Source organism: Muscardinus avellanarius (genome assembly GCF_963383645.1).
Source record: "Muscardinus avellanarius genome assembly, chromosome: 11".
Lineage (NCBI taxonomy): Eukaryota > Metazoa > Chordata > Mammalia > Rodentia > Gliridae > Muscardinus > Muscardinus avellanarius.
The window spans coordinates 56,554,591-56,698,769 of NC_137797.1; the positions used below are offsets into that span (position 1 = coordinate 56,554,591).

Consider the following 144,179-nt stretch of genomic DNA (forward strand, 5'->3'; position numbering starts at 1 on the left):
GCAAAATCCTGATGTTTACAAAAATACTGCCGTCTTGCTCTTTGTGTGTAAACATTTAAAAGTCCCAGTGGGAGCTAAGCATGGTGGCACATGCTTGTAATCCCTGTTCTTAGGAGGCTGAGACAGGAGGATCACGAGTTCGTGGCCAGACTCAGCTACTTAGAATTTAGCGAGACCCTGTTTCAACAATGAAGAAAAAAAGAAAAAAAAAGAAAAAAGGGCTGGGGGTGTAGCTCTGAGGTAGAATACCCCTGAGTTCAATCACTAGTACACCAAAAATAAAATAAAATTAAAAAAATAAAGTCCCAGTGCTCACCTTTCTTGGAGAAGAGAGGAGCTTCCAGAGTTGAACTGTGTCCACCGGCCCAACACAGGAGAGCCACGCAGGTCTTTTGAAAACTTCTCTTTCAGGTTGAGTCTGTTGTCTCTCACTCTGGTACCCTGACCTTCTGAGATTAACTGGGAAAGATTTGCCAAAAAAAGCAAAACAAAATGAAACCCAAACCAACAAACCTGATCTGACCCTGCAGATGAGAGTAATTAACCTAGATATAGTTAACCTGCAGTTCCCAGCCCTGCCCCTTCCGGCCTTCACCTGGCCTCCAAAGCTCCTTTCTTGCAGATTTAATGAAGCCAACAGTGGTTCACACCAGCAGGTGGTACATTCAAACTTGCCTGGCTTGGTTCCTAGAGTTCCTTTGGAGAAGAACCTTGATTGTGGGTGGGTCAAACCTTTCTTTGAGTATCCACCACCTCCTCTGACTTCTCCCTGAAGCAATTCTTCTGGTTCCAGAGAACCATCTTACGTTTGCAGAGAGAAGGCAGGGTGTGCTTACCTGCCCAGGCATTTCCTCCCTTGCAACTGACCTTGAAATGAATATACTGCAAGTAGATGGTTTATTCCAGGCAACTCTGAAATCACCTAGACGTAATGATAAGCAAACAAACAAAAAGGCTGAGAAGACACATCAACAAAGTCCCTCTGTACCAAACAGGCCTGCTCTCAGAACGGCTGTCAGATGAGCTAGCAGCTTCTGCTCCTTGAATAGGACCTTTACCTGAAAAACTGGAGAAAAGAAAAACCTGAAAAACAGGAAAAGATGGTGGGGAAACCAGGCGGTTCCCTGGGCAGCCTGGCTCTGCTGCTGACCCACAGTATGCAGGGCTGGCAAGTTGCTGAACATCCACATGCAGTCCCACACAAATGTCACCGACCTCACGGCGGAATGAGTTACTACATATTAGGCTTCTGAGAATAATCCCTGGCATATGCTTAGTGTTTTTCTGGCATTGGCTATTATAATAGAGATGCACCCTTTCTACAATGCAAAACACCTAATAGGACCAGCTGGTTGGTGTTCCAAATGCAGTAGGTATACAGCTACATGATTTTAAAAGAAAAAAAAACCAACTCAGACTCAGTGTCTCCTACTACATACACTGACAACAGATCACTCCTGTGATCCCCAAAAGTGCGGGGACTTCTCTCCACCAGCAAGCAAGCAAGACCTCAGCTGCGGAGCTCTAATCCACTTCAGTTCTGACAATGTTCCTGGAGATAGCGGCCAATCCCACAGGCGGGAGCTCAGCCAGCAAGGCTGCACCCCACTCCAGGTGCCGATCAGAAGCCCCAGGCTATCTCACCGGCTACAAACCAGGGATCCCACAAGCCCTCCCTCCGGTCCAGTTAATATATAGGAAGGCTCATATAACTCAGGAGAAAAACATCTACTCATGTTTAGCAGCTTACTATAAGGGATAATACAAAGGATATAAATGGAGAGATGCGTGGGTCAAGACATGCGGAGGGGCGCTAAGCCCTCTCACCCTTACACACCACCCCAGGACCTCTGCTGCATGTCTCCAGCTATGGTAACAGAAGCTCTCTGAGCCCCGTCTCTTTGGGGTTTTGAGGGAGGATTCATTGCATAAGCACAGCTGAAGCACAGACGTGACAGGACAAACCCTTATTGATGCCAACAGACGGAGACTGAGCTGGGCCCCAAGGCCCGTTTCGCTTCTCCTTGGCACCCTGCAGCACTTCCTCCCCCAGCTGCGGGGCAGACCCCTTCTGTAATGGGAGCATATGATCTATATCAGTCACGATAATTTCCTTTCTTTCTTTCCTTCCTGTAGTACTGGGGATCAAAGCCAGGGCCTCACACATGCTATGTAAGCTCTCTACCCAACCCACAGTAATTTTTTTTTTTCTTTTCTGTTTGGTCTAAGAATGAAACCAGGGGCATTCTATCTCTGAGCTACACACCCTGCCCCATTTTTTATTCTTTATTATTATTATTATTTTTGTGTGTGTGTGTGTGTGTGTGTGTGATACTGGGGTTCCTGGAAACCCTTCTACTTCCGGGCTACATTCCCAGACCTATTTTATATTTGGAAACAGGGTCTCACTAAGTTGCTGAGAGCCTCACTAAGTATCTGAGGCCGGCTTTGAACCTGTGCAATCCTCCTGTCTCAGCCTCCCAAGAACGGGGATTACAAGCGTGCACCACCACACCTGGCTTTATTTTGAAACAGGGTCTCACTAAATTACAGAGGGCCTAAGTAGCTGAGGCTGTCCTCGAACCACAATTCCTCTGGTCTCAGCGGTCTCAGCCTCTCGAATGCTGGGATTACAAATGTGTGCCACCACACACGGCCCACAGTAATTTTCTTATGGCCAACTCCAAAGAGAGGGGAAGATTATTGAGTTCCTATGACTTACCTGTGAAAAGAAAAATATTCTAGTTTCTATGGCCTTCCTCAGAGAGGTAATTATGAGCCAGGAACCATGGACAAGAGCCAAAATATAGTAATTCTATTTGTCACATAAGAATATTTAAGCCAGGCATGGTGGTTGCATGCCTGTAATCCCAGTATTAAGGAGGCTGAGACAAGAAGGTAGCAGGCTCAAAGCCAGCCTTGGCAACTTAGCGAGGTTCTCGGCAATGTATTCCTTGTTTTCAAGTAAAAAAATAAAATAGGACTGGGACGTATAGTTCAGAGGTAGAATGTCCCTGGGTTCAACCCCAGGTACCACAAAGGAAAAAAAAAAGAATATTTAAATGTTCTCAAATTAGTAATAAATTCTGAAAAGAAACTTAGAGCAGGAATCTAACTCTCTTAAAAGGATAACAATTCCAAAACACTCCTTCTGCACATAATTTGTTATCAATGTATTTTTAGTTATATAGCAAGGCCATATGTCTCCTCCTGGCTTGGCTCGTATTTCTCCAGCCCCTCTAGTGGGCAGTGTAGTAGTGAGACCGCTGCCCTACGGCAGCCTGGGAGGCGGCAGCCAGGGAGGCAGTGCCCAGACGGACAGCAGGGGCACCTGGTGCACACTCAGCCCCTGCAGTCCCTCCCACTCTCCATCACAGCTGTAGAAGACCATCACATTGACAAAAAAAAGTACAGACACTCACTTTATGTTCAAAGTGGTCTGGTTCAAGAGTAGGAAACAGGGCAAGAATGGGGGTGGAAGGAGATTTCTAAAGACCTGGGCAAGGTTCTATCTGGGTAGTAATCACAGGATATCCATTTTATAGTAGCTCTTTACACTGTTTATACTTTTTTTTTGGTACCAAGGATTGAACCCAGGGGCATTCTACCTCTGAGCTACACCCCTAGCCCTGTTTGTTTATTTGTTTGTTTGTTTGAAAACAGGATCTCACTAGGTTGCTGAGGTTGGTCTTGGACCTGCGACCCTGCTGCCTCAGCCTCCCAAGTACTGAGATAATAGGCGTGCGCCACCACACCCAGCTTGCTATGTATACTTTTGAAGTATGTATACTTCACAATGAAAATCATTCCCTTAAATAAAGTAAGAATGCAGTGCAGCAGACATGTAGTTAAGATTATTTTCCCCCAAGAGAACAAGAGAAAGGAAGAAGAAAATTTGAAAGAATATGCCCCCCCTCAAAAAACCTCAAGGTTGTCACATTCTCATACAGGTCCTTATGTATCTGCAAAAGCAAAAGCTTATTCACCCCTGTGGCCTTCTCTTTTTCTTATCAAATATTATCATAAATAAAAACACGTACACACAGGAACTTACAACTTCGATTTTTAATAATGGAAAACAATTTTGCCATTCAAGAAACAATTTTAGGGGAGAAAAATCTTCCCTATAAAAATAAACTCATCAAAATTATAAATATTATAACTTCTTACCTCTGCAATTTAAAAAGCTCCCCTGTAATACCACCCCTTCATTTAACACCTTTCCTGTACCATCACATTTTTAAAGAGAAAACAGTATTACAGCAAAGCTTAGTTTAATTTAACATCAGGATTTGTACAAAGATTTGCAAAACTCTTTGGCCGTAGGAGCCTTTCTTCTTTTATATCTTAAAATGCTGCCGCAGTGACCAGTGTTTGGGAGAGAACTGTCAAGTCTTCGAGAACCACGAACTGACAGAATTTCAAGACAGTATACATTTTCCAAATTGCAACTTGTAGTGCACATGACAGTGAGCAAGGTTCTAGATAATATAGACGAGGATGCCTATTTTAGACAATTTACTTCAAGTAAAAAAAAAAATTCACAGATACCCATTGGCTACTACTTTAGGTTCTAACAGTGTCTTTAATCTGAGAAACAAATGCTTCACAAACTCTAAGTTTACTGGGATGAGTAACTAAAAGCCAGGTGGTTGATAACAGGATACTCAAACCCAAGCCACAGGCTGCAGAATAAAACCAGTTTGAAGCCATTGAAGGCATTCCCTGAACAAAAAAAAAAAAAAAAAAAGGCAAAGTGTCGGATAACAACATCACTAAAACCTCAGACCCACTCAAAAGAAGCTACATGCAATATTAAACAAGATGTGCCAGACAGAGTTGAAAGTCAGATCTACCTTTTAGGAGGGGAGTTTCCCCCCAACTTTCCTTAAAAGCTTAGGAAAATCTGATTGTAATGTGCACAGCACAGCCATGACCAATGCTTCCATCTGCCTCCAATAGGATGGGTGTTCTCTGAAAAGTCAAAGAGCCACCAAGAGGGAACAGAAATGCAATCAAAGGCACAAAGAACTGAAGCACCTTGGAATTTCAAAAAGAATCCATTAGGTGTCACCAGAGTGTTAACAATTCCTTGGGAATTTATAAACACACAAGCATCTAGACTACACAACAGACGACTTGGAAGGCCCCTCAGGCACCACAGCACACCTTTCCCTCTGCTCTCAGAATTGTCTGTCGCTGCAGAAAATGAGGTCATTTTGCCAGTACGAAGGAAGGCTTCTATTGCACAAGCACTTCTTTGGTTGGAAGGAACATGCACTCCGCAAACTGTTTCCACCATAGACCCCTGGTGTGTGGTCAGCCTGGTGCGGCCTTTCTCCTTCCTCGGAGCCGCCGCTCACAGTCAAGTCCTTGAGAACCGAGGACGCTGTGGTAGTAGTACTGGGCCTTTACTCAATATCCCCATCCTGTAGTATGTGAGAACAGACTGCAACTTTTATAAAAGAGAGGGAGAGAGAAGGAAGGCAGAAGGGAGGGAACAGGGAAGAGGAGTCAATCAAGGGGAAGGGAGTGATTGTCACAAAAGTTTGCTGAGGGGCCTGTACTTGATAAATCTCCAGAAAAACAGCTGCCCTTATCCAAACTCCTTTGTCAACTCTAAAAACAATCCCTGGGTGGGAAACTATATATGACTTAAGAGGAGTCAGTAATTAGCTAGGTTCCCCAGAAAAGGGAAGGGAGTAAGACCTTCCATTTCCTCAAGGGAGAATCAGGGGGCTAGGGCAGGGGGTGTCAGGCCCAGCTGCACCAGGCCCTCTGGGGTCCAGTCCCGTTGGGTCCAGCTCCGCTGAGGTTTGTAAGATCCACCTGCCTGATTTCCTAGCCAACTGCAGAATGCATGGATCTCTCCTTGAGATTTAGCTCCTGCCTCTGTGGCTCTGTCCCCACATTTTACCCACCATTAAGTCAAACAATCCTAAAACAGGTTTCACATCTCAATAGCCTCATGGGTTTCACATCTCCAACAATGAATGCTTCAACTCATTTACAAGTGAATATCCCTCTTTCCTCTCTGTGGCCTCTCTGCAGCCGCTCAGGCTCAGGGCCCTCACCTCCACACAGCCCTCGGCCAAACTTGCTCTTACTTTCTGTGTCGAACTCCTTCAAAATCCTTCCCCAATTCCCCAGCGTTCCTGGATTCCTATGCCTCTGACAGTTAGGAAACAACAACAACAAAACACAGGTAATTTCAACATAGGACGAGTATCCAGATTCCTTGTTAAGCTTCTCAGGACTTATTTGCACATCCTAAAGCTTAACATCATCATCACATAATTAAAATAACTAGGAAACCAATAAGGAACCCCCCCCCCCACAGTCCATACTTCCAAGCATCTAGAAAGTTCCTGATGCCCGCAGGCTCACAGGTCCAGGGGTGACCCACCGTGCGGAACAGAACCAGCTTGCAGAGTCCCTTAGGCAGGACGCGCGGGTGCAGGATGCGGCGTGACCAGGCTTTGGGAACTACATCTAGAGATAAAAGGGGCAGACCCTAGCATCCTGGGGCAAGACGGCAGCACTCTGAGAAGAGAGACACTCGCTGCTCTTTGTCCACGGGTCCCGGCCGGGCCTTCCTGGCAGGGCCCTGCGCTCTAGCCGGGCTTCCACACCTGGCTGAGGGCCTCTTCCAGCTTGTGTCTGTAGGCTGCGTAGCGTCTCTTCAGGCTCTGCAGCTGCTCATCTTCTTCCTTGTCCAGGATGCGCAAGAAATTCTGCAGTTCTGGAAGGCTGAAAGCTTCCCACTGTGAGAGAATTCAAAAGAGAAAAATGCCGGGCATTAAACCCCGAGTCAAGACCTAGGAGTGCTGACCTCAAGCAGGCAGAGGTGCGGCTGCCGCCCTCAGCCCAACCCTTCAGCACCCGCAGCCCTCCAGGGCTCAGCCGGGATGGCCAGCTCCTCACTCCAACACTCCTCTGCCCACTCCCTGCTCTGTCCTCCAAAGACCTCCGCATCCTACCTCCACTAGGCACTGGACACTGCTTGTCCTCACCTGATCTGACCCTCAGAGGCTTAAGAGCCAGTCCCTGGGTCTTAACCTGGAGCCTCTCACCTCCCACAACCCATCTTACCACCGTCCAAACAGTTTTGCAATGCACTTTGCTCTCTCCCATCTCTACCCCCTCCGGGCTGGCGGCCCTCATCTACTGTGCTCTGGGGACGGCCTCCTACCTGGCCACCTCCACGCTACACCCAAGCTCCCCACTCCGCTCCCCAAACAGCACTCTGAATGCCCTTTGTAAAATGCAAGATCGGCCGTGCCTCTCCCTGCCTAAAAGCAACCGACTGCCTTCCCTTGCCTGTTTAGGTTAAGTTCGAAAGACCCTAAAACCTCTTCAGCCCCACCTGGCTCGCTGCGCCTCCCTCACTACCAAGCAGCGTGGCACCTGTTTTCCCTGCTTTTTTCCCTGGCGAACTCCTACGCATCCTGAGTCTTGGTGGACATGCGGCTCTCTCTATCCAGACTAAAGCTATTAGAAGCTCTTCCTGAGCACTGGCAGCCCTGACCACAACCCCCTCCCCTTTTTTTTTTTTTGTGGTATTGGAAACTGAACCTAATGGCATTCTACTACCCTGAGCTATCTATACCTCCAGCCCAATTTTATTTTATTTTTTATTTTGAAACAGGCTCTAAGTTGCCAAGTCTGGCCTCAAACCTGCAATCCTATGTGTTAGTCCGCCAAGTACTGGGATTATAGGCATGGGCCACCATGCCCATCCTCCACCACAACTTTAAAATATTATGATTCTTGGCTTAATATCTCTCTGCCTGTACCTCACTTGTGCTGCAGCTGCCTACTTCTCACTATTTGGAGTTCTTCTCTTGCCTTTCAGGCTGAGTTCTGTCTCCTTAATGGTACCTGGGACTTAGGAGGTACACAATATATTTAAATTTTTAAAATTTTTTTAACCTTATTAGCGAATGTCACGAAGTATTTGGCATCATCTTGGAGGTTTGGGCACACCTGCCCTCCTGCCCCAAAGGGGAGCCTGGGTCCTGGCTAAGAATCACTGCCCATGCCAGGGTGCTATCTACTGGGGTAGAGGAAAAGGAAGACTCCAGATGACCCAACGGAAGCAGAAAGAGGGGAGCGGGAAGAAAGTCAAGGGGCCAGAAGACCAAAGGTTGCTAGACGTGAGCTCAAACTGGTTTTGTTGCTGTTACTTGTACTGAGGCTAGGGCATTCTGCTTCCAAGCTACACATCCAGCCCTTTTCTTTATTCTTCTTGGTACTGGGGATTGAATCTAGAGGCATTCTACTTCTGAGCTACACCCCCAGATCCAGACCAATTTTATTTCTTATTTGGAAACAGGGTCTTGCTAGGTAATGAAGAGTCTCATTATTTGCTAAAGCTGTCCTCAAACCTGCAATCCTCCAGCCTCAGCCTCGATGTACTAGGATTACAAGCATGTGCCACTACGCCCAGCTTATTTTGTTGTTTTTTTGTTTGTTTGTTTTAAACAGGGACTCACTAGGTTACAGAGAGTCTCGCTAAGTTGCTATGGCTGGCCTTAAACCTGCAATCCTCCTGCCTCAGCCTCCAAGTACTGGGATTATAGACATGTGCCACCATGCCCAGCTAGAAGCTGGTTATTTAAGAAAATCAAGCCATGTGTGGTGATGCTCTCCAGTAATCTCAGTACTTTGGAGGCTGAGACAGGAGAATTACAGGTTTGAGTCCAACCTTAGCAACTGAGTGAGACCAAGCCAGGGTGGTGGCTCATACTTACAATCCTAGTACTTGGGAGGCTGAGACAGGAGGATCACAGGTTTGTGGGCCAGCTTCAGCAATTAATGAGGTCCTCTGCAACTTATTGCAATTTTATTCTTTAAAGTAAAGAATAAAGCCCAGCGTGGTGGCGCATACTTGTAATCCAGCTTGTGGGAGGCTGAGACCAGAGGATCGCGGTTCGTGGACAGCCTCAGCTACTTAGTGAGGCCCTTCGCAACTCAGTGAGACCTTATTTCAAAAAATAAAAAGACTAAAAAATAGGGTTGGGGGTGTAGCTCAGAGGTAGAATGCCCCTGGGTTCCATCCCCAGTACCACACACACACAAAAAGAATATATTAGGTCTGGGGGTATAGCTTGATGGTAGACTGCCCCTGGGTTCCATGCCCAGTACAACAATCAATCAGTCAATCAATAAAAATTTATAAAAAGATAAAGCTGGGGATATAGCTCAGAGGTAGAATGTTCTTGGGTTCAATCCCCAGTACCACAATAAAGAAAAAAGAAAAAAGAAAAAAAAAGGAGAAGAAGAAGAAAACCAAGGACCCTCAGCAACTTAGACCCTGCTTGAAAATTAAAAGGGCTGGAGCAGAATGGCCCTGGTTTCAATCCCCAGCACCTAAGGGGTGAGGGAGAGCCGACTATGGAGCTGGGAGCACAGTTTTCTGCACCAGAATATTCTGTTAAGTCTTAAAATTATATTATTTTCCACATATGTTAAGGTCTTCAAAATAAGGCGTAAAATATCTTCTCCTCCCACCTCTGACAGCTGAGGAGCGTTGCTCCCCTCTGCTCAGTCCGTTTCCTTGCCAAGTGAGAGGCCAGAGAAGCATTGTGGACGGCTGAGGCCCGGCATTCATCTCAACGCACGGAGCCCTCCCCCCGCAATGTCTCGCTAGCTGCACAAAACGATGTGAAACTCTGAAAAGGCCAGTAACTAGAAAAAATAAATGTCGGCAAAGCCAGGCTAATGTGTCCAACTTAGGCTCTTGGGCAACGCTTCTGAACTGCAAAGCCAAAGAAGCCTCCTGCACCCAGCTTTCTCCCAGACAGGAGACTGAATTTCTTAAAAAGCCTTAAAATGCTGGGTGTGGTGGCGCACGCTTGTAATTCCCATGCTGGGGAGGCAGAGACAGGAGGATCGCACAGGTTTGAAGCCAGCTTCGCTGGACTAAGAGACCCTGTTTCCAAATAAGTATATTTAAAGATAGGTCTGGGAGTGTAGCCCAGAGGTAGAAGGGAAACCCTAGTACCACACACAAAAAAAAAAAAGCCTTAAAACACCAGAATCAAAAGAACTTTTGCACCTGTCTAAAGTCACTGTCTTTCTAAAACTCCCTGAATAAATTCTTCTTCTGTAATACTGGGGATTGAACCCAGGGGCATTCTAATTCTGAGCTACACCCCCAGACCTATCTTTTTATTTATTTATTTGTTTGTTTGTTTGTTTGTTTGTTTGTTTATTTATTTATTTATTGGTGGTACTGGGGTTCCTGGAAGCCCTTCTACCCTCTGGGCTACACTCCCAGACCTATTTTATTTTTGGAAACAGGGTCTCCTAAGCCAGCGCAGCTGGCTTCGAACCTGCGCGATCCTCCTGTCTCCGCCTCCCAAGCGCGGGGATTACAAGCCTGTGCCACCACGCCCGGCTTATTCTTTATTTTGAAACAGGGTCTCACTAAAAGTTACTGAGTCTGGTCTCAAACCTGCGACTGGGATTCAAGGCAGGCCACCATGCCTGGTTTCCCAAAATAAATTCCAATGTACACTTACATATAGACACACTATTTACCATGTTTACCAGTACTCTAATTTGTGCCTCAAAACTGCCTTTGACAGCATTTAGTCCCACTTTCCAGACCTTTAAACAGAGGCTAGCACTATGAAAGAGCTCACCCAAGGTCTTGCTCCAAATACAGCGACAGTGGAGAGCAGTGTCCTGCTTTCCTGAGTTTTAACCTAGAAACCTACTCTCACTGGACCATGCAATGTCCTAGTGGACACTTCACACCATGTCCTGTTCCCGACAAAGCACCGAGACCCAGAGCTGGGGAGATGTGTGCTTTTTACCTCAATGAGCCCCGTTTAAACATAATCCTCCCAGAAGAGAAATCAGCAAATGATGCACATACAAACTAATTTCTTAATCATATGGGGGGGGGTTTAAGAAAGTTCAATGTCTTTAGTGGCAAAGATCAGGTTTCCTTTTACTTCCCCTTAGAACACAATTAGCCCTGAGAATTTTCCTAGTAGCAGACATTTGGAGCACGTCAACTTTTAACGTTCAGCTGGAGCAGAGTAATCTGGAGGTGGAAAGGGTTGAAAAGGACTCTCTGGACAGAGATAAATGAAGAGCTTTATTTCCTCCTACCTCTGAAAAGCATAGGCCAATATACTGTTCTAAGAGAATCATTCTGTAGACTACCTTTGGGTTCCTTTTTGACATGGTCAAAATCTCTCTCCTCCTTCCTGCCCTCCTCCCCGTCAAGTCACTAGACTAGAGCAATAAAGAGTACCAGCTGTTCGGTGTAGTTTAAAGCCACAATGTACAATCACTTACCTCTCCAATTTCATGTTCACGGAGAACAAAACTAAGTGTGTCGGTTCTGGGCCCTGCCACTAAGCGCAGGTAGAGCGGATGTTCCCGATCTGACAGTTTGCAGGCGTAGACTAGGTAAAAAAAAAAAAAAAAAAGAAGCCACCAGTTACCGAGTATTCCAGCACCCCTGAGACAGTCCCCTCCCTCCAGAACAAGGTGTCCATGTTCCCCAGCCTTGAAGTCACCATCCTCATTATCTCGGCAGCAACAGCAGTAGAACAAAATCTCTTCCATTTCCATTCTATCTGCCCAATGTAACGTATACCTGATTAGGGAGAAAATACTTTCCAAAAGTAAATTTAAGTGGGCATTAGCCCTCAAATACACTTATAAGTAATTCTGCTCCTCTTTTAGAAAGCAAAGTAAATTTTGTGGGTGTGTGGTACTGGGGATGGAAACCAGGGGCTTTCTACCTCCAGGCTACACCCCCAGCCCTATTTTATAATTTATTTGGAAACAGGATCTAAGTTGCCAAGAGCCTCACTAAGTAGGTGAGGGTGGCTTTGAACATGCACAATCCTCCTGTCTCAGCATCCCAAGTACTGGGATTACAAGTGTGCACCACCACACCAGGCCAAGATAAACTTTTTAAAAGACCTTTAACCCCTTTAACAATAAAAAAGCCGGGCGTGGTGGCACATGCTTGTAATCCCCGTGCTTGGGAGGCTGAGACAGGAGGATTGCACAAGTTCGAAGCCAGCCTCAGCTACTTAGTAAGGCTCTCAGCAACTTAGTGAGACCCTGTTTCCAAATAAAATAGAAAATAGGTCTGGGAGTATAGCCCGGAGGTAGAAAGCCTCTGGGTTCCACCCCCAGTACCACACACACAAAAAAAATTATCCAAAGAATGTGAATTCACAGGTCGGTGTGCTGGCACATGCTTGTAATCCCAGTACTTAGGAGGCTGAGACAGGAGAATCACAGGTTTGTGACCAGCCTCAACTACTTAGTGAAACCTCTGCAACTTAGTGAGACCCTGTTTCAAAATAAAGAATAAAAACATCGAGCCAGGTGTGGTGTCGCAGGCTTGTAAATCCCAGTATTCAGGAGGCTGTGACTGGAGGATCGAGGTTCGCAGACAGACTCAGCTACTTAGTGAGGCCTTCTGCAACTTAGTGAGACCCTATTTCAAAATAAAGAATAAAAAATAGGGCTGGGAGTGTAGTTCGGAGGTAGAATGCCCCTGGGTTCAATCGCCAGTACCACAAAAAGAAATAAGAATGTGAATTCAAAGTACTAGAATCAAATCTCTATACAGATTAAGAATTTCCAGACACATCTGGGAATGGTGGTGCACACCTGTAATCCTAGTACTTGGGAGGCTGAGACAGGAGGGATAGCAGGTTCCAGGACAGCCTCAGCAACTTAGCGAGGCCTTGTTTCAAAATAAATAATAAAATAGGACTGGGAATATAGCTCAAGAGGTAGAATGCTCCTGGGTTCAATCCCCAGTATGACTGATCGATAGATAGGACTGTAGCTTAGAAAGAGGGTACTCTTGGGTTCAATCCCCCCCCCAAAATAAAAACATTGGCAGCCACAAACAAATAAAGCCATAAGAATGCAGGTTCTGGTGGCTACACAGCTAGATGTGTTCATCTTCCCTCGCCCCCAACACACAGTACAGTATTGCCCTGCAGTCCCAAAGGATCGGCTTGTCGTGAGGGTAATGTTTAAGCAGGATGCTATCACTTTCAGATTGTGCAGCTGAAGTCCAGGTGAGCTGGCAACAAAGCTGGTAAGATAAAAATGCCACCTGAGCCTCTCTGCATTATGCGGGCACGATTCCAGGCACAATTGCCCTGTGGGCACCTTCCCTGCAGATACACATCTCTGCAGCCTGCTAAGCTTGTCACCTTTGCATGCAAGGACCTCTGACCTGCTTATCTTTGCATTCCACAGGGCCTAGCCCCACAGTTTGTGCTCAACAAGTGTATGCACCCTTCACTGTCCTTCAGCCTGTATGACTAAAGGACATTGCAATCGCATCAGGGTCTGTAGATTCTTTTTTTCTACGGCTACTTTCTTTTTCTTACCCAAGAAAACCAGAAAAGGTTCCAATAGTTTATTGCTCACACATACTACTTCCAAATTAGCATGGAATGGATCACTAAGTCACTGTTGTCCATCGTGGGTATGAATTCTACTAGTCTGCCTCACCTGGAATATCTTATTCAGTTTTGTGCAGTCACTGAATATTCTTTCTATCCATAATATGAAGTTCAGACAGATCCTAGCTCAAAATGTCATCCCCTCATTTTTATATGCCTCTGGGAGTGGGTGACAAAATGGCCCACCGTAATGCCAAGCAATACAAGCTAAGGGCGCAGCAGAGCACAGGGCAGGGCCGTTTCCATTAGTGGCTTGAAATGTGCTGTGAGGCGCATCTGCCTCCTGGCTGCGAGGTCCAGCGAGCCGCTGCATGTGCGGATGAACGTCAAATGTGACGCGTGCCACGGAAAACTTCAAGCACGGAAATACTCTTTTGTGTCCGAAACAGCATTGTAATCAAAGGCACTCCTCCCTCTCCGCCCCCAAAATCAAAGCCACCCCTTTGTGCACATCATCAAATCCTCCATAAATTCCCAACACATGTGGATGCCTCTCAACGTCTCAGACCCTCAACTGTTTGAAAAATACAAACAGCTAGAAAAAATTAAGTGCCTGCAGGATCACCGTGGCTTGCGGAATCTGTCCCTGGGCTCTGACACAATTGACCTTCTTCTGTTCATGAGGACAAAAGACGTAAGCAGAAAAGCCCAGGCCCTGTTCGTTTGAAGCGTGGCAGCATACCTTGGTCTTCCCTGTGACAGCGCTTGTAAAGTGCGAACTTGGCCGGGCTCTCGGTCACGAGGAACTTCTTGAGCAGGGCCTCGATGACTTCCCCAACGGTGTTCGTGCTGCTGATGTGAAGCGTGTTCATGCAGCCGTTGCTGCTGGGAGCCAGCTTCCCGGGGCTGTGGGAAGTCTGCGGGGGTTTGCAGAGCTCCATCTGCACTTTAATGAAACCAGTGTAAATCCCATTTGAGTTCTGAGGAGGAAAGAAGAAAAGCCACGCTTAGTTAGCTACCCATGGACAGTGGGGTGGAGGTGAGGACTGGACCAAAGCCCAGCGAGCAGGTGAGCCGCCCTTCCTCTTCTTCTTTTCTCTGAGGGCTTTGCAGCACCACTTCACTGAACACTTCCCCCAAAGGAGTGACCTCAGAGGAAGGTCAGCCGGGCAGATGCGGCAAATGAGACTCCTGCCCCTGCAGCTCACCTGCAGGGAGAGCTGCCTTGTGAGGTTACAGTGGTGAGCAGATGCCAGCCAAACCAAAACCTATCACCGAGAGAGGATATGCTCAGGCTCAATGCTCACAGGGTGAACAACATTCCAACTGAGGAGGGGCTGTGACGCGAGAAAGGAAGGTCACAGCAGGACTCTGAACCGCCTCGGGCACCCAGGAGGTGCCGAGGCTGCTTTCATCCCTAGTGGCTATTAGGTACACACTGGATGACCAATTTTGCTCCAGCCTTACACAGCATATTTATCTACAGCAAGGATACATTTGAGGCACTCTAAGCAATATTTTTAAAACAACGTCAGGCTACTATGAACTATACATATTATAAACACTTGTCTTAATTTGTAGTTGAATTACTTTATCTTAGTTGCCAAAATAGTATTAGTGGTCTTCACATTACTTAGAAGAAAAAAGCTACTAACCAGGCGTGCTGGTACATGCCTATAATCCCACTACTTGAGAGAATGAAATAGGATAGCAGGTTTGAAGCCAGCCTCAGCAACTTAGCAGGACCCTGTTTCAAAATAAAATATAAAAATAAAGGGGGGCTAGGGATGTAGCTCTAATGTAGGATGCCCCTGGGTTCAATCCCCAGTACCAAAAAAGAAATTTAGTGACATGTTTTATTAAAACAAATTATCACAGTTCCAGTAAAACATTAAAAACTTCACAATCCATTATTTTCTTTCCTTTCCACAAGATCAACTCATAAATACTAATTCCTGTTAAAAAAAAAAAAGCATCCTGTAACACTTAAAAATTTTTATCTTTGAAGAGTACGAAAACTTGTACCTGCTTTAATCTTCATGGGGAAAGTAAAAGTCATGGCAAGAGGAATGTTCCTCCTTAGATGAAAAAAAGTGTTTGAAAAAGAATTATCGCCACTGAAATAATGAAACATAATCTTGGGATAAGCTTACCCCCCCCTCCTTTTTGATACAGTGCCCCTGGGGAGGGAGACTTTATTATAAGGGTTTATATCTGAAAGATCCTCCCAAAGAGTCACAGAATTCATTTGGGCCTGTTTTAAACAGGTTACCCAGTTCTTTACCAAACTCAGTTCACGGGCAATAAAACAGACAGAGAAAGGCAGGGATCCAAGGGCCCTGGCAGGTGGGACGGCAAGAGCCGCATGGCAGGCTGCCAGATGGGTGGGCCATCGGGTGGGCACAGACACCAGTTGGGTAGAGGAACATCAACACTCAAGCTTGGCTGTTTCACTGCAACCCTGACAGTGCCTCAAACCGTGTGACCCAACACTGCGGGTGCCTGTAACAAGAACGTGCAGGAAGCTGAGTATTATGTACCTCATCATAATGCTGACAAACACAGGAGGAAAACCTTACTTCAGTTCTATTCCTGACACTTCCATATTTATTTCACACAAGACAGAAAATATCTGAGGTCTTTTCAGAATTTAAGTAACCACCTTTCTATATGTTAGGCAATATTAAATTCCTTTGGGGAAGAGGGGTCACAAAATCTTTTAAAATAAAATTTTAATGTGTTGGTTGTCAGGTGTAGTGGTGCACACCTGTAATCCTAGTACTTGGTAGGCTAAGACAAAAGGGTTGCAAGTTCAAGGATAGCTTTAGCAATGTAGTGAGACTCTCAGCAACCTGGTAAGACTCTGTTTCAAAACAAAAAATAAAAAGGGTTGGGGGTATAGCTCAGAGGTAGAATGCCCCTGGTTCAATCCCCAATACTCCTCTACCAAAATTTCAATGTGTTTCACTTTTTTTATTTTTTATTTTTGGTGGGTCTGGGGATGGAATCCAGGGGCATTCGACCTCTAAGCCCCTGCCCTATTTTTTATTCTTTACTTTGAAACAGGGTCTCACTCAGTTACGGAGGGCCTCACTAAGTAGCGAACCATGATCCTCCAGTCTCAGCCTCCCAAATGCCGGGATTACAAGCATGCGTCACCATGCCCGGCTTAGTGTTTCACTTTTTTAAAGTTAACCTAACTTTGGCCTTGGGTTCAATCCCCCGTATGTAAAAAAAAAAAAAAAAAAAAAAAAAGTTAATCTAACCACTGATTTTCAAACAAAGCTACTTCGACGTACAGGTTTATCTGTGTTTTCAAATATGCAAAAATAGAGGCGAGCACGGTGGTGCACGCTTGTAATCCTAGTACTTGGGAGGCCAAGACAGGAGGATCGCAGGTTCAAAGCCAGCCTCAACAACTTAGCAAGGCCCTCCACAACTTAGTTGAGACCCTGTTTCCAAGTAAGAAATAAAATCGGGCTGGAATTTTAGCTGGGTGGTAGAATGCCTCTGCGTTCAATCTCCAGTGTTACACACAAAAAATGCAGAAATATTGTTTTTCTGTTCTATATATCTTGTCCACTAAACTTATTCAGATATTTAAAAGTACACAGATTATACTACCAACAACTTGTATCTGTTTTTGGATGGTGTCAAACTAAACAGTATCGGGAGTACTTACCAAGGTCATCTTCAACTTGTCTGTGACAGCTAAATTGTACTTATGAACTTTCTCTTTGATTTCCTCTTTGCTGAGGTAATTATGAGTTTCCTTCTCTTTCTCCACATCCTAGAAGAAAAGACAAGCCATGCCACACATGAGCAGTTGTTTAAAAAAAATGTAGATAAGCCAGAGTATTTCTATAATCCACATAAAAGCAACCAGTACACTTTACCCACTTCACCTTGAGACAGACAGACAGACACACAAACACACACAGGTCTTACTTTCAAACTCTCCAACTCAACCAACAATTATGGTTCTCATTCCTCAGACTATAGTCTCCCCAGGGGAAATATCAAGTAAAACTAACTTATCAGCAGCTAAAAGTAACACTTCATTAAATGTTATTTTGCAAAACAGTCTTTGCTAAATTTCTTTTCTGTGAAAACATCCTTCCCCCAGAGAGTCTCCTAGAGACTTCTATCTTCAACAATATTTAAAGACACATACCAAAAATTTCTCTTAGAAAATTCTATCGATATAATGGTCTTGATAATTTTACGATATCAAAAAAGTATGGTAGCTATTTAGTATTAATTGAGCAATACTAATAACTAACCTGTCAGGCTTTACACAACTACCAGAGGGTAATCTGTCCTTCACACAAACCCCCAATACCAAGATACAAGTCACCAGGCTTCTTCCACCCAGCACCTCCCACCTCCTGCCCCTCCAGTCTCACTTGCGCCTTTGACTCCCCACACCCTGGAAAGGAAAATTCATTAAAAATTCCTTGTCTAAAGAACTCAACGAGTGCATGACATCACTCCACAGGCAATTTGTGATTACAAATGACCAAAATGTAGTGTTTTACAATCCCAGCAAAGCCAAGTATACCAAGCACCAGACTTTTTATCACATTAATTTTCCTAGCAACACAACATGGTAGGCATTATTGCTCCAGTTTCCAGTGAGATCAAGTTCTAGGAAGTACATTTACCTACTGAAAGAAAACTAATTGTTCAATGAATGTACTGGCTTACCTGAAAGCCTGATCCCAAAGCCCACCAACCCTACTAACTCCAACTCAGCATTAAGACTTCTCTTAGATATTCCTAGTTAGTCCTCCCCAGAATGAGCTAATTAGCATCCCCAAGTTGCAGGTACTAAGGACAGATTTATAAAGGTCCAGTGGCTCATTCAAGGACAACCCCACCAAGCTCTATTTTAATCTAGGGCCTTTATGTTGTTTCCACTAAAATGAATAGGTCTCCAAGTGCTTGATATAGGTAAACATTTGAAAACGTAAAGGGTGCATAATCAAATTCAAACTCCATAGCGATTCAGAAAAGATGATCTAAAACAGGCGTGGTGGCACACACTTGTAATCCCGGCATTTGGGAGGCTGAGATAGGAGGATCGAGGTTTGTGGCCAGCCTCAGCTACTTAGTGAGGCCCTCTGCAACTCAGTGAGACCCTGTTTCAAAATAATAAAAATAGGGCTGGGAGTGTCACTCAGAGGTAGAATGCTCCTGGGCTCCATCCCTAGTACCACCAACAAGAAAGAGAAAGAAAGGAAAGGAAGGAAGAAAGGAAGGAAGGAAGAAAGAAACTAAAAATCTTTAAGACCAAGAGAGGAAGAGCAATTGAAATCTGATGATTTATCTCCCCCAAAGAAAGTCTCAAAGTCTCTTCCAGCCAGATACACCACACTCTGCTCACAGCTGGACGTTCTCCAAGCAGGCATTTGCTCCCATATACTCTCTGTGCTAGTGTTATAAATATACCAGGAATGGCCACCACGGACCTGCGGGAATGAATGCCATATAGAGTAGAAAATGGCCCTCGAGCCACTCAAGCCTCAAGCTCTTTAACTTCAGCCCCTAAGCTGGGCATGCTCACTGTCACCTAGGGAGTATTCCCTGCCAATGTGAAACCCCAGAGAAATCTCACTTTTGACATTACTGGTGTGTGTGTGTGTGTGTGTGTGTGTGTGTGTGTGTGTGTGTGTGTGTGTGGTGGGGGGGGCACTGTGGATTAAAATAACCTTTCAAAAGCTTCAATTACTATTTCCAAGAAAATTAAGACATGTATCCCGTCTCTGCTTGCTCTGTTCTTCCCAGTTCACTACTGGCCATAGCTGAAGAAGAAAGTAAGAGGCCTTTCATCCCTGCGCTCACTTTTGCGTATTAACTGTCCGAGGATAATTCAGCATAAATAGTTGTTCCTCAGCATCAGCAGGGTATTGATTCCAGGATCCCCCATAATAGACCCAAATCCTCCAATGCTTACATAAAATGACCTAGTATTTGCACACAACCTATGCACATATTCCCACACACTTTTAAGTCACTGCTCCACTACTTAGAATAATGCATAATACATGCAAATGATATGGAAGTATTCCTACTGTATTGTTTAGGGGAAAAATGGCAAGAAAAAAAGCTCATCCATTTTCAGCAGTGATGGGACTGGCTGGCCGACTGTAGATATGCAGACTTACCAAAAAATATACAGTAAGAGATCTGTGAAGTCGCTGATGTTGGATGAGAGGTTAGCAGGGAAAGGTGTTCAGCAAGACTCCGGCTCTAGTCCGTAGTCTGTCACCAACCAACCCTGATCTGGGCTTACCACCTTTCCAGCCTATTCTCTCATTTCCTCCCAAACCAAAGAACTAGAGTAGATCCCTTCTAAGATGCTTCCTGGGCCAATAGGATCTGACCACAGAGATCTGATGCCGTTCTCACTGGTGTAACCACGGGGGTCAAACTGATCCCTGTGAGGGATCAAGGAAACCAAAGCTTGTTGATTAAACACACACCAAGTGCAGCTGGGCTGTAGGTCAGTGGTAGAGCGCTGGCTGAACAGGTACATGGCCCAGGGTTCAATCCCCAAGACTGCAAAATAACCCAACATCAAATGGCCAACTGTATGTTTATAGTAATAAATATATATCGTTGGGGATTCACTGAAGTGAGAATTCTAAGAATGAAGAGGAAAAGGGTGAACAGAGTGACTAAAAGCAAAGAGAGGAGCCGGGAGTGGTGGTGCACACCTGTAATCCCAGTATTTGAGACAGAAGGTTTGTGGTCAGTCCACAGTTACTAAGCAAGAACTTGTTTCTAAATAAATAAAAAGAGTTGAGAGTGCAGCTTAAAGGTAGAATTGGCCCCTAGGTTCAATTCCCAGAACCAAAAATAACAACAACAATAAAAAAAAGAGAAAATTGAATATAGTTGGTAAATAATTGTGTGTGTGTGTGTGTGTGTGTGTGTGTGTGTGTGTGTGTGTTTGCACATGCATGGAGATTGAACCCAAGGGCCTTCTTCTACTTCTGAATAAAAGACCCCCAGCTCATTTTATTTTTTTATTTTGAAAAAGTTGTCTCACTAAATTGCTAAGGCTGGCCTCCAACCTTTGATCCTTCTATCTCAGGCTCCCAAGTATTGGGATTACAGGAGTTGACACCACCTTATCCTGTTTAGCTGGCCAACTCTTAATTATAGGTCTTGCTGTTGATACTGGACTTAGTACCTATCTGCACACTACTCACATTAGCAGTCCCTGGAGCCTGGAGAAAATCAAAACAACAATCCCAGCTGGAAAGAGCAATGTCCCTGGATCACCCACATGCAGAGAGTAACTGAGACACTGACATAACAATCATTTCAGAGATTAAAAACCAGTTGCAGGGAGCAATAAGAGAAAAGAACTGGACCCAAGAGTCTCCAAGGTCTTTTCCAGGCTGCACACATCATTATTAAAAGCTGAATTGGAGCCAAGCGTGGCGGTGCACCCTTGTAATCCCAGCATTCAGGAGGCTAAGACCGGAGGATCATGGTTCCCAGACAGCCTCAGCTACTTAGTGAGGCCCTCTACAACTTAATGAGACCCTGTTTCAAAATTAAAAATTAAAAAAAATATAGGGCAGGGGGTGCAGCTCAGAGGTCAAATGCCTCTGAGTTCCATCCCCAGACCCTCAAAAAAAAAAAAGATAAATTGGAAAGTAAATCCCAGAAAAGCAGCTAAAGCGCAAAGGGCTGTGAGGCTGTTTTTAGGCCAACTCATGTAGCAATTGTTCTCCTGCTCACTCAGCACATGTTTGCTGAGCATCTGTGGAGTGCCAGGCCCGGACCTGAGCCTGGGCAGACACCACCCACCCCGGGGTGCTTACTGTCTATGCATAGTACAAGCAGAGTAGAGGAGGAATGCCAAAGAACGGCTTCTTGAGTGCTAACTCGGCACGGGGCTGTGGCAGAGGACTAAGGCAGCAGTGTCAAGGTCACAGCCCAGACCTGGGGCAAGGATACTGGCTTCAGATGGCTTCCAAACTGCAGAAAGACCCTGAGCTTGGAAAACCTAAGAATGGTTTAGCCATTTATTTATTTATTTATTTATTTATTTATTTATTTATTTGGTACTGGGGTTCCTGGAAACCCTTCTACCTCCAAGGTATACTCCCAGACCTATTTTTTTATATATTTTTATTTGGAGACAGGGTCTCTTAAGCCATCTGAGGCTGGCTTCGAACCTGCACGATCCTCCTGTCTCTGCCTCCCAAGCTCGGGGATTACAAGTGTGCGCCACCAAGCCCGCCTTTTAAAAAAGATTCCATTACTTAGGGAAAACTTCTCCTCCCTCCAAAAATGCCAAGTGCTCATGAGACCTGTATTCTCTGGGAACACAGCTGGATTTGTAGGAAGGAGGGGAGGAAGAAATCAGAACCCAGAAAGGGCAAAGGAGACACCACAGGTGAACGCAAGAAACAGAGGGTTGTAGGGTGTGGGGATCCACGGCCATAATCCCAGTACCTGGGAGGCTGAGACTGGAGGGCCACAGGTTTGGGGCCATTCTCAGCAACTTGTGTTGAGACCCTGTTTCAAAAATAAAAAAGGAGCCGGGCATGGTGGCACACACTTGTAATCCCAGCATTCGGGAGGCTGAGATCGGAGGATCATGGTTCGTGGACAGCCTCAGCTACTACTTAGTAAGGCCCTTTGCAACTCGTGAGATCCTGTTTCAAAATAAATAAAAAATAGGGCTGGGGATGTAGTTTGGAGGTAGACTGTCCCTGGATTCCATCCTCAGTACTACAAAAATAAATAAATAAATAAATAAATAAATAAATAAATAAATAAATGGCTAGGAGTGTAGCACAGAGGTAGAATGCCCCTGGGTTCAATCCCCAGTATTTAAAAAAAAAAAAAAAAAAAAGGAAAAACAATAGGATTAAGAAGTAGGTATAGCACAGATCAAACACCAGACAGAAACAGGAACCTCTCATGCTGGGCAGGAGGGGAAGAGGAACACACAGCCTGGCAGTCTATGGGTAATACACCTGCTGCTGCTCTTGGAGGCCTGGAGTCCCTGGTGCCACACCTCAGTGTCTTTTTGGTAGGTGACTCTTCATCTTTGTATAAGCCACTTTTGTTTTGATTCTCCCTAAAACTTCCAGTTCCTCAGAGGGAGAGTTCTTTCATGCATAATGACGACCCCTGACTCTTCCCTCTCCTGTGGCACGGCTGGTGCTCTGCTCCAGGGTTAGCTACAGTTCCTGGATGGGGTCACACAGAGTTTGTTTTTCACCAAAGAGCTTACTCAGAGGACACACCCCACTTCCCTGATGCATGGGCAGGGCCTGCTCCCCAGGTCCACAAAGCAGGCAGTGGAGGAATACATCCCCACAGGCTGGGTAATGAGGATAAGAATGACTTCAAGCTTCTGGAACTGACACTATATCAAAATTTGAAATATGTAACAACAGGGCCTGGGACTAACTCAGTGGTAGAGCACTAGCCTAGCTCTGGGTTCATTCCCTGAGTGGGGGAGGGGGAGAAACAATATAACAAACAAAAATATATAAAAACAGCTGAGAGCACTTTAAAATAGAGAATAAGAGCTGGGCATGGTGGCACAGGCTTGTAATCCCCTGCTTGGGAGGCAGACAGGAGGATCACGCAGGTTCAAAGTCAGCCTCGCTGGCTTAAAAGACCCTGTTTCCAAATAAAAATGTGAAATAGGTCTGGGAGTGTAGCCTGGAGGTAGAAAGATTTCCAGGAACCCCAGTACCATAAAAAAAAAAGAGAGAGAGAATAAGAAGTCAGTGTAGAGCCAGTGTGATGGTACACACTTGTAATCCCGGCGTTTGGGATGCTGAGACTGGAGGATCACAGTCACGGCCAGCCTCAGCTACTTAGTGAGGCCCTTTGGAACTCAGTGAGACCCTGTTTCAAAATAAAGAATAAAAAAAATCAGGCTAGGGTGTAGCTCAGAGGTAGAATGCCCCTGGGTTCAATCCCCTGTACTGTAAAAAAAAAAAAAAAAAAAAAGAAAAAGAAAAAGAAAAAGAAAAAAAAAGCCAGAGCAATCCGAATGCTTGGGAGGCTGACACAGGAGATGGCAGGTTTGAGAACAGCCTCAGCAAGTAGTGAGACTCTCATCAACCTAATGAGATCCTGCTTCAAAGAAAAGAAGCCAGTGCAGTGGTGCTAACACACGAGGATTGCAGGTTCAAGGCCAACTTCAACAATTTTGTGAGCCCCTGTTTAAAATAAAAAGGGCTGAGCTGGGCATGATGGCACGTGTTTGTAATCCCGGTACTTGGGAGGCTGAGACAGGAGGCTGACATAGGTTCAAAGCCAGCCTCAGCTACTTAGTGAGGCTCTCAGCAACTTAGTGAGACCCTGTTTCGAAATAAAATATAAAATAGGTCTGGGAGTATAGCCCGGAGGTAGAAAAGCCCCTGGGTTCCACCCCAGTACCACCCCCCCACACACACATACTATGTATGTATGTATGTATGTATGTATGTATGTCAGGGGCATAGCCCAGAGATAGAGGCCCCTAGGTTCCATCCCCAGGACCACAAAAAATAAAATAAAATAGATTAAAAGGGCTGGTTTTGTAGCTTAAAGACAGAATGCTACTGGGTTAATCCCCTGTACCAGAAAGTTAATTAACTAATTGATTAATATCACCGTTCTCACCTCTAGCTGTGTAACCAAAGGCAAGTTATTTAACTACTGTAAGCTTCAGTTATTTAACTACTGTAAGCTTCAGTTTTCTCATCTCTGTTTAAACGTGCAAAACAATACATACTTTTTACAACTGAGACACAGTGCAAGCCACGATTCAACAACTACTTTTCAAGAGCTTACTGGTGCTAAGCTCTGTGCTGCCAAGCACTTCAAGCTGGGAGAAATAGTGTGGTCTCTCTTCTTGGCTGACAGCCTAGGAGTTTGCCTTAACCCCTACCCCACTGTGTATGCTTGGGGTTTTTTTTTTTTTTTTGTTGTTGTTGTTTTGTGGTGTATGTGTGGTACTGGGAATGAAACCCAGGGGCATTCGGTACTGGGGTTCCTGGAAGCCCTTCTACCTCCGGGCTACACTCCCAGACCTATTTTATATTTTATTTGGAAACAGGGTCTCTTAAGCCAGCACAGCTGGCTTCGAACCTACGTGATACTCCTGTCTCCACCTCCCAAGCACGAGGATTACAAGCATGCACCACCACGTCCGGCAGCCCTTTTTTTTTTTTTTTTTTTTTTGAAACAGGGTCTCATTGAGTTGGGCCTTGCTAAGTAGCTGAGGTTGTCAGTGAATCAGGATCCTCCCGTCTCGCCTCCCAAATGCTGGAATTACAAGCATGCACCACCATGCCCGGCTTTTTTTTTTTTTTTTTTTTCTTTTGGTACTGAACCCAGGGGCATTCTACCTCCAAGCTATGTCTCTGGCCCTATTTTTTATCCTTTATTTTGAAACAGGGTCTCACTAAGTAGCTAAGGCTGTACAGTGAACCACAATCCTCCTGTCTCAGCCTCCTCAATGCTGAGATTACAAGCATGTGCCACCAAGGCCCGACAAGGCTTATTCTTTATTTTGAAACAGGGCCTCACTGAGTTGCAAAAAGCCTCACTAAGTAGCTGAGGCTGTCCTCAAATCATGATCCTCTTGTCTAAGCCTCCTGAATACTGGGATTACAAGCATGTGCCACCCTGTCCGGCTTTGCTTGGGGGTCTTAAAAATGGTGTATCACAGACCTCTTTAAGGAATAAAGCAGGGCCATACCCTGGCGGTAGGGAGCTTGCTTAGGCTGCACGAGGCCCTGGGCCCCATCCTCAGCGCTGGAAGGAAGGATGCTCTGCACTTTTTCCCAAGGCAGGTGGAGGAAGCGAACAACAGCAACTTTCTGACTGAGCAGGGAGACAATGAATGTGTAGCACCCAGTGCCAATGGTCATAACAGACACTCCAAAGAGGTGCCGTCACCCCTCCCTGGGAGGTGCCGCAGCTCGTGGCGCAGCTCCTCTGACATCTGGCCGGGTTTGGAGAACCTGGAGAAGGGGTCACCTTACCAGGGCCAGGAATATTTTCTCCTGGTTAGACTCAGAAATTATGAATTCCTACTTTTCATCTCATCTCGTTTTAGAAGCAGGCATTTGATGCTGGTGTCCCAACAGAATGGGGCACCAGTGTGGTGTAGTTCTAACATTGTAAATGCACACAGAACACGCATCAAGCACACTTCACACCTAACATAGCATGTTTCTGAGAGCAGCGGGCCCTGCTGCAAGTGGAACTCAGGGCTGGCTCCAGCTAAAATGGGTCTAGGTACTAACTCCTTTAGACAGTGTCTTGCCAGGCCCCACTCCTATAAGGAAACTACATGGACCAAGAGCAAACCACTCTGGCGGAGAGAGATCTTTCTACCACAATCAGGGAGGAACCTACATGCAAACCACAGCAGGTCAGCACTGAAACGCCATGTTCAGTAAACAAGAAATTTCCAGGAGCCAAAGAGTAAGAGGTTTGGGGGTTGACATTTTTTTGTTTGGTTTTAAGTTAGATGTTCCCAAATCAGATTTCAAAGTATGATTAGGAGGGACTGTTCTGAGAAGACTTTTAGGTATGCAAAGAGGAGACTCCATGATGAATACAAAGGGCTGTCATGCAGAACTAAACTTGCAAAGCCCTTAGAGGGCCCTTCAGGCCAGAAACATGCCCTGCTCATGCCTAATGAATAGGTATAAGAAGGGAGATAGGGGCAGTTCTGTATCTGCATTTGCTGCTCGTTACTTTCAGTACCACAACCTCAAACATATTAAAGTAGGCAGTGCACTAAGGGAGGCCCGGCACTGTTAATAAACACTCGGGCTGCCCAACAGCCTTCTCTGCAGCCAGGAGCCACATGTGGCTTCTGAGCATTTGAAGTGAGGAACTGAATTTTAAGCCATTCAATTACTGTCCTGGACAGTGCAACTCTAGACAGATCAATGGCCACAGGGGTAAATGAAGAACAGAGAAGAAACAAAAGGCTGGGTGTGGTGGCGCACACTTGTAATCCCAGTACTTGGGAGGCTGAGATAGGAGGGCTGTGGTTCAAGGACAGCCTCAGCTACTTAGTGAGGCCCTCCACAACTTAATGAGACCCTGTTTCAAAATAAAGAATAAAAAATAGGGCTGGGGGTGTAGCTCTGAGGTAGAATGCCCCTGGGTTCCATCCCCAGTACAGCAAAACAACAACAACAACAATATAAAATACGATGCTAACAGGAAATGACATCTGTTCCAGAGCAAACACAATTCTATTCCTGAAAGGAAAGAATCAGAATGTCTGTTTCCAGGGAGCTCCGAGCCACTGTTCATGTTCTTAAACATACAACCCACTGCCCGCTGCCATGTTCTCATAGCACCAATGCTGAAAGTGCAAGGGATGCCACATCCCCTGGGAAGTCGGCATGCTGATTCATCTTGGCCTCTTTGCAGTTGGGAATGTTCCCCATCTGGCCTTGCGTCACTGTTATCTCAGCACAGGTAAAGTAAGCAGATAGCAGGGCAACTGGAAAGGACAGAGGCATCACACACAGCACTACAGAACAGCAAGGAGCCATGCTCCGGGGACCACTAACCAGCCATGATGTCTACCGCACCTCTCACTCCTCCTCAGAGATTTCACAGTGCTCTTTGGAATACTAAAGGCTCCCCAGCATTTGGGAGGGTAAGACTGGAGGATCGCAGTTCGAGGGCAGCCTCAGCTACTTAGTGAGGCCCCTGGCAACTCAGTGAGACCCTGTTTCAAAGTAAAGGATAAACGGAGGTCGGTATCAGCTCTCTCTTCCACTCAAAGGCAAGAAAGAAAACCAGGAGAAGAACACCCGGGAAAAACCTACAAGTGCCACCGGCTGTCAAGGCTCGTGCTGCCTCTCCAGGAAGCTGCCCGGACCACAGCCGCCCGCGGGCTCCAGCCTCCAGCTCCCCCATGGCTCAGTCCCGGCCTCCAGGCACCTCTTACACCAGGCTGGCGTCTGTGTTTACTTTTGCTTCTCAACTGCCCCACAGTGGTTTTAAATCAGCCACACTCAGAATATTGTGTTGGGACTAGCCGGGAGCTGGGCACAGAGGCGGCTCCACCCTTTCCGATCTGGTCAGGGGACCGCGAGGGACAAGCCGGGATTTGCCATCCAGGGTCTTTTGTGCGCCTTATCAATCCACGTGACAGTCTGCGCTCGCTTCTCAAAATGGAATGAGTCTGCCAGGCACAAAAAGGCCTTTATAATAGCAGATACAACGTTTTATATGCTTCTGCTATCCATCTGTACCATCAAAGAACAAGAGTCCTTCAAAGCATGCCCCTTGAATACCCTCACTCACCCGGGGCAGAGTAAGCAGGCACAAGCCCAGCATGTTAATAAGATTAATTGCAGTTGCGATACACATTAAAAGAGCTTCATCTGGGCCTCCCATGACCTCACTTTTTAAATCCCCAGGGGTTACCATTCTGCCAATACCCTATATGGTTGTACTTTTAAAAACCGGGTCGCGTGCCAATAGTCAAACAGCCACTCGTTTGTTTGGAGCCAGAAAACAAACTTGGAGGTGGACCCGCCTCCCCGGAGTGCCCCAGCTTGAGGTCCCAACCTCAAGGCATTCCAGATTACACTCCGATTTAGAAATCCCCTTTGCAATGTTTTCCAAGGGAGTTAAGATGCTATTAGTTCTGAAAAGTAATACATTTCACAACTGGTTCAACTTTCTTCAAGTTCTAGGAGAGCATGGCATGCAAGGAAAGATGATTAAAAGCTTCCAGCCCTCAAAAGAACCCAGCTGGTTGGTTTTGACAATTAGAAAGGTCACATGGTACCCGCTCCCTGCCCTCCTCTGCAGCTTCCTCTTCCTCTCCTTTGGAGCAAGTGGTAAAGGATTTGGAGGTATCCACGGGATGGTGTGGCCTCAAGAACTCAGTCTCCCTGATAAGTAAAGACAATGTTTGAATATGGTTCCTTTTGGCATAGGGTTTTTTTTTGTTGTTGTTTTTTGCGGTACCGAGGAGCATTCTACCTCTGAGCTACATCCCCAACTCTTATTTTTTAGTCCTTTCAATTTTGAAACAGGGTCTCACTGAGTTGCGAAGGGCTTTGCTAAGTAGCTGAGGCTGCCCGGGAACACCAATTGTCTGGTGGTCTCTGCCTCCCAAATGCTGGGATTACAAGCGTGCGCCACCATGACCTGCACAGCATAGATTTTTCTAATATTCTACCCATCTGCTACACCACAGGTACCACAAAGTAAGTCCACTGGTTATTGGGACAACACAAGAGATCATCACGAGGTGAGGAATGAAGTTAGACAACGAAGGCAGAGCCACCCAACACCAGCCCCCAATTCTGGATCAATACATCTCCCCAGTCAAGGCTTTAAAGGTCACCCAGCAGCTGTGCCTTCGGCCAGTAGCAATTACGACTGCAGAGCCACCATCCACCAAATTGGATTAGCCTGGGGAAGCTGCTGCTCTGGCTAAGGTCAGAGTTTAGAGGTCAGACCTCTGGCTGCAGTATCCTCTAAACTTTTAAACCCTGGTGATAAGGGGAGGCTGGGGGAAAAAGGAAATGAACTGGCTCATTTGGAGGTGAGCCAGACAGGAAGTAAAAAGGAATGCTGCAGCCAGGGAGAAGGCAGGTGGGGCCAGAGGGAAGGCGGAGGCAGGCCCCGGTGGCGGTGGCTCCACCCACTGGCCCGAACCTGAAAGTCAAGGGCACAGGCTGCACAAAACCTGAGCCACTTTGCCAGCTGGAACCTAATCAGAAGAGAGAACAGAGAACCTTAAATCCTAGACCAGCACCCTGAGAAAAATGATCTGAGGTAAGATTACTGGAAAGACATTTGGAATTAATTTTCCTCCTCACCAATTCTGAGGCTAAATTGCCACCATATCATCAACGGAGATTTCTATCAACTTAGATTTCATTTCAGGCAACAGGTCTAAAAATTAGATGAAAACTTGTGTGGAATGACAATGTCCAGGAAGGCAATCACATTTAACTCCCTTAGGGCCTAGAATTTACTTTTTCTTTTTCTGGCACTGGGGAGTGAACCAAGAAGCACTCTATCTCTGAGCTACACCACAGCCCTTTCTTTTCTATTTGAAACAGGGTCTAAGTTGATAAAAGTCTTGCTAAAGCTAGCCTGTGATCTTCCTATCTCAGCCTGCCAAGTACTAGGATTATAGGTGCACACTACCATACCTGGCTAGGGCCTGGATAAACATCAATTCTTAGCCCAAGTGTGTTTCTATAGCTCCTTCTTACACTATCTGAGGGTCACCACACTACAGAGAATAGGGAGAGAATCAACAATTGTTCTAAGCCAGATATCCAGACCATGAGCCTTTTTTTTGGGGGGGGGCAGGATTACTGGGGATTGAACCCAGGAGGTTTCAACCTCCAAGTTATACCTGTAAACAGGGTCTCACTAGGTTGCTGAGGCTGGCAACAAACCTGCAATCCTCCTGTCTCAGCCTCTGATAAAGCACTGAAATTATAGGTATGGCCCACCAATCCTAGGCTGGTTGTTTCTTTTGTGTTTCATTTGTTTTTAAGATGCTGGGGATTGGACCCAACGTCTCTCACATGATAAGTGTTCTACCAATGGGATATAACCCCACCTCCATTAGCATTTAGTGGGGGTACTGGAATTGGAACCAGGGATCCTGTATTGCTGAGCAACATCCCATCGCTTATTTATTTATTATTTATTTACTTATTTGTTGGGGGGGATACTGGGGAATTGAACTCAGAGGCATTCTACCTCTGAGCTATACCACCAACTCTATTTTTTATTCTTTATTTTGAAATACGATCTCACTAAACTATTTTTGTGTGCATGTGGTACTGGGGGGTGGAACCCAGGGGCTTTTTTACCTCCTCGCTATATTCCCAGACCTATTTTTTATACTTTATTTGGAAACAGGGTCTCACTAAGTTGCTGAGAGCCTCACTCAGTAGCTGAGGCTGGCTTTGAATCCGTGCGATCCTCCTGTCTCAGCCTCCCAAGCACGGGGATTAATTACTAGTGCTGGCCACCTTTATTTTTTTTAAGACAGCGTCTCAGTAAATTGTCCAAGCTGGCCTTGAGTTTGCACTCTTCCTGCCTTAGCATCCAGAGCAGCTGGAATTACAGCTGAGATGAATCTCAGGTGAACAGCTGAGACTACACAAGTGTACACCACTGCCCCAGCTGAGTTGTTTTTGTTTGTTTTTTGCACCACTGGGGGTGGAACCCAGGGGCATTCTACCTCCGAGTTATACCCTCAGCCCTATTTTTTATTCTTTATTTTGAAACAGGGTCTCACTGAGTTGCAAAGGGCCTCACTAAGTAGCTGAGGATGTCTGCGAATCACGATCCTCCTGTCTCAGCCTCCCAAATGCTGGGAGTATAAGCATGAACCACCACACCTGGCCTTTTTTTTTTTTTTTGGTGGGTCTGGGGGTGGAACCCAGGGGCATTTGACCTCTGAGCCACATCTTCTGCCCTATTTTTATTCTTTATTTTGAAGCAGGGTCTCACTAAGTTGCAGAGGGCCTCACTAAGTAGCTGAGGCTGTTCGCGAACCGCGATCCTCCGGTCTCAGCCTCCCAAACCTCCCGAAAGCTGGGATTACAAGCGTGCGCCACCACGCTGGCTTTTTTTTTTTTTTTTTTAAAGGAGACAAATTTGAAAGTCTGAAGAGGACAAAGGGGGTTAAAGTGTTTTATATCACTCTTGTTCCTACCCCTCCTTCCTGCCCCTCTGCTCAAGAGGGCTATTTTGATAAATCAGTTCCCAGCCCTTAAAAGGCCTGACCCAAGCCCCAAGTGTACGAGACTTCTCCTTCAGCCAGAGGCAATGCTGGATGAACAAGAAGAATGCCCCTCTGCTTCCCTCCGTTCTCAGAAGCACACTGATGCACGCACAAAACTCCCCACGGACAACACCCACGTAGCCGGCACTGCCCTAGCAGCCACCTACCTATCACAGCTCCAGGGACTGGTTTTATCTATGATATCAACTTCCTCCTTAATACCAAGGAGGTTAAAAGTACCGTGGAGTGGATGTGGTGGTGCATGCCTGTAATCCCAGTACTTGGGAGGCTGAGACAAAAGGATTGCACGTTCCAGACCAACCTCAGCAAGTTAGGGAGGCCGTCGGCAACTTGAGATCTTGTTTTAAAATAAAAAATAAAATTGGACTGCAGGTGTAGCTCAGTGGTAGAATGCCTATGAGATCATCAAAAGCTAGGGAAGGGCTAGTCAAGTAACACTCGGGGGCGAGTGCTGCCAGGAGCCTCACCTACGCCAATTCTGCAGACACCCTTATCCACAGAGATCTCCTGGCCTCCTGCTCGCCGTGGGTGGCACGGGAAACGGGCAGGTCATCAGGAGCATGTCAGGAACTCCAGCTGGGCAGTCAGGAGTCTGGGGTGAGACAAGCAATGCTCAGAGAGGAGCAACCAGGCAGGCAGGTCCCCTGCAGGGAGGAGGCTGGGCCTGGCCACCTGGCTGAACCTAGCAGGGCCAAAGCCAGCCCACACCTTCTGCCTTGCTGAAACTAACACTTGAACTTCCTCTACACTTAGAAGGAAAGAAAAATCTCCTCAACTCCACCTCCTTCCATTCTGCTCCATTTCGGGCCCCTCTTCCACAACCACATAGGGCAGGCTTAGCCAACACCAATCCCTGGGAGGTTGGCACTGGAGGGGAGGAGGGTGGCCACAACTCCCCGGTGAACCTGCCACTACCACATTACGGACACCATCCCACAACCTGGCCAAATCCCTATAAAAAATTCCTTTTTTTTTTTTTTTTGGTGGGTCTGGGGATGGAACCCAGGGGCATTTGACCTCCGAGCTACACTCCCTGCCCTATTTTTTATTATTTATTTTGAAACCGGGTCTCACTGAGTTGCAGAGGGCCTCACTAAGTAGCTGAGGCTGTCCGCGAACCGCGATCCTCCAGGTCTCAGCCTCCCAAATGCTGGGATTACATGCGTGCGCCACCACACCCGGCTTAAAAAATTCCTTTAAGAAAAACCCTGGAGTCGGGCGTGGTGGCGCACGCTTGTAATCCCAGTACTTGGGAGGCTGAGACGGGAGGCTGAGACAGGAGGCTTACACATGTTTGAAGCCAGCCTCAGCTACTTAGTGAGGCTCTCAGCAACTTAGTGAGACCCTGTTTCCAAATAAAGTATGAAATAGGTCTGGGAGTGTAGCCCAGAGGTAGAAGGCCCCTGGATTTCAGCCCCAGCACCACAACAAACAAACAAACAAAAACCTGGAGCCGAGTGTGGTGGCGCACGCTTGTAATCCCATCATTTGGGAGGTTGAGACAGGAGGATCCGGGTTCGCGGCCAGACTCAGCTATAGTGACGCCCTTCACAACTCAGTGAGACCCTGTTTCAAAATAAAGAATAAAAAATAGGGCTGGGGGTATAGCTTGGAGATAGAATGACCCTGGGTTCCATCCCCAGACCCGCAAAAAAAAAAAAAAAAAAAAAAAGCAGAAGAAGTGGGTCCTACTCTGAACTTTATTTTGCTAGTAGGAAAATGAAGGTTTTGTAGGATGAATTTGCCTGAGACTATAGTTAAGGGAGGAAGGAAAGTGAGGTTCCTACCCAGGTTTGTCTAATTCAAAGCCAACAAAGCCAGCAAGTAAAGGACAGGAGACAAGCTTTGCACAATCGTGCTCACTTCCAGTCTCGTACTTGAGAGGCTGAGACAGGAGGATCACAGACTGAAGGCCAGCCTCAGAAACTTAACGAGCCTCTCAGCCACTTAAAGCCCTACTTCAAAATAAAAAGAGGTGTTGTAGCTCAGAAGTTAGAACACCACTGGCTAAAATCCCCAGCACCTCCACCAAAAAAAGGAAAAGAAAAGAGAGGAGGTCCTTGGACCGGGACACAGGAAGCAGGCTGAGAGGAGAGTGGAAGCTTGGTCATGTTGATACCACATTCAGTCTGAATCTCAGAAAACGGGGTGGTGAGACACCAAGCAATTTACTAGGGGATTACTAACCTGGCCAGGGGCAAAGAGAATTAATTTAAGAATTAGAATACTCTATTTCCATCATTAAGGAAATGGCTAAAAGCCGTCAGATCTGAAGAAGAGCCACGCAGGAGCTGTTAACACAAAGCTTACGGAAGAGTTTAATTGGCAAGCAACAAGAAATCAGGAAAGAAAACTGTCATACAGCAGAACACACAATGTGCAGAAAGAACCTGGACTGAAACGCAACAGCCGAAACATCAACCGGGTCTGTCTGTGCCTGGCGGGTGATGTACCCACCCACCCCCACACACTTCCTCCCTCTGTGTAAAATAAGAAAGAAAAAAAATCCAAAATTTTTAACAAAACTTTCAAAAAAAAAAAAGAAAATTTTCTCCAGAGTCTGTCTGACTTAGAGAACAAAGCAATAAAATCTGGGAGGGGGAGGAGAAGCTTTCATGTATTAAAAACTAAAATAAATAGCCCTAGAAACAAAAATAAACACAAAGCAACTGAGGACCCCGCTGGCATCGCTGAACAACACTTTCATGTGCCGACTGCCACCCCCAAATAAACAAAGGCATCCACCCCGCAAAGCTCTTCCTCCAGGCCGACCAGCCAACCACAGAGACCAACATGCAGAAGCTGCCAGAGAGAACTCGGTGCAGCGATCCCCTGGGCAGAGAGATGCCATCGTGTCTACAAAATAAAAGGCTTCTCCAGCCATTAATAATAACAATAATACTAATAATACTAATACCGAGGATTGCCAAAAGGAAAGTGTTTACCATCACTCAATTGGTCAACCAATTTATAAATAAAAGCTATCCTCCAGCTGCCCTGGAAACTGGCCTGACTGGGGTTTCTTGTTTTATTTTCTTGTGATTCCCAGTGATTTACATTGTCTCTGCTGTGCAGGACTGTTGCTTGTGTAACCTGAAGGTTCACACACCCTCCAGATCCTTTTCCTCTGCAGCGCTGCTCAGGAAGCAGAGGCCCCAGGAGGAAGCCCGCCCCACCTTTCCTCAGCTCTGGGGTCACTGGGGCCCACCCAGCCCTTCACCCCAGGGGCTGCCAGCCACTAAGGCTACACTGCAAACCTGCATCAAGTGAAAGGCAGACCTGCAGTAGAGGAAAGAGAAAGAGAAGTTGAATTTAACAATGGTTAGCACTTCAACGGTTAGAAACGATCCTGGGAATCTCCAAGCTAAAACCTGGACAGGACACCGGGAGCAGACACTGGAAGCAGAGGGTCAAGTCAACACAGGAAGCAAGCTGCTCAGCGCCACATCCTTCTCCCCAGGAGTGCCATCGCCTGAGGATGTGGGGAACTGTTTCAGCCAAGACATCTAAGGAAACACCGAGACAAGAAGGGCCAACTTGACACATTAGGGGCCAGATATCCTTACACAAATATGTGAAAGTTTCGGTCTCTTTTACTCATTGACCTAAGCCACTAATTTCCTCCCCTAGGAATTACTTCAACAGAGTCCTCTAACATGCACAAACAAAACTAAACTTTAGAAACAGGCACTTAAAGAATGTCCAAGAAAAAAATGAGAATATCTAGAGCTGAAGGGTACTTGTTCCCCAAGGTTAAAGAGGCCACACTGTTCAACTCCTGGCTTCAAAATTAATTCCAGGTGTGACCTGAGGTATGTGTATTACATACAAGTCTTTCAATTTAGGACTTTACTCCCCTAGGAAAAATTTCTTTTTCTCTCAAAAATTCAAAATGGAGCCAGGCGTGGTGGCACAGGCACAGGCTTATAACCCCAGCATTTGGGAGGCTGAGAACGGAGGAAAGCAGTTCGAGGACAGCCTCAGCTACTTAGTGAGGCCCTTTGCAATTCAGTAAAACCCTGTTTCAAAATAAAGAATAAAAAAGAGGGCTAGGGGTATGTGTAGCTCAGAGATAGAATGCCCCAAGCCGGGTGTGGTGGCTCACGCTTGTAATCCCTGCGCTTGGGAGGCTGAGACAGGAGCATTGCACAGGTTCGAAGCCAGCCTCAGCTATTTAGTGAGGATCTCAGCAAATTAGTGAGACCCTGTTTCCAAATAAAATATATAATAGGTCTGGGAGTATAGCCCGGAGGTAGAAAGCCTCTGGGTTCCACCCCCAGTACCACCAAAGAGAGAGAGAGAGAGAGAGAGAGAGAGAGAGAGAGAGAGAGAGAGGGAGAGGGAGAGGGAGAGGGAGGGAGGGAGGAGAGAGAATGCCCCTGGGTTTCATCCCCAGATCCGGGGGGGTGGGGTGGTGATATATATATATATATATATATATATATATATATATATATATATATATATATATATATGGAAACACTCAACATCCACAACCCACTTTACCCTCAATCACCAAGTTTCCCGAGGCTCCAAAGCCAGGATGAGGAGAAGGAAGAAGAGCAAGAGGAACATGGCTCTACCAGCGGGGTGCCCTCTGCACTGCTGGCTCAGGAAGCAGAGCGGTCCGCCTGGCTCCAGGCATTCATGGCACAGCTTCAGTAACCAACCCTCCAGGACCGTGTGCTGCGGAAAGTTTAATCCCAGTATAGCACAAGCAAAGCTAAGGTCACAGAGGAAGAATATGACCACGAGGCCTCCAACTCCAAAGGCCAGCCTTTTACACACACCAAATGGCCTCTAGACCCCAGAGAGACATCTGCTGCTAGCCAGCTGTGTGACTCTGGGAAAATAGAGGATCTCTCCAGGAACTATGTTTTTACCTCTTGTGGAGAAGGAGAACTAAGATCCTCAGTCTCAAAGAGAAAAAGGGCATCCAACACAGCCAGCCCCTCTCTTTGTCCTCTCTTGCGGGGTCAACAACCCCTGTAAGGGGGGGGGGTATCCTCTGGAGATGAGCCTCAAGAAGCCACTGGGCCACAGGGATAAGACACATTTGCCACACAGTTTTAGCAGTAACAAAGATAAATTTTACTATCCATCTTACTCGTGTCTTCCCTCTCAACCAATGGAGAGATCACAGACAGGGAAGTGGGGTCAAATGTGGTCCTTAGGGCCTGGTGTGGTGCACACACCTAGAATCCTAATGCTTGGGAGGCTGAGACGGGAGGATCTCAGGTTTTAGGCCAGCCTCGGCAATTTAGTGAGGCCCTCAAAAATTTAGCAAGAACCAAGCATGGTGGCATACACGTGTAATCCCAGCATTTGAAAGGCTTAAACAGGAGGATAGTAGTTCTTGGAACAGCCTCAGCTACTTAGGCCCTTTGCAACTCAGTAAGACCCTGTTTCAAAATAAAGAAGAAAAAAAGAGGGCTAGAGGTATAGCTCGAAGGTAGAATGCTCCTGGGTTCCATCCCCAGTACAAAAAAAAAAAAAAAAAAAAAAAAAAAAGCAAGACCCTGTTTCAAAATAATAAACGAAAAGAGCAGGGGTTATAGCTCAGAGGTAGAATGTCCCTGGATTCAATCCCCAGTACATTAAGGGGAATTCATGTATGGTGCATTAATGGTACATTAATCTCAACTACATGGTGCACATATGGTGCATTAATGGTACATGCTTATAATCTCAGTACTTGGGAAGCTGAGACAGGAGGACTGCAGGCTAGAGGCCAACCGCAGCAACTTAGTGAGGCCCTCTGCAACTTAATGAGACCCGGTTTCAAAAGAAGAATTAAAAAAAAAATAGGGCTGGGAGTGTAGCTCAGAGGTAAAATGCCCCTGAGTTCAATCCCCAGTACCACCAAAAAAAAAAAAAAAAAAAAAAAAAAGGTTTTCAGATACCCTAACACCTAGAAAATAGGAAACTTCTAAGACAGAAATTCTATTGAGATAAAAGCCATAACCATCCTAATAGAAAAACATGCATGGACATACAAAACTGAAAAACTATTACAGAAATTAACAAAATGAAAACTCTTAACCAAGTGTGACTACTTTCACAAAATAACTGCATTGCCCAGTTGCACAGAATGGGTAGACCACGTTTCTGCAAGGACAGATACTGTTTTAAAAATGAAGACAAGTCTTAGAAATGTCCAACACAGAGGAAAGGCAGGTCAGTGGCTGCTGCTTTCTCTCTGGGCAGTGACGGGCTGCTCCCAACACCACCCTGGTCCCACTGCTGGGCCACTACACTCTCAGCTACTTTTGCTCCCACTTTCTTGTTTCCCTATTTCCTTCTTAATTTTCATGTGAAGAGACAAATCTCTTTGCAGACACACAAACAAATATTTCCCTTCCTTCTGCTTAGTAAGTGGATCGGTTCTGGCCCTTGCCAAGTATCTGCTAAGCACTTAAATACTCAGCAAGTGGTTGCGTGTGAACACTGGGACACAACAGTGAACACACCACAGGTTCTGCCCTGCAAGGCCCGGGTGGGTCTGGGAGGCGGCAATGCAGGAGGTACAGAAGAGAGCACAGCAGGGACACACCCAGGAGGCTGCCTGGAGGAGGTGGCATCTAGGCTGGAGACTGCTCTGCAGGTTCTTCTGTGGAAGATAAAGCCGTTCTGCATTTACTGCCCCATCAACATGTCATCCGGAGCACAGAGCACCACAAAAAGAAGTAGCCAGGGCACCTAACAGAGGGCTTGGAAAAACCACAGCACACAGCTCAAAGTGGCTAATTTTAGACAAAGAGAAAACACTTAGCATACTGCTAACGGGTATTTTTAGAACCACTCTAAACTCAGGACTTCAAAAGAAAGTAAGTGTAAGACAAATGGACACGCCAGAGAAGAGAAAAAAAAACGATTTCAAACCTATATTAAGTTAAAACTTAGGTTTCCTTCTTTGTTCCTCATTTCTTTCATCTTAAAATTACAACTAAATCCAGTCCATACCAAACACCCTAAGTTCTGGCTTAGGACAAGAGGAAGAAAGTTGACTACAGCTGTTTTTTCTCACTGCATATCTTGAAAAGACACCGAACAATGTAAAACACATATGAGAAATACACAATAACTTAAGCCCAGAACAGCACGTTTTCTGTCCCTTCAAAAGACTGCCCAAGAATGGGCTTGATCACATTTCATAACTGGAAAGCAGGCCCAGGCCCAGCCTGACCTCTTAAAACTTCTCCAACTGGTCCAGCCTGAGATCAAACTGAACTCCAGAGTTTGGCACAGAATGTGTCACACAGTTCAGCTTTCACTGGGTGATGGCACCTGCTTCTTTCTGCAAAAACACATCCGTCTTAGAGGTGTAGGCTGGACTGCCCAGTATCCTGCTCCTCCTCTTCAGAATCAGTAGTAGCTCAGCCTCACTTTCCTGCCCAGGAGGATCCAGACAGCCTGGCCCTCAACCACGGGTTCCTGCTGTTTGACCGGCCCACAAGGACAACACTACCGCCCGGTGTCAAACGGTTGCTATATTAACTGTGCTGGTCACGTTTTTCTCCCCCTTTATTCCACAGAGATGACTGAGTGCCCTGCCCTGTGCAAGGTGCTTTGGGAAGACTCACAGACAGACCCTGCCCTTGAGGAGCTCAGCCCTGAGACAGGGTGACTGACAGTGATGGCTGGTTTCTTTGGAACAGATCTCCACCTTTAGCAAATTCTTATTCTATATGTGACTTTGTGTTATGGGCAGATAGAGAACATCTCCTGAAGAGCTCAGGGTTGATATAGTTAGGTCAGAAGGGTTATAATCTCATCAGTAGATAAATCCATTATGGATGTATCTGGGTGGGTCCCTGGGGGTATAGCCTTACAGATTGTGCTTTTGTGTGTGTGTGTGTGTGTGTGTGTGTGTGTGTGTGTGTGTGTGTGTGGTACTGGGGATAAAATCCAAGGGCTTTCTACCTCCAGGCTACTGTTTTATATTTAATTTGGAAACAGGGTTTCACTAAGTAGCTGAGGCTGGCTTTGAATCTGCATGATCCTCCTATCTCAGCCTCCCAAGTACCTGGATTATAAGCGTGCGCCTCCACGCCCGGCTGTGCTTGTGTCTTTGAACCCCCTTGCTGGCTTGCTTTCTCTCTCTCCTCCTGGTTTCTATGAGGAGAGAGCAGAGCTTCGTGTTCAGCTCTCTCTCTCTTCTTCCCACTGCCTCACCCTGGACTTCAGACCTTGGCCTCCATGGACTGAACCCAGAATCTCCAAAAACAAAAACTTCCTTCCTCAGAGCTGTGTGGTCAGTTGCTTTGGATTATGGCAGTGATAATATTCACTGAGACATTATGTGAGGGCAGGTGTATTCCCCAGGTGGTTTAATCCCATTTCTGGGTAAGCAGAGAGCTTTACTTTTGCAGAACCACTTCTAAACTGCAGACAAGAGTCACTCTACCCCTCCAGAGTTAAAGCAGGTGTCTTAATATGGTCATCCTTTTTCATAATTAAACCACCCTTATCATGCCAAAGAAAATCTAATCCCTTAACATTACCCAATATCCAGAGTTGTCTGTTTCCCAAAAATACTTTTCATAGATATTTTGATCCAATCATGTCCCTCACACTGGTTTGCCAGGTCTTTATGGTCTTTAACACTATGAAATGAATGTAACTTTTCTCTGTATTAACTAACCACCTAACACTCAACAACAACAACAACAAAAAAAGGACAAAAATAATGGGGGTCGGGGGAGTACTGTTACATTTAGAATTTAAAATTTTTTATTTCTAAATAACTGGAGTACTGGGTGTATCCAAAGATCTAAATTGCTGGTGGTTGCCAGGCGTGGTGGCACATACTTGTAATCCCAAGGTTTGGGAGGCTGAGACAGGAGAATCTCACAGGTTTGAAGCCAGCCTCAGCTACTTAGTGAGGCTCTCAGCAACTTAGTGAGACCCTGTTTCCAAATAAAGTATAAAATAGGTCTGAAAGTATAGCCTGGAGGTAGAAAAGCCCCTGGGCTCCACCCCCAGTACCACAAATTAATTAATTAAGTAATTGCTGGTGGTTTAAAAATAAAAAATAGAAAGACCCTATTTCAAAATAAAGAATAAAAAATAGGGCAGGGGGTGTAGCTTAGGAGGTCAAATGACTCTGAATTCCATCCCCAGGCCCGCCAAAAAAAAGTATATATATGATATAATTTTAACACCAGTTACAGAATCCATATTTCATAAACTTAAAAGCACCACCAAGAAGTAACAAGAAATTACAAGCATGAGCCATAACAGAGTGAGTTTACACCCCCGACATGATTTCTGTATTTTCCCAAACTCAAATTTAGTCACTAAACAAGACATGACTAGCGTTTGCAGATGCACTGAATTGCTTTCCCCATCAGCCGACCACCACACCTTTACTGGATTTCCCATCCTCTTTCCTTTATCCAAGTACTATTTTTAGAAACCTGACTATGCTTTGAGAATGGAATTTCCTTTTGCCTGGCGATTCACTAGATAATTAAATAAGAGGGGCTCTGTTGCTTACAGATCTGTGGTTCTGGCCTTAAGACCTGGTCCTCCCAAAATGGCCCCAAGGGATGAGTGGGGAGAGGGAAAGGCAGAGATGAGAAATTTAAAGAGAGAAGTGCCAGCGTGGGAAAGACTGTGGGGAGAATCGACCTCGTGTGTAGGCTCCAAATTTGGTACTTATGTAATGACTACTTCTAGAACAGGGCATTTTTTTCCAAGAAAGTGGTCCCCCCAGTTTCTATTTAAAGCTCCAAGTTTTATTATAACAAAAGACATAATACAGAGTTAACACATGATAGCTAAAATTTATTGAATGCTTAACACCATTCTAAGCTCTCTACATGTATATCCGAAGACCACCCACAAATTCCCCCTCAAACCCTAAGCCTGTTGCTGGGGCCCTCCCCCCAACCAGGCAAGATCCAGAGACAGCCAGGAAGTTCCATTTCATCACAAGGGTGGGGTCTGGCCCCCAGCTGGGGATTAAAGACACATTTTTCATGAAAACAACAGTGCAGCTACAATCCTCGAGCATTCCCTCTTCCTTAACAAGGACACCCGCAGCCCTCTGTGAAAGCTTCTTTCTTCTCCTTGGCATTTAGCACTGTCTACTTTTATCCCTATTACCTGCTTCCCCCACAGGAATCAGGAGGTCCACAATGGCAGGGATATTCTTCTATCTGGGGCTCCAATGCTTATAGCAAGGTCTGGCACACAGTTGGTGCTCGATAAGCAATTCTTTAATGAAAGGGTCATTATATCCTTAGAGATAATTCTTTCTGAGAGCCTGGCACACACCAGGTAAATCATATCATTTTATCTAAAAACTATCATTACCACTTATATGTATGAGCAAGGTGAATTCAGCTTGTCCTAGTTACCACTGACTGAGGCCAGAATAGGGAGCCACTGCCTGGGATCGAGGGCTGGTTCCCTCTGCAAACGCCTTCTGCTGGTCAAGCCCCAGACTCAGAAAGAAGCCCTGAGAGCACATGTCCACAGGTAAGGGGCTGCGGTAGGGCATTCCACTAATCAGAGCCACAGAACCGTAAGAGCTCACAAATGAAAATCCGCTCTGCCTGGGATGGTGGCCCACACCTGTAGTCCCAGTTACTTGGGAGGCTGAGGCTAAGGATCACAAATTTGAGGTACCTAGATACCTTAGACCCCCTGCCTCAAACGGGCAAAATGGCTGAGGAGATAGCTCAGTGGTAAAGTGCACCTGGATTCAATCCCAGTACTACCAAAAAAAAAAAAAGATGGGGGGTAGAGAGGAAGAAAAAAGAAAAAGCAAGCTCTTCTTCTATGGAGAAGACTGGAAGCTGGTGAGGAAGGAATCCATGTGTAGGGGCCAGGAGAGGAGGCTGGGAAGGGAGGAATAAGGGCTGAGGAGGGGCAGGTCAGCAAGGCTCAGCGTGCTTCAAGTGAAAGCAAAACCAGCAGTTACCCTAAAAGGAAGAGATTTTTTTTTTTTTTTTTTGTGGTACTGGGGTTCCTGGAAGCCCTTCTTCCTCCGGGCTACACTCCCAGACCTATTTTATATTTTTGAAACAGGGTCTCTTACGCCAGCGCGGCTGGCTTCGAACCTGCGCGATCCTCCTGTCTCCGCCTCCCAAGCGCGGGGATTACAAGCGTGCGCCCCACACCCGGCTTAAAAGGAAGAGATTTTTTAATGAGCCTCTTTATTTTTTCTAATTTCCAAGTTCTCTAGACTGACTACTTTTTTATTTTGTTATTGGGGGGAAATATATGATAAAAGTTTTCCTATTTTTATAGGGAAAAAAGAATCACTACCGTTTTTTTTTTTTTAATTGTGACCTTTTCTTCAAATGTCAAGAAATTAAACTCATGACAAAATACTGACCTTCCTTATGAAACATGAAGCTGTTTTTGTCTTATTAGCCCCAAGCCAGCCTCAGGAAGAGGTTTTCTCAGTATTGGCCAAAATAAACTATTCTGTACACACACCATAAACTCAGCAAGAGGGCACATCAGTGCTTTCCTTGAAAGTATTGATTACAATAGCTCCTGAATGTAACTGGTCAATGATGGGGGTTATAAGCCACAGAAAGAAGTGATCACGTGTAGTGTAATTACTGTCTTGCTTTTTTAAAAAAATAATTTGTTTCCAGCAGCACTTGGTTAACAATTCTTGGTGTCTGATTTTTTTCCCTAAATTTCCTTCTTAATGTTGCTGTGTTCTGAACTGTTACAACTCCATCCAAGGGGGAAAGTGACAGTAAAAACAGATTTATTTTTATTGGTACTGGAGGTTAAACCCAGAAGCATTCTAAATCTTCTGCAATATACCCCCAGCCTTATTATTTTATTTTTTTGGTTTTGAAGAGGGTCTTCCCAGTTTGCTGAGAGTCTCACTAAATTGCTGAAGCTGGTCTTCAACCCGAGATCCTCCTGTCTCAGCCTCCCAAGTACTGGGATTACAGGCGTGCACCACCACACCCAGCTCTGATTTACTTTTATTGTCAAATTCCCAAACAAACCTCAAACCAAAATAAAGCGGTCCTCAAAAACTGTCCCCTCAGCCGGGCATGGTGGCGCACGCTTATAATCCCAGCGCTTGGGAGGCTGAGACAGGAGGATCGCACAGGTTCAAAGCCAGCCTCAGCTACTTGGTGAGGCTCTCAGCAACTTAGTGAGACCCTGTTTCCAAATAAAATAGAAAATAGGCCTGGGAATGTGACCCGAAGGTAAAGCGCCTCTGGGTTCCACCCCCAGCACCACAAATTTTAAAAAAAGAAAACTTGCCCCACCCTTGTCCTCACAGTCACCTGGGGACACAGCCTCAGAATTCAGCACAAGCTCCTCTACATTGCAATGAGTTTCACTAGCCAAGGAATTACCACCATCCAAGTTTCACTTCAGAGGAAACCAATCTTATCAGGAAATTATTTTGAATCTCAAACTGTTCTAAAAATATCCTCACCCCACTTCACCTCACCCTCACCTTCTCCCAACAGTAGTGAAGAATTTAACAGATGAGGACTGACTGCCTCCAAGAACCATCTCTCCAAAAACACTGCGGGAAAGTACCCAGTCTCCAGGATCAGGATCACAGACCCACTGGGCCATCACCCTCTGGGCCAGCTTGTTCTGAAGAAATTAACTTTCCCTTGTTTGTAGAGACCTCCATAACACGTTATGGTCCGTGTTAATGACTAGACCATCCTTAAGGATCCAGCTGTGCCTTTCTCCTGTGGCCTCAAGAAGCAGATGCCATCAGATAACTCTACTTCATCCTGGGGTCAGCTTCCCAAAAGCACACAACTCCCCCAGCGCAACATGCGTGAGGGTCTCTGCCCCGTGAAGAATTTTTAGGAGATAGACATATCTTGCTCTCCAGACACTCCATCTTTTTTTAAAGGCTCTTTCTGCAGGTATCAAGTTTCAACCACATTCTGACTTTCCTACTTTAAATTAGGTTTCCAGATATCTCAGGGTCACTACCCAAACACTACCTAAGTAACAGCACCCACCTCGTGACACCACAGGAAAGCTCAATGCAGCATGACTGTCTTATGAATCAACTACCAGGTCAGGCATGGTGGTGTGGGCTTGTAAACCAGGTATTTGGGAGGCTGAGACAGGGAAGATCACAGGTTCGTGGCCAACCTCAGATACTTAGTGTGGCCCTCCGCAACTTAGCAAGACCCTATTTCAAAATAAAGAATAAAAAACAGGGCTGGGATGTAGCTCAGAGGTAGAATACCCAGTAACACACACACACACAAATAAATAAATAAATAAATAAATAAATAAATAAATAAATAAATAAATGCCGGGCGTGGTGGCGCACGCTTGTAATCCCAGCATTCGGGAGGCTGAGACCAGAGGATCGCGGTTCACGGACAGCCTCAGCTACTTAGTGAGGCCCTCTGCAACTCAGTGAGACCCGGTTTCAAAATGAAGAATAAAAAATAGGGCAGGGGGTATAGCTCAGAGGTCAAATGCCCCTGGGTTCCATCCCCAGACCCGCAAAAAAAATAATTAATTAATTAATTAATTAAAAATAAAAAAATTAAAATCCACCAATCAACTGCTGGAGTGCCAAGGTGCTGGGTTTCTAGAACATGGAAGATGCTCCCTGAGTGAAGAGGACGAAGGCGGCACCAAGAGTACCCTGTCATCTCCCAGTTCGGAGGAGGAGGAGGAGGAGGAGGAGGAGGAGGAGGAGGAGGAGGAGGAGGAGAAAAGAAGAAGAAAAACACCACCATCACCACCACCACCTCAGCGGGCAGGATGACACATACTTGTAATCCCAACATTTGGGAAGCTGAGACAGGAAGACTGCAGGTTCGAGCTTCTTAGTGAGGCTCTTTGCAAATCAGTGAGACCCTGTTTCAAAATAAAGAATAAAAAATAGGGCTGGGGTGGAACATGGAGGTAGAATGCCCCTGGTTCCATCTCTAGTACCTCAAAGGGGAGCAGGGTCTGCAGGGAGAGAACACAAACACCCTGCTCTCACCTGCCTTTTCCCACAGTGATATGATTTGGTGTGTGTGTGTGTGTGTGTGTGTGTGTGTGTGTGTGTGTGTGTGTGTTTCACTGGAGACAGAACCCAGCCACACACCCCAGCCTCCCTCCCCCCTTTGGTGGTACTGGGTGGGGATTGACTGAACCCAAGGGCATTCTACCTCCAAGGTACCCCCCCCGCCCTATCTTATTCTTTATTTTGAAGCAGGGTCTAAGTTGCAGCAGTTCTCACAGTTGCTGAGACTGACCCCGAACCTGAGATTCTCGTATCTCAGCTTCTCAAGTACTGAGATTACAGGTGTGCGCCACCACACCAGGCTTTGCCCTTACTTAAAATTTTTTATTTTACAATAGCTAAGTATACATGCCATAAATGTTGCCAGTGTTGCCATTTTCAAGTGCACAGTTCTATGTCAGTAAGCACACACACACTACTGTGTGGCCATCACCACCATCCACCTGCAGAACTGTCTCATCCTTCTGCACTGACACTCTTCAACAGTGTCCCAGTGTCCCAGAGCTGCCGCTTCTGTGCATGGTCTCTATGAATTTCTCTACTTTGGTACCTCATAACAAGTGGGATCACATACTATTTGTCCTGTTATGGCTGGCTTATTTCAAGTAGAATCATGTCACCAAGGTCATCCTGTTGTTGCATGTGTTCGAATTTTACTCAACTTTACTGGTGGCCTAGAATGGTCCACAACTAAAGGCCTCAAATCAGGAAGTCCTGGGTTTTCCATCAGGCAAGTAGAATGCTCATTTTTTCTCGTACGTTTTTGTCCAAGTAGGCCTTTAACCTGGACTGATTTTCTTTTTCTTTCTTTCTTTTTTTTTTTTTTTTTTTTTGTGTGTGTGTGTGTGGTACTAGGGATGGAACCCAGGGGCTTTCTACCCCTGGGCTACAATCTGGAGTGATTTTCTTATCTCTGAGCTTACAGACTCAGGCTGTGTAAACACCTTTCACTGCACAAACTTGGGAGCCACTCAGCATCCCTCACCCCATACTAGAAGATAAGAGTGTTTGCTGTTCTGTGTCTTTCATTACAAATGCTTTGGGAGATTAAGGGGGGGGGGGAGCAGGAATCACAAGTCAATCTGAAATCTTTTTGGCATTTCTAAGAACTTTTTGTGTGTGTGTGTGGTACTGGAGGTGGAACTCAGGGGCTTTTCTACTTCCAGGCTATACTCCCAGACCTATTTTATACTTTATTTGGAAACAGTCTCACTAAGTTGCTGAGAGCCTCACTAAATAGCTGAGGCTGGCTTTGAACTTGTGTCTCAGCCTCCCAAATGCTAGGATTACAAGTGTGGCCACCACAACCGGCTAATAAGATCTTAAAAAAGTAAAATTGTTGCCAGGCATGGCAACAATCCCAGTACTTGGGATAAGACAGGAGGATCTTAGTTTGCAGACAGACTCAGCTACTTAGGTGCTTTGCAACTCAGTGAGACCCTGTTTCAAAATAAAGAATACAAAATAGGGTTGTGAGTGTAGCGCAGGAGGTAGAATGCTCTGGGTTCCATCCCCAGTACCGGAAAAAAAAAAAGTTAATGAAATATAATTCACTGACCACAGAATTCATCCATTTAAGAGTACAATTCTATGGTCTTAGTGTATTCAGAAAGTTGTGCAACCCTCACCATGGTCTCAGTTTACAACATTTTTATTAACACACAAAGAAACCCCAAACCCATCAGTGGTCACAGCCCATTTCTGCCCATTAATAGATCTTAAACTTTATAACCTAGCTGATAAATACTCATACTCCTACATCTCTCACAGTACTTAGACAAGCACTTTCAAGTTCAATAAATACCTGTCCACTACCATCAACTGCATATATATACGTGAACCACAAATAATCTCAAAAATAATTCTTCACCACTTATGGAAATTGTTTATAGGTATACCACAGTAACTTGAGGTTATATTTAAGTTTTTCTTAAAAACTAAATATATGTTTCTAAGTGGGAGGCAGAGACAGGAGGATCGCGCAGGTTCGAAGCCAGCCGCGCGCACTGGCTTAGGAGACCCTGTTTCCAAATATAAAATGTAAAAATAGGTCTGGGAGTGTAGCCCGGAGGTAGCAGGGCTTCCAGGAACCCCAGTACCACACACACACAAAAAAAGACTAATTAGTTACTCATAATCACAGAAGGCTAAATACTAGCAGAAAACTTGTGAGCATTATGTAGAACTGAAACTCTACAGATCTATCCATGTCGCTGAGAGGAAAGACAAAATACCATCTTTCCCCATCCTTATTCAACCAGAAAGAAAACTGCCAATATAGTTTTAAAAAATGAATTGGAGCCGGGCGTGGTGGTGCACACTTGTAATCCACCCCCACCCCGCCCCCACCCCCACCCCCACCCCCGCTTGGGAAGCAGAGACAGGAGGATCGCGCAGGTTCGAAGCCAGCCCTAGCTGCTTAGTGGGGCTCTCAGCAACTTAGTGAGACCCTGTTTCCAAATACATTATAAAATAGGGCTGGGGGTGTAGCCCGGAGATAGAAAGCCCCTGGGTTCCACCCCCCAGTACCCCCCACACACACACACAAAACAATGAATTGGAAGCCGAGCATGGTGGCACATAGTTGTAATCCTAGCATTTGGGAGGCTAAGACGAAGGATCGCAGGTTCGTGGATAGCCTCAGCTACTTAGTGAGGCCCTCCACAACTTAGTGAAACCCTATTACTGGGCATGGTGGAGCATAGCTGTAATCCCAGTACTTGGGAGCCCTAACAGGAGGCTCACGGGCTTTCTAGGCCAGCTTTAGCAACTTAGCAAGACCTTGTTTCAAAGTAAAAAATAAAATAGGGCTGAGACGTAACACACACACACACACACACACACACACACACACACACACGCGGTAATCTAGCCAGGACTGGTGGTACAAGCCTATAATCCCAGTATTTGGGAGGCTGAAACAGGAGGATCACAGACTTGAGGCCAGTCTCAGCAATTTAGTGATGCTGTCAGCAATTTAGCAAAACCTTGTTTCAAGTTTTTAAAATAGGATTGGGGATACAGCTTGAAGTTAGAAAGGCCATAAGTTCAACCCTCAGTACTGCTCCCCCTCAAAAAAGTGGTCATTTAAGTCTAATATCTAAACATCAACTCGTCTGTTATAAATTTCAAAATGTACTGCCTTAGCACTTCCGATGGGGTAAAAGAATGCCTAGCAATCTATATGTATGAATTACCAAGTCTATATTAAACATCTCCTGGCACCATGGCCATTATCCATTTTTATTGCCTCTCGAAATAGCCTAGGTCTTAAATGATAAGCTGCAAAAGTTCCTGGCATTTAGTTGTCATTTAATGTTTAAAAGAAAGAGGAGGCACAGGAGAGAGGCACCGCCTGTTAAACACTGCTTTATCTATTATTAGGTTTAAGTGTCTGCAAGGCCGCAACACTGGCTTAGTAAGTTCGCTGTTTACAGTTGCATGGCACATCCAAGCACCAACCTCTATTCTATTTATATCAAACACAGCAAAGTGCATAGCAAATACCTCTTGGAAACTATAAGCATTAAGAAGGACTGGGAGTGGAGCTCAGCAGCACATGCTTAGCCTGTGCATGGACCTAGGATCAATCCCCAGCACCAAAAACAAACCAAAAAAGCATGTAATAAATCAGTGTTAGCAGCAGTATCAACAAAAGGCAAAGAACTGGCCACACAAACCCTCACGTGTGCAAGTCATAAAGTACACAGGGCAGTGTAACCCAAAGTAAACAATCAGTGCAGGGGCTTTCCAAGGAGATGGGGATGGCATATTTTGAGCCAAACTGTGTCAGTCAACACAACACATCTGAAACAGCCAATCACTTCAGCGAAACTATTCCCTGAGGCAAGAGACAAGGCTTTTGCAAGAGTATAAAAACTCCCTTACAAATAATTATTTCCTGAGTTGAAAAAAAGATGTTTTTTACTTTAGCATGTTGAGTGAGGGCAACTCACTAGCCAGATTCTGGTTAATTATTTAAATCTGGCCCTATCAGTAAGCTCATCACCGAGCAGGTCCAGCAGCTCTGGCAGGGAGGCCTATCTGTCCTGCTCTGAGGCACTGCTTTCTCTACTGCCTTGGAAGTGGGCAAATTTACTTATCAAATTGGCAAATGACACCTGGGAGGGTGCGTCAGCAAAACAGGCTCATGTGATAGGATGGATCCACCATGAAATTAAACATACACTTAAAGTCTACACTTGGGGTCTTCCCACACCCCCCAAAAATGCAGAAGTGTATGCCCACATAACAAGAGAGGAATAAATGATCCTCCTCTGTTAGTACTAGTCAAAATGCCTTATTCTGGGATGCTTTATTTGAAAAGTAGTAGCAGCAAAAAGGAATGGTCTAAGAGCCCACAATGAAGACTCTGAACATGCCAGGCGAGCACACTGGAGATGGGATGGGGCGTGGGGACCCTGGGGAATGTGAAAAGTGTCTTTAGAACCAGAAAAAAATATTCCATGAATGCAAGGAGGGAGGAAGACTCTCACTGCATGAGAAGAACATAAGCATAACTGGACTAGAATTCTGAAGGAAAAGGTGGGCAGACAGGGTCCAGTCCACTGTGTTGTTGTCGAGGCAGCTGACCGTCTGCATTAGCTTCTGAGCAGAGCTTTATGCTTCTGTTTTGGAAATCTACCTTCTGTCCATCCAGGGTGTACAGATCAGCAGCCTTCTCCCCAAACTCCCTGCTCGAAGACATAACTAAAAATTAAACACTAAGCCAGGCGTTACACACTTGTAACCCCAGCATCTGGGAGGCTGAGCCAGGAGGGTGGGCAGTTCGCAGACAGCCTCCACTACTCAGTGAAGCCCTTTGCAACTCAGTGAGACCCTGTTTCAAAATAAAGACTAAAAAATAGAGCTGGGGGTGTAGCTCAGGAGGTAGAATGCCCCTGGGTTCCACCCCCAGTACTGCAAAAAAAATTAATTAATTAAACACAGGGCTGGGGTATAGCTCAGTGGAAGAACACTTTCCTAACATCACAAGCCCCTGGTTTCATTCCCAGCATCACACACACACACACACACACACACACACACACACACACACACACACACACCCCTTTGCTGAATAAAAATTCAGAGCAGCATAAACAATTCCTACCTTAATCCATAAGAAAAATCTTCATGTCATACTAGTCATATACAAAACTCGGGGCAGTCTCTGGTACAGTAAAGTCACAGAACAAATGTGACACGAGTATCTTAGGCCAGCCAATTTAATGTAAAATTTAAGCTGGGCACAGTGGCATATGCTTGTAATCCCAGTACTTGGGAGGCTGAGACAGGATGATCTCAGGTTCTCAGCCAGCCTCAGCAACTTTTGAGGCCATTTGCAACTTAGTGAGATCCTATTTCCAAATTTAAAAAATATATATGTCTAGGAGTATAGCTTAGAAATAGAATGCCCCTGGGTTCTATCCCCAGCACCACCATAAATAAATAAAATTTAAGATTATTAATAAGACTAAGCCTTTGCTGGTATGACATAGAACATGCCTCACAAATCTGGAGCTATTAGCTGCTGGGCACTTTCCGCTGTGCTCTGGGTCTCAGCTCTCTCCCCCAGCCTCATTCCTGTTCCCTCCCTGCGCGCGCGCGCGCGCGTACACACACACACACACACACACACACACACACACACACACACACACACACACAGTCCAGGGAGTGAACCCAGGGCCTCCAACACACTATGCAAGCACTTTACCTCTGGGCTATACCCCCGGCCCATTTTTTGCCCACTGGCCACAAACTTGTGACCCTCCTGCCTCAGCCTCTCAAATAGCTGGGATTACAGGCTTTTGCCACAGCACCAGCTTCCTTGCACATTTATTTTACTTATAACAGCATAAACATAGGTTACTTGGAATAGTTTTGGCTTTCTACCTTAACAAAACTCTAATCAGAGTGTTCCAGGCCTTTTAATGCACTTTTAACTGATGGGAGTTTAAGCTATTTCCTTGAATTATAAACACGACTCCATCTGGCTTATTAGCCCTATGGAGAAAATATTTATTTTCAGCAATGTTGATATGCAAAAGCGAAAGAACAGGAAACAGCATTTAGGAAAAACAAAATACCACAGTAAGTTTAACAAACTATATACAATATTAAGGCTACCCTTAGGGAATTGTTTTTGTTTTAAAGTACATTTTCAATACAACTATATACACACCACAATGAATTTTTATCTAAATAATTAGCCAATCACTAGGAAACAAATGAACATCTGAGATAAAGTGTGAGATCAAATTGCCCTTTTTAGAATTAACCTGCCCATAACCTCTGGATGTTTTTCCCCAGACCTCAGAATAAAATTCATGTATCAAAAAAAAAAAATTTTTCCCCCAAAACCAAAACAGGACAGTTTTAAGAAAGAAAAAAACCCACAGAAGTATTAAAAGACTGTCTGATCACCCGGAGAGGGAGATTCTTCCAGGGTCGGGGTTTTGGTTTTATTGTTTTCCTATTCTTATGGTTGTCTTTTTTTTTTTTTTAATGAGAATATCACTACCTTGCAATTCCTCTGCCTCAGCCTCCTGAGTAGCTGGGATGACAAGTATATGCCACTGTGCTCAGCTCTGGATTTAGTCTTATAGTTAATGATAACTATATATACTAAATCCTTTCCACTTAAAAAATTTTATGGCTATCTAGGAAAAACTATAATAACAACAACAACAACAACAACAACAACAACAACAACAACTAGTATTAATGAGCATTTGCCATAAACCAGAGAACTCTACAATTTATTTTATTCTGCCTCAGTAGAGGAGATAGAACCCTGGGCTTCGTACAGGCTAAGCAAAGCTCTACCACTGACCTACAGTCCCAACTCCTACAGGTAATGTTAAATAGTTAAAAGTAAAAGTATACATATTTAACAGGTTTGGGATGGGCCTTTAAATTATTTCCAAGTCCTCCATGATTTAAAGCTTAGGATAGGGGTGTGGCTCGGTGGTAGTGTATTTGCCTAGCACAGGCAAAGCCCTAGGTTTAATTCCCAGCAAAACACACACACACACACACAAACACACACACACACACACACAGCTTTGATGAGAATTCTTGTAGATGTTTCATTAATCCTTGACATTTTTCCCCTAGGAGAAATTTTTAGAAGTAGAATGGGTAGGCCAGAGGATAAATAGTGCAAACAATGTAAAACATCAGGTGAGCCTTCAACCAGAGTACATTCTAATCACTTTATAAGATGCAGTAGAAAAGATAATTCACAACAAATATTTATAATTAGATGACTCCAAGTAGAGGGGTAAGAATAAACTACTTAAGTGTCACTTGAAGAAAGTCACTTTTTTTGTGACTGGGGTTTAAACCCATTCTACCTGCGAGCTACACCCCCAGCTTTTTTATATTTTATTTTGAAATAGGGTCTCGCTAGGTTGATGAGAATCTCACTACTTGCTGTAGGCCATGAACCTATGATCATCCTTGTCTCAGCCTCCCACATACTGGGGTTACAGCTGTGGTCACCACACCTAGCTTGGCGACAGTCACTTCTCAAAACAGCTGGAAGCTGAATGTAGGTGGTTTAAACACTACTTAAAGCTATAAGCCACAGTGAAGCAACCCAAATGACTGCTGACATTAAATAAGAATAAAGGAAAAAGTGGTATGCATATATACGTACAGTGGGCCATTATTCAGCCTTTAAAAAGGCTTAGCTGGATATGGTGGTACATGCTTGAAATACCAGTACTTGGGAGGGTGAGACAGGATGATCGCAGTAACTTTGTGAGGCCATTTAGTATGTCAATCATCTCAATGAAGCTGTAAAATATATATATATATAGTTACTTAAAATGAAAATGATGTGATCCAGGCGTGGTGGCGCACCCTTGTAATCCCAACACTTGGGACACAGGATTGCAGAGGTTCGAGGCCAGCCTCAGCTACTTAGTGAGGTTCTCAGCAACTTAGTGAGACCCTGTTTCCAAATAAAATATAAAATAGATCTGGGAGTATAGCCTGGAGGTAGAAAAGCCCCTGGGTTCCACCTCCAATACCACACACACACACACACACACACACACACACACACACACAAAGATGTGATCCATTGAAAAAAAAAGAAAGGTACTAAGTCAAACTACCCAGTCAGACATGGTGGCATGCACCTGTAAACCCAGTACTTGGGAGGCTGAGATAGGAGGACTGCAGGTTCCCAGTCAGTCTCAGAAACTTATCGAGGCCCTCCACAACTTAGTAAGACCTTGTTTCTAAATGAAAAAATAAAATAGGACTGGGGGTGTAGCTCAGAGGTAGGCTTACCTGGGTCCAATCCCCAGTTCTGGGAAAAACAAAAACAGTCAGAGTGGAGGAAAGAAAGGGTCCTCAGGAGCCCGAGCGGAATGGAGCAGGCCAGGGAGCTCCTGACAGTAACATGTAACAGGACCTGCGTCAATCCTGACCCCTCGCTCTTGTCACCACAGAACCTGTGGCCAAGATGTACAAGAAGTGACTCTCACTGACTCCTGCCAGGAGGTAAGGCACAGAGGCAACTCCGTTCCAGGGCCTTGCTGAGCAGCGGTGTTCCATAAAGCTCTGAAAACCAGGTGGAGGAAATATGAATGAATCGACACCGCAGGCCTAAAGCCAGTCCTGCGGGTATCTTGGAAACCGCAGTCCACACCTGGGCAACCTGAGCAGGAAGAACCCGATAAGAAAACAGAGTGGCTTTCACCCACAGGGAGCAAGCCAGGCGGCGCCAAGAGACCCGCCGTGATTTGTGATGTCCCCACGGTGCAGGCTTATCCTCTCTCCTACTCGACCATTTTAAGACATGAAGGTTTAGAAAGATTATCTATATAAACACACCCACCCCAGAACTGGGGATTAAACCCAGAGGCATTCTACCTCCGAGCTACACCTCCAGCCCTATGTTTTATTCTTTATTTTGAAAAAGGGTCTAAGTTGCGGAGGACCTCACTAAGTAGCTGAGACTGGCCAAGAACCTGTGACCCTCCTGTCTCAGCCTCCCAAGTATTAGGATTGCAAGTGTGTGCTACCACGCCTGGCTAGAAAGAGATTTTTTGTGTGTATGTGGTACTAGAGGTGGAACCCAGGGGCTTTTCTACCTCTGGGCTATACTCCCAGACCTATTTCATACTTTATTTGGAAACAGGGTCTCACTAAGTTGCTGAGAGCCTCACTAAGTAGCTGAGGCTGGCTTCGAACCTGAGCGATCCTCCTGTCTCAGCCTCCCAAGCGCGGGGATTACAAGTGTGCACCACCACGCCCAGCTAGAAAGAGATTTTTAAATAAATTATAGAAAATTTAAAGCCCTTGAAAGTCTCCCCTATCCCACACTAAGCCACATTCACTGTAAATCAAATTTCAAGCAGGCACCAAGATACCAAAGAAATAGAGCTTAGGAATGTCTTCTCTGGAGAGTCTTCACTGTGTTTCCTAAGCAAAGATAAGCAGCCATATGTTAAAGCTAAATGCAATTTTACATAAGTCACAAGTTATAAACCATTAACACAAAAATTTATCCCTATACCACAAGCATTCATAGTTCCATTACAGTTTCAACAGAACATAGGAATACAAGTTAAAAGGAAGCAATTTCTGCTGGGTATGGCAGCACACACTTGGAAGGCTGAGACAGGAGAACCACAGGTTCAAGGACAGCCTCAGCAAGTAGTGAGACTCACACCAACCTAGCAAGACTGTTTCAAAATAAGAAATTTTAAACACGGGGCTGCAAGTGTAGCTCAAAGGTAGAATGCTTCTGAGTTCAATCCCTAGTGCCGCAAAAAAAAAAAAAAGGAGCAATTTCTTAATCCCCAGGCTTCCCATTTCAAAGCTAGAACTGAAGAAGCTACCTAAGAGCACACTCTGAACATGAAGAGCCATCCCCTTCCCTGTGACTAAACAATTCCACTCCTCAAATTATACAGTCTCACACACAGACAAGAAGAGACACGTACAGGTGGGCGTTGTGGTAGTACTTGTAATAGGGAAAATGGGAGGAAATAATTAAATGTCCACCAACAGGAAAATGGATACACTGCGGTATATTTAACAGCTCAAAAGAATGAGCTAGAACAAGGACCAATCTCAAAAACAGGGACGAATAGAAGCAACCTAGAGAAGAAAAATAATGCAACATGGCAATACTTCTGCAAGTCTTAAGAACACATAAAATAACACTGTTAATGATGCACACTTACACAGGTACCCACAGTAACAGTATAAAACAGATGGATGGATGGCAATGATAAAAATGAACAGGGAGAGGAGAGGGAAAAAGAAAATGGAACCAGGAAGAGGGGACCAGGGGCTTGACCGATACCTGCAGTGTTTTACCTTCTAAGCTGGACATGAAAGGTATTCATACTACTTTTATACATATGCCTGAATTCTTTCATAATGGTAAAATGCAAAGCCCTCTTCCCTAGCATTTTCATCTTCTTCAAGAATTTAGAATTTACCCTGGCTGGGCGTGGTGACGCACGCTTTTAATCCCCGCACTTGGGAGGCTGAGACAGGAGGATCGCACAGGTTCAAAGCCAGCCTCAGCTACTTAGTGAGGCTCTCAGCAACTTAGTGAGACCCTGTTTCCCAATAAAATATAAAATAGGTCTGGGAGTATAGCCCGGAGGTAGAAAGCTTCTGGGTTCCACACCCAGTACCAAATAAAAAAAAAAAAAAGAATTTACCCTGATAATAAAATAGTTCAAAAGAAATTTTCTTTCAATTACAATTGTGGATTCTCTAGTAAAAGTATCTGACTTGATAATTACAGAAAAAGTGAATAGGAACACCCAAATTTTAGAGCTATCGTGTCTCAGACACTGCAATGCTTGGTAGTGTTTCTAGGGAGTACTCACATCGTCCCTACTCTTGAGGGTATCCCTATCAGAGACACAGGGCACTTCTGAATCTTTTACAAAATCCATCATGCTTTTGAGACAATCTTGTATGTTTCAAAATATAACAGTGCTCTTTTGTTGTTGTTAAGGTGGTACTGAGGATTGAACCCAGGAGTGTTCTACCTCTGAGCTACAAGCTACAGTCTCAGTCCCCCCCTCCTCTTTTTTTTTTTTCCTTTTTTGGTGAGACTGTAGATTGAACCCGGGGGCATTCTATCTCAGAGCTCTACCCCCAGCCCTAGTTTTTATTCTTTATTTTGAAACAGGGTCTCACTGAGTTGCAAAGGGCCTCACTAAGTAGCTGAGGCTGTCCCCAAACTGCGATCCTCCTGTCTCGGCCTCCCAAATGCTTGGATTATATTATGCCACCACAGCCGGGGCTCCTAGCCCAATTGTTCTATTCTTAATTTTGAAAAAGGGTCTCACCAAGTTGTGAAGGACCTCACTGAGCAACACCACACCCAGCTATCTCAGCCCTTTTTGAGACAGTGTTTCATTAAATTACAAAGGCTGGCCTCAAACCTGTAATCCCCTCTCTTCATTGCCTCCGGAGCACTGAAATTATAGGTATAGGCACCACACCCAGCTACCAGTACTTTTTCAACAGAAAAACAAAGAAAATGCACTCAGTCATGAGGTTTATATCCTTCTAAAACTCAAATCCAAGCTTCTCCCACCTTTAGGAGTCTCCTATCTAGGGCAGCCCTTTTCTATTGAGCCCCAAAGAAGATGCCCACTGCTCAACAGGTACATAAATAATCAGTCAAGGGAATAATATGGTCTCCTTAAATGTGTTTATTTTAGCCCCCCCTGGCTGCTCTATGCTCACTCATACAGCAGCTACAAAGCTTAATGTCACTCAGTTCCCAAGTCGTGCGATAGTGTATCGGTCTCCCCATGTAAAGTAGACAGTTCCTTAAATGGAGGAAGCAAGGCTGTTCTGTAATAACCTAGTTACCTAGTTGTATGCACTGCAAAGCTCTATGCATTGTCTGTGCTCAGTAATACTGCAAACGTTTGCACAACCCCGGTGTGCCAATAAGGGTGTGTGTGACTTTAATGTGTGGAACGCACCCAGGACTTTCACATTTCTCTTCCAGTTTGAGAGAAAAAGGAATACACAGGAGCCTCTAGGACGTCTTCTTTTTCAAACTGAACAAATTTCCAAAGATTGCTAATTACAGCCTGCTCTTCTGATCAAAACACACCACGCTGAAATCCCCACACAACCCTTTGGAGTTGTGACTCTCGTAATCATTACCATTTCCCACCCAGTTACACAGGCCTTCTGGCTGCTTCCCCTGCTCTGCCCAAGACTGCCCAGTTTCTAATCCTGGTTCCCCTATTACCAGCTCCTACTTCTCCTCTCGGTGCCTCTTCTGTGTGGAGAAGACAACCTTGCCCACTTCGAGGGGCCGGTGTCGAGTGAAATCCATCAGGAGAGGTAAGAGGCACCGCAGGAGTGTGAGGAAGACAGCCATGGTTGCTGCTCCTCCACCAGACCCTGTGGGGGCCCTCCGCGGCTCCTCAGGACTTTCCACCGGCTGCTTGCTCTGCAGGCTGGGACCTGGTGTAACCAACTCCTCTGAATCCCAGAGCCAAGCTCAGCAGAGGCATTCAATAGATATTTGCTGAGACCGTCAAAGTAGTAATAATAATCTCTCTGCTACAGATTAGTCTTCAATCAAAAGCTCAGCAGAAAGCCACAGGAAAGGGGGAGAACCAACAGAATCACCTGCACTGCACCTATACAACTTGTAGGAGGCCACCCGGCGGCTGGGAGCTCCGGTCAGAGAATTTTCTTGTTTAATTAACACCTTCACAAAACAGCACTATTATTCATTTTGAAAAAGGCCTTAAAATTCAATATTTAGCCAAATACAAATTGTAATCAGCCCATTTCCCCCTCCCCCGATAGATGAAAGGCACTTTATTTTTAGTCCATCTCCAGACACTACTCTAGATTACAATTAAATACCCACTGGTGTCATGGCTGGTGAATAGGAGCTGAGGACATAACTCAAGCACCTGCCTAGCACGCACAAGGCTTTGGCTAAGATCCCCACACCACACACACACACACACACACACACACACACACGGAATACGATTAATCCACACTCAAAACCATTTCATATTCAAAGAGTTTTCAAAAATACAACAGCTAGTTCCTACCAGTTTCTAAAGACTCATCAAAATTATTTTTTAATAAGCCGGGCGTGGTGGCGCACGCTTGTAATCCCCGCGCTTGGGAGGCGGAGACAGGAGGATCACGCAGGTTCGAAGTCAGCCGTGGTGGCGTAAGAGACCCTGTTTCAAAAATATAAAATAGGTCTGGGAGTGGAGCCCGGAGGTAGAAGGGCTTCCAGGAACCCCAGTACCACAAATATATATATATATATATATATATATATATATATATATATTTTTTTTTTTTTTTTTTTTTTAAAAGGATTCAAGAAATAGATTTTAACCTAATGGGGGGGAGGAAGAAATGCAAGAGCAAGATAAAAGCATATTTTTGTTTGTCTGTTTGTTTTTGGTGGTATTGGGGGTGGAAACCAGAGGCTTTCTACCTCTGGCTATAGTCCCAGCCCTATTTTATATTTTATTTGGAAACTGGGTCTAAGTTGCTGAGAGCCTCACTAAGTAGCTGAGGCTGGCTTGAAACCTGTGCAATCCTCCTGTCTCAGCCTCCCAAGCACAGGGATTACAAGCGTGCGCCACCACGCCCGGCTAAAATAAAAGCATTTTTATTGAAACTTCTCAGATTCTTCTCAAATTTACTTATTTTCTTTTTCCCCCCTTTTTTTCATCATTCCTGGGGACTGCACCCAGGGGTGTCTACTACTGAACTGCAATCCTGGCCCTTTTTTTATTTGACAAGATTGAGTACATTCAGCTGGGTGCGTTGGCGCACACTTGTAATCCCAGCATTCGGGAGGCTGAGACAGGAGGATCATGGTTCACAAACAGCCTCATCTACTTAGTGAGGCCCTCTGCAACTCAGTGAGCCCTGTTTCAAAATAAAGAATACAAAATAGGGCTGGGGGTGTCACTCGGAGGTAGAATGCCCCTGGGTTCCATCCCAATACTGCAAAAAAAAAAAAAAAAATTGAACACATTCTGGGTGAAATGGTTATAAACCATTATAGCCATTTCTTATTTAAGGCAGGGTCTCACTAAGTTGCCCGTTCTGGCCTGGAACTTGCAATGCTCCTGCCTCAGTCTCCCCAATAGCTGGAATTAAAGGAATGCACCACCTGGCTCGGGGCAATATTTTAGTTCTTTAGGGGTATTATTTTTTTCTCCTTTTTTTTTTTTTCCAGTGTTAAACCCAGGGCCTCATGCATGCCACCATGCCTGACTTCAAATAATTTTTTTCCTAACAAAATTAAAAATTTACCCAAATAGCGTGACTGCATTGCTTGTCGTCCAAATGAATCTAATAGTTTCAGTCCATATCCACATCAAAACTTGTCTTTACTTCCTTCAAATAAATCTTAACCACTTCTGATGTAAGAATGATGATCTCATGCTTCCAAATCTTTGTCCCTAACCAAGAACTGTCCTGAGCTTCAGACTCTAACTGGTGGTACTGAATGCCACACAAATGTTCTGTGACCCCATCAGTAACCTTGCTTCTCTTCCTCTTCCCCCAACCCCATGCTCGCTTTCCATTACCACGCCATCCATCCTCCTCCTCCTTCCTTTCTCGTCTCCACCCCAAAAAAACTCAGCCCATCAGGCGCCTACAAGCAGCTCAGCCTCTGGAATCTTCATCTTGCCCACTGCAACTCCCTCTCTTCTTTTTCTCTTTGTGGTGCTGGGAATTGAACCTAGGGGCATTCTTCCTCCAAGGTACCCCCCAACCCCAACCTATTTTATTTGAAACAAGGCCTAAGTTGCTGAAGGGCTTGCTAAATTGCTAAGGCTGGCATAGAACCTGTGATCCTCCTGTCTCAGCCTCCCAAGCACTGGGATTACAGGTGTGCACTACCACACCCAGCAACTGCCCTGTTTCTAGCCCTAATTACCTTCACCCGAGTTACTGCAATGGCCTCCATAACAACATCCCTGCCTTGCTATCTCTCTAAAACTCTGCCATAAGCTGTTTCAAAATCATAGGTCTGGCCACATTACCGCTCCCTAGACGGTTCCTTCTTACTCAGAAAATGAAACCCAACGTCTTAGGCTGGAAAGCAGGGCCTCTGGGCACCAGCCCTCCCTTCCCAGCCGTTTCTCACCACACCCATAGTGACACCCTTAGCTCCAGCCCAACACCAACTGGCTCCAGACAGCTCAGCATGCCCCTCTTCTGCCTGGGTGCCTTTGTGGGTTTCTCCCTAAGCCCTTCCACGTGCACACCCACCTCCTCCACCAGTGTCCACCTGCCACTGACTCTTAGTCACCCCTTGTGGCATCAGGTGCAGAGCCGCCCCTCCCCATACCCCACCCCACCCCCACCTCCAAATGCCATCCTTCCCCCAGCAATCCTCTCCTGCACCTAAACCCCCACTTCCCTGACCTGCAGCCTTTCCCTCCACCTAAAAAATAAACAGAAATGAAGACAGAACCTCCCATGACTCCCGACCTCACAGCCTCACCTCGTCCTACAGTCGTTTTCCTGCCAGCCAAGCCTCAGGGACCCGCAGCCCACGCTCACCTGCCAGGTCTCCGCCCCATAGTCTGGCTCTGCTCCTCAGCACCCATAGCAGGGCAGGATCCCATGGACCTCCAAAGGGCTCCAGCACAGCCCCTCTTGGGCTCCGCTGAAACACCTGCCCCAATAACCAAGCCCCTGTCCTTGACGTGGCCCCCACCTCGGCCCCAGAGGGGCACTCTGCCGCCTTCCCTCCAGCCTCTCTCCAGCCCCTCCCACCACTCCTGGACCTGCATGGGCACACCCTTCTGTGACCAGCTCTTCAACGCAGGTGTCCCCAGGCTTCTTTGACATCCGCCACACTTTCAAATTCTCCTTACCACCCTAACACATACATGATGAGTAACCGTGCCCAAGCCCACGATCCCAGAACTCGCTCTGCACACCAGGCTGACCTTCCAGACAAGCAGCCTCCTGCACTTTGATACTCCATGGAAATTTCAATATGCACATGCCAGCTTTATTAACTCATAATGTATTGACTGAGTCGGGCGTGGTGACACACACCTGCAATCCCAGTACTTGGGAGGCTAAGACAAGAGGATCACAGGTTCAAGTTCAGCTTCAGCAACTTACCACGGCACTCAGCAACCTAATGAGACCATTTCAAAACAAAAAAATACAAACAGGCTGGGGGACTAACTTGAAATAGAGTGCCTCCAGGTTTGATCCCCATACCACAAAAAAAAAAAAAAAAAGAAAAGAAAAATGTGCCGACGGCAGGGCACAGTGGTACACACCTGTAATTCCAGTAGCATTTGGGAGGCTGAGACAGGAGGTCAGCCTAGCAAGACCCTTCAGCAACTTAGCAAAACCATTTCAAAATAAAAAGGCCTGGGGGTTAGCCAGGCATGGTGGCACACACCTGTAATCTCAGGACTTGGAGGCTGACACAGGAGGTTCACAGTTTCAAGGAAAACCTCAGCAACACAGCAAGACTCTCGGCAACCAACCGAGACCGTGTTTCCAAACAAAAAATAAAGAGGGGCTGATGGTGTATAACCCCAGTACTTGGGAGGATGAGACAGGAGGATTATAGGTTTGAGGACACCTTCAGAAAGTAGTGAGGCTCTCATCAACCGAGTGAGGCTCTGTTTAAAAATACAAATAAAAAACAGTGCTAAGGGTGTTGCTCAGAGGTAGAATGCCCCTGGGTTGAATCCTCACATACAAAAGGGCTGGGGGTATAGCTCAAATTTCCTGGTTCAATCCCCAGTACCCCCAAACAAACAAATAAGAATGCTCCCTCTGGCTAAAATGATAGGACGGAACCTCAGGGTTTTTAGGTCAAATGGAATCATTTCATCTAGTCCAATCTCTTGGAGTTATAGTTATGTCCTTACAAATTATCAATAATCCCTCAAAGGTTTAAAAGTCCAATTTTAAAGAACTACCTTTCCACTGGGAGGTAAAGTTCTTTAAAAATTCCTCAAATGAAAAATATTTGTCTCTGGAAAGATGATGTCTGATGGAAGAATCAAGTGTGTGCTGAGGACAAACCCCCAAAGAATATGCACTCGCCTCGCACACAGGAAGCCCTGGGCCAGTCCCAGGCACCACCAGAAAGCATGAATTGAGTGAACCACTGCACTCGGGAGTCACTGAGCATGCCCTCTCCGAGGCAAAGATCTCCAGCCTTCCAGAGTTTTCATTCTTCAAAGAGGCAATCCTTAAATACAACCTTAGCGACCAAAGCCTCAGACATGGAAAAGAAGTTATCCTCGAGCAGGAGGACATGATGGTGCTCGCCTGTAACCCCAGCTAAGTCCCAGGCCAATGTGGGCAACTCAGGGTGAGATCCTGTCTCAAAACACAACTAAGGATATGGGTCAGTGGAACGGCACCTGCCTGGAACACATCAAGTCCTGGGTTAGATCCCCAGAACTGCAAAAGAAAAATAGAAACAAACCTTCAGCTGGGTACTCTGGAACCAATGCATGGAGAAGCTGAGTGTGATACTAAAGACATCGCGGGCAAGGGGATAACAAAAGTCTCTGGAAGGCTCACGTTTAGACATGTTGTTTTAGACAACAGACACTGACACTTTATAATAGGATTTAACTTGCTGAGAGAAGTTTTCTAGGAACATATACTTGGCAAGGATGAATACAGACCCGTTAGAATAAAGGAGACATTAGAAGGAAATGTAAAAATTAAATCTTGCAACACACCTCCTCGCTCCCACAAGCTGTGCTCCCACACCACGCAATCCTCAGCCTTCCAGGAAGCACAGCAGCTGACCACCCTCCAGCCCCAGGCCTCTCCGTAAGCAGATGCCTGAGCGGTCATCCTGCCCCAGCCTTGAGGAATGTGTCGCTGCTGGGGGCTCTTTCTTAAATAGTTCTTGAAACGTGTTTGCAACTCCTATCCTACAGAATTTCCTAACAACTAAATGTTTCCTTTTGCTCCCATGAAATGCATCCTTGTTGGCACTATGTATGGACAAATTAAATATACCACCATGAACCCCTCCATCTCTTTCCTGAGTCATATCCTCTTTTGGAAAAGAAATAATTTTACATATTTTACTCATTTCTTACACCAATGACTAATCAACTAACTTAGGTTCTCCCCACCCAAGCAGATATGACCTAATATAGCTGTTTCCAAATTAATTCATTAGGCATCTCAATACATACATGAACGAAGCCCCTCAAATCTTTATTTTTTCTTTCTTTCTTTCTTTCTTTTTTTTTTTTTTTTTTTTTTTTTTTTTGTGGTACTGGGGGTGGAACCCAGAGGCTCTTCTACCTCTGAGCTATATTCCCAGACCTATTTTGTATTTTATTTGGAAACAGATCTCACTAAGTTGCTGAGAGCCTCACTAAGTAACTGAAGCTGGCTTAGAATCTATGCGATCCTCCTGTCTCAGCCTCCAGGTGTGGGGATTACAAGCGTGCACCACACCCAGCTCTTTTTTTTTTTTTTTTTTTTTGCAGGTCTGGGGATGAAACCAAGGTGCATTCAACTCCGAGCTACATTCCCCAGCCCTATTTTTTATTCTTTATTTTGAAACAGGGTCTCGCCAAGTTGTGGAGGACCTCACTAAGTAGCTGAGGCTGTCCATGAACCATGATCCTCCTGTCTCAGCCTCCCGAATGCGTGGGCCACCACACCCAGCTCCCTCTCAGTTCTTACAGATGTTTCTCTGCCTCCGTTCAATAATTCAAAGCCAAAATAAATTAATCATTTATCATAAACTGGGCAGGGCCTTGGAGGAAGTTCCACATGAATGAAGATGCTATTGCCACTGTCTTATTATTTCTTCCCCTGAAACAAATATGAGAGGGGAAAAAAAGAATTCCAGTGACTTCACCTAACCCCTTTTTTCTTTGATTATACTTCTGATCTGAATCTGATTAAATGAGAACCAAATAGTCAATTAACAAATATAAAGGTGGAGTGGGGATGCAGCTCAGGAACAGAGTGTACCCTTAGCATGCATGAGGCCCTGGCTTCCATTCCCAGCACTATTAAAAAAAAAGTCAAGGGGACCCCCCCTCTGTCCCCTGTGCCAGGCACCACAGAAGCACTGAAAATAGAATCATGCAGCCAGGCATGGTGGGCACACACCTGTAATCCCAGTACTTGAAAGGCTGAGCCACCAGATTTGAGGTTGGCCTCAGCAACTTTAGACCCTCAGCAACTTTGTGAGATTCTGTTTGAAAATAACAATTAAGTAGGAGCCAAGTGTGGTGGCACATGGCTATAATTCCAGTACTTAGGAGGCTGAGACAGGAGGATCATAGGTTCAAAACCAGCCTCAGTAACTTAGTGAGACCGTCAGCAACTTGGGGAGGCCCTGCTTTCACATAAAAAATAGAATGGGGCTGGGGATATAGCTCAGAGGTAGAACACCTTTGGGTTCAATCCCCAGTACCACAAAGAAAATTAAAAAAAAAAAACAAAGGAACTACAGTAGTCACGCATCACATGGTGCTGTCTCAGTCAACTATGGTCCACATGTGCAACGGTGGTCCCAAAACATTATGATGTAACTGCAGAATTCCTAAAGCCTAGTGAAGCAGCAGCCTCAGTAACACTGCAGCGCTGTCTCTGCTCACCTGTTTGTGGTGACACCACTATCCACAAACCACTGCTGCCTGCACATAGTGGTGTTCAGTACACACTTGATAATAATAAGTAACTGTGTAACCGCATTTGCTACACTGTACTTTTTATGATTAGAGTGCATCCTTTTTTTTTTTTTTTTTTTTTTGCAGCTACTGGGGACAGAACCCAGGGGTATTCTACTTCTGAGTTACTCCACTTGCCCTATTTTTTATTCCTTATTTTGAAACAGGGTCTCACTAAGTTGTAGAGGACCTCACTAAGTAGTTGTAGAGGGCCTCACTAAGTAGGCTGGCCGTGAACCTGCACTCCTCCTGACTCAGCCTCAGAGTCATACCTTTTATTTATTAAAAACAAAGTGTGGTGTAAGATAGGATGTCATGTTACACTGGCAGCAGAGGTCTGTGTTAACTGCACTTCTGGATTGCATCAACAGGCCATGTTCAGTAGTTGACCTAGACCATCTAAGTTTGCATACCTATCTTCTGATGTTCTCAAAATACATTGCCTAACAATGCACTTCTCAGAATGCATCTCCACCACTAATCAACCAGACACTACACAGGGGTGAGCTAGAGATGTGCTCTGCCCTTGTGAAGCTCATGGGTTCGTCTGGAAGAATTAAAACTAAATTTGCTCAAATCCCCCATACATCCAACAGTGAGCTGTCATTTTTCTCCAAAGCATCAGTGTTTCATAAATACCAAAGACAATTCAGAAAGTAATTTAAACTTAGCTGTCAATTGTTCATGTCCCCAAATCACCAGTCTGCAGATAAAAATAGACAGAGAAGAAGCCAGGCACAAAGGCACATGCTTGTAATCCCAATACTGGTGAGGCTGAAACAGGAGTATCACAGGTTCCAAGTAGGCCCAGGCAACTTGACAAAACCCTCAGCAATTTTATCGAGACTATGTTTGAAAAACTAATGATAATAATAATAATAAAAATAATAAGGTGGGCATTGTGATACATACCTGTAATGCCAGTACTCGGGAGGCTGAGACACTCACAAATTCTGGGCCAATCTCAGCAGTGTAATGAGACTCTCAGAAACCTAGCAAGAACTTATTTCAAAACAAAAAATAAAACAGGGCTGGGGTATAGCTCAAAGGTAGAATGCCCCAGGCTCAATCTCCAGTACTGTGAACACATACACTTACCAAAAACAAAACCACATGAAATACTGACACAGAAGAGATGGAAGAAATTAATTTCCAACAATATTTATCAAATGTCACTTGGTAAGGCTTGAGGATGTACAATCGATTTACAGGAGACAAGATTACAAGTAAAGAAAACTATTTTATGGTAGTCTCTAAACATATCTGTGATACTGTCATACTGGCAGTCCTGTAACAATGTATAATCTACTTTCCACATACATTGTTTGATTTAATCCCTCTGGAATATCTGTTTTAGAGAATGAGGAGCTGATACTCAAGGAAGTTAATTACAGAAGCGGCTCAGGCTCTGGCACTGGTAAATGACAAATACAAAACTAAATCTCCCAATACCAGACACCCAGGCCTCATCACAAATGACAAGACCTTAGTCAAAGCCGCTACCAGGCCAGGCATGGTGGCACACACCTGCAATCCTAGTACTTGGGAGGCAGAGACAGGAGAATCGCAGGTTTGGGGCCAGCCTCGGGAACTTAGTGAGACCCCGTTTCAAAATAAAAAGTAAAATAGGGCTGGGGGTGTAGTTTAGTGGTAAAATGCCCCAGAACTTAATCTCCAGTAACACACATATACACACACACATGCTTTTACCAGATTGTTTTAAATTAATAATGTAATAATACCACTACAGATTATTAGGTTAAACTTACAGAGCATGCACTTCAATGCCAGCTACAATTCCAAGTCTTTCGTATGAACTAGTTAACAATAACCTTTAATTAAGAATATCAATAACACTACAGCTCAAATTAAAAATGTTAAAGGCTACTAAAAATACTATGAAGCCGGGCGTGGTGGCGCACGCTTGTAATCCCAGCATTCGGGAGCTTGAAAATGGAGGATCGTGGTCCACGGACAGCCTCAGGTACTTTGTGAGGCCCTCTGCAATTCAGTGAGACCTGGTTTAAAAATAAAGAATAAAAAATAGGGCAGGGGGTATAGCTTGGAGGTCGAATGCCCAAGGTTCCATCCCCAGACCCGCAAAAAAAAAAAAAAAAAAGTTATGACATCTGAAATTAATATCACTACAGCTCAAATTAAAAATGTTAAAGGCTACTAAAAATACTATGAAGCCGGGCGTGGTGGCGCACGCTTGTAATCCCAGCATTCGGGAGCTTGAAAATGGAGGATCGTGGTCCACGGACAGCCTCAGGTACTTTGTGAGGCCCTCTGCAATTCAGTGAGACCTGGTTTAAAAATAAAGAATAAAAAATAGGGCAGGGGGTATAGCTTGGAGGTCGAATGCCCAAGGTTCCATCCCCAGACCCGCAAAAAAAAAAAAAAAAAAAGTTATGACATCTGAAATTAATATAAGGCCAGTTTCTGGCAATCATTTTTGCAAGAAACATAACCAAAAGGAGAGGTTAAGGCTGGGAGTGGTGGTCCATGCTTCTAATCCTAGCATTCGGGAGGCTGAGACTGAGAATCACGGTTTATAGAGAGCCTCAGCAACTTAGTAAGACCCTGTTTCCAAATAAAATATAAAATAGGTCTGGGAGTATAGCCCACAGGTAGAAAAGCCCCTGGATTCCACCCCCAGTACCACACACACAAAAAAAAATAAGCCATGCATGGTGGCGCACACTTGAGGCAGAGACTGGAGGACCATGGTTAGCAGACAGCCTCAGCTACTTAAGGTGAGGCCCTTCACAATTCAGTGAGACCCTGTTAAAAAAAAAAAAAAAAAGACTACAAAATAGGGCTGGGGGTGTACCTCAGAAGTAGAATGCCCCTGGGTTCTATCCCCAGTACCACGAAAGGGGGGGGGGGGAAGTGGGGGGAAGCAGGAATATCAAAACCCAGAAGGCCACCAATTTATATATATTTTTTTATTTATTTATTTATTTATTAAATATATATATATTTATTTCTTTATTTTAAATCCCTAAAGACTCCTGAGCCCTCATAGGAAGAAGTTTCTACCAGATTCCACAACTCATCCCAGGCTCACAGAGTAACAGAAGGGGTCAGCAGAGCTGGAATGGCTGGGGCTGAGATGATCTCCATGGGTGGGAGCCGGGGCTAGGAGGGCAGCCCCAGTGGGCAGCTAGGCAGTCTGCGTAGCTCACCTCACTTGATCTTACGAAAACCAGACACAAGACAGTGACTAAGTCTCTAAACAATGAACACAAGACCTGCTGCAGGAAAGAGGAAAGCCCCCAGAAAGGAGAGGGATATGTAGTAGGATGTGTCACTCTTGAGTCAAAAGAAGGCCTGGCAAAACTCTGCAGCCAGAATCCTGCAGTCCAGGGAGATAAGAGGGAGGAAGTTTCCATTTCAACAGTGTGCAAATGTGTAAACTTACACATAAACCCCTGGACAGAAAATCACACTTTCCTATCCCTCGATCATTCTTAAGAGCCAGAGCTGCCCGCTTTAAAGGAAAAAGATGCTCAAAGACTTGAGGTGGCCCCAAGCAAGCTGAGGCCAGAAGCAACCGCTTCCTTACCTGAAACAAAGGCACCCCAGGGGTAGAGCAAGGGCTAGAAAACAGTGGTAATAATAATGACCTTCAGGAATGGCTGCAGATCCTTCCTCCCAATTTATTTCAATAACAAAGCAAAAAAGAGACACTAACTTCCTGCCACCTTTCCCTCTGGGTTCCAAGTTCACTTTAACCCTCTCAGCCACTGTCAGATGTTTGGCCTACTACCCTCAAGTGAAATGAGCTGGTAAACAATCAGACATTATGGGATTTTTGTTTTTCCATAACTGGGGAAGGAACCCAGGGGCATTCTACATGCCCAACCCTATTTTTTATTCTTTATTTTTTAAAACAAGCTTTCATTGAGTTGCAAAAGGCCTCACTAAGTAGCTCAGGCTGTGCGTGAACCTCGTGAACCTCGATCCTCCTGTCTCAGCCTCCCAAATGCTGGGATTACGAGTATTGGCCACCAGGCCCAGCCATAATGGGACATTTTAAAGATAACTGTTGCCGGGCATGGTGGGGCACGCTTGTAATACCTGCGCTGGGAGGCACTTGGGAGGCGGAGACAGGAGGATCCTGCAGGTCTTGCTGGTGTAAGAGACCCTGTTTCCGAATTAAAATATAAAAATAGGTCTGGGAGTGTAGCCCGGAGGTAGAAGGGCTTCCAGGAACCCCAGTACCACCAAAAAAATTTTTAAAAATTAAAAACTAAAGATAACAGTTAAGTTGTTGTTGGTGGTGTTGGTGGTGGTGGTGGTGGTGGTGGTGGTGGTGGTGTGTGTGTGTGTGTGTGTGTGTGTATGTGTGTGTAAGTGTAAAACAAGGAATGGAATCCAGGGACATTCTACCTCCCAGCTACACCCCCAACCCTATTTTCTATTCTTTATTTTGAAATAGGGTCTCACTGAGTTGGCAAAGGACCTCACTAAGTAGTTGAGGCTGTCCACAAACCATGATCCTCCTGTCTCAGCCTCCCAAAATGCTGGGATTACAAGCATTCGCCACCACACCCAGCTTTATTCTTTTTTTTTTTTTCATGGTAATGGGGTTCCTGGAAACCCTTCTCGGGGCTACACTCCCAGACCTATTTTATATTTTTATTTGTAAACAGGGTCTCTTAAGCCACCGCAGCAGGCTTCAAACTTGCGCGATCCCACGCCTGGCTTTATTCTTTATTTTGAAATAGCATCTAAATTGTGGAGGGACTCACTATTTAGCTGGAATCCTCCTGTCTCAGCCTCCCAAGTACTGGGATTACAAGTGAGCGCTACCATGGTCAGCTTGTTAAAACTGATTAATGCTCAAACCCTGTCACACAGACTGCTAGTTTACAGACAAGGAAATTTAACTTAAAGATAAACAACAAGGAGCCAGGCGTGATGGCACAGGCTTGTAATCCAGCATTCGGGAGGCTGAGACCAGAGAATCGCGGTTCACTGATAGCCTCAGCTACTTAGTAAGGACCTCCACAACTTAGTGACACCCTGTTTCAAAACAAAGAATAAAAAAAATAAAAAATAGGACAGGGGAGGTAGCTTGGAGGTCAAAAGCCCCTGGGTTCCATCCACAGACCCGCAAAAAAAAAAAAAAAAAAAAAAAAAAAAAAGATATACAACAAGGGCTGGGCGTGGCGGCACACGCTTGTAATCCCAGCATTTGGGAGGCTGAGACAGGAGGATCACAGTTTGCATAGCTCAGAGGTAGAATGTTCCTGGGTTCAGTCAGAGAGAAAGAGAGAGAGAGAGAAAACGAGAACGCAGGACACTTGCCTGGCATGTTTAATGCCCTGAGTTCAAGCCCCAGTACAGCAAAAATAAAAATAAATAAAACTATAACAGAACTTTCTCTTCAAGATTGATGTGAAGTTGATTTGCTGATATTTGTGCTAAGTTTGCCTTATGCAGTCCATAAATTTCAAGAGAGACCCACAGGACGCCAAGATCACACTAAGCACAGCAGTTTCTTTTCTTTTTCTTTTTTTTCAGGTCTGGGGGTGAAACCCAGGGGCATTCACCTCCAATCTACACCCTCTGCCCTATTTTTTATTCTTTATTTTGAAACCGGGTCTCACTGAGTTGCAGAGGGCCTCACTAAGTAGCTGAGGCTGTCCGCGAACCACGATCCTCCAGGTCTCAGCCTCCCGAATGGTGGGATTACAAGCATGCACCACCATGCCTGGCTAAGCACAGCAGTTTCTAACTGCACCATGTGTCATCAATGGTCACAGGAAAAGCAAGACAGCAAGTTTCAAACTCCAAAAAGACCTGAAGGGACAGTGCCTTCCCCCTAAAAAAAAAAACTGGCAAGAAAAAGGCACTCCATGACTCTGTTTAAACAGAGACAGACCTGAAATGGAAAAAAAGTAATATTATTGTTTCTTTAACCATCTACATAATATTTATATTTTCCCATCACTGGGAAATTACTCACTGTAGTCAAGTACCCCTAAATTCACCTCTTGCATGCCACAAAGCTTGCATCTGCTTAAGGCCTGAATCAATAAGACTTCTATTGTTTAATTTCTCATCTCAAAAAGTTCCATTGAAGCCAGGCATGGTGGCACATGCTTGTAATCCCAGCATTTGGGAGGCTGAGACCAGAGGATTGTGGTTTGCGGACAGCCTCAGCTACTTAGTGAGGCCCTCTGCAACTCAGTGAGACCAGGTTTCAAAATAAAGAATAAAAAATAGCGCAGAGGGTGTAGCTCAGACGTCAAATGCCCCTGGGTTCCATCCCCAGACCTAAAAAAAAAAAAAAAAAAAAAAAGTTTCATTGAAGCCGGGCATGGTGGCACACGCCTGTAATCCCAGCACTTGGGAGGCTCAGTCAAGAGGATTATATGCTTGAGGACAACCTAAGCAATTTAGCAAAACCCTGTGTCAAAACAAGAAAATAAAAGGGCTAGGGTTCTATACCCTGAGCTCAATCCAAGAAAGAAAGAAATTAAAGTCTAATAAGATCAAATGAATTTTCACTTTCCGGGGAGGTCCTGCAAATTGTAAAACACCACAGATGCTAACCTTCATCTCAATATTTGTGCTTTTCTTTTGTAATACATTTAGCTATGTTGTTTTCTAATTTCATAATATTTTGCTTTGCTGGGTTTGTTTTTTATTTTTAGTGCTATGGATTCAACTCAGGGGCATTCTATCTCCAAGCTACACACCAGCCCTTTTTTAGTTTTGTTTTTGTTTTTGGTGGAACTGGGGGTGAAACCCAGGGACTTTTCTACCTCCAGGCTATACTCCCAGACCTATTTTTTATACTTTATTTGGAAATAGGGTCTCACTAAGTTGCTGAAAGCCTCACTAAGTAGCTGAGGCTGGCTTTGAACCTCTGCGATCCTCCTGTCTCAGCCTCCCAACTGGTGGGATTACAAGCACGTGCCACCATGACTGGCTTCCTTTTTACTTTTGAAACAGGGTTTTACTAAATTGCTACAGATGGAGCCGGGCGTGCCAGTCTACGCTTGTAATCCCAGCATTTGAGAGGCTGAGACAGGAGGATCGCAGTTCCTAGACAGCCTACTTAGTGAGGCCCTTTGCAACTCATTGAGACCCTGTTTGAAAATAAAGAATAAAGAGCCGGGCATGGCGGCACATGCTTATAATCCCAGTACTTGGGAGTCTGAGACAGGAGGATCACACAGGTTCGAAGCCAGCCTCAGCTACTTAGTGAGGCTCTCAGCAACTTAGTGAGACCCTGATTTCAAATAAAGTATAAAATAGGTCTGGGAGTATAACCCGGAGGTAGAAAAGCCCCTGGGTTCCACCCCCAGTACCACAAAAAATAAATAAATAAATAAATAAATAAATAAATAAATAAATAAACACACACACCACAGGTAAATCAGGCCAAACAAAAAGTTACAGTATAGCTGGGTGTGGTGGCGCATGCTTGTAATCCCTGCACTTGGGAGGCTGAGACAGGAGGATCTCACAGGTTCAAAGCCAGCCTCAGCTACTTAGTGAGACTCTCAGCAACTTAGTGAGACCCTGTTTCCAAATAAAGTATAAACTAGGTCTGGAAGTATACCCCGGAGGTAGAAAGGCCCCTGGGCTCCACCCCCAGTACCACAAAAAAAAAAAAAAAAAGTTACAGCATAAAAGATTAAGCTGCCATTTCCTACAGAGGCACCAACAAGCCTTTAAGCAGCTGGCAAAACCAGATTTCTTTCCAACTGCAATTTTTCAACAAGACGATAAGCCTATAAGTAAACAGTATGAAGTCTCTTTGGTGGGTGAGGGTGTGAGTAATTTGTCCAACTATCCTTTTTGTCAATACTTACTCCATTTATCTTAGGTTCCTTTGAATCTTACCAGGACAGTTGGAAAACTAGCCCTACATTTATTAAAAGCCAACAATAAAGAGGACTTGCAATTCCCCCTGCTCACAAGGTTAGTTAAAAAACAAAACAAACCCCAGTGGACTCCCCACCCTGTGTGCTCTCTGCACAATGCCCCACAGCGCCTTTCCTATGTGGTCACTCAGGAGTAATAAGCATTCTGTTCTCAGTATCAGTGATGTCAGCCGGAAATATGTTCTCAAGTGTTTCAAAATACCAACATATGTAATGTCCCCTTGGTATAAACAGTGTAAGTCATAAAAATAACCCGAAGTTCAGCTGACCACAAAAAAAGGGAACATCTACCCAGCTAAAACTGCACAGGACTCAAGAACAGTGTCCTCTGCAGACTTCCACCCGCGGAAGAGACACAAGGCCCCAGGCTGAGCATGCACAGTGCTCACACAAGAGGAAGATCCATCTAAAAGCACAGAAAAACATAAACTCTTGTCAAAGAAATGAAAATCAGCTGGACAAGGTGGAGCACGCCTGTATCCTCAGTTTTTGAGAGGCTGAAATAGAAGGATCACAGGTTCAAGGACAGTCTCAGCAACTTAAGACTATTTCAAAAATTAAAAAATAAAAAGGGCTGGGGTGTAGCTCAAAGGAGAAATGCCCCTGGGTGGTTCAATCCTTAGTACCACAAAAAGAAAAGAACGGAGCTGCCTTTACTCATTAAAATTTTCTTCTATAGGGGCGTGGTGGCGTATGCTTGCAATACTAGCATTCGGGAGGCTGAGACAGGAGGATCATGGTTCAGGACCAGCCTCAGCTACTTAGTAAGGACCTTCACAAGTCGTTGAGACCCTGTTTCAAAATATATTTAAAAATTAGGGCTGGGGGTGCGGCTCAGAGGTAGAATACCCCTGGGTTCCATTCCCAGTACTGCTAAGAAAAAAAAAAAAAAAACTTCTATTTCAATGATTATATCTTATGGAGCTTAGACTGCAATGAAACATAAAAAATTCAGTCATAAACCAGTCGTGATGTGGCACACCTATAATCCTACTACTTGGGAGGCTGAGACAGAAAGATCACAGGTTCAAATCAAGTCTCAGAAACTTAGCAAGACCCTATTTCATATTTTTAAAAGGAGCCAGGCGTGGTGGCACACACCTGTAATCTCAGCATCTGGGAGGCTGAGACAGGAAGACTGCGGTTCGCAGGCAGCCTCAGCTAATAAAGAATAAAAAATAGGGCAGGGGGGGAAGCTTGGAAGTCAAATGCCCCTAGATTCCATTCCCAGACCCGCAAGAAAAAATAAAAATAAAAATAGGGCTGGGGGCATAGCTTGGAGGTAGAATGCCCCTGTGTTCCATCCTCAGTGCTTAAAAAAAATTTTAAAGGGCGTGGCAGGGGAGTGGCTAGAGCATGGCCTGGTAGTGTGCATGCCTGTATTCTCAGTACTTGAGAGGCTGAGGCAAGAGGACTGCAGGTTCAAAGAAAAGCCTCAGCAACCTGGTGAGACCCTGTTTCCAAATAATAAAATCAGTCTGGGGTTATAGCTTGGAGAATGTCCTTGTTCAATCCCCAGTACCAAAAAATAAAATTATATATAATATATATTCATAAACTGAAAATACATAGAGCCCTAAAAACATTCATAACTTCATGTTCAGTTAAACTGCTTTGGTACATCTATTCTAAAAAAAAAAAAAAACTCATCCATAATGGAGAAGTTTCATACTCAAGATGTTCACAAGCCAAGTGTGGTGGTGCACACTTGTAATCCCAGCATTTGGGAAGCGGAGACCGGAGGATCACTGTTTGCGGACAACCTCAGCTACTTAACAATGCCCTCCGCAACTCAGTGACACCCATTTCAAAATAAAAAGACTTAAAAATAGGGCTGGGGATATAGCTCAGAGGTAGAATGCACCTGGTACAGGTTCTATCCCCAGTACCCCCCCCCCACACACACACAAAGTTCACAAGAGAGTTAGCAAAAATTAGAAACACTGTATTTTCCAATATTTGGGGAATAATGCCTATTTAATAGAATGCAATGTAGACATCAAAATGAGAATTAAGATCATGCAGCAATATCCCATAAACCAGCCAGTCACCTTGGCACATGCCTGTAATCCTAATTACTTGGGAAGTTCAGGCAAGAGAATTGCAAGCTCAAGGCCAGCATGGGCATTTGGAAAGACCCTGACTCAAAATAAAATTTAAAAAGGAAGCCGGGCGTGGTGGCCCACGCTTATAAACCCTGCATTTGGGAGGCTGAGACAGGAGAATCGTGGTTCGCAGACAGTCTCAGCTACTTACTTAGCGAGGCCCTTTGCAACTCAGTGCGACCCTGTTTCAAAATATAAAGAATAAAAAATAGGGCTGGGGGTGTAGCTTGGAGGTAAAATGCCATTGGGTTCAATCCTCAGTTATCACAACAACAACAACAAAAAGACATGAGGACACACACTTGTAATTCTCGTAGTTAGGAAGCTGAGACCGGAGGATTATAGTATTTGAGCCAACCTCACCAATTTAGCAACCCTCTGCAATTTAGTAAGAGCCTGTTTCAAAATAAGAAGTTAAATAGGGTTTAGGGTGTAGCTCAGCAGTAGAATGTCCCTGGGTTGAATCCCCACTATAAGAAAAAAAGAGGGGGATGTGGCTTAGTGGTAAAGCACCTGTCTCATATATGCAAGGCCTCAGTTCAATCCCCAGCAGTACAAAATTTTTAAAAGTTCCTGGAATTGAGCCCAGGGACATAGCAGGATTCAAATTTAACAGTACAGTGTTTATTAAAAAAAAAAAAAAAAAAAAAACTAGAGGTATCCAACAATATCATTTCTGGGCATGTATATTAAAGACTTGTAAGGTGAAGCCAGGTGTGGTGGCACACACTAATAATCCCAGGACTTGGGAAGCTGAGACAGGAGGATAGAAGGTTGCAGCCAGCTTCAGCTACTTCTGAGGCCCTCTGCAGCTCAGTGAGACCCTGTTTCAAATAAAAGAATAAAAAATGGGGTTGGAGGTATAGCTCAGAGGTAGAATGTCCCTGAGTTCAACCCCAATACCTCAAAAAAAAAACAAAAAATAGGGCTAGAGGTGTCGCTCAGAGGTAGAATACTCCTGGGTTCATTCCCCCAGTATTGAAAAAAAAAAAAAAAAAGATTTGTAAACTAGGTCTGTAACTGATACCTCTCTGTTCACAGAGACATTCTCAAGAGCCAAAAGTTTGTGAAATGAAGAAACAAAGAATGATACAACATCTACCATGGAATATTATTTGGCCTTAAGATGGAAAGGAATTCTGGCACATGCTACAATCTGGATGAGCCTTGAAAACATTATGCTAACTAAGCTAAGTCAGTCACAAAAAGACAAATATAGTACCGTATGATGTCACTCATGAGTAAACTCAGATCTTTGTAGGCAATTGCTAAGCCATGTGGGAGCAGGTTTCAAACTGTTTGGTTCACCATAGAATTTGAAACCCTAGTACCTAGTCTAACAGACTGTGAATATTCAGCTAACACTTGGAAAATGAATATAGAAAACTAGCCTTGCCAACTTTCTCTTCTTTTTTCAGACGCACACGCGCGCGCGCGCGCACACACACACACACACACACACACACACACACACACACAGCCAACCCACATCACTTTCAAAGGAACTCTGCTGATTACATTCCAACTCTTGTTAAATTCAAGATCTTCTAAAAAACCTATTCTTCGGGTCTCCAAATCTTAAATTTATCCCTTTTCTTCCTCTAATAATCTCGCTTTGTTTAGCATCTGGAAAAAGAACTCAGTGCCGCAATATGTAATTAGTAAATTATTCTTAGCTGACTGAATCATGGAGCAGCAGTTAACAATTACAGTCTATAAAATGCATATTAGGCTTGCTGTTTTAATACTCTATGAAATAATGAGCCCTATTTCTTTTGTAAACTGAAAGCAGAGTTGCATTTTGATGCCATTGGGACAATTTTATCCTGTTAGCTCACTTTTTTTTTTCTTAAAGAGGGAAGTTCCCCCACACAAAAGTTTCACAACCTCAAAATGCTGGTACGCATGACCCAGAATAAGCCAAGAAGAAACTATCCGCAACAGTAAAGGCCAAGTTCCCCCTTTACAAAGAATCATCTTTCTAGCACACTGCCATAGGCACCCACACACATCCATCTACAGCCACCCAGAGGGTAGATACACAAACCTCTGGGCTGTCAACCTGTCTTCGGCAGGCAGTAATGTTCAACAGAAATATAATTCTAGCCATGTGTATGTTTGTTGCTGCTGCTGTTGTTTTTGGTACTAGAGATTAAACCCAGGGGCATTTTGCCTCTGAGCTGCACCCCCAACCTTTTTATTTTGTATTTTGAAACAGTGTCTCTCTATTAATTGCTGAGGGTCTCACTAAATTGCTGAGGCTGGTCTCAAACCTACAATCCTACGCAGGGCGTGGTGGCACACGCTTGTAATCCTCCTGCTTGGGAGGCGGAGACAGGAGGATAGCGCAGGTTTGAAGCCAGCTGCGCTGGCTTAAGAGACCCTGTTTTCAAATAAAATATAAAAAATAGGTCTGGGAGTGTAGCCCGGAGGTAGAAGGGCTTCCAGGAACCCCAGTACCACCAAAAATATAAAAAGTAAAAAATAAATAAATAAGATAATAATAAAAAAATTTTTAAAAACCCTACAATCCTCCTGTCTGAACCTCCCAAATATTGGGATTACAAGCATGCACCACCATGCCCGGTTTCAGGTGTATAATTTTGAATCTGCAAATAGCCCTGTTAAAAAATAAATAAGGGCCGGGCATGGTGCCACACGCTTATAATCCCAGAGCTTGGGAGGCTGAGACAGGAGGATCACACAGGTTCAAAGGCAGCCTCAGCCGGGCGTGGTAGCGTGTGTTAGTTTATAATCCCCACACTTGGGAGGCTGAGGCAGGAGGATCTCACTGGTTCAAAGCCAGACCCGCAAAAAAAAAAAAAGCTCTTGACTAAAAAGTATTACTTGAAGCCGAGCATGGTGGCACATGCTTGTAATCCCAGCATTTGGGAGGCTGAGACAGGAGGATCGCAGTTCACAGATAGCGCAGCTAACTACTTAGTGAGGCCCTTTGCAACTCAGTGACACCCTGTTTCAAAATAATAAATAAAAAACAGGGCTAGGGGTGTAGATTGGAAGTAGAATGCCCCTAGGTTCCATCCCCAGTACCACACAAAAAAAAGACAAAAAATAAAATAGGGTCTCAAACCAGTGCATGGTTGTAATCCCAGCATTTGGGAGGCTGAGAAAGGAGGATAGTGGTTTGCAGACAGCCTCAGCTACTTAGTGAGGCCCTTTGCAACTCGGTGAGACCCTGTTTGAAAATAAAGAATAAAAGCTGGGCGTGGTGGTGCACGCTTGTAATCCCCGCGTTTGGGAGGCTGAGACAGGAGGATCGCACAGGTTCGAAGCCAGCCTCAGCTACTTAGTGAGGCTCTCAGCAACTTAGTGAGACCCTGTTTCCAAATAAAATATAAAAAAGGTCTGGGAATAAAGCCCGGAGGTAGAAAGCCTCTGGGTTCCACCCCTAGTACCACCAAAAAAAAAAAAAAGAATAAAAAATAGGGCTGAGCCAGGCGTGGTGGCACAGGCTTGTAATCCCAGCATTCGAGAGGCAGTTCGCGGACAGCCTCAGCTACTTAGTGAGGCCCTCTGCAACTCAGTGAGACCTAGTTTAAAAATAAAGAATAAAAAAAAAAAAAATAGGACAGGGGGTGTGTCTCGGAGGTCAAATACCCCTGGGTTCCATTCCCAACCCCCCCCCCAAAAAAAAAAATAGGGCTGAGATGCCAGGCGTGGTGGCGCACACTTGTAATCCCAGCATTTGGGAAGCTAAGACCAGAGGATTACATTTTGCGACAGCCTCAGCTACTTAGTGAGACTGTTTCAAAATAAAGAATAAAACAGAGGGCAGGGGGTGTAGCTTGCAGGTCAAATGTCCCTGGGTTCCAACCCAGTACCACAAAAAATAATTGCTGAGGGCCTTGCTAAATGGCTACGGCTGGCCTCAAATCTGAGAGCCTCCTGTCTCAGCGTCCAAGTACTGGGATTACAGACAACACCACCACAAAAGGGTGAGAGAAACTCCTGGAATGTATCCACCAGTTTTCACTGTTCCTTCTGATGAAGGTCCCTAAAGTGCTCTAATGCCCTTGGGCCAAATGAAGAGTCAAAATCAGATCTCCAACAGGAGCCTTTATCAAAAGGCAGCTATGTTTGCCAAGGCAGTGGGGAAAGCACGGGCTGAGGGCTGAGGGCTGAGGACTGAGGGCCGGTGCTCGGTGCTCCGGGCTGGGGTGGTGATCAGACCACACTAGGAAGCACTGGGTCAGCAGCATTTTTTTTCCTCCCAGAAAAAGAATGTTCACAGTATGACAGGCAGTGGCTGCCAAAGGAAGTCTAAAAAGAATAACCACATTATTAGATATTTTTAGCCTTTCTTTTCATAAATGTTTTGTTTCACTGCTTTCCAAATAATTCCAAATCTTGCAAGTTAGCCAGAAGAAACGGAATTGAGGGTATTGCTATAATCCCAATACTTGGGAGGCTGAGATTAGGAGGATCACAGTTTCAGCTACTTAAGGCCCTCTACAACTTGAGACCTTGTTTCAAAATAAAGAATAAAAAAGTTGGGCTGGGGGTATAGCTTAGAGATAGAATGCCTCTGGGTTCTCTGGGTTCCATCCCATGTCGGGAAAAAAAAAAAAATTGGGCTAATGTGGTGGCGTACACCTATGATCCCAGCATTTGGGAGGCTGGGACAGGCGGATCACAGTTTGCGGACAGCCTCAGCTACTTAGTGAGGCCCTTTGCAACTCAGTAAGACCCTGTTTCAAAATAAAAAATAAAATAGGGCTGGAGATGTAGCTCAGAGGTAGGATGCCCCTGGGCTCCATTCCCAGTACTGTAAAAATAAATAAAAAAGTGTCAGTAGTTCAAATGCACTTCAAGTTTCTTTAGATAGTTGGACTATTCTGTTTCTAATGCCAAAAGTGTCTCATTTTCATATTTCTATTAACTACTAAATGCTCCAGAAGAAAGATGAGCACCTTAGCAAATAGGGAAGATGAGCTCTAACAGGTTATAATAACAGCTGTAGGCCATCTCTACTCTTTGGAAATCGGAACGTGTCCTGTACTTATAGGTAGTTTGATTTTTGTTGCGAAATCCGAAAAGGCAAATTACAAATCATAAAACTGCGCTGGGCACGGTGGCGCACGCTTGTAATCCCCCGCGCTTGGGAGGCTGAGACAGGAGGATCGCACAGGTTCGAAGCCAGCCTCAGCTACTGAGTGAGGGTCTCAGCAACTTAGTGAGACCCTGTTTCCAAATAAAATATAAAACAGGTCTAGGAGTATAGCCCGGAGGTAGAAAGCCCCTGGGTTCCACACCCAGTACCACAAAAATAGAGAGGGGGGGAGGGAGGGAGGGAGGGAGGACGGACTAAAAAATAGGGCTGGGGTTGTAGCTGGGAGGTAGAATGTCCCTTGGTTCCATATCCAGTACTACACACACACACGCACGCACGCACGCACGCACGCACGCAAAAACAAATTATGAACTTGATAAATAACAATATGTGCAAAACAGAATTGAATTTTAAGAAATTCCTAGCCAAAGTGCGTGGTGCATACCTATAATCTCAATACTTGGAAGGCTCAAACACGAGGATCACAGGTTTCAAACAAACAATGTTTCAAAACAAAAAAATAAAAAGGAATATGGGTGAGCTAGGCACGGTGGCACACACTTGTAATCGGTGGCACACACTTGTAATCGCACTGCTTAGGAGGCTGAGACAGGAGGATCGCACAGGTTCAAAGCCAGTCTCAGCTACTTAGTGAGACCCTGTTTCCAAATAAAATATAAAATAGGTCTGGGAGTATAGCCCAGAGGTAGAAAGTCTCTGGGTTCCACCCCCAGTACCACCCCAAAGACAAAAAAAAAGGAATATGGGTGTCGCTTGGAGGAGAATGCCCTAGGTTCAGTCCCCAGCACCAAACACACGCGCGCGTGCGCACACACACACACAACCAGAAAAAAGAAAAAAAATCCTAATTGACAGAAGTCTGTATTTGCAAAGGGTAAATGAAATTTTAAAATCATTTTTATGCTGTAGAGTAACAAAACAGGAAAGTAAATTTTTAGTAAGAAAACCTGGACTCCATTAGGTGCAGCGGTACAAACCTGTACTCCTAGTGGTTGGGATGCTGGGATTGAGCTCCACAGGTGTGAAGCCAGCCTCAGAGGCTCACCAAGCTCAGTGATTAAGATTATAAAGACAGAATATATCAGACATGCAAGCAAAATATGGAAGTCACCTTGCACCAAACCAAAGGGCTGGTGGGAATGTTTATATCCAATAAAACTGGGATTATAACCAAAAGAATTTTAAAAATAAAGTGCTAGGGTGTAGCTGGGAGATCGAATGTCACCAAATTCAATCCTCAGTAATAAAAATTTTTTTTCAATTTAAAATAAGGAAGACAGGTGTGATGGCACACACTTGTAATTCAGCATTTGGTAGGCTGAGACAGGAGGATCAAGGTTCATGGACAGCCTCAGCTCCTACTCAGTGAGGTCCTTTACAACTCAGTGAGACTCTGTTTCAAAATAAAGAATAAAAAAATAGAGCTGAGGGTGTAGCTCAAAGGTAGAAAACCACTGGGTTGCATCCCCAGTAGCACACAAAAATAAATAAAAAATAAAATAAGGGTAGAGTGTGGTGGCACACACTTGTAATCCCAGTACTTGGGAGGTTGAGATCGAAAGATGCAGGTTCGCAAACAGCCTCAGCTACTTGGTGAGGCCTTCTGCAACTTAGTGAGACCCTGTTTCAAAATAAAGAATAAAAAAATCAGGCTGGGTGTGGTTTAGAGGTAGAATGCCCCTGGGTTCAATCCCCAGTACCAAAAAAAGAAAACCTAAATTCTAGCCTTCCGGCTACCTAAGTGTTGGCCCTAGACAATCACTTAACAATTCTTCCACTTTCATTAGGTTAATGTTCAAAGGATCTTGGGAGAATCATAGTACACAATTGAAAATAGTAAAAGGTCAAATATTATCAAACCAGGAAGCAGGGCATGGTGGCACAGGTTTGTAATCCCAGCATCTGGGAGGCTAAGACAGGAGGATATGGTTCTCGGACAGCCTCAGCTACTTATTGAGGCCCTTTGCAACTTAGTGAGACCCTGTTTCAAAATAAAGAATAAAAAATAGGGCAGGGGTGTAGCTTGGAGGTAGAATGCCCCTGGGTTCCATCCCAGACCCGCAAAAACAAAACAAAACAGGGCTGGGGGTGTAGCTCAGAGGTAGAATGCTCCTGGAATCCATCCCTAGTAATATATATATATATATATATATATATATATATATATATATATATATATATATATATATATATATAACATATTTTTATATATATTTCCATTCATGCATTCAACTAGTACTAAGCAATTACTGTATGCCAGGTAGTTCAGGCCCTGGGAATGTAGCAATAATACATGACATTCAAAATGCTACAGAAAAGTATCCTTTAGGTTTTTAGCCCTTTTTTATTTTATTTATTTATTTAGAGAGAGCAGAGGGCAAAAGAAAACAAGAAAAGGATAGCCAGACCTGGGTGTGGTGATCCAAGCCTTTAATCTAGTAGTTGGGAGGTTGAGACAAAAGGATCTATCTCAAGGTTCAAGATCAGCCTCAGCAACTTAGGTAGACCCTATTTCAAAATAAAAGATAAAGCCAGGCTTGGTATCACATACCTATAATCCCAGTATCTGAGAGGCTGAGACAGGAGGATGACAGGTTTGAGGCCAACCTCGGCAACTTAGTCAGACCCTGTTTTAAAATAAAAAATAAAGCCGGATGTGGTGGTACACATTTATAATCCTAGGACTTGGGAGGCTGAGACAGGAGGTTTGGGTTCTTGATCAGGCTCAGTACCTAGTAAAGCCCTCCACAATTTAGCGAGACCCTGTTTCAAAATAAAGAATAAAATATCAGGCTGGGTGTGTAGCTTGGAAGTAGAATGCTCCTGGATTCAATCCCCAGCACCACAAAAAATTTAAAATTTTTTAAAAAATAAATTAAATTTAAAAAAAAAAAAGCCGGGTGTGGTGGCACAAGCTTGCAATCCCAGCATTTGGGAGGCTGAGACAAGAGGATCTCAGTTCACAGATAGCCTCAGCTACTACTTACGCCCTTTGCAACTTGTTCAAAATAAAGAATAAAAGGCCGGGCATGGTGGGCACACACTTTTAATCCCAGCATTTGGGAGGCTGAGACAGGAAGATTGCAGTTCAAAGACAGCCCCAGCTGCTACTTCGTGAGGCCCTTTGCAACTCAGTGAGACACCATTTCAAAAATAAAGAATAAAAAAAAAAAAAAAAATAGGGCTGGGGTTATAGCTGGGAGGTAGAATGCCCCTGGTTTCCATCCTCAGTACTGCAATATAAATAAATAAATAAAATAAAGAATAAAAAATTGGCTAGGGATATAGCTAGGAGGTCGAATGAACCCTGGGTTCCATTCCCAGAACTGCAAAAATAAAATAAAACAAAACAAAATAAGATGGGCTGGGGGTATTGCTCCAAGGTAGAACACCCCTGGGTTCAACCCCTAGTACAAAAGAAAAGAAAAGGATAGCCAGGCAAGGTGGCCAATGCCTATAATCATAGTGCTTGGAAAGCTGAGGCAGAGGGCCAGAGGAAGGTAACTTAGCAAGACTCTATTTCAAAAATCTTAAAAGAGGAGGCCTTGAAGTATAGCTCAGAAGTAGAACACCTTGTGGGTTCAATCCCCAGTACCACACAGAAAGAAAATGATAACATTTCCTCTATGTCTTTAAGATTTTTGTTATTGTTGGGTATAGAAAGAAGTTGGGTTCTAACTCCCTTGCCTGGCAAGAGAAGAAAGAAATTTCTCATCCCCACCCCACCCCTTCCTCCCTACTGTATATTCACCGCAAACATCTTGCTTTCTCTGGATAGTTTCAAGAGTTCTAGAAACCACATTTTCCTAGTTTTTCTATCAGGTGGTAGAGCAATAAAAAAAAAAATCACTATTATCAGTAATAGATCCTTATAGCAATATCTTATTCCATTTTTCTAGAAAAAAGATAAATTTCAATCCTCTACTGTCAGAAGTGCTTGTCTTATAACCATAAGCCTAATAAAATGAAGAAAGGCTTATCTGATCTTACCTAAAAGAAACATTATACAAGAGTGTTTTGCTTTATAATTTTTTACTTCCTTATTCAAAAATCTTATCAGGAACTTAAAAGCCTTAGTCACTTTATAAATAAACCAAAATGTCCACTAAAACTCAGAGTTTAGAAGCCCTTCCCCAATTGGGAAATAACTCCTCTAACTCAGCACCTTGCATGTGTTAAGTTAGAAGAATTATACAGGCAGTAGCGCTTCAGAATATGTATATTAAGCTTTTCAAGCCAGGAATTCAGTCTTACTGTCATGACTTTCAATACAATCCTTCAAAAGACATATTAACATTAGATTAACTCTAAATAAGCAGTATTATGTGAGTGTAACCTACGCTAGATGAATTATTACACAAATTAGTACACAACACAGAACATACTATATGTATAAATCTAGAAAGAAATGCTCATTAGCCAGATGCAATGGCATATGCCTGTAATCTCAGTGCTTGGAAGGCTGAGCCAGAAGCTATCACAGGTTGGAAGCCAAGGTGCAGTAACTAACTAAAGGAGACCTTTTTTTTTTTAATTTTTAATTTTTTTCAGGTCTGAGGATGGAACCCAGGGGCATTAGACCTCCGAGCTACACCCTACCCTATTTTTTATTCTTTATATTTTGAAACAGGGTCTCACTAAATTGAGGAGGGCCCCACTAAGTAGCTGAGGCTGGCTGCAAACCGCAATCCTCTGGTCTCAGCCTCCCAAATGCTAGAATTACAAGCGTGCGCCACCACGCCCGGCAAGGAGACCTTATTTCAAAATAAAAAATAAAATAGAGTTGGAGTATATGTAGCTAAGAAATAGAATGCCCCTGGGTTCAATTCCCAGTGCCAGAAATAAACAAAAAAATTTAATAAAAAAAAAAGAAATGCTCTTTACTTGTAAAAGTACCAAAGCATTCTCAAATAATTCCAATCTCAAGATTCTGGCCCTCGTAAAGGAGAATGATACACCTGGAGAATCCAAGAACTGGCAAGTTTTCTGGAGACTACTAGCCACCCCTGGAATGGACTTCAAACTAACACAACAGGCAGGTTTCTAAGTGTCAAATGGCAACAGCAACATAAGTGGAAAGAGAAAACGCACAGTGGAGAAGGGAAAAAAAAGGGGAGGGCAGGAAAAGAGAAAAACAAGGTTACACACACACACACACACACACACACACACACACACACACGGAAACGCCATCTTTCTGTAACCCTGGGGTTATATGTAAGTGTCTCTGACTTCCAAACTCATGCCATCGCTACACTTTCTACAAAAATAAAAGAACAGCCTAGTGAATCGTGCGGCCTTAAGCCTGAGACAGTAAAAAGACTACAGCCTCCTGCCTCTGCACTTATTACGCATTAACCTTGGCTGCAGAATGAGAACACTTGACTTTTCCTTTTCATCGTCCTTCGCCCTCTGCTTCTAGTGTGGAATTTAAAAGGTTGAAAAGACGCCGGGTGTGGTAGCGCACGCTTGTAATCCCCGCGCTTGGGAGGCTGAGACAGGAGGATCGCACAGGTTCGAAGCCAGCCTCAGCTACTTAGTGAGGCTCTCAGCAACTTAGTGAGACCCTGTTTCCAAATAAAATATAAGAAAGGTCTGGGAGTATAGCCCGGAGGTAGAAAGCCTCTGGGTTCCACCTCTAGTACCACCAAAAATAAAAATAGAAATAAAAGGTTGAAAAGACTAGAACTTCCGAATCTTCGAAAGAAACCTGACCTCAGAAAGTGATTCAATAAACTGAAAAGGTTGAGCAAGGGCACCCTGGGCAGGCTTCCTCCCTGCCACCGAAAGAAAACCCCTCATCATCCGGCCCCCGAACGACTTCTCCGGGTTTTCGGCTCCAGGACGGTCTTGGATAGAAACGTCTGGCGCGCGCCTGTTGTTTTTTAAAAGCAACAAGTTTGTTCCATTACAGCCTTCTCTAATCTGATGTGAGCGTGGCCGGGCTGGCCGGCTTCCCGAGCGCGGCTCCCAGCGCTGCAGGCCGCGGCCCCCGTGCCCAGGGTGGGGGCCCCCACCCCTACGAAACATCGTCACGATCCGAGGCACTGGCACAAGTTCCCTTCCCGGGTCCAGCTTCCCACGGCATGCTTCCTCCAAAAAAGGAAGAAACCCGCCTAAAGCTCAGCTCTCGCCGGCTGCTTTCCACCTAGCCCCGGAGCTCGTTTGCAACACATTCGGGGCCCCTTAAACTTTACGGGCGCAAAGTCCCCGGAGTCCCGCAGCCCGGCTCGGCGAGCGCCCACCGCCCCCTCCCCCACCGCGCTCCCGGGGCGGGCGGGGAGGTCGCCGCGCTCCCCCCCACGCCATGCACGCCCCCGGCCCGCGGGCCCCGAGGACCCCGGCCCGCCGAGCACGGGCGCGGCCCCAGGGCCCGGGCAAGGGCGCGCAGGGCGGGCCGAGGGGCCGGGGCTCGGCGGCCGCAGGGGCCATCTGGCGCGGGAGGCAGGGGCCGGGCTCGGCCTAGGGCGCCCCACGCCCACTCGCACACGCTCCGGCCACGTTCCGGCCACGTTCCCGGGACCCCAAAAGGGGCCGCGGCGGCGGGCCGGCGCCCGCCTCCGTCCCGGCGAGCTCCCCCCGCGGAGACACATGGAGCCACGGGCGCCGCGCACCCACTCACTTGCTGGCCGGCGCGGGGCTTGCCCTGGGGCGCTCTCCTGAAGAAGGAGGTCCTGGCGGTGAAGAAGAAGTCCTCGGCGTCCTCCTCCAGGCTGCTGTAGCCGCTGCTCATGCTGCTGGCCCGGCGCGCCCCGGCCGCCTCCCCCGGGCGCAGGGGGTGCGGCGCCCGGCGTCCCGCGAGGTTCCCGGCGCGCCGCCCGAGCCGGCCCGCTGCCCCGCGGCCGCCGCTCCCCGGCCGTCTGCGCCCCGCCCCCGGGACAGGCCACGCCCCGGCCACGCCCCCGGTCCCCGGCCCGGCCACGCCCCCGGCCCGGCACGCCCGCGCCCCCGGCGCCCCGCAGGTGGGGCGCGGCACGCCCCTTGCAGGCGCGCCCGGCTTCCCCCGCCGGTCCGCGAAGCCGGTTTCCAGAGCTGAGTCCCGAGGAGCTGGGCTGGGGTCGCTTCTCCGACTCCCCGGAAATTACAAATTCCTCCGCGATCACCCGCCCGCCCCCTGCCGCGCGAGCTGGAGTTTTGGAGAGGGCGGGAGACTGGCTGAGCACCCTTTCTGCGGTCTCCGCCCGGCTCCACCCCTCCTGGGGCGTGGAGGGTGGCTGTGGAGGTCGCCGGGTCTGGGGAACCCCACACCCATCGGCATCCTGCTGCCGCACTACCTTGTCCTGAACCCCCAGCAGCTCACCCCTCCTGGAGGGTTAAAAGTTAGCAGAAATGGGTGGGGCGATAGCAACTGGGTTGAATTTATTCGAATGAAAACATCCTTCCTGGGCCTTGATTTGAGCTTCGGTCTTACTCTATTCCCCCCGCCCCCTAAGGAGGATGGCCACGGTCGTTAGGTTTTTAGAAGCCACTTGGTGCAAAGGAGGGTGAACTAGTTCCACGGTTACAGAACAATCGAGTGTTCACTAATTAAACGTGCTTTGTAAAGTCCTCTTCCACAATCAGCGGTATTTGGTCACGTACAAGTCAGGAGTTAAATGGTAAAGTTAAGTGAGTCGAAGGATTCTGTTTATCCACATACAAAAACAAACTAAAAGCAGTTTCCATTTTTCTAAAATCCTTCAAATCAGCTAATCCTCTTTTAAAATAGGCATTTTTTCCTTCAAGCCAGCCCAGGGTACCCGTCTTTTGCACCTTAGTGTTACAGGATTGATTTAAATCCTAGTAATTTGCTTGCGGAGGTCTTGACCCAAAAGAGGATGTTTTGAAGCTGTAGGTATGCAAGCTTCAAAGCTGAGATTACATTAAGAGCGGAAGAAAGGGGTTAAGAAAAAGTTTAGCCCGGCATGGTGGCACACGCCTGTAATCCCCCGTACTTGGGAGGTTAGAAGCCAGCCTCAGCAATTTGGTGAGGCTTCCAGTAAATTAGCAAAAATCCTTTTCTAAATACATTTTAAAAAAGAGTAGGGCTCCGAAGTAAAATGTCCCTGGGTTCAACACCCAGCACCACAATCAATCAATCAGTCAACAGGCTAGGATATAGCTCAGAGATAGAGGGCCCCCAGGTTCGATCCCCAGTGCCAAAATAAAAAATTTAAAAAGAGATAAAATTTTCACCCATTGCAGCTAAACTTTCTTGCAGGATCTTGCAGGATCTCCCCCATTCCTCAAAACAATTCTATAGGTAGTCGGTACTATTGAATGGCATTTTTACACCATCAGCAGCTGGGGCTGAGAGGAAGGTGGCAGAACGGGCCACACAGCTGTGCTCGGGTCTTCACATAGCCCTCCTGGGTTCTCGGGTTGGTCAGTGGCCAGCCGGGGAATGGCAGGAAGGAGAGAAGGTGGTTGTTGTGTCTCCTTTTACCCTCAGGCAGAAAGAAGTCTTGCAAACCTGCTCTGCCTTCCTTTGGGCTTACATCAGTTTACAAAACACTCTTACTACTCCCAGTGATTCACAACTCCACCCAGCCTTAGATTTACAGCCCATTTCCTAGGTCCTGTAATAAAGGCTTCTCTTTCCAGCCACACAGGTACAGAGCAAGAAGAAACTCCAGTGTTTCCACCCTGCTAAGCTAAACCCTTTTGTGTGCCACATATCCTCAAATAAAAGAATGGGACAGTTTGCTAACTTTACGAAGGACTTTTCTTACTTGACTTCTATTATTTCATTATTTAAATATTACCATACTGAGCAGGGCGTGGCGGTGCACGCTTGTAATCCCAGCATTTGGGAGGCTGAGACAGGAGTATCTGGGTTTGCAGACAGCTTCAGCTACTCAGTGAGGCCCTTTGCAGTTCAGTGAGACCCTGTTTCAAAATAAAGAATAAAAAATAGGGCTGGGGGGGGTGTGGCCAAAAATATATATATCATACTATGTTAACACAGTCGCTTGTTTTTGTGGTAGTGGGGATTGAACCCAGGTGCCTTCTACTTCTGAGCTACCCCCAGCCCTAATTTATTTTTTATTTTGAAACAGGGTCTTTCCCAGTGTGGTGGCACACACTTGTAATCTCAGTACTTGGGAAGCTGAAACAGGAAGATCTCAGGTTCACTGCCAGACTCAGCTACTTAGTGAGGTCATCCACTATTAGTGAGACCCTGCTCCAAAATAAAGAATAAAAGATAGGTCTGGGGAAAAAAGAGAGAAAATGTTCACCCATTACAGCTAAACACCGGGCGTGGTGGCACATGCTTGTAATCCCAGCATTTGGGAGGCTGAGACAGGAGGATCTAAGTTCGCAGACAGCCTACTTAGGCCCTTTGCAACTCAGTGAGATCCTGTTTGAAAATAAAGAGCCGGGTGTGGTGGCACACTCCTATAATCCCTGTGCTTGGGAGGCTGAGACAGGAGAATCACATAGGTTCAAAGCCATTCTCAGCTACTTAGTGAGGCTCTCAGCAACTTAGTGAGACCCTGTTTCCAAATAAATATAAAATAGGTCTGGGAGTATAGCTTGGAGATAGAAATGCCCTTGGGTTCCACCCTCAGTACCACGAGAAAGAAAGAAAGAAAGAAAGAAAGAAAGAAAGAAAGAAAGAAAGAAAGAAAGAAAGAATTAAAAATTGGTCTGGGGGTATAGCTCTGAGGGAGAATGCCCCTGAGTTCAATCCCCAGCACCACACACACACACACACACACACACACACACACACGAAATAGTGTGAGGATGTAGCTCAGAGGTAGAGTGTCCCTGGGGTCAATCCCAGTACTGGAAAGAGAAAGAGGAGAGAGAGAGAGAGAGAGAGAGAGAGAGAGAGAGAGAGAGAGAGAGAGAGAGAGAGAGAGAGAGAGAGAGAATCTTACTAAGCTATTGAGGGTCTCACTGAGTTGCTGAGGTGGGCCATAAACCCATGATCCTCCTGTCTCAGCCTCCCAAGTACTGGGATTATAGGCAAGTGACCCCCATGTGAGACCATCAGTCACTTAACAAGACCTTGTTTCAAAATAAATTTTTAAAAAAAGGACCGGGGGTGTGGCTTGGGAGTAGAATGCCCCTAGCTTCCATCCCCAGCACCAAAAATAAGAGTAATATGTAGGCTAAACGTTGTTTTTTGTTTTGTTTTGTGGTGCTGGGGATGGAACCCAGGGGCATTCTACCTCCGAACTATACCCCTAGCCTGATTTTTTTATTCTGTATTATGAAACAGAGGTCTTACTAAGTTTCGAAGGGCCTCATTAAGTAGCTAAGGCTGGCCACGAACCCTGATCCTCATGTCTCAGCCTCCCAAGTACTGGGATTACAAGCTTGTGCCACCATGCCCTGCCTAAAAATTATTAATAATGCATTTTATTGTAGATACAAAGGGGGAAGTATTCTCACCCAGAACAAATTATTTTAAAGTCTCCAAATGCTTTGAGAAAATATATTTAAAATATTTTATGAATTTTCCTCTTTTTTTTTTTTTTTGCAGTACTGGGGATGAAACTAAGAGGCATTCTACCTCCGAGCTATACTCCAAACCCTGCAGTTTTTTTTTTTTAATATTTATTTATTTATTTATGGTGGTTCTGGGGTTCCTGGAAGCCCTTCTACCTCTGGGCTACACTCCCAGACCTATTTTTATATTTTTTTATTTGGAAACAGGGTCTCTTAAGCCAGCACAGCTGGCTTTAAACCTGTGAGATCCTCCTGTCCCCGCCTCCCTAGCGCAGGGATTACAAGTGTGCGCCACCAAGCAGGGTCTCACTGAGTTGTAAAGGGCCTCACTAAGTAGTAGCTGAGGCTGTCCTCGAACCACAATCCTCCTGTCCTAGCCTCCCAAATGCTGGGATTACAAGCATGTGCCACAACACCCGGCTGTTTTTTTTTTTTTTTTTTTTCTTGGTACTAAGGATTGAACCCACTGAGAACCCACTGAGAGTCCTTTCTTCCAGTCCTTTCTTTCCTTTTCCTTTTTTTTTTTTTTTTTTTTTTTTTTTTTTTTTTTTGTCAGGGTCTTCCTAAGTTGCCAGAGCTGGCCTCAAAGTTGTATTTCTCCTGCTCAGCCTACCAGGTTGTGTCACCAGACTCAGCCGCCCAGCTCTATGTGTGTGTGTATGTGTGTGTGTGTGTGTGTGTGTGTGTGTGTTACTAGGAATTGAACCCAGGGGCATTCTACCTAGAAGCTACACCCCAGCTCTATTTTTATTTTTATTTTTATTTTTATTTTTATTTTTTGTGGTACTAGGGATGGAACCCAGGGGCATTCTACCTCCAAGCTATGTCCCAGACCTATTTTATTTCTTATTTGGAAATAGGGTCTCACTAAGTTGCTGAGAGCTCACTAAGTTGCCTGTGATCCTCTTGTCTCAGCCTCCCAAGTACTGTAATTACAAGTATGCGCCACCACTCCTGGCTCTCCATGTTATTTTTTTTTTTTTTTTTTTTTTTTTTTTGCGGGTCTGGGGATGGAACCCAGGGGCATTTGACCTCCGGGCTACACCTCCTGCCCTATTTTTTATTCTTTATTTTGAAACCGGGTCTCACTGAGTTGCAGAGGGCCTCACTAAGTAGCTGAGGCTGTCCGCGAACCGCGATCCTCCAGGTCTCAGCCTCCCGAATGCTGGGATTACAAGCGTGCGCCACCACGCCCGGCTCTCCATGTTATTTTTAAGCACCAAAGGACTGAATTGACTTTTATATGTGTTGCACACCATTGGAATCAGTTATAATAAAAAGACGTGATTGGCCAGGCATGGTGGTACAAGCCTGTAATCCCAGTACTTGGGAGGCTGAGACAGGATTCAGGTTCTCAGACAGCCTCAGCTACTTAGTGAGACCCTGTTTCAAAATAAAGAATAAACTGGGCGTGGTGGTGCACACTTGTAATCCCCGCGCTTGGAAGGCAGAGACAGGAGGATCGCACAGGTTCAAAGCCAGCTTCAGCTATTTAGTGAGGCTCTCAGCAACTTAGGAGAGCCTATTTCCAAATAAAATATATTTAAAAATAGGTCTGGGAGTATAGCCTGGAGGTAGAAAAGCCCCTGGGTTTCACCTCCAGTACCACACACACACACACACACCAAAAAAAAAAAGAATAAAAAATAGGGCAGAGTGTAGCTTGGAGGTAGAATGCCTCTGGATTCAATCCCTGGCACCACAAAAAAATTTTTTTAAATTAAATTAAAATAATGTTTTAAAAAAAGGGGTTAGGGATATATTTTGGAGGCAAAGTATTCCTGGGCTCAGTAACCAGTACCAAAAAAAAAAAGGGGGTGGGGGAGAATGCCTGGGAAGGGGACGCAGTTGAGTAGTAGAGTTCCTGCAAGCATGAGGGCCCTGGGCTCGATCCTCAGTAGGGGTGGAGGGAAAAACATGGTTGAAAAATGAAGTAAAAGCTCTGCTTTTAAGCAACAAAAAGCAAAAATCATACAGGAAGAAGGAAGGAAGAACTGGCATTCTGTTTCCTGAGAGCAGAACAATAGTCATTTTTGTGTATTTTCCGATAGCATTTTTTTCATAAAAATATTATGAGTTGAAAATTTGGCTCCTGAAATTAGTATTTGTAAAAATTCAAAATGTCATAGTAAGCAACTAGACATTTTTAGCATTTAAAATTAAGAGAAGGGGTGGAATAAATAAAATAAAATGTAGGCAGTCAAGTTCAGTTTTGAAAGGACTTATTGTCAAACACAACACTGAATTTGTAAATGGTCTGTACCACTACAATTTTTCCAGTGATACAGAGCCTACTGATTTAGGTCTATTGCCTAGTAACCTTTATTTCTATGAGAAGTGGAGAATATATTTAAAACGTAGTAAATGTATGCAAGTATTATACACATGAACAAATGTTGTTGTTGTTGTTTGTGGTACTGGGGATAGAACCCAAGAGCATTCCAAGTAACACCCCAACCCTATTTTTTGTTCTTTATTTTATTTTATTTTTTATTTTTTATTTATTTATTTATTTTGGTGGTACTGGGGGTGGAACCCAGAGGCTTTCTACCTCCGGGCTATACTCCCAGACCTATTTTATATTTTATTTGGAAACAGGGTCTCACTAAGTTGCTGAGAGCCTCACTAAGTGGCTGAGGCTGGCTTCGAACCTGCGCGATCCTCCTGTCTCAGCCTTCCAGATGCTGAGATTACAAGCGTGCACCACCACGCCCAACCAAAAGTTTGATTAATATTAGCAGATATGATTACATATAGGGATAGCATTTCCATGTTTGGCACATTCTTGGTACCCAAGAAAATTATATGCTATATGTGAACCTGAAGATTCAGGTTTATAGGATAAAATAGAGAAAAACAAATTATTTTCCCCATTATTAGAATTGCCATTCTAACACATCTATGACCTACTAGAATAAGCCAAACTATTTCATGCTAAGAATAATACTCGTGTGAGTATTCCCAGCAGATTTCATCAAAGACTTCTATTTTCTCATTACTATGATAAGAACTGGCCAAGGGAAAGTCTGTATCTGATAAAAATGTCCTTAATTATCATCCTATTTTATCTTGTTTTCTCAGCCCTGAAAGCCTTGAAATAATATTAACTCTTATCAAGTGATAATTACTTAGAAAACAAGCTGAGCACCATGGTGCCTGTAATTCTAGTACTTGGGAGACTCAGACAGGAGGATTACAGGTTCAAGGCCAACCTCAGCAATTTAGCCAGACCCACAACAATTTAGTGAGACCCTGTTTCCAAATCAAATAATAAGAGGGACTACAGGTGTAGCTGGGCAACTTATCAAGACACAGTCTCAGAATAAAAAATATAAAGGACTGGGGATGTAGCTCAGTGGTAGAGTTCCCAGAGGTTAGATCCCCCACAACACACACACACACACACACACACACACACACACACACGGACATCTGGATCATTTTGGCAGAGATACAATACTCCCGAAGGGCATTTGAAACTCAAACTTAATTAGGAGGGTTATTTCTCCAATAGCTGGGAATCGTACTGGGTAAACACACTTTGTTTGCTGTCACTGAAATACTAGTTAATTCATGTCCAGTGAAAGAAATCCTATCCAGGAAAACAAAACAAAACCAGGCCCTGGAGCAGTTGACATGCTGCATTTTTATTTTTTATTTTCCAATTTCTGAGATCTTATTCCTAAAGAAAATCCCTCAGATAAGAGAAAAAAGATCTCACAGAACATTATTTGTGGTGCTATCCTCCGTGCCCGATCTGCAGGGGCTCATCTGGTCCTCATGGCACACCTCAGTGGCCCCTGATAAAAGGGCAATATGGGGAAATATCACAGCGACAAGTGGCAATGCAGTCTGTGCGCTCAAGTTCACCCTCCTGACCACTATGCTGCACTGCCTTTGAGCGTCAACCCACCGTGGGGAGAGGACAGTCAGACAAAACCCAGGAGGTTCCTGCCAGCCAGAAATGATTGGTAGTGAACTGATTTGAAATGTGTTGTAGGAGCTTTGCGTTGATGTGAGAGATATTTGCCATTCAAAGTTGTCGTTGTTGTTGTTTTGTTGTTGTTGTTGTTGTTGTTTTTGTGTGTATGGTAGTGGGGATGGAACTTAGAGGCATTCTACCTCTAAACTACACTCCCAGCCCTATTTTGTTTCTATTTTGAAACAGGGTCTTATTAGGTTGATGAGAGTCTCACTACTTGCTGAGGTTGTCTTCAAACCTGTGTTCCTTCTGTCTCAGCCTCCCAAGTACTGGGATTACAGGCATGTGCCACCATGCCTGGTTCAAAGTTTTTTTTTTGGGGGGGATGGGGGTGATGGTACTGGGGGTGGAACCCAGGGGCTTTTCTACCTCTGGGCTATACTCCCGGGCCTATTTTTTTATATTTTATTTGGAGACAGGGTCTCACTATGTTGCTGAGAGCCTCACTAAGTAGCCGAAGCTGGCTTTCGAACCTGTGAGAACCTCCTGTCTCAGCCTCCCAAGCGCAGGGATTACAAATGTGTGCCATCACGCCTGGCTCAAAGTTTTTAAATAAAAGAAAGTCTGTGTCGGGTGTGGTGGCTCAAGCTTGTAATCCCCGCGCTTGGGAGGCTGAGACAGGAGGATCGCACAGGTTCGAAGCCAGCCTCAGCTACTTAGTGAGGCTCTCAGCAAATTAGACCCTGCTTCCAAATAAAATATAAAATAGGTCTGGGAGTATAGCCTGGAGGTAGAAAGCCCCTGAGTTCCCAGCAGCAGCAGCAGCAGCAACAACAGCAACAACAACAACAACAACAACAACAACAACGTCTTGTTTTTATTCAGTTGACCAGGACATTGAACTTTACAATATTTATTTTGAGCAGTCCTTCCAACTAACTTCAGCTCTTCCCCCTTCCCTATGAATCTGCTGCTAAGGGATTTTTAGTTCTTCAGCCTTTTTTTTTTTTTTTTTTTTTTTTATGGTATTGGAGATCAAACCCAGGGGCATTCTACCTCTGGGCTATGCCCCCAGATTTTTTTATTTTTTATTCTGATCCAGAGTCTCCCTGAATTGCTGAGGCTCGCTTCCTATCTCAGCCTCCCAGGTACTGGAATTATTGGCCTGTGCCACTGCGCCCAGCTCCAGCCCTTATTCAGTAACTGAATTCCATTTGCCATGGAATATTTGCTGATATCGCAGCCCCATCACACTAGCATTTTCTGTGGCAGGGCCTAGAGAAGCAGAGCTGTGGTTGGAAGGTTAATGCCAACCTCAAGGAGGGGAGACACCAGGCCTTGTCAAGTGCTAGCCTCTGCACACTTATTCGTTTTCGACCTGAGAAGGGGAGACTTTTCTTCTTTCTTTCTTTCTTTCTTTCTTTCTTTCTTTCTTTCTTTCTCTCTCTCTCTCTCTCTCTCTCTCTCTCTCTCTCTTTCTTTCTTTCTTCCTTTCTTTCTTGTACCCTAGATCTGGGCTATCCTCCCAAACCTTTTTAATATTTTATTTGGAAACAGGGTCTCACTAAGTTGCTGAGAGCCTCACTAAGTAGCGGAGGCTGGCTTCTAACCTGTGCGATCCTCCTATCTCAGCCACCTAAGTGCTGGGATTACAAGCGTGCACCACCACGCTCAACTAGAATGAGAGACATTTCTGAAAAGTTAACTTGAGATTTAACTACTGTCAAGGAGCTAGGAAGTGGAAGGGGAAATGAAGAACGTTCTATGGCTAAATATAAAACATTTATTACAAACACAGGGTAGAGATCAATAAATGGTACCTCTACCCAGAGCCCACCACATCTGACTTTGAAATCTGTTTTATGACCACAGTTCTACATAAACAAAAATACTTATCAGTTTGTTCCAGAAAGGCAAAATATTGTGAAAAATATTTTTAAATTTCAGAGCCATATAGATCCCTTTTTACAATAGAAAGCTAATGAGCCGGGCGTGGTGGCGCACACTTGTAATCCCAGCATTTGGGAGGCTGAGACAGAAGGACTGTGTGTGGTTTGCAGACAGCCTCAGCTACTTAGTGAGGGCCTTTGCAACTCAGTGAGACCCTGTTTCAAAATAAAGAATAAAAAATAAGGTGAGGGGTGTAGCTCAGAGATAGAATTCCCCTGGGTTCCATCCCCAGTACCTTAAAGAAAAGAAAAGAAAAGAAAAAGAAAAGAAAAGAAAAGGAATGGTGGCTACAGAATGTCTATGAGGAAGGCTCTGAGGCTGTGGGAACTGCCCACATTAGAGAAGAGGAGCCGGGCTTGGTGGTGCACACCTGTAATCCAGTGCACAGAAGGCTGAGACAGCAGGATCAATTGCAGATCTGAGTCTAACCTCAGCAATTTAGTGAGACGCGATTTCAAAATAAAAAATAAGGCCAGGTGCAGTGTGGTATACACCTGTAATCCCAGTAGTTGGGAGTCTGAGACAGGAGGCTCTCGGGTTTGAGGCCAGCCTCAGCGATTTAGCAAGGTCCTGAACAACTTAGTGAGAACCTGTTGCAAAATAAAAAATAAAATAGTGATAGTGTAACCGGGTGTGGTGGCACATGCTTGTAATCCTGGTACTTTGGAGACTAAGACAGGAGGATAGGGATTTGCGGACAGCCTCAGCTACTTAGTAAGGTCCTCTATCCTCTGCAACTTAACAAGACTCTGTTTCAAAATAAAGAGTAAAAAAAAAATAGGGCAGGGGGTGTAGCTCAGAGGTTGAATGTCCCTCAGATAAGCAAAAAAAAAGAATAAAAAATCAGGCTGGAAGTGTGTGGCTCGGAGGTAGAACGCCCCTGGGTTGAATCCCTAGCGCCACAAAAATAATTAAAAAATAAAACAAAATATCAAAATAGTGCTGAGAGAGCCAAGCATGGTGGCACAAGCTTGTAATCCCAGTACTTAGAAGGCTGAGAAGGAAGGGTCGCGAGTCCCGGCCAGCTTCAGCTACTTAGTGAGGTTCTCCATAACTTAGTGAGATCCTGTTTCACAATAAAGAATACAAAATTGGAGCCGGGCGTGGTGGCACACGCTTGGAATCTCAGCATTTGGGAGGCTGAGACCGGAGGATCGTGGTTCACGGACAGCCTCAGCTACTACTTAGTGAGGCCCTCTGCAACTCAGTGAGGCCCTGTTTCAAAATAAAAGAATAAAAAATAGGGCAGGGGGTGTAGCTCAGAGGTCGAATGCTCCTGGGTTCCATCCCCAGACCTGCAAAAAAAAAAAAAAAAAAAGGCCTGAGGTGTAGCACGGGGGTAGTACCACAGAGAGAGAGAGAGAGAGAGAGAGAGAGAGAGAGAGAGAGAGAGAGAGAGAAAGAGAGAGAGAGAGAGAGAGAGAGAGAACAAGAGAAAAAAAGGGGCTGGTAGGGTAGCTCAGAGGTAGAATGTTCCTGGGTTCAATTCCCAGTAAAAATAACAATCCCTAAACAAACAAACAAATAAATAAACAAATAAATAAAATGAAGGACTGAGGGGTGTAGACTGGAAGTAGAATGCCCTTGAGCTCAGTCCCCAGTACCAAAAAATAAATAAACAAATAAAAAGAGGAGAGTTGCTGCTGCAGGCAGATGTGCTGTGGTCCTCTCTGACCTGTTCCTTGCTGAGCTATGTCAGTGGTATAGGCGCACCCGTTCTTTCAGTTCTGAGACCTCCCTAGATCCATTGCTCCCTGGAAACTGGGCAAGACATAAAAGAAGTATTAAATAGGTACTTGCCCTTCAAAAGCTTATAATTTAGTTGATGAGAAAAACATACCCTGTGGGACAATTATTAATAATAACGACAGATAGTCTGATTAGCCAATCAATAAATCTACAAAGAATGTGTCAAAATATAAAACAAAGATCAAAAGAACTGGGTAAGATTTGGTCTGGGAAGCCTTCAAAGGATTGGTATGGGAAGCCTCCTAACTTTAGTTTCAATCTTAGAGAAATAGACCAGAAGAAGAAAAATAGAAGGCAGGAAGGAGAAAAAAGGTCACCCGCAAGAACTATAAGCACAAACTATATGCACCCTGAATCAAACATATAAAATTGAGGGGAAGCCAGATGTGGTGGCACGCGCCTGTCATCTCAGTACTTGGGAGGCTAAGATAGGAAGAGTGCAGGTTTGAGGCCAGCCTCAGCAACTTAGCCAGACCATTTCCAAAAATTAAAAAATAAAATAGGGCTGTGAGTACAGCTCAGAGGCAGAATTCCCCTGGCTTAAATCCCCAGCACCAGAAAGACAAATAAAGACTTTTTAAAAAATAGCCAGGTGTGGTGGTGCATGCTTGTAATTCCAGCATTTGGGAGGCTGAGACTGGAGGATGGCAGTTCGGGGATAGCCTCAGCTACTTAGTGAGGTCCTCTGCAACTTAGTGAGACCCTGTTTCAAAATAAAGAATAAAAAACAGGGCAGGGGGTGTAGCCCGGAGGTCAAATATCCCTGGGTTCCACCCCCTAGACCCGCAAAAAAATAAATAAATAAAAAATAAGGTAGGGCATGAAGCTCGGAGGGCGAATGCCCCTGGGTTCCATCCCAGAAACGCAAGAAAAAAGAAGAAGGAGAAGGAGAAGGAGAAGGAGAAGGAGAAGAAGAAGAAGAAGAAGAAGAAGAAGAAGAAGAAGAAAGAAGAAGAAGAAGAAGAAGAAGAAGAAGAAGAAGAAGAAGAAAGTAGAGCTGGAGGTGTAACTTGGAGATAGAATGTCTCTGAGTTCCATCTCCAATGCCAAAAAAATTTTTTTTTGCACAGCTTAGTAGTAGGGTGTGGCTTAACACACATGAGAGGCTCTGAGTTCAATTCCCAGCATGAAAAAAAAAAAAAAAAAAAAAGCCGGGCGTGGTAGCGCACGCTTGTAATCCCAACATTCAGGAGGCTAAAACCGGAGGATCGCGGTTCGCGGACAGCCTCAGCTACTTAGTGAGGCCCTTCTGCAACTCAGTGAGACCTGGTTTCAAAATAAAGAATAAAAAATAGGGCAGGGGGTGTAGCTTGGAGGTCGAATGCCCTTGGGTTCCATCCCCAGACCCGCAAAAATAAATAAATAAATAAATAAATAAAAATTAAAATTAAAAAAAAGAAAGAAAGAAAAAAAAGAAGTCAAGCGCAGTGGTGCCTGCCTGTATTCTCAGTACTTGGGAGACTGAGGCAAGGTAGTAGATTTTTTGTTTTGTTTTGTTTTTGTGGTACTAGGGATGGAATCCAGGGGCCTTCTACCTCTGGGTTACAATCCCAGATCTATTTTATATTTTTATTTTGGAAACAGGGTCTTACTAAGTTGCTGAGAGCCTCACTCACTAAGTAGCTGAGGCTGGCTTCGAACTTGTGTCATCCTCCTGTCTCAGCTTCCCAAATGCTGGGATTACAAGTGTGTGCCACCATGCCCAACTAAGGTAGCAGGTTTAAGGCCAGCCTCAGCAACAAAAATCTTCAGTACCCTCCTCCTTACTTAGTGAGGCCCTTTTGCAACTCAGTGAGACCCTGTTTCAAAATAAAGAATAAAAATATAGAGCTGGGGATGTAGCTTGGAGATAGAATGCCCCTGGGTTCTACCCACAGTACTGCAAGAAAACCAAAACTCTGCCAGGTCTTTGGAAACTACCAGAGTTAGGGCATGACATGCAGAACAGAATGCTGGGCCTGGGTGGGTGGGGTGGGGGTTGTAACACCAATTGAGGAGCAAACAAGCTGTGACCACAGCTTGTGAAATTTCCTGTGGCTTAGCAGAGGACGCTGGCCCCTCACAGAGACTGTGCTTGCTGGGCATTGGGAAACAGAACTCCAGGGCCTTGAACTCTGCTGATCACTGGTTGCTGTCGTCAAAAACAAACCAAATTCAATCTCCCACTAATCATCAGGCTCCTGTGATATGGGCAGGGTAGGAGAGGCAGACAGATTTCCTCCTACCCTCCTAGCTGCGTTGACTGGGGCCTTACCAAAGATGAGAAACCATAGGTCAACAGGAGAGAAAGGGCTATCATGTATGCATGGGAGGGCATTACAGGAAAAGTGAAAGCCCTAGGAGGTGGCTTCCCTGGGGCTCTTGTGCAAAGTTTGGCAAGTGTGAAGAAGACAGTTTTGGGTCGGGGGAGTGGGTTATGTGAAGGTGTCTGAAAAGTGTATTACAAATAATGGTTGTTTAGTAAGATTTGTAGAGCAGAGTCAGGTCATCTCAAATGATAATAGTTATTATTAGTGGATCATGGATGTGTGTGTGTGTGTGTGTGTGTGTGTGTGTGTGTGTGTGTGTTTATTGGAGATTAAACTCAGGGGCATTCTACTTTTGAGCTACACCCTCAGCCCTATTTTTTATTTTTTATTTTGAAATAGGATCTCACAATGTCGCAGAGGACCTCACTAAGTAGCTGAGGCTGGCTGCAAACCAGCAATCCTCCTATTTCAGCCTCCCAAAGACCAAGACTGCAATTGTGTGACATCATACCCAGCCCCAGCCCTATTTTATTTAATTTCATTTTAATGTGTGTGTGTGCGTGCGTGCGTGCGTGCGTGCGTGCGTGTGTGTGTGTGTGTGTGTGTGTGTGTGTTTTATTGGGGATTGAGCCCAGGGGCATTTCTACCTCCAAGCTACACTCCCAGCCCTATTTTTTATTCTCTTTATTTTGAAACAGGGTCTCACTGAGTTGCAGAGGGCCTCACTAAGTAGTAGCTGAGGCTGTCTGTGAACTACGATCCTCCGGTCTCAGCCTCCCAAATGCTGGGATTGCAAGCGTGCACCACCATGCCCGGTTTACCAAGTCTTCTTAAAGAAGTTTATAGGTAGCTGGGCATGGTGGTGCATGTCTACAATCCCAGTGCTTAGAAGGCTGAGAAAGGATGATCACAGGTTTGAGGACAGTCTCAGCAAGTAGTGAGACTTCCATCAACCTACCAAGACTCTGTTTCAAAATTAAAATAAGCCGGGCGTTGTGGCACACACTTGTAATCTCAGCCTTTGGAAGGCAGAGACAGGAGGATTGCGGTTCGAGGACAGCCTCAGCTACTACTTAGTGAGGCCCTTTGCAACTCAGTGAGACCCTGTTTCAAAATAAAAAATGAAAAATAGGGCTGGGGGTGTAGCTAGGAGGTAGAATGTCCCTGAGTTCCAACCCCGGTACCACAAAAAAAAAAAAAAAAAATTAAAATATGATTGGGCTTGGTGGGGTGCACACTGTAATTCCAGCATTCAAGAGGCTGAGACAGCCGGGTGTGGTGGCACACGCTTGTAATCCCCGTGCTTGGGAGGCAGAGACAGGAGAATCCCGCAGGTTCAAAGCCAGATACGCTGGCTTAGGAGACCCTGTTTCCAAATAAAAATATAAAATAGGTCTGGGAATGTAGCCCGGAGGTAGAAGGGCTTCCAGGAACCCCAGTACCACCAAAAAAAAAAAAAAAAAAAAAAAAGAGGCTGAGACAGGAGGATCAAGGTTTGTGGACAGCCTCGACTACTTAGGCCCTTTGCAACTCAGAGACCCTCTGAAGGTAGAATGCCTCTGGGTTCCACCCCCAGTACCACAAAAAAAAAAAAAATTAAAGTTAAAATAAGGCTGGTGGTATATGTAGCTCAGAGGTAGAATGCCACTGAGTTCAATCCCCAGTGCCACAAAAACAGGGTAAAACAGAAAAAAAAAAAAAAAAAACCAGAGGAAAAGGTTGCCTTTATAAAGGTAATTTCTTTTACAAAAGAAGAGTTTTGCACATGCTAAGCAAGTACTCTCCACTGAGCTCCATCCCCAGTCTCTACAGAGAAATATTTATGCTCTTTTATTTTTAGCGTTTTTCCTGAGTGTGCTGTTCTTCAGTTGCTTTCAGCTCAAAATAATCCTTCTATCAAAGTGACACATTTTGGAGTGGCATATTTCTTCTCTTTCAGTATCGTGTTGGAAATAGCAATGCTACCAAAACTCTCTTAAAAATTGCCCTATTCAGCTGGGCGTGGTGTCGCACACTTGTAATCCCCGCACTTGGGAGGCTGAGACCGGAGGATCGGGTTTGTGGACAGCCTCAGCTACTTAGTGAGGCCCTTTGCAATTCAGTGAGACCCTGTTTTAAAATAAATAAAAAAATAGCCGGGAGTGGTGGCACACGCTTGTAATCCCTGTGCTTGGGAGGCTGAGACAGGAGGATGGCACAAGTTGGAAGCCAGTCTCAGTTACTGAGTGAGGAGGCTCTAGGCAACTCAGTGTGACCTTGTTTCAAAATAAAATATAAAATAGGTCTGGAAGTATAGCCCGGAGGTAGAAAGCCTCTGGGTTCCAACCCCAGTACAACCAAAATATAAAAATAAAAATAAATAAAAAATAAAATAAAAAATAGGGCTGGGGATGTAGCTCAGAAGTAGAATGTCCCTGGGTTCCATTCCCAGTATTGAAAAAAAAAAGTATTGCATTTTTTCCTTTTTGCATCTTCAACCTATGGCTTGCCTCACAATTTTTCAAATAAAAAAGGGCAATCCTATTCAGGTTTGCTATAGGTATTTCTAAATTTTAAGCTTAGAAATCCCCTTAAGAAGCCGGGCGTGGTGGCGCACGCTTGTAATCCCGGCGCTTGGGAGGCTGAAACAGAAGGATCGCACGGGTTCGAAACCAGCCTCAGCTACTTAGTGAGGCTTTCAGCAATTTAGTGAGACCCTGTTTAAAAAAAAAAAAAAAAAAAAATATATATATATATATATATATATATATATATATATATATATATAATATATAAAAGGTCTGAGAGTATAGCCCGGAGGTAGAAAGCCTCTGGGTTCCACCCCCAGTACCACCAAAAAGAAATCCCCTTAAGAGAAAAAAACAAAACAAAACAAAGTGATCTGATCTATAACAAAGTGTCCTTACTTTCCCAGGTAGTATGTACATTCAGGCAGTGTTATCTATTTGTTTGTAACACAAAAGGAAATTATGAGATATTTGTTGAAAGAATATGTTTATCCAGGAGTGGTGTGGCACAGGCTTGTAATCCCAGTACTTGGGAGGCTGAGACAGGAGGACTTCAGGTTCACTGTCAGACTCAGTTACTTAGTGAGGCTCTTTGAAACTTAGTGAGACTCTGTTTCAAAATAAAGAATAAAAAATAGGAAAAATAGGGCTGGGTGTGTAGCTTGGAGAGAGATTGCCCCTGGGTTTCACCCCCAGTACCAGGAAAAAAAAAAAAAAAAAAAAAAAAAAAAAAATATATATATATATATATATATATATATATATATATATATGGGACTTCCGGGAAGATGGCGACCGAGAAAAGCGGGGCCTAAGAGCACCACTAACAACCAATCTCCATTACCACAAAATCAGCACCTTTCATAGCCAGAAAACACCATCACCAGAGAAACAAAAAAATTACCAGGCTCCAGAGAGAAAGCGGACTGAGAACAGAGCTCAGAGCCACAGAGGAGATAACCGGCCTCACGCCCGAGGACGCGGCAGCAGCGCCATGCTGCCGGCGTTAGCGGCGAGTTCACCGGACGGCTACAGCAAGCAGAGGTGAGCTGCTGCGGAACAGCCAGGCGGGATTTCTCGCCACAGGTAAAATCTAAAGCTCCCAGTGGCTGAGCTCAGCACACGCCGCAGGGATTCAGAGTGGAAATCAAAACCAAGAAAAATATGCCAGCCTCATGGCTGAGGGCGTAGCAGCGGCGCCATATTGCCACTGGCAGCAGCAGCAGAGAATTCACCGAATCCAGTACAGCTACATCTGCATACTCAAGAACAGTGAGTCAAATTGCAGGCCACAGAGGAGAAATCCCAGTACTGTACTCCCTGGGACTTGACCCAGTGGGGGAGGGGCGGTGGCAGAGATATCACACCGTAGGAGAACGTGCAACCTGGCACCCCCCCACAGTCTAAAGCAGCCTCTATTGACTCTCTGGGTCGGAGACTCTGTGATACAACCCAGTAAAGGAGTAGTGGGGTCTGAGATACTACTGACTCGAGATCCAGAACACCTTAAGTGAAGTCATAGTGACCCAAGGGAAGAACCCAGAGAAGGCACAAACTTCTGAAACCATGGGAAAGAGGAATAATACTGGAGCAATGAATGCCCACAACCCCACAACATCAGAACCTGATAAAACAGAAAATCAGAGATTTCTAGAAGATCAAATCAGGAAAATAACTGTAGAAATAATAGAGGTGCTTCAAAAAGAACTCAGAGAGAGCTAAAAAGAGATAAAGGATGCAATTAATGAAGTAAAGGCCTCAATTCAAAGCACAAACAACCGATTAGACCACATGGAGAACAGAATCTCGCTCTTAGAAGATGATCATTCCAAAAATGAACGCATAGTTTCTAATCTAGGAAAAAATATCCGACAGCAGGAGTCTGATATTGAAGAAATATGGGCCCATTTTAAGAGAGCTAACCTAAGAATAATTGGAATAGAGGAGGGAAAAGAAAGTGAAACCAAAGGGATCAACAATCTCTTCAAGGAAGTAATAGCAGGAAAAAATAAAATTTTCCAAACATAGAGCAAGAGGTTGATACACAGGTCCAAGAAACTTATAGAACTCCCTTTAGACAGGATTGGAGAAGAGGATCCTCACGCCACATAATTGTCAAAATGACCAATGTGGAAGCCAAGCAGAGAATCTTAAAGGCAACAAAAACAAAGGGCCAAGTGACATTCAGAGGCAAGCCAATTAGAATCACTCCAGACTTCCCAAACCAAGTCATGAGAGCCAGAAGGGCTTGGAGTAACATATTCCAAACTCTGAAAGAAAACAACTTCCAGCCAAAAATTTCCTACCCAGCAAAACTTTCTATCAAATTAGATGGCGAAATAAGAAGCTTCCATGACAAACAGAAACTGAAGGAATTTTTGTCTTCAAAACCAGCACTAGAGAAAATACTCAAAGAGATTAACTACAAAGAAGAAATAGGTAACACACACCGGAACCAGAGAAACAAGAGTTTCCATCCAACAGTCAACTAAGATTGGTTATCTGAGGAGATTCATTACTTATGTTAGTCTTTTACCTATCTCTAAATGGTATTGTTTGCCTTTATTGTTGTTAATTTTTAGGATTTCTAGTTGGAATATTAATATACCTTCAGATATAGCATTTGGAAATATTTTATCCCATTCTATTAGTAACTGTTAACTCTGTTTACATTGTCTTTGGATATACAATTTTTTTTTTATTTTTTAGGGAGTTTGTATACTCTTCTGTTGCCTGTGCCATTGAAATCATATCCAAGAAATCACTGCCAATTTCAGTGTTGTGAGGTTTTATGACCCAGATTTTCTCCTAAAAGTTTATAGTCTTAAGATTTATATTTAGGTCTTTTATCTATTTTGAGTTAATATTTGTATATGGGATTAGGTAAGGGTCCAACTTTATTCTTTTCCATGTAATTATTATGTTTCAACAATATTTAGTTAAAATATTATTATTTCTATCACCAAATGTTCGTGGAAACCTTGTCAAAAATAACTTGACAATATAGGGAAGAATTTAGCTCTAGGCTTTTATTTAACTCCAATGGTTTATATATCTGCCTTTAGAATAGTACTACACTGTTTCAATTATTGTAGCTTTATATGGTTTGAAATCAGAAAATATATATCTTCTAGCTTTGTTCTATTTCAAGATTGTTTTGGGTATCTAGAGTCCATATTCCATATTAGGATAGAGTTTTTTTCTGAAAAATAAATATATAAATATATGATAGTTTCACCTAAAAAAATAGAAAAAAAATATTCTCTGGTAAGAAAGAAAGTAAAAAGAAATATTGAAATGTTATCTTTAAGTCATCAAAAGCTTGGTATCAGACAAATGAAACTGTTATGTGAGATTATCATTTTTAATTTTGGATAAATTGCTATAATACTAGATGTCAACCACTAAGCTTAGCATGGGAAGGAGGGATGGGGAGAGAATGGGGTGGGGATCGGGTGGGGGCTGACTGGGCGATGTGTGCATGTATGTCTACAAAAGTTTGTATTCCACTATGATGTATGAATACAGTGCACCAATAAAAAAAAAGAAAAAAATATATATAGTCTGTTGGTTTACATGGAAATTATCAAATCCTCAGAGGGAAAGAGTAAATTTTGACGTTCCCTACATATGTAAGTTATTTGGATCATTTTTTTCAAGCCCACAGAGCCTTGAACATGCTAGGCAAGCACTCTACCACAAGCTACATCCCCTCACCACACCAAGTCATCTTAAATGCATTAGTATTATATTAACGTTTTCTTCTAAAACATCATAGGCAGCCGGGCATGCCGGCGCACGCTTGTAATCCCAGTACTTGGAAGACTGAGACAAGAGGATTGCGTAGGTTCGAAGCCAGCCTCAGCTACTTAGTGAGGCTTTCAGGAACTTAAAGAGACCCTGTTTTCAAATTAAATATGAAAGAATACTGGGAGTGTAGCCTGGAGGTAGAAAGCCCCTGGATTTCATCCCCAGCACCACACACACACACACACACACACAACACATAAATAAATAAAACATCATAGGACAGGCTACTATAGGGTAAAATAAGTGATAATAGTGTCACTGCTGTATTCTCTATTTATATTTCTAAGGACTATATCTTGAGCCAGAACAAAACCTTTATAATCTCAGCAACTCAGGAGGTTGAGGGAGGAGGATTGCAAGGTCAAGCCTGGGCAACTTAACAAGGCCTTGTCTCTAAATAACGAGGGGTAGGGAAATAGCTCAGTGGTAGAGTGCTCCTGGGTTCAAGCCCCAGTGCTGCAAAAAAAGAAAAAAGAAAAAAAAATATATCTTGAAATATGAATCAATGAGATGACATGATGTCTCAGATTGGGTTTAGCAAGACAAAGAAAAAGGCGTGGGTAGAAGTGTGGTGGCACCTACAGTCACACAGGTTGAGGGCCCGCCCAGCTGCTAAGGGGCTGAGGCAGAAGAATCTCTGAAGTCCAGGCATTCAAGGCTAGTTGGGGCAGTACGATGAGACCCCAGCTCAAAAACAAAACAAATGTGGCAAAATCTTTAAAAGTGTTGAATGTGACAGGTGTGGTGGTGCACACCTGTAATCCAAGCGCTTGGGCGGCTGAGACATGACTAAGTCCTCAGGGACTTAGTGAGACCTTCTGCAACTTAGTGAGACCCTGTTTCAAATGAAAGAATAAATAGGGCTGGGGGTGTAGTTCAGAAGTAGAATGCCTCTGAGTTTAATGCCCAGTACACACACACACACACACACACACACACACACACACACACACACAGTGAGTGATGGACACATGGGCAAATTTTGTGTGCGTGTGGGCTACTAGGGATGGAACCCAGCATTCTACCTCTGAGCTACATCTCCAGCCCTATTTTATTATTTTATTTATTTATTTATTTATTTATTTTTGCAGTACTGGGGATGGAACCCAGGGACATTCTACCTCTGAGCTACATCCCCAGCCCTATTTTTAATTTTTTATTTTGAAACAGGGTCTCACTGAGTTACAAAGGACCTCATTAAGCAGTAGCTGAGGCTGGCCTTGAACTGCGATCCTCCTTGTCTCAGCCTCCCAAATACTAGGATTACAAACTGTGCACCACCAACCCCGGCTTATTTTATTTTGAAACAGAGTTTCACTAAATCGCTGAGGGCTTCACTAAGCAGCTGAGGCTGGCTGTGAACCTGTAATCCTCCTGTCTCAGCCTCTTAAGTACTGGGAATATAAGTGTGCATGACCATGCCCAGCTCGTTATAACATTATTTATTTATTTGTTTTTATTTATTTATTTTTCAGTACTGGGGATTGAACTCAGGGGCATTCTATCTTTGAGCTAAACCCAGCCCTATTTTTTAAATTTAATATGATTTTTGATACTGAGAATGAAGCCTGGGGGCCTTCTACCTCCAGGCTACACCCCCAGACATAATTTTTATGTTTTATTTGAAACAGGATCTCACTAAGTTACAGAGGGCCTCACTAAACTGCTGAGGCTGGCTTCGAACCTGCCATACTCCTGTGTCAGCCTCCCAAGTACTGGGATTACAAGCATGTGCCACCACGCCCAGCTTCTTATATATGTGTTTGTGTGTGTGTGTGTGTGTGTGTGTGTGTGTGTGTGTGTGTGTGTCTGGGAATGGAACTCAGGGGCATTCGACCTCCGAGCTACACCACCTGCCCTAATTTTTTGGGGGGGGCAGGTCTTGGGATGGAACTTGGGGACATTTGACCTCCAAGCTACACCCCCTGCCCTGTTTTTTTATTCTTTCATTTGAAACTGGGTCTCACTAAGTTGCAGAGGTACTAAGTAGCTGAGGCTGTCCACAAACTGCGATCTCCAGTCTCAGACTCCGAATGCTGGGATTATAAGCATGCGCCGCCACGCCTGGCTACCTGCTCTAATTTTTATTCTTTAGTTTAAAACAGGGTCTCAACTAAATTGCAGAGGGCCTCACTAAGTAACTGACACTGTCCACGAACCACGATCTACAGTCTCAGCCTCCCGAATGCTGAGACAAGAGGATCACAGGTTCAAGGACAGCCTCAGCAAATAGTGAGAATCTCAGCAACCTAGCACGACCCTGTTTCAAAACGAAAAATAAAAAGAGCAGGGTGTGGGTGAAGTTCGAAGATAGAATGCTCCTAATTCAACCCCCAGTACTATAACCAATACATCAATAAGAAGCATAAGCTTTCCACTTTCAGTAACTCCACCAGGACACAATTCCAGCCCCCTCATGCCATTGAACTCAGGTGAGACCAGAACTCATGCAAAGAAAACCCATGCCATCCTTTCATCTTCAAAGCTCTTTAAAATACTTAAAGATAGAGTTTCACCATGCCATTGAGAAGTATTTCAGCTAATGGCTGCATTTTTACATAGTGAAATTAAATAACAGAGTATAATAATAATAGCTTGACGTGTCTTGGACCATGGTTTTAAAATCGCTCACGGCGCTTTCTCACGTAGTTATCTCGGCTTCACCTGAAGGGTCTGTAATTACTGCCTCTTCTCAGACGGGAACTGAGTACTGGAGGAGTTAAGTGGTATCTCCATGATCACCCCGATGTGATGCTGAGACCGACTCCTTAACAGCCCACTGGCTAGCAGATTGGTTGTTGATTGACAGTAGTTAGCTACCAATTATCAGACTACAAAGGAAAGTAACATCAAGACATGAGATTGGAGTTTATATGTTAGGTTTTGCTCCATATTAGATAGTACCCATATCAGAATGATCACCTTAAAACCCTAAATGGGCTGGGCGTGGTGGCACACCCTTGTAATCCCAGCATTTGGGAGGCTGAGACCGGAGGATCACAGTTCACAGACAGCTTCAGCTACTTAATGAGGCCCTCTGCAACTCAGTGAGACCATGTTTCAAAATAAAGAATAAAAATAGGGCAGGGGGTGTAGCTCGGAGGTCGAATGCTCCTGAGTTCCATTCCTATACCTGACAAAACAAAACACCCTAATGTTATATATAATGAACAATCCAGAACTAGTTAAAAATTGTGTGTGTGTGTGTGTGTGTGTGTGTGTGTGTGTGTATTCTTCTTTCTCCTTTTTTAATAAAATAAGGGATGCCTCTTCCCTTTTTTCTGAAAGTCAGGTTCATGGGTTTGTGTCTACAAAGTAGGCATGGTAGACCACAGCTGGTATTGAAGTGTGTGTGTGTGTGTGTGTGTGTGTGTGTGTGTGTGTGTGATACTGGGGATTGAACCCAGGGGCAATATACCTCCAGCTACACCCCCGGCCCTATTTTATTTTATTTTATTTTATTTTATTTTATTTTATTTTATTTTGGAAGTCGGATCCTCCTGTCTCAGCCTTCCAAATACTGGGATTACAAGTGTGTGCCACCATACTGGGCTTCCTTTTTACTTATTTATGTAACACGCTTGGTGTTAGTTGAATACTTTATTACATTTCAAAAAGTAATGCAATGAGATTTCTTTCTTTCTTTCTTCTTTCTTTCTTTCTTTCTTTCTTTCTTTCTTTCTTTCTTTCTTTCTTTCTTTCTTTCTTTCTGTTTTTTCAGTACTGAAAGTGGAACCCAGGGGCATTCTATCTCCATGCTATACTCCCAGCCCTATTTTTTGAAACAAGGTCTCACTGCATTGCAATGGGCTTCACTAAGTAGCTGAGACTGTGAACCGCAATCCTCCTGTGTCAGCCTCCCAAATTCTGGGATTACAAGCGTGAGCCACCACGCCCGGCTGATTTTTTGGTTTTGGATCAAGTTTTTTTTTTTTTTTTTTTTTATACTTTGGGTCATAACAGCATTTTGCCAGTTAGAAATGAAAATAAGTCATGTCAAACATTATAAGAGCTGGGCATGGTGGCACACACTTGTAATCCCAGCATTTGGGAGACTGAGACAGGAGGATGGCAGTTTGCGAATAGCCTCAGCTACAACTTAGTGAGGCCCTCCGCAACTTATTGAGACCCTTATTCAGAATAAAGAATAAAAAATAGGGCTGAGGGTATAGCTCAGAGGTAGAATGTCCCTGGGTTCCATTCCTAGTACTATTAAAAAATATATATATATATTTTTTTTATATATTTTATATTTATATATGTGAATGAGAAATAGGGCTGGGGGTGTAGCTCAGAGGTAGAAGAATGCCCCTGGGTTCCATCCTCAGTGCCACACACACACACACACACAAAAAAAAAAAAAGGTACAGAAACTGGATTAGTAATGTAACTCAGTGACAGACCACTTGCTTAGCATGTGCAAGGCTCTGGGTTCAAAGCATTGCATACAATAGTTACAACAAATATGTGTGTATATGTATATGCATATATACATATTTATATGTATATTATTAATAAGAATTATATATAGCTCTAAGCAATTATGTATCATTTAGAAATGGGCTACAAAATGTACAAGACAATTCAACAGTTCTTAATTTTCCATTTATTATAGCAGCAAAAACCCAAATGCAAAAAGATACTTTTGTAAGATACATTCCCCTGTTCCTTCTCTTTATGCTCAGTGGTCATGTGAGCAACACTTGGAATAATTTGCTCTCTCCTGATGTACTAGTCTGACTGTCTTTTTTTCCCCTCAGTACTGGGGATGGAACCCAGTGCATTCAACCTCCAAGCTATACTCCTAGCCCTATTTTTAATTTTTTTTTGAAACAGGGTCTCACTGAGTTGCAAAGGGCCTCACTAAATAGCTGAGGTTGTCCTTGAACCGCGATCCGCCTGTCTCAGCCTCTCGAATGCTGGGATTACAAGCGTGCGCCACCACGCCCGGCTAGTAACTATATATATATATTTGTGATATATACATTTGTGGTACTGGGGTTCCTGGAAGCCCTTCTACCTCCGAGCTACACTCCCAGACCTATTTTTTACATTTTTATTTGAAAACAGGGTCTCCTAAACCAGCGCGCGGCTGGAAACAGGGTCTCTTACGCCAGCGCCGCTGGCTTCGAACCTGCGCGATCCTCCTGTCTCCGCCTCCCAAGCGCGGGGATTACAAGCGTGCGCCACCACGCCCCGCTATGTTGAAGTATTTTTAGCTAAAACAAAAATAAAATGGCTACAGCTTCTGTTTTCTTCCAACAGTTACTTGGTGGAAGTGGGTGGAATCATAAAAGCCAGCCAGGACCTCACGTCCTGGTATAGAAGTCACAACCGTGAAAGCTCCCCAGACCGGCAAATACCAACAAAATCCCACCCTTTGTTCTCGGTGCATCTGTCCCTGACCTGCAAGTGAAAGGAAGAGGGAGACAGTGACTCCCCCAGGCTGCAGAGACCTTAATCCTGTGGATGCTGGCCCCCCATCAAAACCAAGAGCTTTTTTTTTTTTACATTTTTTTAAAATATATTTTTATTGGTGCATTGTAATCATACATCACATTGGAATACAAGACTTGAGAGGATTTAAATAAAACGATGTGCTGGGCCCAGGATGTAGCTCAGTGGCAAGGCACCTGTTTTGCAGGTGTGGTGCTCTGGGTTGGATCCCCAGTTCCAAAAAGACAAAAAAGAAAAACAAAACAAAACAAAAAACAACCCTTTAATAAAATAAACTAAGAACAAACAAAAAATAAAAAAAAAATAAATAAAATGATGTGCTTTACCCCACTTGGGAGCACACACATCCTGTAGATGAAACAGCCACCCTAGGTTGTTCTGAAACTATTGGTCATGGTTTTTCCCCTTGGGCAAAAAAGAAGAAAAGAAAGAAATACACACACACAGTGCTACCACTCCACAAGCAAAAGTGTGGGAGTGGAATATGGAAAACAGACTTAGAATAGCATATGAATTTGCAGATGGAACATTTGACTTATAGCTACGTGGCTTTGGGCAAAGTATTTTACCGTGTGTGTGTGTGTGTGTGTGTGTGTGTGTGTGTGTGTGTGTGTGTGTGTGTGTGTTGGTACTTATGTGGGGCTGAACCCAGGAACATTCTACCTCCAAGATACATCTTCAGCCCTTTTTTATTTATTTTTATTTTGTATTTATTTATTTATTTATTTATTTTGGTGGTACTGGGAGTGGAACCCTGAGGCTTTCTACCTCCGGGCTATACTCCCAGACCTTTTTTATATTTTATTTGGGAACAGGGTCTCTCTAAGTTGCTGAAAGCCTCACTAAGTAGCTGAGGCTGGCTTTGAACCCATACGATCCTCCTGTCTCAGCCTCCCAAGGGCGGGGATTACAAGCGTGTGCCACCATGCCCAGCCCAACCCTATTTTTTATTTTTTTATATTTTTTATTTTTATTTTTTGTGGTACTAGGGATGGAACCCAGGGGAATTCTACTTCCGAGTTACACCCCCAGCCCTATTTTTTAGTCTTGTTTTTGAAACAGGGTCTCACTGAGTTGCAAAAGGTCTCACTAAGTAGCTGAGGCTGTCTGTGAACTGCTATCCTCCTGTCTCAGCCTCCCGAATGCTGGGATTACAAGTGTGCGCCACCATGCCCAGCTTTATTTTATTTTTTTATTTGAAAACAAGATCTCCCTAAATTGCTGAGACTGTCCTTGAAGCGGCAATCCTCCTGTCTCAGACTTTCTTTCTGTCTCTTTTCCGTCCTTCTTTTCTTCCTTTCTTTCTTTACTGGCGATTGAACTCTGCCTTACACATGCTAAACACTCTACCACTGAGTTATACCCCCATCCTCTTGTGTGAGTGTGTATGTAACTAAGGATTAAACCCAGGGAATTTCTACCTTTGAGCTACAACCTCAGCCCTTTTTAATTTTTTTATTTTGCAACAAGGTCTCACTAAATTGCTGAGGCTAACCTGGATCCTGCGGTCCTCCTGTCTCAGCCTCCCAAGCACTGGGATTATAGATTTGCATCACCACACCCAGTTAGTTAGTGCTTTTTCTTAAGCACTAAGATTTAACAGAATATCTTTTCAGATGCCAATAAGTGAAGGGGCAGAGGTTACAGACAGCATGTCTTTTCCCCAGTACTTCACTAGCACTCCACCAAGTCTTGCTAGACATGTCTCTAAACACTGGTCATGGGAGAATGTCAGTGTCTACAAAATCTTTCACATTGTCTTGCTTGATTTTCTTTATATTAACATTAGTAGTAGTAGTAGTAGTAGTAGTAGTAGTAGTAGTAGTAATAGTAGTACTGGGGATTGAACCCAGGGGCATTCCACCTCTGAGCTATACATACAGCCCTATTTTTTATTTTTTATTTTGAAGCAGGGTCTAACTAAGTTGTGGAGGGCCTCACTAACTAGCAGAGGCTGTGAACCTGCGATCCTCCTGTCTCAATCTCCCAAGTACCAGGATTACAAATATGGGCCACCACGCCCAGCACTTGATCGTTAGACTCTAACTATCTAGGCCTTTCCCACCCCAAACCCTTACTGTCCATGGAGCCCAGAGGCACTCTACTTTTGAGTTAAAACCCCAGCCCTACTTTTTATTCTTTATTTTGTTTTATTTATTTATTTTTTTTGCAGGTCTGGGGATGGAACCCAGGGACATTTGACCTCCAAGCTACACCCCCTGCCCTATTTTTCATTCTTTATTTTGAAACCAGTCTCACTGAGTTGCAGAGGTCCTCACTAAGTAGCTGAGGCTGTCTGCGAACTGTGATCCTCCTGTCTCAGCCTCCCAAATGCTGGGATTACAAGTGTGTGTCACCATGCCAGGCTTATCTAAGTATTTTCATTCTTTTAAAAAAAATTAGCCGGGCGTGGTGGCCCACACTTGTAATCCCCGCCCTTGGGAGGCTGAGACAGGAGGATCGCGCAGGTTTGAAGCCAGCCTCGCTGGCTTAAGAGACCCTGTTTCCAAATAAAAATATAAAATACGTCTGGGAGTGTAGCCTGGAGATAGAAGGGTTCCATTCCCAGTACCAGGCTTGGGGTGTAACTCAGGTAGAATGCCCTTGGGTTTACTCCCCAGTACTGCAAAAAATGAATAAATAAATAAATAAATAAATAATAGTGTTGGGGCTATAGCTCAGAGGTAGAACGCCCCTGGGTTCAATCTTTTAGTCTGGATCTCTGTAGGAGACTGCAGCGTGATCTCTAAGGGCCTGGAAAGTGGGTAGTAGAAGCACCCAGGGAGGTGTGGAGAATAGAGAGGACATGTAATTTCCAGTTCAAACTTTATCTCCTGATTTTGTCTATCGCTGGTTCCATAAAAGAAAGCTCCCTCTTCTCCTTCGGACAAAAGAGGAAATCTGAATAATTAAATGTTCGAGGTTTGGTAGAAGTTAAGGACCTGTGTTTCAGCTGAGAAGGAGTTGTTGCGTCATCAACGGTGTTTCTGTTTAGAGCTGCCTGGCAGAAGTCAAGCTGGCACCGAGGCCTGCTCCAGCTAACTGTTCCGAGTTTTGCTGCAGCCCTAAGTTATAATCAGAGGAAGGAAACGCCTGCGAGATCTGAAGGTTTTAATTGTCGTTGGGTGCAGATGGTTTGGATTAGCGCACAGGAACCTAGCTCAAGGTCAGTGTCTGTAATCAGCTGTCTGAATACATGGTTTTAGTTGGACGGCACCGTTTCTGGTCAAGAACCATCCAGCTCCATTTAAGCAACATTAGTGCCTGCAACATTGGCTACGAGAGATTAAAATATAAACTTATCATCAATTGATAGCACAACTAAAAAAAACTCCAACTCTTTCATGTAAAATAAGACTTTGCTTGTGAGCTTTAAAAGTAAACAGGATTTAATTGGAAGACAGAATGTCAAGCCAACTCGACTGCCAGGCTCCTTGGCTTTTTCTAGTTAGGAGGGTGACCTAGACTGGAGGGGTTTGCTGGAGGGCAAGGGAGGTGCAGAGGTGTTTGCCTGCGGCCAGCAAAAATCTTGTGGATGACTAGAAACTTGGCTTTGTACAAAATACATATCTAATTTCTCCTACCTGACACAGAACCTTGAGCTTTTCACCCCATTAACAGTGAATAAGAAAAGGGGTTCTTTTTTAATTTCAGAAAGAGCCTAAACAAAGCAGCTGAGTTAGCTGTGCCAGGAGATACACGTTTTGTTCCTGCTCTGGGACAAAGATTCAGGCCTTTGGGCCCAGTTCTCAGCTTCCTGCTGTTGCCTGGGGTGGAAAGTGGGGTGGAGGTAGGGTAAGGGCCACTCTGCAGGTGTTACAACTGCTTGTTTTGCAAGGAGACAAAAGGGAAAGGGCTTTTTTGAGGTAGGGATTTTTGTTTTTGTTTTGCTTGTTTGTTTTGGTACTGGGAATGGAACCCAGGGGCATTCTACCTCTGAGCTACACCCCCAGCCCTATTTTTTATTTTTCATTTTGAAACAGGGTCTCACTAAGTTGCAGAGGGCCATACCAAGTACCTGAGACTGGCAAAGAACCTGCAATCCTCCTGTTTCAGCCTTCCAAGTACTAGGATTATAGGTATGTGTCATCACACCTGGCTTATTTCTTATTTTGAAACAGTCTCACTAAGTTTCTGAGGGTCTCCCTAAGTTGTTGAGGCTGGCCCAGAATTTGAGATCCCCTCCTTGTCTCAGCCTCCCCACCTGGATTACTATTATTATTATTATTATTATTATTATTATTATTTTTTTTTTTTTTTTTTTTTTTTGGTTCTGCGGTTCCTGGAAGACCTTCTACTTCTGGGCTACACTCCCAGACCTATTTTTATACTTTTCTAATTTGGACACAGGGTCTCTTAAGCCAGTGTAGCTGCCTTTGAACCTGCAGGATCCTCCTGTCTCAGCCTCCCAAGCACAGGGATTACAAGCATGTGCCATCATGCCTGGCGCTAGCTCTATTTTCAACGTTTAAAGAATGAAATCTTTCCATAACTCCATATCTTTCTTTTCAGTCTAAGATCTATTTTTCCCATGATCTCAAAGTTCCACCTCTGAGAATCTTTATAGGGTAATGGATTGAAATTGATGAGACTTTGGCCAGGCGTGGTAGTGCATGCTTGTAATCCCCGCGCTTGGGAGGCTGAGACAGGAGGATCGCACAGGTTCGAAGCCAGCCTCAGCTACTTAGTGAGGCTCTCAGCAACTTATTGAGACCCTGTTTCCAAATAAAATATAAATTAGGTCTGGGAGTATAGCTTGGAGGTAGAAAGCCTCTGGGTTCCACCCTCAGTACCACACACACACATACACACACACACACACACACACACACACACACAGAATAAAAAATAGGGCAGGGGGTGTAGCTCTGAGGTAGAATACCCCTGAGTTCCATCCCCAGTATGCTCCAACTCTTTTTTCTCCTTTAGAAACAAAACTTGTTTTTCAAGGAAAACTGATCACCTGAAATGCCTAACAAACATCATGGAAAATAAATATACTTCACTCTTTTTTTTCTTGGTGCTGGGAGGTGAACCCAGGAGGCAGTCTACCTTTAAGCTATACTCCAAGCCCTTTTTATTTATTAATTTATTGTAGTACTTAGGATTGAACCCAGGGCCATTCTACCTCTGAGCTACACCCCCAACCATCAGCCCTACTTTTTATTCTTTATTTTGAAACAGGGTCTAAGTTGCAGAGGGCCTCACTAGGTAGCTAAGGCTGGCCGCGAACCTGCCATTCTCCTGTCTCAGCCTCCCAAGTAGTGGTATTACAAGTGTGCAACAACGGCCAGCTCAGCCCTTTTTATTTTTTATTTGGAAACAGGTTCTCACAGTCACTAAGTTGCTAAGGCTGGCCTCGAACTGTCAGTCCTCCTGTCTCAGACTCCCAAGTACGGGAATTACAGGCATGTGCCACCACGCCTGGCTTAACTCATCCAGCTTTACAACATTGTAATGCTAAATAGCAGCAGCAAGTGGAATTGCCCCCAGCTTCAAAGACCAGAAAAACTTAAAGGACATGCATACGGTCCATCATCAGTCTGTCAACAGGGCTGGAAATAGAAGCCAGAATTCCTGGCATCGCGGCCTCATGGGGTGGGCCAGTCTCCATATTTTTTAGTTTATTATCCATGAAAAGATCATGGAACAGTTCAGGAACCATTTTGAGAAAAGAAAAATCACTACCCTAAGGCAAACATTGCTGGTTTTTTTTTTTTTTTGCAAAACACCTTCCAGTCCTTATATATACTCCTGTTCCCCATAGTTACCGCTCCAGTGTGCACTGCTCTGTGCACCTGCCTCCTTTGCCCTCTGGAGTATCCCAGGGATTCTTTCATGCTCCTGCACTGAATCATCAACAGAACAACCTTCCTTCCTTCTTTCCTTCTTTTTTTGGCACTGGAGATTGAACCCAGGGGTGTTTTACTCTACTGCAAAACAAAACAAAACAAAAAACATTTTGGGGATTCTATTGGTATTGCACTGAGAGAAATATTTGGGGATAACTTACATATTTACACTGGGGTTGTTGTTGTTATTGTTTGTTTGTTTGTTTGTTTGTTTTTTGGTGTGTGTGTGTGTGTGTTACTGGAGATTGAACCAGTGGCTTCTACCTTTGAGCTAGACACCCAGCTACTATTTTATTTTTTATTTTGAAACGGGGTCTCACTAAGTTACTATATTGGCCTTGAACCTTGAAACCTCCTGTCTCAGCCTTCCAAGTACTAGAATTACAGGTGGTGTGTGCCATTGTGCCCAGCAGTGACCTTTTTCTAATAAACAGAAAATTGCAATAATGATGTGTTGTGTCACTTTTTTTTTTTTTTTTTTAATCTCTGAGCTACACCTCGGCCCAGAGTCTTATCAACAGTTCCATGAGCTGGGCTTGGTGGTACACACCTATAGGCTCAACTACTCAGAGGCTAAGGTAGGAGGACTACCAAGTTTCCAGTCAGCCTGGACAATTTAGTGAGATCCTACCTCAAAATAAAAAATAAAAATAAAGCCGGGCGTGGTGGCACATGCTTGTAATCCAGCATTCGGGAGGCTGAGACCTGGAGGATCGCGGTTCGTGGACAGCCTCAGCTACTTAGTGAGGCCCTCTGCAACTCAGTGAGACCCGGTTTCAAGTTAAAGAATAAAAAATAGTGCAGGGGGTGTAGCTCAGAGGTCGAATGCCCCTGGGTTCCATCCCCAGACCCGCAAAAAAAAAAAAAAATAAAAATAAAATAAGAAATAAAAAATAAAAATAAATAAAAAATAAAAATAAGTCTGGGGATGTAGCTCAGAGGTAGAATGGACCTGGGTTTCCAGCACCACCAAAATAAATAAATAAATAAATAAATAAATAAATAAATAAAACAAAAATATAAAAAAGGCCAAAAGTGTAGCTCAGAGGTAGAATGACCCTGGATTCAATCCCCAGATCCCCAGTACCACTGGGGGTGGGTGGGGGGAAAGCCCAGCATGGTGGTGCATGCTTGTAATCCCAGTATTTATATAATACTTATAATCCACATATATGATTATTTATTTATTTATTTATTTATTTATTATTTTTTGGTTGGTACTGGGGTTCCTGGAAACCCTTCTACCTCTGGGCTACACCTCCAGACCTAATTTTATTTTATTTTGTTTTTATTATTTATTTATTTTTTTGGTGGTACTGGGGTTCCTGGAAGCCCTTCTACCTCCGGGATACACTCCCAGACCTATTTTATATTTTTATTTGGAAACAGAGCCTCTTAAGCCAGCGCAGCTGGCTTTGAACCTGCGCGATCCTCCTGTCTCTGCCTCCCAAGCGCGGGGATTACAAGCTTGCGCCACCACGCCCGGCTCCAGACCTAATTTTATATTTTTAAATTTGGAAACAGGGTCTTTAAACAGGTTCTCACTAGATTGCTGAGAGCCTCACTAAATTGCCTAGGCTAGCTTTGAACCTGTGATCCTCCTGTCTCAGCCTCCCAAGTCCTTGGAATTACAGACATGCGCCATCACACCCAGCTGGGGTCAGAGTGTACTGTTTGAAGGGGGAGGGCGCTTCAGTTACAGCACAATCTGATAGGAGGAAGACATAAAATAACCACACACACATATCTACAGTTAGGAACTATGATTGGGGTCATGAAGGAAAGGTGCAGGGAGAAATTATCAGGTGAAATGGGCTGAATACTAAGTAAGGGGAAACTGGGCCTGGTGGCGCACGCATGTACTTGGGAGGCTGAGATAGGAGGATCACAGGTTCAAGGTTACCTTCAGCAACTTAGTGAGAGCCTCGACAAATTAGCGGGCTCTGTTTCCAAATAAAAAATAAAAATAGGGCTGGGGATGTAGCTCAGTGATAAAATGCCCGGGGTTCCATGCCTGTCCCACAAAATAAATATGAAATTAAGGAAGGAAGGAAGGAAGGTACCGCAGTTTTCTCCCCAACACTTCTACAATGGGGAGGTAATTTCTGAAAATGACTGGTTTGGTGCTGCTAATGCCAGATCAGAGGAAGCTGCCAAGAGCTGGCCTTTTCCTCTCTGAATGCAGCCTAAAAGCACAGGTGTCCTATAGAAAAGAAAGTGAAAAGGAGAGCATGAACGACCAGGAAGCTGATTTATGCTGAAGCTGCAGCCCGGTCTGGAGCTCCAGGCGCAGCCGCCCACTCTTCTCCTCCGTTGCCAGGTGACAGGAGGCTCAGGGATGCCTCCCCTGGCACTGGTTTGAGGGGGTGCTGTCATTTCCTGTTGCCACGCGGCTTCACTGCTTCTGAAGCCCGTATTTTGAAAGCCCCCTTTTTGTCCAGGGATGTCGGGGCCCAGCATCTGTAGCATGTCATTAAAAAGCACAGAGAAGATGGGGTGTGGTGGCTGAGTCTTGAGAGGTCCAGAAAGGAGGATGGCAGGTTTGAGGCCAACCTCAGCAATTTATTGAGACACTGTTTCAAAATAAAACAAAACAAAAAGGCTGGGAGTGTAGCTTGGAGGTAGAACATTCCTGGGTTCAATCCTCAGTACAAAAAAAAAACAAAAAAACAAAAAACAAAAACAAAAACAAAAAAAAAGCTCAGAGCAGAACAGGCTCAGAGACAAACATCTCCAGGACACTCCCTCCCCAGGGGTGGCTTCCACAGCGACCTAAATCTGGAAGCCTGGTTGTCAGGTGTGTCCCATTTCCCAGCCACCCTGCTTCTCCACTTCTATGTTCCGTTTTGGTGATGGGTCATTTCTGCCATGGGAATTCAAAATTATTTTACCAGTTTGGTCAAACTTGATCTCCCTTCACTCTGTCCCATGAGTTAGGCTTTACCTCCACGGAACGCACTGGCGCAAACCATTCTGCAATCAGGAAGTCTCCTGAGGTACAAATATTTACATGTTTCAGGAAAATGCTTCCAGATGAAGTCACTGCCAATTCCTTGAATTCCGCTTGACTGGCTGGTGTCGTAGGAACCAGGAAGTGGGCAGGGTTTAAAGCCTGCAAACTCAACTGAGGTTTTCTGGACTTTTTTTGGGGGGGAGGGATTGGGACTGGGGATTGAACCCAGGGGTTTCTACTTCTGAGCTACACCCCAACCCTATTTGCCCTATTTTTATTTTTATCTTTATTTATTTATTTATTTTTTTATGATACGAGGGATGGAACCCAGGGGAATTCTACCTCTGAGTTACACACCCAGCCCTATTTTTTTATTATTTTTATTTTTTAAATTTATTTTTGGTTGTACTGGGGATGAAACCCTTCTACCTCTGGGCTACACTCCCAGACCTATTTTATATTTTTATTTGGAAACAGGGTCTCCTAAAGCCAGAGAGGCTGGCTTTGAACCTGCACTATTCTCCTGTCTCTGCCTCCTGAGCGTGGGGATTACAAGTGTGTGCCACCACGCCTGGCTTTATTCTTTATTTTCAAACAAGTGTGTGCCAGCCCTACTTTTTATTCTTTTTTTTGTGTGTGTGTGTGTGTGTGGGGGGTCTGGGGATGGAACCCAGAGGCATTTGACTTCTGAGCTACACTCCCTGCCCTATTTTTTATTCTTTATTTTGAAACAGGGTCTCACTGAGTTGCAAAGGGCCTCACTAAGTAGCCGAGGCTGTCTGCAAACCACGATCCTTCTAGTCTCAGCCTCCCAAATACTGAGATTACAAGCGTGTACTACCACACCCAGCTTTATTCTTTGTTTTGAAACAGGGTCTCACTAAGTAGCTGAGGCTGTCTGCAAGCTGCAATCCTCCTGTCTTAGCCTCCCAAATGCTGGGATTATAAGCATGCACCACCATGCCTGGCTCTATTTTTTTTATTTCTTCTTCTTATTTTTTTTTTGGTGGTACCGGGGGTGGAACCCAGAGGCTTTCTACCTCTGGGTTATACTCCCAGACCTTTTTTTATATTTTATTTGGAAACTGTTAGCTCACATAGACTTGAAACAAGGTCTCACTAAGTTGCTGAAAGTCTCACTAAGTAGCTGAGGCTGGCTTTGAACCCGTGCGATTCTCCTGTCTCAGCCTCCCAAGTGTGGGGATTACAAGCGTGCGCCACCACGCCCGGCTTATTCCTTAGTTTGAAACAGGGTCTCACTACGTTACAGAGGGCCTCACTAAGTAACTGAGGTTGACCGTGAACCTGCGATCCTCCTGTCTCAGCCTCCCAAGTACTGGAATTACAAGCATGCGCCACTACTCCTGGCTGTATGTTTAATTTTTCTTTTTCTTTTTCTTTTTTTTTTCTTTTTTTTGGTGGTACTGGGGTTCCTGGAAGCCCTTCTACCTCTGGCTACACTCCCAGACCTATTTTTATACCTTTTTTATTTGGAAACAGGGTCTCTTAAGCCAGTGCAGCTGGCTTCGAACCTGCACGATCCTCCTGTCTCTGCCTCCCAAGCGTGGGGATTACAAGCGTGCGCCACCACGCCCGGCTGCACGTTTAATTTTGAAACAGGGTGTTGTTAAGTTGCTGAGGGTCTCACTAAATTGCTGAAGTTGGCCTTGAACCTGCAAGCCTTTTGTCTCAGCCTCCCAAGTATTGGGATTACAGGCCTGTACCACCACACCCAGCCCTTCTGGACATTTTAACCTGGCATCTGGCTCGCCAGATGCCTTGAGACTCCATGGTTAAGAAGCATCTCAAGTTTCCGCTCTGGGGCAGAGGAGGACACTTCACAGCTTGGAGGAGCCTCTCTGGAGTGATGAGCCCATCCTCACTTGCCCATTCATAAGGACCCCGGAGGGAACGCCAGGAGCGAGCCAACTGAAAGGCAGCTTTGGTCCTCGTGGGGTTGTTCATATACCACGGAGGGCACGGGGGAAATGCAGGCAGCTAGACAGCTCTAGGAAAGACAATTTTCCCCTTTGTTTCTGGCTGCCGGATAGAAGTATGTTTCCATTTTCTAGTCAGCAAGTTAAGCCAGCTGCACACACGATGGCTTGACAAAGAAACAGGCCAATGTGAAACGATATTAAAATTCGAAACACATTTCAGAGACCGCCATCCCCTCAGATCGCCTGGTCCCGGGGATAATTCATAAATCAGAAACGAGGTCAAGCGAGGGTGTTGAGTGGAGCCTTGCTTGTCCCTTGCTATTGTTATTAGGCCCAGATGAGGAATATGAAGGAAAGAAGGCCTGGCTAAACATCTGTCCTCCCAAGCCATCAGCCACTAGACCTCAGGGTTAGGCCACACTGCAGTGAGCGTTCAGAAGTGTGTGCAATCAGCCTCCTCCTCCACGTTTTCATTAAACCCGCCATTTACCAAGACACATTCTCAGCATGGGGTTCAGGTTTCAAGAAAAGATTACGTTTGGAGACCTGTTCTTCCAATCTTGTGCACTATAGGCCAATGTGTGAGAGGGCCACGCTTGACCCTGAGCCAGCGAAGGCCAGAGTTAGAGCGCGGCACACACACAGTCACTAGCCTGAGGGGGTTGGGCCAAGAAAGTCAAATCCGTTATAGGCAGATGCTATATCTTGTGTGTGTGTGTGTGTGTGTGTGTGTGTGTGTGTTACTGGGAGTGGAACCCAGGGGCTTTTTAACCTCTGGGCTATACTCCCAGACCTATTTCTTTTTTATGTGTGTGTGCCTGGGGATGGAACCCAGGGGCATTCGACCTCCGAGCTACACCCCCAGCCCTATATTTTATTCTTTATTTTTAAACAGGGTCTCATTAAGTTGCAGGGGGCATCACTAAGTAGCTGAGGCTGTCCTCGAACCGCGATCCTATGGTCTTAGCCTCCCGAATGTTGGGATTAAAAGCATGCGCTCGCCGGGCGTAGTGGCGCACGCTTGTAATCCCCGTGCTTGGGAGGCAGAGACAGGAGGATGGCGCAGGTTTGCCATGCGCACTGGCTTAGGAGACCCTGTTTCCAAATATAAAATGTAAAAATAGGTCTGGGAGTGTAGCCCAGAGGTAGAAGGGCTCCCAGGAACCCCAGTACCACCACCAAAAAAAAAAAAAAAAAAAAAAAAAGCATGCGCTACCATGCCTGGCTTCCCAAACCTATTTTATACTTTATTTAGAAACAGGGTGTCACTAAGTTGCTGAGATCCTCACTCAGTAGCTGAGGCTAGCTTTGAACCTGTGCGATCCTCCTGTCTCAGCCTCCCAAGCGCTAGGATTACAACACGCACCACCACGCCCAGCTTGTATCTTTTTTAAAAATTGGTACTGGAGTCTGAACCTAGGGGCATTCTATCTACAAGCTATAGCCCTAGGTCTTTTTATTTTTTATTTGAAAACAGAGTCTTGCTAAGTTATTGATGTTGGCCTCAAACCTGTGATTCTTCTGTCTCCCCCTCCAAGTACTGGGGTTACAGGCATGCACCACCAACACCTGGCTCAGACCCTACATCTTTTTATTTTATTTTTTGCAGTACTAAAGATTGAACCCAGGGACATTCTACCTTTGAGCTACATTCCCAGCTCTATTTTTTTTTTTCCTGTACTGAGGATAAAACCCAGGGATATTCTACCTCTGAGCTACATGCCCAGCCCAAATTTTTACTAAGTTGTGGAGTGCCTTGCTAAGTAGCTGAGGATGGCTTCAAACTTTCAATTCTCCAGTCTCAACCTCCCAAGTACTGGGATTACATCTGTGTACCACCACACCTGACACCTGGCCCAGACCATTTATTTGTTTATGCATTTATTTTTGGTAGTTCTGGGTATGGAACCCATCTACCTCCAGGCTGCACTCCCAGACCTAATATATATATATATATATATATATATATATATATATATATATATATATATAATATATCAGCCTCCCAAATGCTGGGATTACAAGCATATGCCACCACTCCCGGCTGATCCTTTATCTTTAATGGGTAGATTATCCCCAAAGACTTATTTTATGTATTTATTTTTTTGTGGTACTGGGGAGAGAACCCAGGGAATTCTACCTCAGAATTACACCCTCAGCCCTATTTTATTCTTTATTTTGGAACAGGGTCTCATTAAGTTGAGGAAGGCCTCACTAAGTACCTGAGGCTGTCCACAAATTTGCTATCCTCCTGTCTCAGCCTCCCAAGTACTGGGACTACAAAACCACATCTGGCTCCCTGAAGATTTCTTCCTTCCTTCCTTCCTTCCTTCCTTTCTTTCTTTCTTTCTTTCTTTCTTTCTTTCTTTCTTTCTTTCTTTCTTTCTTGTGGTACTGGGGATGAAACCCAGGGACATTATACCTCTGAGCTACACCCCCAGCCCTATTTTTTAATTCTTTATTTTGAAATAGGGTCTCACTAAGTTGTGGAGGGCCTCACTAAGTGATCTGGCTGCAAACCCAGTTCCTCCTGTCTCAGCCTTCTAAGTACTGGGATTGTAAGTGTCCACCACTACACTCAGCTCTCTGCAGATTTATTTTTAACTTGTTTGAAAAGACCTAGAAATATGTTTTGTTTTAGAAACAATGATGTTTAAGATGGTTGTGTTCTTATATCAGTATACAGTGTAATTTTGCACGGTGTAAAAATAATAATCTCTGGAGCCGGGCGTGGTGGCGCACGCTTGTAATCCCAGCATTCGGGAGGCTGAGACCGGAGATGGCGGTTTGTGGACAGCTCAGCTACTTAGTGAGGCCCTCTGCAACTCAGTGAGACCTGGTTTCAAAATAAAGAATAAAAAATAGGGCAGGGGGTGTAGCTCAGAGGTCGAATGTCTCTGGGTTCCATCCCCAGACCCGCAAAAGATAAATAAATAAATAAATAAATTTTAAAAATAATAATCTCTGGTTACCCTAAGATCCCCAAATCTGTGCCTTCATAATTTTTTCTTTTTTCTTTTCTTTTTGTGTGTAGTCCTGGAGATTGAGCCCAGGGGGCATTTTACCTTTGAGTTATATCCCCAACCCTATTTTTTATTCCTTTTTTTTTTATATACTGGGGATGGAACCCACGGACATTCTATTGTCGAGCTACACCCCCAGCCCTATTTTTTATTTTGAAACAGAATCTCTCTGAGTTACAAGGGGCCTCACTAAGTAGCTAAGGCTGTCAGCGAACTTTGATCCTCCTGTCTCAGTCTCCTGAATGCTGGGATTACTCCCGTGAGCCACCAGGCCTGGCTTTATTCTTTCTTTCTTTCTTTCTTTCTTTCTTTCTTTCTTTCTTTCTTTCTTTCTTTCTTTCTTTCTGTGATACTGGGAATGGAACCCAGGGGCCTTCTACCTCCGGGCTACACTCCCAGACCTATTTTATATTTTATTTGGAAACAGGGTCTCTTAAACCAGCTGAGGCTGGCTTTGAACCTGCGCAATCCTCCTGTCTCAGCCTCCCAAGCACGGGGATTACAAGCGTGCACCACCATGCCCGGCTTTATTCTTTATTTTGAAATAGGATTCACTAAGTTGTCAGCCATACCTCGTGGCTGATAAGTTGGGTCCCTCCCTCATGTGATCTCAGCAGTGGGAACAGGAAGCGGAACCCCAGAAGCCAGAAGCGGAGATATCGCGAGACTCCAGGTGCTTCAAGACTCCAAACATCGTGAGACTAAAGATGTCACGAGAGAATCAGCATGCCTATAAAACAGCGGTGCATCTGATCCACCACATAACTCAGCTGGCTGATCAGGACTACGAGCAACTCTCCAGACACATGGCCCATTGGTCCCTTCCCCCAAGGCCGGCTGACTCTCTGGAGGGGCCACGTCCGAATAAAACAGCGGTCTCTGATAACCTGGTTGGTTATTTTACCTCCCTCCTAAACCCCCCAACTCTATTTTCAACCTAACATTCTGGTGCCAACCCTGGGAGGATTTTTGAGTTCTCCCCCTTTTCTTTCCAACCCGCTAGTGGCTTGACCGCAAGATCCAGTGCCTTTCAGGCATGCCTCTGCCCACTGCCACTGCTATGGTTGCCGCTGCAGCATGCAGGCTCCGCCGGCCGCCAGGCTGCCAGTTCCACCTGCCCCGAGCCAGGCTCCTTGGTTAGTGGGTTCCGGACTTCAGTCTTCTGGTCTACTGGGACCCCGAAATCCAAGCACTTGGTAGGTCATCCTCTGTTTTTTTTTTTTTTTTTTTTTTGGTGGTACTGGGGTTCCTGGAAGCCCTTCTACCTCCGGTCTCTTACACCAGCGCGGCTGGCTTCCAACCTGCGCGATCCTCCTGTCTCCGCCTCCCAAGCGCGGGGATTACAAGCGTGCGCCACCACGCCCGGCTCATCCTCTGGTTTTTGAGAAGGGATTGAGACGTCTTTCCCAATCTCTTAACCCCCGTTTCCAAATGATTAATCAGGAAAATGGGGACGCCTGTTTCCTGTTCTTTGTTTTCACCCGTGAACCAATTATGGGAAGTCAAACCTCCAAACTAGCAGAGAACTTATGCCCTGAGTGCCTGTCTGGCCTAGATACAAGTTGGGTAATGTGTTGCGGTGGCCCAAGAACAGTTAGCAACTTTGTAAGCTGTCTGGTAAATGGTCGGAAGTCTTTATGTACAGGCTTTTTCCCCTGCCTTCCCATCCCTCCAAATGCTCTCCTTCATCAGCTGCCAGTTTCCCACCAGCCACCATTTTGTGATGGCGTGTAGTCGCTGCCTGGTGACATCACAGTCACCATCTTGGTCACAACCTTGTTGATGTTACAAAATCACCATCTTGGCCTGCACCAGCCTGTAATTTTGCTGAGTCACAGGCACAGTCGCCATCTTGTGGTGACATGTGGATGCCAGCATCTGACCCAGCTGGCTTGTAGGCATTGCTTTCTGTAGACACTGACTTATAGGTTCTTTCCTCACTGCCCCGGTCACCATCCTATCCCAGGACAGCCTCCCACTCTAACCTGCTCTGTTCCCCCTGACTTCCTCCCTTAAGGAACCAACTCAGGAGGCTTTTCAAAAAAATTAAGAAAGACAGGCATGGTGGCACACACTTGTAATCCCCACGCTTGGGAGGCAGAGACAGGAGGATCACGCTGGTTCGATGCCAGCCTTGCTGGCTTGAGAGACCCTGTTTCCAAATAAAAATATAAAATAATATAAAATAGGTCTGGGAGTGTAGCCTGGAAGTAGAAAGGCTTCCAGGAACCCCAGTACCAGAAAAAAAAAAAAAAAATTAAGAAAGGCTGCGGATGTTCCTCAAACTCCTATCCGAGATTTGGTTAACATGGCATTTAAAGTTTTTAATTCCAGAGAGGAACAGGTGGAGATGGAGCCCACACTCCGACTTTGCCAAAAGACTGATCCCTGGTAGCTTTCCTGCTACTGGTGGTAGTGGCTCAGCCCTCTGGAGCACCACCTAGGGGTGGAGGACAGCAACAGTTACCTCCAAGAGCCTGCCTCATGTGGGGCAAGGCCTGGAGCAGTGCCCTTGGAAAAGCGGTGAGCCTCAGATGCCTCAACACAGGGGGACCACCTTTCTAGACCAGGCCCTGCTGCTGGCCCTACTCAGCCTGGCCTAAGACTGACAGCTCCTGGATTCCAAAACCTCCATCCTCCTTGCCAGCCCAGGGTAACTCTCCTGGTAGCGGATAGCCAATCTCCTTTTTGGTTGCCTGCTCAGTCCTTCCATTCTTTCAGGTCCTTAATTTTCCTTTTCCGATCTCAGTAGAGGGGATTGACGGCAAGATCTCCTGCTCACACACTACATGCCCTCTTTTACAGGACAAAATTGCTCTGTCTGAAGCTCAGGCCAAGTCTAAAAAGGGCCCCGTTACAACAGCCTCATGACAAATTCTCTTGTACAGTGTTGGGGTCCACTAAGCTTTGTTTTTCTCAGCATAATTCTCTTTGATGTTTTTATTTTAGCAGGTCCACTTGTTTACATAGTACAGTGCTCTCCCTCTCCGGATGCCAGATAGCCATAAGTATTAAACTCTCTAAAATTTGTTACTGATGCTCCTGACCCAATAGCATGTTTTCTCAGGAAAAATACTGCTATCATATTAATAAATCTAGTGACAATCTACCTCATATCTTGAAGGGCTCCAAGGGCCAGCAGCTGCTACACTTCTTCCCTTCCAGGCAAGGGTCAGTAGCTGGTGGGCTCCTGCCCAACCTGGGACCTGCTCTCACAATTTGCCTTTTCCTTAATAGCCCCTTGCCTGTTAAAGTCTCCTTGAACGCATATCACCAAGTAGTCTAGGGTACCCTCTGACTCCTGCTGCAGCCATACTCCTACCTGCCACTTATGAAGGACCTGACCTCTCCTGGCCAAGAGCCCCCCTACAATGCCCCTTGACAGCAGGAAGTAGTTTAAGATTCGAATCTCTGCCCATTATCACCAAAAGGCGGGAAGATAAGTTGGGTCCCTCCCCGACGTGATCTCAGCAGCGGGAACAGGAAGCGGAACCCTGGAAGCCAGAGCGGAGATATTGTGAGACTCCAGGTGCCTTGAGACTCCAAACATCGTGAGACTATAGATGTCGCAAGAGAATTGGCATGCCTATAAAACAGCGGTGCCTCTGATCCGCCATGTGACTATCAGGACTCAGCCGGCCGATCAGGACTATGCACAACTCTCCAGACGCGTGGCCCGTCAGTCCCTTCCCCCACGACCGGCAACTCTCTGGAGGGGCCGAGTCCGAATAAAACAGCGGTCTCTGATAACCCGGTTGGTGTGTTTACCTCCCTCCTAAACCCCCCAACTCTATTTTCAACCTAACACTGGTAACGTTGGGGGAATGTCAGCAGCCAGGTGGGAAGGGGCCAATGTCTCCTGTGTGTAGACTGTGCACCGCACAAAGCTCTGACCAGAGGCCAAGCCCAGGCTGAAGCACAGCGGCCCTGTGCTGGCCACCCTGGGGCTGAGGCACAGCTGTGTCTGCTGAACGGGCAGCCTTTGTCCACCATGTGCAAAGGGCTGTGCCCCAAGGGAGCTCTGGAGGCTTCCGTAGCAAAGAAGGGTGGTTTTCCTGGAAAGTGTCAGGAGCAAGAGACCACAGAGAAGCTGCTGGTCCCAGCACATCCTTGGGTCTGGGCCTCTGCTGGAGGCCCAGTTCAGTCCTCAGGACCCCAATCGCACACTCCCTCCCTGACCTGACTACTTCTGGGGCAAATGGCAGTTAGAACTGCACTCGGTTCACCTTGGGCCTGGCACCCTGTCCTATTTTATTTTGAAACAAAGTCTTACTAAGTTGCTGAGGCTGGCAATGAACCTGTGATCCTCCTGTCTCAGCCTCCTAAGTGCTGGGATTATAGGTGTGCACCACCACATCTGGCCCACAATACGTATTTCATTACACACAAAAAGTAGTTAAAAAGAAACATGAAGCTGGGCTTGGTGGTACACACTTGTAATCCCAGCACTTGGGAGGCTGAGGCAGGAGGATCACAGGTTTACAGACAGCCTCAGCTACTTAGTGAGGCTCTTTGCAACTCAGTGAGACCCTGTTTTAAAATAAAGAATAAAAAATAGGGCTGGAGGTATAGCTCAGAGGTAGATGCCCCTGGGTTCCATCCCCAGTACCGAAAAAAAAAAAAGAATTAAAAATAGGGCTGGGGGTGTAGCTTAGAAGTAGAAAGCCTCTGGGTTCAACCCCCAGTACAGCAAAAAAGAAAAAGAAAAAAGAAAGAAAGAAAAAGAAACGTGCATGCACATATGCACCCCCCGCCCCCAAATGTGAGGGGACAGGCCAGGGAGTCTGCAGAGACCCTCTTCCAGCATCTGGCTCAAGTTAGAACAAGGACAGCACCTCCTCCCTACCTGCTATGAAGCTGCCTCTTCAGGGCGCATGCCTAGGAAGAGGGCAGAGAGGCCCAGGATCCCACAGTGCAGGAGCATGTGAAGAGGCTGCTCTGTACGAGACCCATTCTCCAGGCCAGTAGAAATATCAGTGAGACTCAGCAAAACTGCTGTGGCTTGACTGTTCCCCCAGAGACCACTTGTTGAAACCTTAATCCCTCATGTGGCAGTTTTGGTAGGTGGGACCTGGGGGCAGAGTCTCATGGATGCTGAGTGCCTTTCTGGACAAGTGGCTTCAGCCCCTTTCCCTCTTCCATATGGGTCCCTTGCCCTTCTGCTTTTCCACCATGCCACAGCATCAGCACAAGTCCCATGTCAGACACAACAACCCAAACTTGGCCTTTCAGTGTCCAGAACCATGAGCTAGATAAACTTCTTTCCTTTAAATTTCCCAGACTCAGAAATTTTGTTATAGAGCTGGGTGTGATGGTGCACACTTGTAATCCCAGCATTCAGGAGGCTGAGACTGGAAGATCAAGGTTCATGGACAGCCTCAGCTACTTAGTGAGGCCCTCCGCAACTTAGTGAGACCCTGTTTCAAAATAAAGAATAAAAAATAGGGTAGGGAGTGTAGCTCGAAGGTTGAATGCCCCTGGATTTTATCCCCAGACCTGAAAAAAAAAATTCTGTTATAGCATCAGAAAACTAAGAAACTGGGTGTGATGGCACATGTCTATAATACCAGGACTTGGAAGGCTGAGACAAGGAGGATCAAAGGTTTGAGACCAGCATCCGCAACTTAGCGAGACTCTTATAAGATCTTGTTTCTAAGTAAAAAAAAATAAAAAGGTAACTGGGCATGGTGGCACACGCTTGTAATGCCAGTACTTGGGAGGCTGAAAGAGGAGAATGGCAGGTTCTCGGCCAACCTCAGCTACTTTGAGGCCCTCTGCAACTTCATGAGACCCTGTTTCAAAAATAAAGAATGAAAAATAGGGCTGTGGGTGTGGCTCAAAGGTAAAATGATCCTGGTTCCATCCTCAGTACCGTAAAAATAAAAATAAAATAAAAAGGGCTGAGGTGTAGCTTGCAGTTAGAATGCCTATGGGTTCAATCCCCAAGGAAGAAAGGAAGGAAGGAAGGAAGGTAGGAAGGAAGGAAGGTGATTAAAGACTCTTTGAGTGTTTCTGGCAGTGGCTCCAGAAGTGTATTATTCAGGGCATGGTAACTGTTGTGGGGAAGCCCCGAGTCCTACTCTTCGTGCCACAGCTCAGTGGGGATGAGCAGTCACTCCAGGGCCCAGCCTCCTTCACCCTGTGGCTCCATGGCCCCTTAACTCCCCCAAGCTGTCTCCACTCAGCCAGTGGGTGAGGAGAGTGAGGGCTTGGGAGACTTGGAAGCCAGGCCTGAGAGCACCCGATTGCGCTCCCCTACATTTCCTTCCTTGGCTGGACCTCAGTCCCCTGGCAGCTCTTAAAGCAGGAGGCTGGGGCTGTAACTTGGTGTGTGCCCAGTAGGAAGAGGTGCTGGGGATGGTGAGCACTGCTGGTCTTCTCTCTGCTGAGGGCAAGTGCCGGCTTTGTGAGCACCCTAGTGGATTTCTTTTATCCTTTTACTTCCTTATACCTGCTCTTCTCCAGGCAAGGAAGTTGCTGCTTCAGCTGAGTCTGGTAAAGGCGGACCAAGAACCAGGGTGTGACTATCACCCTCTTAGATTCAGACAGGATGTCACCCAGGATGTACAGGTGGGGAATTGCTGGTGTCACTCAGGCTTTCATCTCTAAGCTCCGCTTCTGCAACAGGTTTCCTCTACCCAGAGACTCTTTTGAAATTGATCTGCTGCAACAGTTGGAAACCCCAGCTGCTCTCTTGCTCCTCAGCAAGTAGCAAGAGAATCAATTATCCCTGTGCTCTGGCAGCCAAAGCAGGACTCTGGGCCTCCGCCTCCCCCACGAAGCTGTTCTGAGTCTGGACCTAATCGCTCCAACAAGTGCTTCTGGCCCTTGGTCCCCACCTCCAACACAGAAACACCTCAGCCGTTCAGGGGTTTGGAAAGCCTACCCCCCAGGGAGACAGGGACTGGCATGCATAATAACTTCCATTGTACAGATGCCATTTGTACAGAGTGGACAGAAAAGAAAGCGCCATCTTTATCGGCGGCAAACTTGCCACTGTCTTTAAGGATAGTTCATGGTGGATGTCTCCTGGTGATAGCCCGCGGTCCCCTACACTCTACCTGAAAAAATTCCTGAACGTCTACAAGTGAAACCCTCAATTCATATTTGTTTTAGATCAAAGCTGAGACTTTGCCAATTAAGAATTTATTTATTACTATCTCAACTTCCAGTTTTTGTGTATGTATGTGTGTGGTACTAGAGATTGGACATTCTGCCCCTAAGCTACATTCCCCCAGCCCTATTATATTTTTTATTTTAATAAATAAATATAATAAACAAATATATAAATATATAAACATATATATATAAAACAAACAAAAATTATATATGTATATATGTTTATTTGTTATTGGTACTGGTGCAAGAGTCTCATTTAAAAAAAAAAACCAGCGTTTCATTAAGTTACAGAGCCTTACCTCCAACCTGCAATCCTTCTTTGTTTCCCAGGTACTGGGATTACAGGCATATGCTACCATGCCTGGCTGATTATTAGGCCTCACTTTTTACCTACGTCTTATTCACAACTTTACAGTGAACCTACCGACTAGGCCTTTGGAAAACGGGGATTTGTCTCCTTTCAGGACCCTTCGGGCCTCCTAGGTCTGTCTACTGTACTTCCTGAGTGTCCACTAGGTGCCCAGCACTGCTGAACACTCCATCATGAGAATCAGGAGTCCAATGCCTTGCTTCCAAGGAGATCTGCTTTGGAATGTGTTTTTCCAATGCTTTCCGACAGTGCCATGCAAATGGATTAAATGATAAAATGCAAAAATGTACAAGAAGATGGTTCACATTCCTTGGAGAAGAAAAACTAGACATGTCTAGGATGAGCAGCATTCTTAGAAAAGCCTCCCTCCTCCTTATTCTGGATAGAGTTTCTGCTATGGCTTGAATAGGGTTTGTCGTTCCTGTGCCCCTCCCCCCAACCCATGTAGGAGTTTAACCTCTGAAGTTATATGTTAATGGTTTTAAGGGGAAGGAAATTTAATCCAGCTATGGAGTTTAATTCTGGAGCCTTTGGGAAGTGATTAGATTAGATTAGGTTATAATGGTGACACCCCCCCCCCATTATTGTATTCTTGTGGCTTTGTAAGGGAAAAGAGGTCAGAAAGACAGACAGATAGACACAGAGATATACCTGCATTCCTTCCACAACCAGACATAGCCAAGGGGGACCTTTGTCAGAGCCTGTACTAAGTTGTTTAGACTTTCAGACTCCCAAACTGTTAGCTAAATAAGCCTCTTTTCTTCGAAAAGTAGCCTGTTTCAAGCCGGGCATGGTGGCGCACGCCTGTAATCCCAGTACTTGGTAAACTGAGACAGGAGGATCGTAGCTTGAGAACAGCCTCAGGAAGTAGTGAGACTCTTGTCAATCTAGTGAGTCCCTATTTCAAAATAAAAATATAAAAAAGTAGCCTACCTCAATTTTTTTTGTGTGATAGAGCCCAGAGGCATTCTACCTCTGAGCTATAACTTCAGCCCTATTTATTTATTTATTTATTTATTTATTTATTTATTTATTTTGGCAGTACTGTTGATGGAACCCAGGGGCATTCTACCTCTGAGCTACACCCCAAACCCTACTTTTTTATTCTTTATTTTAAAACAGGATCTCACTGAGTTACAAAGGACCTCACTAAGTAGCTGAGGTTATCCTCGAACTGCAGTCCTCCTGTCTCAGCCTCCCGAATGCTGGAATTACAAACATGTACTACCATGCCTGGCACCTTCAGCCCTTTTATATTAATTATATTATATTATATTATATTTTGCGGTGCTGAGAATTGAACTCAGGGGGCTCTACCTCTGAGCTACACCCCCAGCTCTACTTTTTAATTTTTATTTTGAAACAGGGTCATGCCAGATTGATGAGTCTCACTACTTGCTGAGGCTGTTCTCAAACCTGCGATCTTCCTGTCTCAGTCTTCCAAGTACAGGAATTACAGGCATGCACCACCTCACCCGGCTTATTGTTTTGTTTTGAAACAGGGTCTCAACTAGTTTGCTGAGAGTTTTCTAAGTTGCTGAAGCTCGTCTTGAAACTGTCATTTCTCCTGTCTCAGCCTCCCAAGTACTGGGATACAGGTATAATCATCCCTGAACCAATATTTTATTATTGTAATAAAATCTAATACAAGTCTCATCAGTAAGACTCTTCAGTCTCTTGAGGATCAGTAATTGGTGCAAAATGATACCATACCCCACCCCCTTGCAGATGTTTTCCTAAAATACCCTTCAAGTTAAAGAAAGAAAACATTGGAGAGGGGGTAGAGCTGAGGGTCTCAAGCATGCTAAGCATGTATTCTATCACTGAACTATACCCTCAGCCCCTAAGCAAGAATTTTTCTTTTTGTATTGATGGACCAGCCTTTAGATTCTGCCTTCCAAGATAGTTGTTGTTTACCTTACACTACTTCCATACACAAAGTTTAGTTAAGATTGTTGTTATATGCAAAAAGTATTGAAACATAACACAATCATTCTCTCAATGAACTCGATAGGTTCTCTGTTAGGGATGATAGATGGTACTGTTGTGATGAGGAAGTTGGGTTGGTGGTATATGCCTGTAATCCCATGATATGGGAGGCTGAGACTCGAAGATCACACATTTAAAGCCAAACTCAGAAACTTAGTGAGACCCTCAATAACTTAGAAAGAACCTGTTTCAAACCAGGCATGGTGGCGCACACTTGTAATCCCAGCATTTGGAGAATGAAACAGGGGATTTTTGTTGCTGCCAACAACCTTTTAGAAAGGGGTAAGGGCAAGCCGGGCGTGGTGGCGCACACTTGTAATCCCTGCGCTTGGGAGGCTGAGACAGGAGGATTGCACAGGTTCGAAGCCAGCCTCAGCTACTGAGTGAGGCTCTCAGCAACTTAGTGAGACCCTGTTTCCAAATAAAATAGAAAATAGGTCTGGGAGTATAGCCCAGAGGTAGAAAGCCTCTGGGTTCCACCCCCAGTACCACAAAAATAAATAAATAAATAAATAAATAAATAAATAAATAAATAAAATAAAGAAAGGGGTAAGGGCAAGCTGGGCATGGTGGTGCATGCTTGTAATCCCAGCATTTGGGAGGCTGAGACAGGAGGATCTTGGTTTGCGGATAGCCTCAGCTACTACTTAGTGAGGCCCTTTGCAACTCAGCGAGACCCTGTTTCAAAATAAAGAATTAAAAATAGGACTGGGGGTGTAGCTTCGAGGTAGAATGCCCTTGAGTTTCATCCCTAATACCGTGTTGAAAAGAAAGAAAGAAAGAAAGAAAGAAAGAAAGAAAGAAAGAAAGAAAGAAGAAGGAAGGAGGGAAGGAAGAGAAAAGAAAAAAGAAAGGGATAAGGGCAAAGCAGTTTTTTTTTTTCCTCCAGCAAAAAGACAGGGTGAGGGACTCCAGACCTCTAGTCCCTGGGGCCAGGAACGCCAAATGCACTGCAGCGCAAGGAACATCTTCACTGAGTGAAATGGTACAATCTGAAGCGCTGGCACTTGGGGAAAGTTTATTTAAAAATCGAGGAGTCGCTTTGTCTTTATCTTTAAAATGAAGACATCAGATGAAATCATCACCGAGGCGAGTTCCAGCCTCTTTACTCTATATGACTCACAAGATACACAAACAGTAAGCGAGCTTTAGGGGAGCCAGTGGGAGGCCGTGGCTATGAAGTTGCTTCACTCAGCTGTCCTGCTGTAAGCAGCGGAATTGAGGGCCCGGGCTGCAGACCTTCTGAATCCACCTCCGTCTCCTGGGATGCCCTTCCCATCAGCAGCTCCCAGTCACTGACTGAACGAGGACCTAATCCAAAAACTCCTAGGCTCAGGATGCAGCTCCACAGACGGGTGCTCTTCTAGTACAAGCGAGGCCCCAGCACTGAAGAAAGAATGCAGGACTCCTTCAATGGGCAGCTGTGGCTCAGGTGCTCTCCTTCCTGAGCATCCCGCCTCCCCTCTCCCTGCACTGGGTCTGAAGTGTCTCCCTGCCTGCTCCGGCTCCTTTATCTTTCACAGGTGTCCCCCCACGACATTGCAAGCACACTCACCCCATCTTGGCTTTTGCTTCTCAAAGAACTGAACTAACTCACACGGTACCGGGGGTGGTCTGAGAAATGAGGTAGGACGGGGTTCAGGCACCGGCTCTCGTTACCCGGCAGGCCAAGGGGACGCCATCCTGGGTGGTATTTGGGGCAGGCTGGTCCCTGGCAGAAGTTGGTGGCACAAGTTCTTGTGGTGACCCAGGAAACCATCTGATGGAGGTGGATTAGATGGCAGTGGAACAATACCTGCTCAGACAGCAGAGTTGGCGGGCACTGCTGCGTGGTGCTGACGCCCCGCAGAGGGACAACAAGCAGTAATGATGGAATATGAGGGCCAGGGCACCACTTTGGAGCTTACAAAGGGGCCCTTCTCTACTCTACTGGAAGAACTGACAGAGCCAGCAGCAGACTAAGGACCTGATAAAGCTACAGATCTATAGATATCTGAGTGTGAGTGCTGGGATTGGACCCAGGGGCATTCTACCTTTGAGCTACACCCCCAGGAACACTTATTTATTTATTTATTTATTTATTTATTTATTTATTTATTTATTTTTGTGTGGTACTGGGGGTGGAATCCAGGGGCTTTCTACCTCCGGGCTATCCTCCCAGACCCATTTTATATTTTATTTGGAAACAGGGTCTCACTAAGTTGCTGAGAGCCTCACTAAGTAGCTGAGGCTGGCTTCGAACCTATGAGATCTTCCTGTCTCAGCCTCCCAAGTGCTGGGATTACAAGTGTGCGCCACCATCCCTGGCTTTTTTAAAATTTTAAAACAGGGGCACACTAAATTGCTGAGAGTCTTGCTAAGCTGATGAAGGTGGCCTCAAATCTGTGATCCTTCTGTCTCAGCCTCCCAAGCACTAGAATTACAGGCATGTGCCACCATGCCAGGCTCCAGCGATGTTTAAACATCCAGCTAAGGCAAATCTGTTGTGCTATAGTCAGGACCTTGCTTGGAGAAATCTGAGACTCTGAAACATGGGGTGGGGACAACTGAAAGGTTTCCCTTCAGAGTATTGGCCTAGTAGAGCCTCTGAACCCACCAAGCTTGCAGAGGCAGCCCACCCTTTCATAGTAAGAGTCAGCAATTTCACCATGCTGGAAGATATAGCAGAAATCTTTCCTCCAATAAAGCTACAAGGGTCCACTCACAAGTGGTCCTGAACTCTTCTCCTGGCTACCAAGCCAATGAGTAGGGTTTAAAACAAGTATAATTCGGAGGGATACACTGGACCCGCTAGGGAGAAGAGATTAGATATCAAATGATCTGTAAGAAGTTGCTAGCATATACCAGCAGGAAACAGGATGTAATCTTGAGATCATGTTTGACAGTACTTGATCAACGAGGCCAAAATATAAACCTAGAATTCGTTGGCTAGAGGACACTTTTTTGGGGGCCAGCACATTGGAAATAATTTGATAGGGGTCTCAGAGGACAAGTCAAACTTGCTGCTAAAGTGGTCCTTAAAAGCCTAGAGAAACCAGCTGTAGTGGTGCACATCTGTAATCCCAGTTCTTGGGAGGCTGAGACAGGAGGATCGCAGGTTCAAGATCAACCTCAGCAACTTAGTGAGTGAGACTCTGTTTAAAAAAAATAAGCCAGGCATGGTGGTGCACACTTGTAATCCCAGTATTTGGGAGGCTGAGACAAGAAGGATTGCGGTTTGAGGACAGCCTCAGCTAATACTTACTGAGGCCCTTTGCAACTCAGTGAGACTCTGTTTCAAAATAAAAAGTAAAAAATAAAAAATAGGGCTTGGGGTGTAGTTCAGAGGTAGAATACCCCTGGGTTCCATCTTCAGTACTGCAAAAATAAAAAACAAGCCAGGCATAGTTGTGTGTGCCTGTAATCCCAGTATTTGGGAAGCTAAGACAAGAGGATTGCAGGATCAAGACCAAGACCACCCTCAGCAACTCAGTGAGACGCTTTTTCTTTTCTTTTCTTTTTTTATTTCTTTTTTCTTTTTCTTTTTCTTTCTTTTTTTGTGTCACTGGGGATTGAACTCAGGGGCATTCTACCTCTGAGCTACACTTCCAGCCCTTTTTTATTTTTTTATTTTATTATTATTATTATTATTATTATTATTATTATTATTATTATTATTGTGTGTGTGGTACTGGGGGTGGAACCCAGAGGCTTTCTACCTCTGGGCTATACTCCAAAACCTTTTTTTTTAATATTTTATTTGGAAACAGGGTCTCACTAAGTTGCTGAAAGCCTCACTAAGTAGCTGAGGCTGGCTTCGAACCCGTGCGATCCTGTCTCAGCCTCCCAAGTGCAGGGATTACAAGCGTGCGCCACCACGCCCAGCTTATTTTAAAACAGGATCTTGCTAGGTTAATGAAAGTCTCATTATTTGCTGAGGCTGTCCTCAAACTTGCAATCCTCCTGTCTCAGCCTCCTAAGTACTGGGATTACAAGCATGCACCACCATGCCTGGTTGAGACTCTATTTTAAAATAAAAAATAAAACCAAGTATGGTTTGTATATCTGAAACCCCAGTACTTAGAAGGCTGAGACAGGGGGATCACAGGTTTGAGGACAGCCTCAGAAAGTAGTGAGTCTCGCTGGGCGTGGTGGCACACACTTGTAATCCCCGCGCTTGGGAGGCAGAGACAGGAGGATCACACAGGTTCGAAGCCAGCCACGCGCACTGGCTTAGGAGACCCTGTTTCCAAATAAAAATGTAAAAATAGGTCTGGGAGTGAAGCCTGGAGGTAGAAGGGCTTCCAGGAACCCCAGTACCACCAAAAAAAAAAAAAAAAAAAAAGGAGAAATAAGAAAAAAGAAAGTAGTGAGTCTCATCAACCTAAAGAGACCCTGTTCCAAAATATAAAATAGGGCTGGGGGTATAGTTCAGAGGCAGGATGCCTCTGGGCTCAATCTCTAGTACCACAAAAATAAATAAGTAAATAAATAAATAAATAAAAAGAAGGAGCTAGCAGGGCGTGGTGGCGCACGCTTATAATCCCCGCACTTGGGAGGCGGAGACGGGAGGATCGCACAGGTTTGAAGCCAGCCTTGCTGGCTGAAGAGGCTCTGTTTCCAAATAAAAATATAAAATAGGTCTGGGAGTGTAGCCCAGAGGTAGAAGGCCCCGGGGTTCCATCTCCAGTACTACAAAAAAAAAAAAAAAAAAAAAAAAAAGGTGCTGGCGTACAGCTCAAAGGTAGAACACCCTGTGTTCAATCCCAACTACTGAAAAAAAAAAAAAAAAAAAAGGCCTAGAAAGAAGTCATTGGCAGTGCTGGTCCAAGTGGACATGCTTGACTTCCCTGGCCAATGGCAGAGGAAAGAATAAAGAAGCCAAGAAAAACAGACCCGCCCAGACCCATAAGCAAGGCCTGAGGACCCAGGCAGGCACCAGGACACTGGGAGGTTTGAGGTGGCTTTCCTCTGCAGGTCTGGGCTGACGGCAGAAGTGGCAGTGAACGGGGCTCACTAGCATCTAACATCTATGGGAGCAACACAGGCCTGGTGGCACTTAGGCGCCAGGAGTCAGCAGTTACCAGATGACTAGCAGCAGCCACGGGGTTGTGAGCTGCTCATGGGTCCCCACAGGCAAAAGTGAAGTTGGACGCTGCCTCCCAGTAGCTCACCAGAGGATGGCAATCTGGAGGAGAGGAGGCTGGGAAGCGTCGCCCTAATCACAGCACAAACCCTTCAGTGGTTCCATTCTTAGAACCACTGTTGGAATCCCAAATGCACGGACTGAAAAGGTGGCCAGATATCTAGAAGGAAGGACCCCGCACATGGCAGCAAACATACTATAGTAGTCCTGGGGCGCTCCTCGGAGAGACCAGTGGCCATTTGCTCATGTAACGCTACGCAGAGGGAAGGGAAATACCCGTTCATTTTGAGTAGTCATGCCAGCTTCTTCTTACTGTGTGTGTGTGTGTGTGTGTGTGTGCGTGTGTGTGTGGGGTACTCGAATTGAACCCAAGGGTTCAATTCTATAACCTCCAGACCTGTTTTTATTTATTTATTTTGTAGTACTGGGAATGGAACTCACTGAGCTACGCCCCAGCCCAATTTTTTATTCTTTATTTTATTTTATTTATTTATTTTTGGTGGTACTGGAGGTGGAACCCAGGGGCTTTTCTACCTCTGGCTATACTTCCAGACCTATTTTATACTTTGTTTGGAAACAGGGTCTCACTAAGTTGCTGAGAACCTCACTCAGTAGCTGAGGCTGGCTTCGAACCTGTGCGGTCCTCCTCTCAGTTTCCTAAGCATTGGGATTACAAGCGTGCGCCACCATGCCCAACTATTCTTTATTTTAAAACAGGGGCTCACTGAGTTACAAAGGGCCTCACCACGTAGCTGAGGCTCTCTACGAAACCGTGATCCACCTGTCTCAGCCTTCCAAATGCTGGGATTACAAGCATGTGCCACCATGCCTGGCTCCTATTTTATTTTATTTATTTTTTATATTTTGCGATACTGAGGATGGAAACCAGGGGCATTCTACCTCTGACCCACACCCCCAGCCCTATTTTTAATTTTAAAACAGGGTCTCACGGAGTTGCAAAGGGCCTCACTAAGTAGCCGAGGCAGGCCACAAACAGTGATCCTCCTGTCTCAGCCTCCCAATGCTGGGATTACAAGCGTGAACCACCACGCCCGGCTTATTTTTTATTTTGAAAGAATCTAACTTGCTGAGGCTGGCCTTGATCCTCTTGTCTTAGGCTCCCAAATATTGGGAGCCCAACTCCTTTCTCACATTTTCCTGACCTCTACAGAGAATAATTGACCATGGTGCACCAAGTAGCCACACCTCCAGGGCTGTCCACCTAAGAATGGGGTTCGGGCAGACCCACCCCGTCATAACGTAGGAATACAGGCATGTGGATGGATCTAGAGGACAGGACATGGAGTACGAAAATGTTTGTGTCACGTTAACCACCAAAAAGCATCTCTCACAGAAGAGCAGCCAAGTAGACAAATTACTTCTCATCCTGAAATGGCCAGCCTTCAGCATCAACCTCCCACTCAGTACAGAGGGCACAGTAACTGAGTGGCGGTGGGCCCAGGAGTGGAGACGTGTGTACTCGCAACAGTATGCCCCCTCGCTTCTCAGTACTGAGCACTGCTCAGGTTTACAACTGTCTGTAAGAGGGACTGACTAAGCGGGGCGTGGTGGTGTGTGTGCCCTTGTAATCTCAAGGGTGATTGCAAGTTTGAGGCCAGTCTCAGCAAGTTAGGCCTTCCACAACTTAGTGAGACCCTGTTTCAAAATAAAGAATGAAAAATAAAATAGGACTAGGGGTATAGCTCAGAGGTAGAATGCCCCTGGGTTCAATCCCAGTACCACCACCACCACCACCACCACCAACAACAACAACAAAAAAAAAAAAAAAAGAAGAAAAGAAAAAGAAAAAGTGTGTGTGGAACCATCCAGTTATATCAACACACACACTTTTCTTTTAGAAAGATAAATGATAAGTCTATTACCTTGAATACTTTCCTTGTGTCAATTTTATGTCACTACAACAAAATACTTGAGGCAATCAATCATAAAAGAAATAGTTTTAAGCCAGGGGTGGTGGTGCAGGCTTGTAATCCCAGTATTTGGGAGGCTGAGACAGGATGATCACAAGTTTACAGCTAGCCTCAGCTGCTTAGTGAGGCTCTCTGCAACTTAGTGAGACCCTGTTTCAAAGAATAAGAAATCAGGTTAGGAGTGTAGCTCAGAGGTAGGTAGAATGTCCCTGGATTCTATCCCTAGTACCACACACACAAAAAAAGTTTTAATTAGTTCTTGGTGCTAAAAGTTGTAGTCTAAGGTTGAGAAGCCCCTTTGTTTGGGTCTCTAGTAAGGGTCCCAGACAGCAATGGCAGGGAGCTCATGCTGGAGTAAACCCTCACTGTGAGCCAGAAGACACAGAGAGGACTGAAAGGCTCCATTTAGAAAAAAAATCATAAGCCCCTAGCAGCTAGCTAATAGTTTAAACAGCCAGCTAATAGTTAAAAAGAAAAAGTATATTTTACTGCAGCTTACAGCTTAGGAATGTAAGATATGCGATAAGCCCACCCCATCTTATCTATACTGTCTGGGCCAGAGCGCCTTGACCCGGGAGCTTACTGATTGCACCTGGTATTTTATCTAACACTTGACTACAGAATGTACTTTTCAAATGATTTTGTAATTTTCTGTAAACGCATGCAATTTAGCCCCAAACCCCCTAACTAATGGTCTTTTCCCTATAAATACCCTCAGTTTCAGTGGCTCGGGGCCGAACTCCTATACGAGTCGGCCCCAGTGCACTGGCTCCTTAATAAACCTTTATCTTTTGCTCATTGCATCAAGGACGTAGTCTCTCGTGGTACTTGACGTCGCTTATCCCGAGGTTGATTGAGGGTTTCCCCTCGGCGGGGGTCTTACAGGACAACCCTGAGTTCCACGACCATCTTCAGGGACACACCCCTAATAACCCAGCCCTGCACGGCCCCACCTCCTAGAGTCCAGAGCGCCACTGTCACCGTGGACGCACCCCCATTTTGCATACTAGGGATTGAACTCAGGGGCATTCTATCTCCAAGCTACATCCCTGATCCTATTTTCTATTTTTTTTTTTTTTTGTGTGTGTGTGTGTGTGTGTGGCACTGGGGGTAGAACCCAGGGGCTTTTCTACCTCCGGGCTATACTCCCAGACCTATTTTATACTTTATTTGGAAACAGGGTCTCATTAAGTTACTGAGAGCCCCAATTTTTTCTATTTATTTTATTTTATTGCAGTACTGGGGATGGAACCCAGAGGCATTTGACCTCTGAGCTACACCCCCAGCTCTATTTTTTTATTCTTAATTTTGAAACAGGGTCTCACTGACTTGCAAAGGGCCTCACTAAGTAGCTAAGGTTGGCCATGAACCGCTATCCTCCGGCCTCAGCCTCCGGAATGCTGAGATTACAAGCATGCGCCACCATGTCCCTCTCTATTTTTTATTTTTTTTTGAAACAGGATCTCACTAAGCTGCTAATGGTCTTGCTAAGTTACTGAGGCTGGCCATGAACCTGTGATCCTTCTGTCTCGGCCTCCCAAATCCTGGGATTACAGGTGGGCGCCCCCTTGCCCATCTTGAAGTCTCTTAATTTTATGTCTCTAGCTCAGACTTCTCTTTGGCACTGTAGACTTTTATATTCACTTATTTATTCTACATCTCATTCATGTGTCTAATAAACATCTCACATTTGACAATCTACAAAACTGTCTCCTCTCTCCACCCACCTCAGGTTTGCTTCACACTCCGCCTTCTCCATCTCTGTTGATGGCAGCTCTGTCTTT

General features: G+C 44.9%; 1 protein-coding gene across 1 annotated transcript; it reads right to left on the reverse strand.

Annotated features, from left to right (window-relative positions):
* Positions 1–6,614: 6,614 nt before the first annotated feature.
* RASSF3 (Ras association domain family member 3) lies at positions 6,615–86,742 on the reverse strand (the record flags this gene model as incomplete). The annotated part of the gene is made up of 5 exons (XM_080706167.1): positions 6,615–6,764; positions 11,314–11,423; positions 14,146–14,383; positions 17,086–17,193; positions 86,632–86,742. The coding sequence occupies 5 exons, from the start codon at positions 86,740–86,742 to the stop codon at positions 6,615–6,617; spliced, it is 717 nt and encodes a 238-aa protein (XP_080562293.1).
* Positions 86,743–144,179: the final 57,437 nt, after the last annotated feature.